Source organism: Carex rostrata, chromosome 24 (assembly GCF_964058835.1).
Source record: "Carex rostrata chromosome 24, lpCarRost1.2, whole genome shotgun sequence".
Taxonomy (NCBI): domain Eukaryota; kingdom Viridiplantae; phylum Streptophyta; class Magnoliopsida; order Poales; family Cyperaceae; genus Carex; species Carex rostrata.
In genome coordinates this window covers 8,389,156-8,504,676 of record NC_135941.1, presented here as the reverse complement: position 1 = coordinate 8,504,676, position 115,521 = coordinate 8,389,156, and the positions used below count along the sequence as shown (strand labels likewise).

The following is a 115,521-nucleotide window of genomic DNA, read 5'->3' as shown; positions in this document are numbered from 1 at the left end:
TTGAAAGCAATAAGAAAACTTTCATTTGTTATAAAAAAATTATAATTAAGACATTTTTTTTTTTTTTTAAAAAGGGACATTTTTGTATGGTACTCGATATGCACTCTCAAATAAAAAAAGAAAGATACATAACTATACCAAAATTTTTATCTTATTAACGATATATAACTATATAATTAATATGTTATACTGTTAATATATTATAATATTATTATAATAATTATTTAATATATTAATATTATATAATTTGTATCTTATTATTAATATATAATTAATACCCTATATTGTTAATATATTAAATAATTATTATAATAATACAATAATATAATAATATATTAATATTATATAATTAATATTTTCTTATTCATAATTATTATTAATATGTAATTATATAATTAATATGTTATACTGTTAATATATTAATAATATGATAATATGTAATTATTATTGATATGATAATATGATAATTAATAATTAATAATTAATTATTATTGATAATTGATAATTAATAATGATTAATATTTGATCATTAATAATTATTAATATTTGATAATTAATAATTATTAATAATTAATAATTAATAATTATTAATTAATAATTATTAATTATTAATACTTAATAATTATTAATTATTAATTATTAATACTTAATATTAATTATTCTTAATATAGTAAATCATTATTATAATTATATTATAATATATTATAGTTGTGATTGATATATTAATATTATATAATTAGTATCTTATTATTAATAATTATTATTAAAATATAATTATAAAATTAATATTTTATATTGTAAATATATTAAATTATTATTTAAAAAATATTATATAATTAGGAATCATTATTAATTTATAATTATACAATGACAATATGACAATATGACATACCTATAATATATTTTCAATTTTATTCAAATTGTTTCAATCTTATCTTCAATATTATCACTGTCAAATAATTGTACTCCTTTATTTGTATCAAGGTAGAAAAAATAATTGCCGCCGTCCAACAACAGTGGTTTTTTACCTTCCTAAAAAAATAGAGACATGAATCCATAGCACAGATAGATCCGTAATATGCATATTATCATAGCCTCACTCTTTTAATAAATATTCACATCCCTAAACTTTACAATATAACATTTAATCACGCAGGAATTTTACAAGTCACTTTAACTAAATTTTACAAGGCAATTAATCATGCAGGAAAGCACAAATGCTATACTATAATTCTTTACAAATAAATCAAACATGTCATAAAAAATCCCTACAATCCTATATATAATGTGTAAATCAACCATACCAGAAAAATTAACCATGATAACCGCACATGCATACAAGCACAATTGCCACACTATAATTATTTACAAATAAATCAAACATGTCAGAAAAAATCCCTATAATCCTATACATAATGTGTAAATCAACCATGTCAGAAAAATCAACCATGGTAACCTGGCATGCATACAAGCACAAATTAAGCAATCAATTCGATTCGAGAAAATCAACCCGGCATGCATACATACACTAATTAAGCACAATTTAAGCAATCAATTCGATTCGGGAAAATCAACCCGGCATGCACTAATTAAGCACAAATTGCCCGAACAAATTAACCCGGCATGCATAGACTAATTAAGCAATTACCATTTTGATCGACTCGGGAAAATCAACAACCCGTCTCGATAACCAATCAATTCGATTCAACACAACAAATTCGAGAGAAGGGTTTACCTTTATCCCGAGATAGCTTCAAGTGCAGTTCGATTGGTGGCTCGTCGCCTCGACAGTGGAGATGATGTTAGGGGCGGCTGCTGGGGCTTCGGGGCGGTGGGGCTGCCACCAGTGAGGTGGAAAAGAGAGAAGAGAGGGGTGGGTGGGTCCAGTGAAGGCGGAAAAGAGAGAGGAGGCCGGAAAAAATGGGTGCAGGGGGCGCCGTGAGGAGACAGAGAGCGAGCAGAGAGCACAGGGGCGGAGAAGGGGAAGGAGGAAGGGGAAGGGAAGGGTTCTGTTTAATTTAAAGGGTCGGGGCGCGGATTTTATCCACGGGGGGGAATTAATAATCCGGAGCGCGGATTTTATCCGCGGGGGGGAATATTAAATCCGGAGCGCGGATTTTATTCGCGGGGTGGGTATTTTTATAATTTTGGTGAAAACCTGGGCATTTTAATTTAATTTATTGATTAGATGGGTATTTTTATAAAAATCGGTTATAAATGTACCGTACTAATAACAGAGGTGAGAACCGCATTGACGCCGGTATTGAAAATCAAGTTCCTGATATTGAATGTTGGTTTTTATCTAGTGTCCCCGAGTAGTTTAATAGAAAAAACTCATCTAACTTTCATTTTCAGCGTTAATATTCAAACATTTAAAGCTCTGTTTATAACATGTTACAATGCTACTTGCAAGCAAATTAACCTCTATCTGCAAGCATTAAAATTCTAAATTTGTATAGTTTTAACTCCTAACTACTTTTGTTTTCAAACCAAAAACGGAAAGATTAATTTCACCCACTTTTTGCATTTTTTTCTCTGATCATTCTCATCCATTTTCTCGACGATCCGTGATGAATTTTGCGAATCTAAAAATATAAACATTTTTTTACCTGATTTTCTCTTTCAAATGAGATCCATGAAGAATAACTTTCGAGTTATATTTGTGTCATAATTTTTTTTACCACTTTAAATCTCTGTGACTTTCAAAAAAAATTTATTTTGCTTTAAAATAATTTAAATATCTGTTTAGAAGCATATAAACCTCATTAATAACACTTTAAATCTCTAGAATAAAACATACAAACCTCATGTACAAAAAATTTAAACCTAAACAATAACACTTCAAACCATATAAACCTCAACAATAACATTGCATTTACAAAGCTCATGTACAAAGCATATAAACCTCATATACAAAGCCTTGAAAATTTTAATGGTTATAGACTGATATTTAAAAACTTAAAAATTTAAAGTGCTCATGAGTTTTACTTAAAAAAAAATAAATGACTTTAAAATTACTCAAAAGTATTTATTCATGGATCTTATTTGAAAGATAAAATCAAATAGAAAACGTTCGTATTTTTAGATTCGTAAAATTCATCACTGGTCGTGTGGACTCTGCGTAGTTAAGGTGCTCAGTTTCTACAACAGGTGGGTTTTGCACGGCCCGTGTGCTGGGCAGTTTGGTCAGCTGACATAGCTGGTCCTTGATAATGGGTCCCACTTCGCATGGTTATAGATTTTACCTCTCCTCTGGGGTTGGGTTCTGGTTGACTGGGTAGTTTTGCAGGAGGTGGTTGTGCAAAGGCAGCTTGTTGACCCAATTGCTCCATCAACTTATTCTGAGCAGTCAGTTGAATATTCATTACCTGCAGTTGCTCGAACATCATCTGGTTCACCTTCCCTTGCTCATGCATGAAATCACTCACAGCGGGAACGATATACGGCTTGGGAGGACCGGATTGAAATGATCAGTTGTTTGAGTCAAGAAAAGAAGCATTGTGGTAAAAATTTCGGTTCTTGTTGCTACTCGAGGGATTGTTGAATGGTGGTCCCGGAAAGTGGGATGGTTCAACTCGGGTTCCTCATCCCTTTGAGCCAGTGGGCAATGCTCATAGGAGTGACCCTTGTCTCCACACATGACACATGGTTGTGGTTGATGGTTGGCAACTGCTTTCACACTCAGCTTGTCAAAAGCCTTCTGCATAGCATCCAGCTTGGCAGTCAGGGCTGTGATCTGATCGACTTCAAGTCGGTCACCTCCTTCAGGTCTGGAGTTGCCGCGGTCGGACCACTGCTGGTTCTAAGCCATGCTGTCGATTAGGTTCATAGCTTCTAGAGGTTCCCTCGACATCAGTGCTCCACCTACAACAGCATCAACAGATGTTCGAGTGCTTTCAGTTAAACCATCATAAAAAGTTTGGATCAACAACCAGTAAGGAATACCATGGTGTGGACAAGAATACTATAACTCCCTAAACCTTTCCCAAGCTTCGTTTAGGGGCTCATCAGACCTTTGCCTAAAACTAGTCAGTTGGGTTCTTACCTAGGCGGTTCTTTTGTAAGGGAAAAACCTAGATAAAAACAAATTAGACAGTTCCCTTCAGTTGGTAATAGAATCCCTTGGTAATGACCCTAACCGATACCTCGCATATTTAGCCTATATTTGACTTGATTTCGTACCAAATTCACGTTCTAAATTGTCAAAATCATGTGCATTTCATTGATATATCCTTAGAATTTGGTACTGCTAAGAGTTTGTTTGTTTTCTGCAGGATTGGAGCAAAATACACGAAGAAACGGTGTTTTTGGACTCCCTGGTACGACCCTTACCAGGCTTGGTACGGGCCGTACCAGACATAGCCGATCCAGCTCTTTCCCATCTTGTACGGCCTAGCCGTACCACCTTGGTACGGGCCGTACATAGATGCCGCCTGACAGAATTCAAATCTTGGCAGAGGCTATTTAAAGCGGGGGATCTCTCCATTTTCGAGGATTCCATTCCATTCCAGATTGAGAGCTCAGAGAAAGAGAGAAAGAGAGCAAAGGAGCAAGGAGAGAAGAAGAAGGAAGAGGAAGAGGCGAAAATCGACGGATCAACCCCTTCTCCACTCCCGATCTTCGATCTAGTTCTATCATGCCTCTCTTTATCTCTTTATTTGTATTTCTGGACAGATCTATGACTTGTGAGTAGTTGATCATTGTTTCTAGGGTTTGTAGATGGATTTTCTTGATTTGTGTTGCTTTTCTTGATTTGGATCTTGTATGAACTCTTTTGATTGTATTGATTGTGTATTTGCTTGTCTTGATTGCTTTGTCTTGCTGTGATTGCATGTGGTGTGCCTATAGTGGTAGATCAACCCTAACAAGGTCATGCGACCATTGCATTCTCTCAACCAAACCAATCCCTTTAGGTAGACTTGTTCGAATTGAAGCCGAAAGGTTGAATTCTCCCCTAATTGACAGATTAGAGGATACCTTAGATCTCCAATCAATCAACTAGAGGATCGGGACCAAAACACGAGAGTTGAGGTTTAGAAACCCTAGAAGGTGAAGAATTGACTCCCAAACCTAGATCTTGAACCAACAAATGAGAGTTGAGGTTTAGGAACCTTAGGTATGGTCAATTGAACCTTTCTCAAGAGTTTAATACGAGGTACCAGCAAGAAATGCATCAACTCGAACTTGTAAGCTCTGTTCTGGTAAATCAGTACGGGTCTTACAAGAGTGGTGCGGCCTACCCGTACCAAGCCCCACACGGCTTGGTCGGACCAGGTTGGTGCGGCCTAGCCGTACCAACTTGGTAAGACCCGTACCACTAGAGGCAAATCAGAGATGAAGTCTGAAACCCTTGAAACATCTTTTATCCTAAATCAAAACACAGTTTATACCTTTCCTTGCACAGTCACTATTCTATTGCATTGTTTGATTGCTTGAATTGATTCTTTAGGAAGATTAAATACCAAAACTCCTTCTTTCTCACTTCTAGTCTTTAGTCAAGATAAGTAGATTCTAGACAAGGAAATCGTCCCTGTGGATCGATACCCGATTATACTCCTCGATAGGGTTGTGCACTTGCAACCCTAATCGGAAGGTGTAACCGCGATCTTAAAAGGTACGCTCCCAAGCGTACCGAAACTTGCGTTGCGCTTTCACGCGAACAAGTTTTTGGCGCCGTTGCCGGGGACGGCTACCATTTTCTGGATTTTTGCTTATCTTAGCTAATCTAGATTTTAACTTGTATCTTTTCCTTTACTTTACTCTTTCTTATTACTAAAAACTGGCTCTTGAACAACCTCCTGCAGGAAAGTTCAGATTGAAATACCAACTGAGGAGCAGAGGGCCACTCTTTGATGAAACTCCTCCAGACGACACTGTCCCTGCTCAGACCTCTCTCGACGCGACTCGAGTCACATCAGACGCGACCCGCATTGAAGAGAAGATGTCTGAACATCCGAGCAGAGAGGACAGGCGTGGGCGAGAGGAGGACAAAGACAGAGAAGCAGAGCTGACCGATCAGTCTGACCACGAGATGGACGACTTCATGCCCCGAACCTTGCGAGAGTTCAATGTGCCGAGGGCTGGAGATGTGAGAGGTGCAATCCGGCTGCCACGCATTCCAGGACAACAACCCAACTTCAATCCGGGGGTTGTCAACATGGTGCAGCAGAACACCTTCCATGGACTCGACCACGAGGACCCGCACTCCCATCTCCAAACCTTCCTCGAGTGCATCACGACCATCAAAACCAACGGTGAGAATGCTGATTACACCAAGCTTGCTCTATTTCCTTTCACTCTTAGGGACAAAGCAAAGAAATGGTTAGGATCTTTACCTAGGGACTCGGTTTTGACTTGGAGGGAATTGTCCAAATTGTTTCTGACCAGATTTTTTCCTCATAAACGAACTGCCAAGGTAAGACATGACCTGACCAGCTTTAGTCAAATTTTTGATGAACCCCTGAATGAGGCATGGGAAAGGTTTAGAGAACTGCAGTACTCTTGTCCACACCACGGTATACCAGACTGGCTCTTGATCCAAACGTTTTATGACGGCTTGAACGAGAGCACTCGTGCTTACGTCGACGCTGTTGCGAGAGGCGCGCTGATGTCAAGGGAGCCTTTAGAGGCTATGAACTTGATAGACAGCATGGCGCAGAACCAGCAGTGGTCCGGCCGTGACAACTCACGACGAAGAGGAGGCCAAGGAGGTAGCCAAGGAGGTGGCAAGTACGAGGTGGATCACATCACGGCTCTCACCGCCAAGATGGACGCCATGCAGAGAGCGATGGACAAGCTCAGCGTCAAAGCAGTCGAACAGCAACCTCAAGTCTGTGTCATGTGCGGAGACGAGAGGCACGCTTACGAGCAGTGCCCGCTGACGCAACAAGACGAGGAAAGCGAGCAGGTCAACTCTCTCAACAGCAAACCTTCCTTCTTCCCGAGACCTCCTTTCAGCCGGTCTTACTCCAAAGATCCGGTTGAGCAGCAGCATTGGAGGTCGAACCAGAACAACCCTGCACCGTTCAACAACTCTTCTTCCAGACCGCCCTTCAACAACAACAACTTTCAGAGGCCGCCATTCAACAACAACCCATGGAACAATCGGGCGAACAACAATTGGAACAACCCTCCTCCCAACAACAACAACTGGGGCAACCCATCTTCGAGCAACAACAACAACAATGGCAACAGGAACTTCTACCAGAACGCTTCCTTTCCCAATCAAGGCAACCGAGCAGCTCCATCTGATCTCCCAAAGTCACATGCGCCTACCGGAGTGAATGATTTCACCCATGAGCAGGGCAAGATGAATCAAATGATGTGGGAGCAGATGCAGAGCATGACGACTCAGATGGCTGCCCAAAGCAAGTTGTTGGAGCAGCTGAGCCAGATGGTCACCTCAAGCCAACCTCAACCTGGGAAGCTTCCAGCTCAACCAGAACCCAACCCGAGAGGAGAGGCTAAGGCGATTACTCTGAGAAGTGGGACCCACTATGATGAACCACCAATGCCGAGTGACATCACAGCTGATCCGGCACCTGACGTGACCCTGACCCCTGTGCAGATTCCAGCAAACGAGGTAAATTCAGGACGTGCTGACCCCATTCCACCTCAAGCGAGTACGGATTGTACCAGCTCAGCGAGACCTGTACAATCTTCATTTGAAGCGTCAGGGAGTCAGAAGAAGAAAGGAAACGAGAAACCACCCCCATACCGGCCACCCGTTCCTTTCCCCCAGAGATTAGCCGAGACCAGATTGAACGAACAATTCGCCAACTTTACAAACCTCATCAAGCAGCTGCACATCACCATTCCTTTCACCGATGCTCTGACTCAAATGCCCACCTACGCCAAGTTTCTGAAAGATATTTTATCCAACAAGCGAAGCTTAGAGGGGCACGAGACGGTCAAGCTGACGGAGCAGTGCAGCGCAATTCTGAAGAGCGAGCTACCCCCCAAACTGGACGACCCTGGAAAGTTCTCCATTCCATGCACCATTGGGAAGGCCACAATCAAGAAAGCTCTGTGTGATCTTGGAGCGAGCGTGAGTCTCATGCCACGCACCATCTATGATCGCATTGGAGTGGGGGAGCTCAAGCCCACAAGAATGACATTGCAATTGGCGGACTCTTCAGTGCGACTTCCACTTGGCATAGTGGAGGATCTGCCAGTCCAAGTCGGGAAGTACTTCGTACTCGTCGATTTTGTAGTCATGGAGATGGAAGAAGACAAGGAAGTCCCCATCATTCTGGGACGACCTTTTCTAAGAACAGCTGGCGCGATAATCGACGTGAGACAAGGAACCCTGACTCTGAATTTTGGAGGGGAGAAGGTGAAATTCCAAATCGAACGTGCCATGAAGTATCCGTCACAATCTGAGACATGTTTCCGGGTTGATGGGATAGAAGAGCTCTTGGCTGATCTGGCTAAGGACTACTTTCTTGACCAAGTCAACAACTCGCTGCGCCATTACTCTGAATTCTTATCCCAGTTGCCAAGTGAAGCGAGCGAGTCAATCTGTGCAGCAGATGTGATTCCTGAAGATCTGGAGGATCTCCGATGCAAGTCGGATGGATCACACGAGGACCGTACGACACACTCTGAGACGAGTGGCGGAGCAGAGCTTGACAAGGCTGACATCTTGACGTTGCACGAGTCAGATCACCCAGACACGACTTGTGTCAATGATCAGCCTAAGCGTCCGTCTCCCGAACTCAAACCTCTCCCAGCTAATCTCAGATACGAGTTCCTCGACCCAGATAAAGCCTGTCCTGTGATTGTCAACGCAAGTTTAAACCCCAATCAAACTGCCAGACTTCTGGAGAAGCTGAGACTTCACAAGGGCGCCATCGGGTACTCAATCAAGGACTTGAAAGGGATCAACCCAGCAATCTGCTCACACCGGATTCTACTCAAGGATGATCACAAGCTGTCTGTGGAGCACCAGCGGCGACTCAACCCCAATCTAAAAGAGGTGGTGAAAAAGGAGATCCTCAAACTCCTAGATGCAGGCATCATCTACCCCATCTCCGATAGCAAGTGGGTGAGTCCCATCCATGTGGTGCCCAAGAAGGGAGGCACAACAGTGGTGAGAAATGAAAAGAATGAGCTGGTCCAGACTCGTGTGGTATCTGGGTACCGCATGTGTATCGACTACAGGAAGCTCAATGCTACCACGCGCAAAGATCATTTCTCACTGCCATTTGTCGACCAACTTCTTGAGAGGCTGGCCAATTATTCTCATTTTTGCTATCTTGACGGGTACTCAGGATTTTTCCAGATCCCCATTCACCCGAACGACCAAGACAAGACCACTTTCATATGCCCCTACGGTACGTTCGCGTACCGTAGGATGCCATTCGGTCTGTGCAATGCACCTGCCACCTTCCAGAGAGCCATGATGGCTATCTTCTCGAATTTCATCGAGAATGAGGTTGAGGTCTTCATGGACGACTTCTCTATCTATGGAGCCAGCTTTGACTCATGTCTAACCAACCTCTGCAAAATCCTGGAGAAGTGTGAAGAGGTCAACCTGATCCTAAACTGGGAGAAATGTCACTTCATGGTCCAAGAAGGAGTTGTCCTTGGACATGTGGTGACATCCAAAGGAATTGAGGTTGATAAAGCCAAGGTGGAGGTGATCGAGAAGCTGGAGATCCCAACAAATGTCAAAGCAGTCCGAAGCTTTCTGGGACACGCTGGCTTCTACCGCCGATTCATCAAGGACTTCTCCAAGATCGCAAAACCGTTGACCAATCTGCTCATCAAGGATTCTGATTTTGTCTTCTCAGAAGATTGTGTCGACTCGTTTCGTAGATTGAAGGAAGCTCTTGTCTCAGCACCCATCTTGCAGCCACCAGACTGGTCCTTGCCATTCGAGCTGATGTGTGATGCGAGCGACTATGCTGTGGGAGCGGTTCTCGGGCAGAGAAAGGAGAACAAGCCATGTGCTATCTACTATGCTAGCAAGGTGCTAGATCCTGCCCAGATGAACTACACGACAACCGAGAAGGAGCTTCTGGCTCTTGTGTTCGCTCTCGACAAGTTCAGATCCTACTTGGTTGGTTCCAAGATAGTGATCTACACTAACCACGCCGCACTCAGGTATTTGGTGAGCAAGCAGGATGCCAAACCTCGCCTGATCAGGTGGATCCTCCTCCTGCAGGAGTTTGATATTGAAATCAGGGACAAAAAGGGAGTCGACAACACTGTGGCTGACCATCTATCCCGGCTTCGCTGGAAAGATGAGGACTATGCCAACCTGCCAATCAATGACTCATTCTCTGATGATCAATTCCATTCGATTTCTGCCATGGAGGAGATCAACTCGGTCGGTACATCGATGCACACGACCCATGCTGTGCAAGATCGGACATTCCATGCCGCGGACCGAGTAAACACCAAATCTGTGCCCTGGTATGTGGACATTGCGAACTTTCTCGCTTCAGGAGTACTCCCTCCTACCATGTCCTACCAGCAAAAGAAGAAGCTTCGATCGGACGCCAAGTTTTACTTCTGGGATGACCCCTTCCGATTCAAAACGGGCGTTGATGGCATCTACAGACGTTGTGTGCCATACGACGCGACGCGCTCCATTCTTGAGCACTACCATTCATCATCATACAGAGGACATGCTTCATCCTCCAAGACTGCTTCAAAGGTCCTACAATCCGGCTTCTTCTGGCCTACCCTTTTCAGAGACGCTAGGTCATTCGTTGCAGCTTGTGACAAATGTCAGCGCACTGGGAACATCACCAAGAGGAATGAGATGCCTCTCCACTCTATTCTTGAGGTAGACATCTTTGATGTCTGGGGCATTGACTTCATGGGACCGTTTTTACCCTCTTGTGGGAACGAGTACATCCTGGTGGCAGTTGACTACGTCTCCAAGTGGGTGGAGGTAGTGGCGTGCAAGAATGCGGACTCCAATGCAGTGAAAAGACTGTTCACTGACATCATCTTCCCTCGCTTTGGAGTTCCGAGAGCCGTCATCAGTGATGGTGGCAAGCACTTCATCAACCGCCAGTTCGACAATCTTCTCAGTCGTCACGGAGTAACTCACAAGGTGACCACTTCCTACCATCCTCAAGCCAACGGTCAAGCTGAGATTTCTAACAGGGAGATCAAGTCTATCTTGGAAAAGACAGTTGCTAAAACGAGGAAGGATTGGTCGCTTAAGCTGAGTGATGCACTGTGGGCCTACCGTATAGCCTTTAAAACGCCAATTGGGATGAGCCCTTTCAAACTGGTGTACAGAAAGTCCTGCCACTTGCCCGTGGAAATTGAGCACGCGGGCCATCAACATGGACTTGCTTCCAGCTGGAGAGAAACGCATCCTTGACTTGCACGAGTTGGAGGAGATGCGCCTGAATGCCTATGAAAACGCGAGAATTTACAAGGAAAGGACCAAACAGATTCACGACAAGCGCATCATGCCTTGTGAGTTCAGTGAGGGAAACCTTGTCCTTCTGTTTAATTCTCAACTGAGGCTCTTTCCAGGAAAGCTGAAGTCCAGGTGGTCTGGTCCATTTCAGGTAAGAACAGTGTTCCCGTTTGGCGCAGTGGAACTTGAGAACAAGGAGGGGCAGACTTTCAAAGTCAATGGTCAGCGTCTCAAGCATTACATTGCTGATCATCCCCAAGAAATGCGCGTCAACTTGGATCTCTCTGATTCCGCCCCAATTGAAGCATAACAGAGAGATGGTCGAGCTCAAGACCTAAAACAAGCGCTCCTTGGGAGGCAGCCCAAGCCCATTTTTCTCGTTTTTTTTGCATCTTAGGAACAGTTAGACATGCATTCATGTTTCTTTTTCTGCATCACGAGCGAGTTTGAGGAGTCTACGAGGGCTAAAGAACAGAAACCTTCCCTGGTACGGCTAGGCCGCACCAACTTGGCACGGCTAGGCCGTATCTAGGGTTGGCACGACCCAAGAAAGGTAGGTACGGCCTGTACCAGATTGGTACGGCCAGGCCGTACCTAGGGCTGGGCGACGCAGAGGTGCATTAACTGCCGCACTTTCCTTTTTAAACCCCCCCGCACCCTTCTCTCTCCCTCAGCCGCACCCCTTCTCTCCCTCTCCCTCACTCTACCGCGCACCCCTCTCCTTCCTCTCTGCCGCGCACCCCTCTCATTCCTCTCTGCCTTCTCTCCTTCTCTTCTGCCGCACCCCGTTCCCCTGCCGCCTCCGTTTCTCTCATACGGCCCCGTACCAGCATCAGCCGCACCTCTTCTCTCTTCGGGTAAGTTGTCCTTTCTCCCTCTCTCTTCTCCATTTTAGTCATTTTCTTTTCGCTTTCGTTTTCTTCTTCATTTCCATTGCCGGTTCTGCCAATTTCCCTGCAAACCCTAACCCTGATACGGCCTACCCGTACCAGGTTGTAAGGCCCGTACCAGCACCAGCATAGGTACCAGACCTTGTACTAGTGCATACCTGTTTCCTTTACTTGACCATTTTTTGTGTTTTGTGCCTGGTTTGAGGTTTTGAGCATTGTCTATACCAGTTTGGTGTTGGTACCAGTTTGTACGGCCCCGTACCAGACTCAGCCCCTTACCAGCACAGGTCCCAAGTCCTGTATGGTCTGTACCAAGTCCTGTACGGCCTACCCGTACCAGTTTGTACGGCCTGCCCATACCTGACTGGTACAACCTACCCGTACCAGACTTGTACACCCTACCCGTACCAGTCTAGTCAGGCCCTCGTCTGCTTAGGTCTTGTGTGGGACGTGCATGTCCGACCCTTACACAGAACGCCAACGCAAGTACGCTCAATAGCAACGCCAAGAGCGTTTTCGCGAGATGCGTCGGCAACTCTCGCACACCCCCACGCCTTCTGGGTCTGAGTCTGAGTCCTCCGTCCCCTCCGCTTCTGGCCCTACGTCGTCTTGTCGCTCCAGCCAGAGTAGCTCCAGGAGCGCATCTCAGTCTGGAGATGGAGGAGAGTCCTCGTCTGAGAGTGCCTCTCAGGCTGGTTCTGGAGATGGGCACGAGAGCCCATCCTACCAGCCTTCTGGTTCACCCTCGAGCGATCATGCTTCCGACTCCTACGGCACTGATGAGGCTGTCTCTGACTCCACCCAGCGCGCTGCGCAGTTCTACCATATCCTGAGTCAGAGAAAGTTTGCAAACACTCGGGTTGTAGACTTCACGGCACTCCAGACTCTGGGACTTGAGCAGGAGTTCCTACGTCTCACGAGTCGGATTGGGATATCCCCTTCCTTCTGGAACATCGCCCAGAGAGGATACTCGGGTCTCACCCTTGAGTTCCTCTCCTCTCTGGAGCTCAAGTATAACAAAAAGGATACTCCTTACATCAAGTTCCGCCTTCGTCAGGTGGTTTACCGTGTTTGGCTCTCCCAGTTGCGCGAGTGGTTTGGTTTTGCACCAAACCCGATGACGGACTCCATCTCATTCTCTGAGGATCTTGATCGCAACCACTTCTGGGAGCTGATCTCTGGCAAGAAAGCGGGCTCCGCGTTTAACCCGGAATTCAAGCAGCTGAATGTCCCTCATCCCGTCCTCCGCTGTATACTGCGGATCCTCGGTGGCACCTTCTTTGCACGTGGCGAGATGATGACCCGTGCCAATGTCGAGGATCTGCAGTTGCTGGATCATATGCTGCGCCCTGCCGGCGCACTCGAGCAGCCCGATCTGATGCTCGCGATGATCCAGCACTGGCTCGGTCTCTAGCGCGCCACCAAGGTTGGTGGCATTGTCTCTATCTCCGCCTACGTCACTCTGATCGCAGAGCGACTGGGTGTCCAGATCGTTGGAGATGAGGAGTGCAAGGGCCCCCGCTATTTCACTCTAACTGCCCTGCACACCTACAAGTTCATCCAGCCAGCCGCAGCACGCGATGGACGAGGTGTTTGGGCATGGCGCATCGGCGACCAGGCCAGCTATGTCATGCCTTTCCCGGTCACTATCTCCTTTGACGATCGGAGCACCTGGCTGTTCACCCGTCCCCCTCGTATCCAGTAGGGCCCCGCAGCACCACCACCACCACCACCACCTACGGACGATGTGGAGATGCCTGACACACACACCTCTCCCGTCCAGGATCAGGATGAGCAGATGCTTCCTCACTCTCCACTCCAGATGCATCTATCTCCCGATCAGGTCCCTCCCTTCTCCCCGCAGGGACCTTTCCCATCTCCTGCTGCAAGTACCTCCGCATTCGGTGCTGGGCCTTCCACATTCCAGACTGGACCATTCCCTTCCACCTTTCAGACTGGCCCATCCACTTCCATACTCCAGACTGGTTCATTCCCTTCCACATTCCAGACTGGACCATTCCCTTCCACATACCAGGCTGGACCATCCACTTCCGCAGCTGGTCCCACTCATGAGCCCACCATGCGTGAGATGTACGCCCTCATCACCTCCATGCAGGCCACCCAGCTCTCCATTCAAGCCTCGCAGCTGGCCATCCAGAAGACTCAGACGAGCTTGCTAGAGTCTCAGCTCGCCATACAGGAGACACAGTCCGCTTAGGGGGACACTATTTTTGACATTCAGGCTGATGTAGCTCAGCAGCGCCAGAGTATTCAACGTATGGAGCGACAGATGACTGACTGGCGATTCTTCATGGACCACGGCCACTGGCCTGACCTCCCACCCCCCTAGACTTCTCAGGTTCGCTTTCTTTTACCCGAGCTTTTACATTTCCTTTATCTTTATGTCTTGAAGCATTGAGGACAATGCTCAGGATAAGCTTGGGGGGGAGACATTTGCATGTAGGACATGTTTACTTTATCGTTATTTTACTTGCATTTTTTCGTATTTTCTTGCATTGTTAGGTGAAAATTTGCGTGAACTGTTAGAATTAAGAGTTACTTTGAAACATTTTTAGTTGTAATTAGGATAGCCCTGAATGAATTGGAACTAACCCATGATTGGTTGTTGAACTGCTTAGGTTGAGATGTTTTTAATGATTGAAAAGATGAAAAATTTAGGATTGCATCGAACAAAATTATTTGAATAAACTGAACTGTGCCTTTAGGAATTGAGATTTTCAATTAAGAAAGTTTGGAATATCCGTTGGTATGAATGAATACCAATGGATGTGTGTATTCATGGTAAAAAAAAAAATGATGAAAAGAGGAGCAATAAGCGAGTACTGGCAATGAGTCTGATTCAAAATGAGTTAGGCGCCTTTGAGCTCGCCTCCCAAACCTAGAAAATTAGAAAAATGAATAAAAAGAACTTTGCTCGTACCAACACACGTCGTTCGCAATTTTCTTACCCAAGTTTATTTCAAGCTTGGGGGAAGTTAAAAATCACCATGAATAAAGGCATAGACTCGGTAAAAGAATAAAATTGTTTCGATCAAACCTAATTATGTAGTCTTTACAATCATTAGAAGCATCTCAAAATATGAAGTCCAATTGACCAATTGGTGGAGTGAATTAAGGTTTATAAAGGGATGTCCAAATTACAACTGAAATGATTCTAGAAATTCTTGACTATAGCAGATTCACGTAAGTTTTCACAATTAGACTTGTAACAGCATTTAGGTTTAGTTGTCCAGCCTCAAACCCAAGTTTGAATCTTTTTGCTTGAGGACAAGCAAAGGTTTAGCTTGGGGGAATTTGATACCTCGCATATTTAGCCTATATTTGACTTGATTTCGTACCAAATTCACGTTCTAAATTGTCAAAATCATGTGCATTTCATTGATATATCCTTAGAATTTGGTACTGCTGAGAGTTTGTTTGTTTTCTGCAGGATTGGAGCAAAATACACGAAGAAACGGTGTTTTTGGACTCCCTGGTACGACCCATACCAGGCTTGGTACGGGCCGTACCAGACTTAGCCGATCCAGTTCTTTCCCATCTTGTACGGCCTAGCCGTACCACCTTGGTACGGGCCGTACATAGATGCCGCCTGACAGAATTCAAATCTTGGCAGAGGCTATTTAAAGCGGGGGATCTCTCCATTTTCGAGGATTCCATTCCATTCCAGATTGAGAGCTCAGAGAAAGAGAGAAAGAGAGCAAAGGAGCAAGGAGAGAAGAAGAAGGAAGAGGAAGAGGCGAAAATTGACGGATCAACCCCTTCTCCACTCTCGATCTTCGATCTAGTTCTATCATGCCTCTCTTTATCTCTTTATTTGTATTTCTGGACAGATCTATGACTTGTGAGTAGTTGATCATTGTTTCTAGGGTTTGTAGATGGATTTTCTTGATTTGTGTTGCTTTTCTTGATTTGGATCTTGTATGAACTCTTTTGATTGTATTGATTGTGTATTTGCTTGTCTTGATTGCTTTGTCTTGCTGTGATTGCATGTGGTGTGCCTATAGTGGTAGATCAACCCTAACAAGGTCATGCGACCATTGCCTTCTCTCAACCAAACCAATCCCTTTAGGTAGACTTGTTCGAATTGAAGCCGAAAGGTTGAATTCTCCCCTAATTGACAGATTAGAGGATACCTTAGATCTCCAATCAATCAACTAGAGGATCGGGACCAAAACACGAGAGTTGAGGTTTAGAAACCCTAGAAGGTGAAGAATTGACTCCCAAACCTAGATCTTGAACCAACAAACGAGAGTTGAGGTTTAGGAACCTTAGGTATGGTCAATTGAACCTTTCTCAAGAGTCTAATACGAGGTACCAGCAAGAAATGCATCAACTCGAACTTGTAAGCTCTGTTCTGGTAAATCAGTACGGGTCTTACAAGAGTGGTGCGGCCTACCCGTACCAAGCCCCACACGGCTTGGTCGGACCAGGTTGGTGCGGCCTAGCCGTACCAACTTGGTAAGACCCGTACCACTAGAGGCAAATCAGAGATGAAGTCTGAAACCCTTGAAACATCTTTTATCCTAAATCAAAACACAGTTTATACCTTTCCTTGCACAGTCACTATTCTATTGCATTGTTTGATTGCTTGAATTGATTCTTTAGGAAGATTAAATACCAAAACTCCTTCTTTCTCACTTCTAGTCTTTAGTCAAGATAAGTAGATTCTAGACAAGGAAACTGTCCCTGTGGATTGATACCTGATTATACTCCTCGATAGGGTTGTGCACTTGCAACCCTAATCGGAAGGTGTAACCGCGGTTTTAAAAGGTACGCTCCCAAGCGTACCGAAACTTGCGTTGCGCTTTCACGCGAACACTAACCATTTCTTGGCCTTGTCCCTAAGAGTGAAATGAAACAAAGTAAGTCTAGTGTAATCAAGTGTAGCCCCATTGGTCTTTATGGCAGTACAACATTCAAGAATGGTTTGGAGATGGGCATGTGGGTCTTCATGACCCAAGCCATGGAAGGTGTTTTGCTGCACTATGTTAACAACTCCCGGATTGAAGTTCGGCTGTTGTCCTGGAACCCTTGGCAGCCTGATCGCTTCCCTCACATCTCCAGCTCTTGGCACATTGAACTCGCGCAGTGTCATTGGGACGAAATCAGCTATGTCCTCATCATAAGTCAGGTCTGCTTCTCTATCCCTTTCATCTCTTTCCCGGTTGTTCATCCTTGCTTGGCTCAGGTGTTCAGAGTGCGTGGACCGTGTATCTTCTGCGCGGTCCGGGTTGAGTGGTGTTCGTGCAGGAGCTGACTGCACGAACCATGTGTCGTTTGCATGGTCCGTGTAGAGAGGTGGTTGAGCAGAAATAGTTGGCCTCAGAGGAGTATCAGATAATGGGCCTTTGCTCCTCAGTTGGTAATCACCCTTGGGAGGTGGTATGAATGCCAACTTGTTCCTGTAGAGAGAAAAATAAAAGAAGTAGATAAAAATAAAATCTAGAATTTAAATAAAATAAGCGAAAATCTAGAAAATAAATGATGTCGTTCCCGGCAACGGCGCCAAAAACTTGTTCACACAAAAACGTATGTACAAAGTTTCAGTACAGTAAATTGTACCTTTTAAATCTTAAATACACTTTCAAGTCAGATTGCAAGTGCACAATCCTATCGCGTAGTATATTATCGGGTATCGATCACAGGGATGGTTCAAGTCTTAACCATATTATACCTAAATTAGTTAAAGACTAGAAGTGAGAAAATGTTGGTTTTGGGTATTTAAGTTTCCTAAATAGTTCAATAGCAGTAGTTAAATGCAAGAAGGTAAATAACTTGGTTTAAATCAATAATAAAAAGGCGTTTCCAGGGTTTCTGACTCATCTCAGTTCTGCCTTTCAGTCCCTGACACAGGTCGTGTAGTTTCCTACACGGGTCAAGTCAGGTTACATGGGCTGGGTACTTTCGTACACAGTCCGTGTGGACTTCGAGTTAATGCACCAGTTACTGTTTCTTTGTGTTGTTCATTTGTGTAGGGTTCTACTGACCAGACCTAATGTTCCCAAACCTCAACTCTCGTATATTGGTTCATAAAACTTGGTATGGAGTTGCAATATTTACCCTCGTCGGATTCTAGACCTTAACTTTCATATCAGTCCAAATTACCTAGTTGCTTGTTTGGTATTCTAAAGACAACCTCCTATCTGTCGATAAGAGGAAATGTTCACCTTTTTGCTATTATTTGGTTTCACCTTTCGGATCACTAAACCTACCTCATGTACTTAGTTTTGGTTGAAAGATTATAATGGGTGAAATGCGCTTTAGATGTGATCATGCGTCTAGTGACAAACCAATATAAATCAAACAATTTAATCTAAGCAATTAAAATCAAACACAATCAAGCAAACACAAATTTCAATACAAAAATCCAATAACTATCATGCAAAACAAAACATTCGATTACATCTTAACCCTAGAAACAAAGAAATCTACTCAAACATAGTTCTAAACAAATAAAACAGATATGAGTGTGAGAAATCATGATAAAACCCAAAGAAGAAGAAGATCCACAACAAAACTTGCGTCTTTTGCTTCTCAACTTCGCCTCCAAGCAATAGCCACCAATCCAAACCCTAGAAAATGCTTCTCTCCTCCAGAATTAGCTCTCAGGTGCAAGAAATCCCCCTTATAAGCTTTTCTGGCTGACCTTCCCTCAATAGGTCTTGTTTCCAGATTCTGGATTTGCCTGACACGGGCCATGTAGAATTTTCGAAAATGCCTGTGTCTTTTGCTCAGATTGTATATCTTATCGTAAGATTTCCGAAAAGTGGTCATACACTCAAAACGGAGTTACGAGTCAAAATCTATGACTGTTTTAAGTTTAGCTCCTGAAATTTCAGCATCAGGTGTCCTGGTCGTGTCTGCGGTCGGGTAGAGGGTTGTACAGTCCGCTTAGAATGCGGTACGGCCCGTGTAAAAACTTCTCAATTCTAGATTTTTCCTCGATTTCACCCGATTCCTGTAAAATAAGAACAAATTTGCAGCAATACCACATTCTATAGATATTTCAATGAAATACGACCGATTTAATAGTTTTAAACACAGATTTTGGTACAAAATACAGGTCGGGATATAGATAAGTTTGCGAGATATCAAGAGACTTGGTGAAGGACCTAACCGTGAAGTCAAATCCTAATTATGACATCTCAAATTGAATCAGATATTGATATGATGTACTTAATCGTGAAGTACCAATATTCGAGGAGATGAGAGACTAACAAGAGCTTATGGTCTAGATAGCTAGGGTGAAACACCTAACCGTGAAGTACGAATAGATAGAATTATCAAGGGATTGTAGACCGAATACCCTTAGATCTCCTCAACTTGAAAGCAAACCAATCTTTTTTTTATGTATTTTATTTTTATTTATTGTTTAAAATTCTTTTATTTCAGATATTGAACCCAAGGCTAGGATCATTAAAACAACTCCCCCCCCCCCCCCCCCCAATTCTACTTTATTGTACTTTACTTTCTTTTATTTTCTGAAATTAATTAACAAAGTCTAAGCTAAGTATCTACCATACTCTTTGTGGTTCGACATCCTAAGTACTACATTGATAGGTTGTGCACTTGCAACAAACATTTTTTTGAGTATTAAAGGTAATAAATTTAAAGACAAAAAAATATAAATTAAGCACAATTTCATATCTCAAAAATACTCATCAAGTAGTAATTAGTTGCAGAGCCAAAAATTTGCAAGCTTGTCATGTACTTAAAAAAAACGAATGAATTTCATGCAAAGGCACGTTGTTTACTGTAGTTTTTATTTTAATTTCAATATTCTTCTTAAATTCACAACTTTCTTGTTTTTATATATTCTTTCCGTTACTTTTGATATTTTAATATATATTTTTTTTTGAAGGTTAAACAACGTGCCAAAAATTCACAATTCCGTTACTTTCCGTTACTTTTGATATTTTAATATTTAAATTCACATATTTCTTACTTACAAAGATGCTTTCCGTTGCTTTTGGCATGACTCGTTTACATTGAATTATTTTTATTGCTCTGCTAGAAATATTCATGTTTACAAAAAAAAAAAAAAAAGAAGAAGAAAGAATATGATGCTAGAATTTTAAGAAATGAAATTTATTTTATGTAAGATATTAAAGAAAATCAAATAATTCTTACTTATAAGATAACAATTGAATGGGGGACTTACGAGGTAGATAAACACTTCAGCATCATTGGCCACCTTATCCTCTAGTTGCCTAATTCGTTACTTATTCGTGCTTTGTAAATTTTTTGTTTCGTTTATCGCTACGATTAGTTTCAACAACTTGGTGCAGAAATCAAACACAACATTTTTATTAAGACTTTTGTTATATTTATTATGGAACCTAGCTACTCATATAACAAATTTTGTAAGAGGGTTATTTCTCAGTTGTGGAAAAGCTGATGGATTAGCTTATTCACCATTTTTCTTCTTGTACTGGGATAACAAAATAGATTAGAACTTGGACTTTAATAAAAGTGTTGCAAACAATGATCTTGGACACACTTTTTTGTTTGTTTGTTTGTTTTGTTTTGTAGAATGTGGTCATTTGTATTAGAGAAATACAACATTAGTTTAATAAAACTGGTGCATTTGTGTAGTTTATTGAAAACAATATTAACAGTACGGATGCCAAAACCACTTACCACGAAGCATAAACCCAATCCTTTCTTTATTGTATATTAAAATGGAAAAACTTCAACATTTTTAGAAATTTAAAAAAAATTGCATTATATTTTTACTTGTATGGAAAAAGTTTCGATACCTATGCATTTTTATATCTCCATTCTTATATTATGCACGTAGTTGTCCTGATCCACCAACGGTTGAGATTGAAAGATGAATTTTCGAATTGAATATCAACCCTCCAATCACTTAATATGTCTTCTTTTGATTATATACATCTATTTTATGTGTAGAAGTTTACATTTAATTAAAAACATGCTTGCCACACAGACTGTTACATGGTTTATCGCATTAAAATAGAATAAATCCTTAGTAATTCGTTCCTTATTTCTAATTACAGCTATCTTATATTATTCCAATTAAATTATTTCCTTATTGGGGGAGCATACCATCCTTGCTTCCTTAAATCCGCCATAAATTATATTATGTGAGAGAGATAACATGTTCAGAGAAATTAAGTATTCTTTGTCCAAATATTTAGTTTATTTAGATAAAAATTGGAATCGAGTCTCTCAATTGAAGATATTTAATTTGATTCGCTAATTGAGTTTCGAACATATAAACAAACTTTCACACGAAGCGCTATTATAAATGTAAATTATAAATTATGCATGAAGATGTGAATATGGTAATAACGAGGAAGTTAATAATTGAAATTTTTCATAATTTATATCATATGAACTGAAAAATATGGAAAGTGTCAGGGGTTAATATGCAAAAAATCTCAGTTAACAACTTCACATTCTCTTTATGTTGTATTAAATTGCAATGTATTATGTATATACAATATTTATCATCATGATCCTATTATTTAATGCAAAGTGAATACAATTGTGAAATTTAATCACCAAAAATATCATGTAGAGAATCCGAAAGATGTTTAAAGGAGAAATAAAATAAATTATATATAAAATTTAAAAAGGCTACTGAATTAGAATCAGGGGGGAATGGCGGTGAACCTTTTATGGGTGGTTTGGTAGAGATTTTGTTTGATCTTTTTTCTTTTGAGGAAAAAAATGTCTAGAAATTAAGTCATAGACTCATATGGTCATCACCAGAGAGATGCAGAAATAGCAAACAATTATTTATTTTTTTTGAAAGAAAGGCGTAAGCCCGTTTCATTGCCATGAAACATAGAGTTTTACAAACCAAACAAAAACATAAAAGCAACATACAATTAACAGAATGTGTATCAGCCATGCATCAACCCACAAAAAGCATAAAACATGCAAGTAGTAGCTGAAATACAGTCATTATCACAAAAATAAAACTATGCCACCAGAAGGGCAATTGTGAAACGGACGCTCAATCAGCAGAGCCTAAGAAGTGTCACTGGAGATCCATTCCACCATTTGTGCATCGTCTGGGCAGACCACCTGGAGAGGCACTTCATCTAAATCCTGTGGCATCCATTTGTTAGCCGCTACCTGTACTTCCTCCGTCATTTGACCTGTCCAGTAAGAAATAAGAGAAATAATATTTAGTATCACATTACGATATGTGTGAACTACTGAATCTCTAAAGCACAATCGATTACGCTGGTTCCAAATATTCCAGATGACTGCACTAACTACCACCAAAAATGCATTTTGATGAGCTTTATTCATAGTTAGGGCAAACTGGATGACATCGTCCATACAATTCCATTGACCTATGTGTAACTGGCATGAACCCATATAAAACCAAATAGACTTAGCAAAGTGACATTGAAAAAAAAGGTGATCATTAGATTCAGGTTCCCGACAAAACTGACATGTCACATCTCCGGACCAGCCTTTTGATTGGAGTTTAAGTTTAGTAAGAATTTTATTGTTACTCATCAGCCACATGAAAGCTCGAATCTTAGGTGGAACAGAGAGCTTCCACCAAAGCATAAACAATTATTTATTAATACATAAGAATCGTATAGTAATTAATTTAATTTTACTTATCTCCATTCTTATATTATGTACGTAGTTGTCCTGATCCGTCAACAGCTGAGATTGAAAGATTAATTTTTGAATTGAATATTAGCCGTCTAATCACATAATCTGCATTCTTTTGATTGAATACATCTATTTTATAGTTTCGATAATGAAAATTGAAACAATCATATATTTTTCAGATTTTGTTTAGGACCACTATATCTTTGTGAATAGATGAATAGCAGATTTTTTGCAAATATGAATAATTATATCTTTTCGATCTGCAGAGAAAATGAAGAATATCTAGAACTTTCGTTTAGAGAAATGATATGTAGAGAAATTTTCATTGTTAAAATAATTCCCATCAAGAATATATATGTAGAGAAAATCTTTATTTGAATTATTTAATCATTTTTTTTTTAATTTTGTCCAGATCATTTCTCCTCTAAATCGTTTAATGACTTATCTTGCTTGTGGAGAAAATTAGATATTAAATTGCAATGATACTTCAAGATTTTTTTTTTCATGTTATATTTATTTTTTTTAATTTGTTGTTGTTTTTATTGTTATTTATTATTTGTATTTTTTTATTTGTGTCTTTTATTTTCATTTAAATTTTTAAATTTTTTTTATGAATGTCAAATAAAAAGGTCTCTTCATATTCTATTCAATTTTATAATATGTCTCGTTGCAACGCATGGGCACGATACTAGTTCAATATAATATAGATAGCCCGGTATCTATTAAATGCATTTTACATTTTATGGACTGAAAATCCGTAACGGAACTTTTTCCATACATAAAAAATTAATCACAAAAAACAAGTTACTTTTTTTATGGAAGCTGATATCAGTACTTGCGCTACAGTACCCGCACTGTATCCGCAAGGGGGATCACCAAAAATTAAATATGAAAAAATAACTTTTTGTGGGATCGCAAAAACTCCACAATTTGAATTTTTTTCCTAAAGTATTAATATCTATGCACGGAAGTATTTATACCTATGTACGGAAGTATTTATACTTTATAGCTATGAGGTGAATAATTATTTATTGTGCGGGTACTGTAGCGCGAAGATAATAATACCCGCATCACTGTACCCGCGGGGGACCATCGAAAATTAAATGCAGAAAGATAACTTCCTGCAGGGACTGCAAAATCTCCACAATTTTAATTTTTTTTTCATATTATTAATATCTACGTAATATTTTCTTTCAAATGAGATCCATAATGACGTACTTTCAGACTTGTCGTCTTGCAAATATTTTTTTACATGTGACACTGAAAGTATTACTATCTAAGTATTGAAAGTATTTATACGTATGAGGTAAACTATTTTTGTTAGAGGAAGACTGATGCGGGGATGATGGGAGAACTCCAAAAAGGATAATTATAACAAGTCACGCATGAAAATATTAATATTTTTTTAAGTGTTGATATCTTATCTTCTAAGTATTTATAACTACGAAGATATACATATCTAAGTATTTTTTACATATGACACTGAAAGTATTTTATAACTACGAAGGTATACATATCTAAATATTTTTTACATATGACACTGAAAGTATTAATATTTAAGTACTAAAAGTATTTATATCTATGCATTGAAGTATTTATTCCTATGAAGTCAACTATTTTTGTTAGAGAAAAGTTGACGCAAGAACGAGTGCGGGGATTGTAAAAGAGAAACTATATAATTAGTGAGGACCATAGAGAAATGATGCTACTGGAATATTTTTTTTTTGAAACTCTGATAGTGGCTATCAAAAAGGTCACAGTACAATTAATTACAACTCATTTAGAAAAAAAATAAAACACAACTAATATAAATTGCCACTCCCATAATCGTCAGTAGTACTTAGATGCTACTGGAATTTTAGAATAATAATTAGTTGAGACTATATAATTAGTGGAGACCATAATATATCATTTCTCTAAGTACGGTACTGTAGCACGACACTATAGCGAGGGAACTGTAGTGCGGGATTATTCTTTTTTTTTTTATATCTTAAAAATGTTGAATTTTATTTTCTATGTTTGAGAATACAATAAATGAGAGGTTGGAACTGTGCTCCGGAGTTGTTTTTGTTTAAATAAAGATGGAAGTCTTTGTCTTACAATAAATGAATTCGTTTGTCTTGTCTTAGATATCTCAAACTTTGAATGAATCTGTGCAAAAATCTATATCATTCAAATATTTTTTTGCACGAATCTTAAATGATATTAATGCTGACCCCTCCATTTGAAATAGGCAAGAAATAAAAATCCGATGAGATTGATTGAAATTGTGGTCGGACGGACGGTTTGGATCTAAACTGAAAATTTGAGTTACTTGAAAGGATGAGGTACCATCTGCTGCTGCTGCTGCTGCTGCTGCCGCCCCATCTGGACCTGGTCATGCTAATTTTGTATGAGATGATCGAGCACATGAGTCGTGCTACGTGTTCGGACTTGAGCTGAGCTGAGCTGAGCTACCCATTTCCTTGTCCTCCTCAAAAAAATTAAGGTCAGCCAGCGAGTAAACACTCTGATCTGATCTGATATTCTGATCTGATCAATCGTTACACAAAAGGTTAAACCAGTACGGTCTTACTCTTATCCAATTATTCCATCTCTCTCCAAATGTCGTCTCCGACCGATCCCACGCCGCTGCTGTCCCCCAGCGGACGCTTCCCCACCCGACGCCTGCCGTCGCTCACGCTGCGCGGCGCCGTGCGCTTCTTGCAACGCAACACCACTAATCGCCGCACCTTGAGCGATCCGTCGATGCTGGTGCGCGAGGCGGCGGCGGAGCAGCTCGACGAACGCCAAGGCGACTGGGCGTATTCCAAACCGGTTAGTTACTTTACTTTCATTTTTAAGAGATCGACCACCATAACAAATTAACAACAAATAAGTGTTTAGGAAAGGCAATAATAGATTTCACACCTATTATGACCTGGCTATTGGACAAAACCTACTCCAATCAGTTTCTTAGTTATACTCTGATTGACTTCTACTCTGCGTCATAAGTCATAACAGACTACACCATCTATGTTTCTCATATTTGTTCTTCCCACAGGTGGTTATTTTAGACACACTATGGAACCTGGTCTTTGTACTAGGTGCAGTCGGAGTCTTTGCCATGAGTTGGCATGAGAAGCCTGGGGTCCCACTCAGACTCTGGATTGCTGGGTATGCTCTTCAGTGCATTTTACATGTTGTATGTGTGGTTGTAGAGTACCAGAGGAGGATAGCCAGGCGCCGCGGCCTACAATTTTGGGATGGCGACTCAGAACAGAACAGGTAACAATTAAACTAGTGTTTTCTTTTTTTTTATGTTATCAACTTTATATGGTAGCCTGTGGTTTTATAATCTTAAGATCATAAGGTTAATGGCTGTTTTTTTTTTACATACTGGAGCTACTAGCATGTCAATCATCCCCAGTAGACATGGTAACAATCATGCCTGATTATAAGTAAATTAGATCTAATATTTATGTCTGTTTGAGATAACAGTTTAATGTTTATCAGTGCATGGATTTGGTTGTTCTGGATCAGATATCTAGTGGTTTTCCTTAAAAAAGAATTAAGTAACATCTAAATTATTAGCTTTTCTTTCTTTATTTGGATATATGCATGATTATTATTATTCATATTTGCATCAGCAATGAGACATATTTTCAAAGGATATATATAAAAAATAGCTTATTTTTCCTACCTAAGATGCAATGACATGTAAGTTTTTAATTGTTTTATTTAGATTAAAGAATTCAGAAACCATTCCAGACCTGACAATTTGTTTAAGTTGTGTACTATATTTTGGGTCCAAATGTCAGAGAATTTTGAGAAGGTGCCAGTTCCACCAGAGGCACAATGATATTTTTAGGGAACATGTCCGATTATCTGTCCTTGAACCTGTTCCGGTAACACTTATTTTATGTACTTTTGTCTGTACTTGGGTTGCCATGAAGTGGGATTTCCCCTTGAATTTGAGGTTAATCCTACATTTTGTGCATTTGCAGCTTAATTTTAAACAAACCAAATTTTTTGCATCATGTAGTAAACAAGTCTGCAATTTTGCAGAATTCAGCTTCATGTTCTGCCACTTGGCCCTCAATATGCAATATACCTCAACTACCCAACACGATCCTATTTGGACGGAAAGTACCCTATCCAACACGATCCAAGCGGGTTGTGTGGTTAAGTACTCATTTATTACAATGAAGAAGACTAACACCTTTGGGTTTTTTTTTTATTAATTGAGGAAAGAAAATTAAATGGATGATTAGGGGTGGCAAAAAAATTCATAGTTCATGATTCGATTTGAGTTTAGTTCGATTCGAAATTAGTTCGTTCTGAAACAAATCAGACCAGCTCGATTCGAATCTTATTCAAATCAAACTCAAATTGGGTATAATTCGTTCGAAATTGATTCGCAAACTATTTAGGTTCGAATATCAAATAGTACAACTAATGGATTCAACCATTAATCTTTAATAATGCAAGAATCAAACTTATATCATAGCTCAAAATTGTTAATGTAATGGTAACTTATAGGAGGGATCCACTTACACCCTTTTTTGGTGACATCGGATTACGCCCTATATTTTCAAAGTCCAAATAGTCGATCCAAACTGTTCAGCATGATGGATTTGTTAAAATGTGTTTGCAGATCAAATTTTACATTTTTTTGAATTTTTTTACTATTTATTAAGATGGGTACAAAAATTCTATAGTCTGAATATAGCGATTTTGTTAAATACTTAATAGATAGTAAAAAAATTCGAAAAAATGTAAAATGATCTGCAAGCACATCTTAATATATCCATTATATTGAATGGTTTGGATCGACTATTTGAACTTTGAAAAATTTGAAAATGGAGAGTGTAATTCGGTGTCACCAAAAAAGTTATAATTGGATCCCTCCTCAACTCATAATAGGAAAATGTTTCAGCAGTGTAACAAATTAACAATGGAATAAGTTCCATTTGGCTAGGTTCATGCCGTGATTTTAATCAATCCAGCAGCGTAAAAGGTAAGGAAATCTTGACTGGTCCATAATCCATTAGTGTGAATTTGTGAAAGGTAAAAGGAAACCTTGTGAATTTTGTTCTGCGAGAAGAAAACTAATGCATAAGCTATTGGTATAACTAGGGCTGCCAAAAAAATTTGTAGTTCATAATTCGATTGACTTCGATTCGAAAAATGTGTAGTTCACAATTAATTCGATTCGAAATTAGTTCGATTTGAAACAAATAAAACCCAGTTTGATTCGAGTCTTATTCAAACTCAAACTCAAACTAGGGTAAGTTCAATTCGGTTTGATTCGTTGCCACCCCTATGGATGATACAAAAAGAATGCATTGACAAATCCGAGTTTAAAGCAAGATTTAATAAGAAACAACAAACTTCTTTTATGTTTGTTTGATACTCTCTCTGTACTTGTTGCTAAATAGGGTGACAGACTATTTGTTGATATTGGTTTAATATAGTGGTTTAAGCTTTGAACCAGCAAAATTTTTAGAGTAAGGCTTGGGTGCTATCGAACATAAGGCCATCCGTGCTATTGCCACAAAAACCTATCGTGTAAACTTCAAATTTCGATCTAAGTCGCTCAGTAAATTGGTTATATAATGAACTTGTAGAGTACCAATTTTTATTATTTTTGGAATTTTTTTACTATTTTTTATGATTTATGAAAATGGCAAAAAATGACCTAAAATATTGGCAATTTTATTTTATTTTTAAGTCATTTATGCAATCTTTCATAAATCATAAAAAATAGTAAAAAATTCCAAAAAAGTAAAAATTGGTATTATACAAGTTCATTATATAATCATTTTACTGCTCTACTTAGCTCAAAATTTGAAGTTTATATTTTTGAGGCAATAGCATGGATGGCCTTATGCTATCCATAGCACCTAAGCCTTACTCAAATTTTTATATGAGGCCAGTTTAGTGTTTTTCACTAAATTAATGTTCTTTCACCTCTTAGAGTTTTTTCTTTGATCGTTTGATCTTGGAGATATGAAGTATCAATCTGTTCTTCTTGTAGCATGGTAAAGCATCTGGAGTCTGCCAACACAATGTTTTCGTTCATTTGGTGGATTATCGGGTTCTATTGGGTTTCTGCTGGAGGTGAAGATTTGATTCGCAATGCACCCCAACTTTACTGGTACATCTCTTTTTGCCCTTGTAAAATTTCTGTCTTTGTTCCCGGTATTTCCCTACTCAGGATTCAGGAATGTCATTTTAATATTGTTTATTTTACTTTGTTGTTTTATAGGCTATGCATAGTATTTCTGGCATTTGATGTCTTCTTTGTTGTCTTCTGTGTTGCTCTCGCATGCTTCATTGGCATTGCTGTTTGCTGCTGCCTTCCATGTATTATTGCTCTCTTATATGCGGTGGTAGATCAGGTAAACAACTGGCTTGGAGAAAATATTGTTGCTTTAGAAATGCATCTTTAGTTCGTGAACATACCGTTCAGTTGCATATTCAAGGATTTAGCTTCAAACAATGAACTTGAACATTGATCTTTATTGACTTGACGAAGCAAGCATTTTAGGTCCAAATTTTATTCTTTTGAGCTTACTTTTGTATAAAGATCAAGTGGTTGAAAATTGTTGAAAAATGGATGCAACAAAATAATTCATTTTCAACCTCTTGGCTTTACACAAATGAACTCAAAAATGAAAAATTTCAAAGACAAACCTTTGGCTCGTCAAGTAGAATAAAATCAGCAGCTCAACTTCTTCTGTTAAAGCCAATCCATGGGGAGCCTCAAGTTCATATTAGCTTCACTCATCTTAACTAAGCATTAAACTGATTTTTTTTTATTTGAACATGCGTGTTTCATCAAGTAGGTTTTTTTAACTGAATAGCTTTTTTTTTTATGAAATTAAGCAGGAGGGTGCGTCAGAAGAAGACATAAGCCAACTACCAAAATACAAATTTAGAAGTTCTGGAACTAGCATGACAGAGGTGGGAACTGACCAACCTCTTGTTCACACTCTTTCTGAAGAGGATGCAGTAAGTTTACTTTAATTCGCTTCCTGTTAAGAATATGCAGTGTAGGGCATAAATAAAAAAAATTAAAGGGTAGTAGTATCATGAAATTGTAATTAAGAAACTCTCAAGGCATTTGTTAGAGTACCCACTATTTCTGAGCTTGCAGTAGTACTAGACTGGCAAAAATTCTCCCTCGACCTCTCTGATTTCTAATAAAACCATTAATCACCCCTTTATTGTGAACTTAAAATTATCTCATTGAATTGTAGGAATGTTGTATATGCCTATCACAATATGATGATGGGGTTGAGTTGCGGGAGCTCCCTTGTGGTCATCATTTCCACTGCAGCTGCATTGATAAGTGGCTTCATATCAATGCTATTTGTCCGCTCTGCAAGTATAACATTCTCAAACCCACCTTCCCGGCCAGGGAAGATGTCTAGACAGGTGTTTTAAGTTTTTCAAGTAAATTGCATAATGCGGTCCTAGTTTCATGGTTGCAATTTTGGTCCCTGGAGTTTTAAGTTTCTCATATTGTCGATAGTCTAAAGTGGTGATTTAGAAGTACATGAAGTAAATTTTAAATAAGAAAATATATCTGCTAATATCATATTTGGTTCACTTGAGCTGTCAACTAAACATAATAGAATGACCAAAATGGTACAAATATTCACTTCAGGGACAAAATCGTTTTTTTTTTTACTTACGGAACTGGTGGTAGTCTTTATTGTTTTTTTTTTTGATAACTCAGTAGAGGCTACCGAGAGGGTAGTCTTTATTGTTAGTTTTCTTTTTTCCTAGAGGATGGTACTTCATAGTATGTATTTATAGTAGTTGTATGCTGATTTAGCAGTAATGTTCTAATTGTGTTATGTATTTCTCTCTTGATCATTGTACCTTTGAGGAGATCGAGTGATGTATAAATGTGATAAAACCAACAAATATTTATAATTGATGGCTAAAGTGGGTTTGTATATGCCTCAATTTAAAAATACCTGTATGATTTTTGTTTCCGTGACTGTTTTCTCTTGAATTATTTTTTGGGGCTGTCCAGCTACTAATATGCACAGTGCACTGTATTGTATATTGCAGCATTCTTATTAATTGAAGAAAAAAAGTTAATGGGAGGTATCCTAGTCGAGTTCATCAACTAAAAATTTAATGATGGTCATTTTATAAATCTGCTTTTGGCACACGAAAATTGGTACTTGTGTTGGTATTGTAGTAAATTAGCACCAAATACATTCATAAATCTCGTGTGTATAAATGATTTATGATGCACTTTTTAGCTTTTCCATTAAGCTTATTGCATGTGCTTTGTAATAAACAAAAACGCATGGCATGTGATGTGATGTGAGTGTAAAGGCTGGCTTGTACTGCGCCGTGTACTTGGCCAGCATGCCCATTTAGCATTTCATGTGGTTTCGCTCTTTCTAGCATTTCATGTGAGTGTGATCATGAAAAAAGAATGAAAAGGCCACACAAAGCTTTACACTTTGTATACGGGTATGTTATGTATGGTGATTTGCTATAAAGATTTACGCTTTCTATGCGTGTTTGTATTGTGATTTGTTATAATCTATGTAAAGGAACTCAGCTCTCATCCTGATTGACCTCTAACTGTCTAACAGCGAGGCCGACGCGTCTCTTAAGTTACATGATTCGGATAAAAAGCGAAGGTGCAGTTAAGGAATATATACTTTGGATGCCGCGGTAAATTCCATGTTAATTATGCTAATTCTTAGAGGGGCCTCATTTGAGCAAATATAAGTGTAATTAATATAATCAATCAAACATGGAACCAACCCTATTTCTATTTGGGCCAGAATGTTCTTGTGCCAAGATAAAACATGTGACAAATGATTTGATACTACAAACATTTATCATAAAAATATTGCTAAAGCATTTATATTTAGAACTAAAATTCTGACTTCCTATTTCCAAAATTCATTCTAACTACAATCACAACAAAAGGCACCATTCTCAACAAAAGGGGGAAAAAGAGAGTAAAAAGCCTAAAAAAAATATATATATATATATATTGTAGGCAATAAAACTTTATGGGGTTGGTTATACTATTAATCTAGCTTCAAGATCTTGATGAACAATCAATCCTTCAAGTCTTCCTTTGAGTGCATCTGCAAGTACACCTGATCAGACTTATGATGGAGAATAACTTTTACTCTTCATTTCATATCCAAGTCCCTCTTTTGCCTATTTGCCGGGGATTATTAATTTAGTGAATAAAAACAAATTATTGTGAAATAATTAGATCTCATCTGCTTTGGCCACACAAAAATGACCATCAAACTCTCTTCTAACAAAACTGCATCTAATTTTGTGAAGGATTAGACTTGCTTGATGGCCGATTCCTAAGGCTAGCGTTCACCTCCACTTGCGGTTTACTTCTTGATGCCGTTTGAATATCCTTCTGCAGGTTGACATTGTTTGTCTCTCCAGTTTTAGGCACTAGTAGCTTTCTTGAATGAACATCTTCTCTTAGAAAGAGTTCTTTTGATGGAGAAGAAAATGCCAGAAATATATGCATGAGAACTAGTAATGGAAGTAGGAACAAAAAGGCATTGTAAGTGGCTCTCATGTTAGATTCAAGGAGAGAGGATAACACAGAGATGGTTTGTACTTTGAAGGAAGGTGGTGGGGTGGTGAACTTATTTATATACTGGTACTGTTGAAAGCTACCAAATATCTTCTAACTGAATAAGCAAAATTTAATTTTAGATTAAGGCATTAAGCTAATATACTATTGCCACTGGTAATCAATCAACAAATAGGGAAGATTTGTAAGTGATGACATGTGACGGCAGATCATACATTTAGAAAGAATGCATTTTTTAAATGAATAGGTGGAAACATGATGAGAAAATTATAGAAACGGTGTAGTCTACAAGAAATTTCATTTGTTATCTGCTCATTAAGCTGTAAATCGATCAGTAAGTAATAAAAACAGAAGCAATAATTTTGTTCTTTTTGAAGGCACGTTAATTTGTTAGTGATTGACAAAATGATTATTGAATTAATAAACAAACAACTACAAAGTTTTTATAATTACATAAATGTGATGAATATAAGCCAATTGCTAAAATACACTACATTATTTTGAGCTTAATTAAATTAAAAACATTTCAGTCACTTTCTCACTTCACCCTCCATTTCTTCTATAAAAAAAAATGTATCACAAACTGTCGGACAGTGATAGAAACAATGATTACTTGAAATTTTTAACACTGTTTATCATGACAAAAGGCCCGGCAGTATTCTACAAATCAAATTGTTAATTATTATACAATAATATTGTATTGATGACAAATCTCCGAAGAATACACTTGTAAATTATACCTGTAGACAAGAAGAATATTTGGCAAGTAGCCAAGTAATGTCATGTCATGTGATAGAATCAAAACGTGAAATGAAAAGCTTTGTATATATATTTTACATGGCATATGGCCATTTCATCTACAAACACATTTCAAGAAGCTAATAAATTAAGTATGATACAACATATACCAGTAAATAAACACATATCATTTACAGACACATTTCCAAGTTGAATGATCAATTTTCCATTAAAGGACAAAAATTAGTGAGATATGGGGAAATTCGGCGTTCATAAATTATTCAATTAAACCTTTGTCTTAAATAAAAAATTCATTAGTTTTCAATTTTCTATCAGATTCTTATTCTGGTTTCTGGTCCGGTTTTTAAAATTCCAAGCAGTTGCATCATTAAATTAGCAACCGTTGTTTGATTTCTCCTTATTCTTACTAATTTTCTTTTTCGCTGAAAGCATTATAGCATCAATGTTTTCCAGATGAGTATTTGTATATAGTATTCCAAAGCAAGTCAATGTTCTTTCAAGAGCAACTTCAGAAACTCATCATTTGTTTCCTAAAAGAAAGAAAAGGAGATGATATTGATATATCATTTGTTGGGACCCAAGGCATCATGATTTGATTCTAAATTGACTGGGTATGTTTCTCTGACTTCACCTTTTATTTTTGCCAGCTGTTTGTAAATGCAAAAAAAGAAGTCACAGAACATTGACAGAGTTGTAGAGAAACACGGAAATGGCGATTAAAAAATAGGTAATATGATTCTTTAACGCCTTATGCAACATGATTCCAATAAAACATATCAACATGGCAACACATGGTTTATCACATGCAGGAAAGCTCCGCTGTGTTGTGTCATTTTGATTTTGTTTATAATTAAATATTAAAGGACAAGAGAGAGTTTAATAGAGAAAATGTATTATGTGTAGTGAGTCGGAAAACAAGTGCAGTGCCAGTGCCAGTGCCAGTGCCAGTGCCAGTGCTGCTTGAAAAAGGAAAAGTAATAAATAACATTGCGGCATAGTAGTAAAGTAATGTACCCGTGGCCTATTGGGCCCTTATGGGCCTAAAGAGTACCCATGAAAATGTTCAGTATCAGCATCAGCATCAGCATCAGCATCAGCATCAGTATCAGCTTCTGAATTTTCATTTCTTGGAGAGCAGGAATAGCAATCCTTTTGACCGTCTGATTCTGGTCAGACGTTGCAGATCAGTCTTCCGTCTGTACATATATACTACATAGTCAAGATCAAAGTCCTTGTGAATAACAATGAGATAGAAACCTATGCTTAAAAAAAAACAATGAGATAGAATCAAATGGCGCTCAAATTCCTGCTTTCTTTAACATTTAGCATATGCATTGTTTAAAATCTGATCAGACTTCAATCAAAAATCAGAATACACATGCATCCATCTGACAATACAATCTTCTTTAAATCTGACCAGACCTTTACAACCTCTCATCCTCATCTGCCTCCAACAAATCGACCAGTTCGGCATCATCAAGCTCTCCCAATTCCCAATTTGCATTCCTCTCCCTCCTTCGCCTTCTCATTTCCTTAAACTCCAAGTACAGAACAACTGAGACACAAATCAATATCCACAGCATTAGGCCCCACGTAAACCTCTCTGCAATTTCACTATCATGCACCTCCCCAAAATGCGTCAGGCCAGTAAATAGACCGACTATCCCCAACAAAAGAGAGACTCTTCCAATCATGGCATGTGCACATTCCCAAATTACTCTTTTCTTACCACCACTTTCTCCACTTTCTGGTTTTTTCGGCCGAAAGTATCCATTTACAGGCTGATAAAGGGACAACAGTATGGCAACAATTCCAAATTTAACATGAGATGAAGAAAAATCAAGCCCGCCTAAACCGGCTCTAGCTACAATTATGGCAAGAAATGCAATCCCCAAACCAGTGTACTGAAGGTACTGATGCAACTTGAACCATAAATGATCATTAGCATGCTTTAAGAAGCGTGCGGATATTATTCCAGTAGGGAATAAGACCCCCCAGGAAACAAACATAAATAATCCATGAACAGCTAGAGTGATTGCCAGATTTCTCTCCTCTTTTGCCAAGCCGGTCAGAAGGAACACCGGCTCGGGCTGATCGCTCATGTCAAAATGCATGTTCTTCTCTGTTAAATGGGTATTGGACCACTCTTTCCCCATCGACCAAATCACACTCAGAGGCTTGGTCGGATCAATAATGTTATCACACTCAATTCTACCGGTACAGGCGGGGATCAAAGGCCGGGTTAGCTCAAAGGAAATAATGCCATTGTCGGATCGGCACCGCACATGTGAGATATTTTCTGAAGTAGGATGCACACTGGATGCATCACGACTGGAAATCCAGTAGGACCTGACGTGGCATTTGCCGTGCTTTTCGGTCCAGCCGACATATGCATAGCTATTCTTCATTGTTTCCCCAAATCCAATTGCGAGGTAGTTTGATTTTGTGGAGCTTTGTGCTGCCAGAGAGATGGAGGAGTTGGAGAGGGTCCAGTAGAAGGTGACACGGCGGTCGTCAAGGAAGACGCTGTTGTTGTAGTTGTAGAGGTTTTGATGAGTTGAGTGTGATTTTGCTGATATGATTTGGAAGAAGGGAAATAGAAGGGAGAAGAGGAGAAGAGGCGACATTGACATTGTTTTCAAAATTCAGAGCTAAGCTTTCATTTGATTTGATTTGATTTGGGGGAGAAGACCAGTAAAGTAAACCAAGTCACCCTTTGAAAATCGAATTCGCTTCCTCTGAGATATCTCATATTTTGCGTGACTTTTTGGAAAATCTCAACCGTTTCAATACGTTCTGCGCGAATCTAAAAGGTCAAGTAATACTGGCCCCTACGTCACCTCCGAATAGGCACCGGACACGTCGGTCACGCAAAATAAGAGATATCTCAGAGGATACGCACTCTTGAAAATCAGCTTAGACTGTCGGAGGCTCCAGTGAGAATACATATCAGCTAAAGGTATTCCCCCTTTGAGTTTGAATCCGGTCCGTTCATCAAATGTAAAGAGATCCAGATTCTAATCAGACGGTTGGAATCTAAAATACTAACGATAAGGTAACACAGAGGATTCGGACTCCTGGAGCGTTCTTGTGAGTTGTGAGCATCTCTGACTCTGAATACAATATTGCAATGCTTCCACAAATTGCACCAGAGGTGTTTGATATGTGAAAATCCCCGTCCTCGAAGAGCATAATTAGACCTGTAAAAGACATGAGATAGCAAATTTCTTTCAATATTAAATCAACAACAGATATAAAAAAAAAATAGGTTAAACATGAGATGAAAGGCCTTCCCTTTTCAATATACCTTTCGCCTTAATTTAATTAATTGTGCCGAACAGTCTATAAATTAAAATCAATCAAACTATGGATGGTTATATCTTGAGCGGGTTGTTACTAGGTAGGCAACTATGGTCGTCGCCATTAGTATCAATTCATTATTTTTCAACTATTTTTTTTTTTTTTTAAAAGAGGCACAAGCCCATTTCATATTACTGAAATTGAATAATTACAAAAAAACTAGTCTCAGTGTATCAACAACACCTTGACTAGGAGTCATAAAATCTCAAACTACAAAAATAGCAATAAGTTCATACATCAGCCATAATAAAGCTAGAGCTAAGTTCCAAAAGTAATCCATATTAGCTAGAACTAAGTCACTCATAATGGGGCTAGGGTATATTAGATAATTAGAGCAAAATGGTGAGGCTTTCTTCATCATTCATCAAAGGTCCACAGAGTCCTCATCTCCGTCAGTACGCTGGTGTATCACCATAGGTAGAGGCATGAACTGGCTAATAGGAATCGCATCCCCCACTACTGGCATCCACTCTCCAACAGAGTCCTTGGTCTTCTTTTTCAACTGTTTTTGACCATATACAAATCATTTTACGTCTCTCCTCGTTGAACTCCTCGTCGTGAATTCGTATCCTCTGCATTAACTCAAAAGGAATATTTTGAGTTAATAAATATTGACCATCCGATCACCTTTAACATTCGTGCAGACTAAATTCGCACTAATATTAAAGGACCCCCCTATATTATAAGAAGGGCCTCCGGATTGACTCCGATTAAAATCAAACGGTTGAGATTCGTATTCCTTTTTGAGTTAATGCAGAGGATATGCATTCCGTGGTTGTGGGGATAATATTAATTTGCATCGTGTCATTCGTGCATGGAGATCATAACCAAATTGATTTCTTGTTCTAATCAACTAGTCGTCTGTTTTGAACAAGAAAAATGGCACGGCAAAGCCGATTCGTCACAGAACGGTACGGACTCTGTACATATCTGCTTTGGCATAAATATTAAAATTAAGGACAGTGATAACAATCCCCGCAGGTTTATCCCCGCATTTATCCTCGCAGATACTGCCAAAAAAAACATGGAGGGACCGCTCAATCATTAATGAGCGTTTAAAAAACTGCGGGTATTTAACTTGAAGCATTAAAGTATTTACCTTGAATTTGTCAGGTATTAAACCCTATGCAATGATCTCTATTTATGAAAGAATAAATCAATCCATTAATTGTCCTCGCACAAAATTTCCTTTTTTTTTGAATCGTCCCCGCATAACTGGGGACCATTAAACATGGGGGGACCGCTCAATCATTAATGAGCATTTAAAAAACTGTTAGTATTTAACTTGAAGCATCAAAGTATTTAACTTGAATTTATCAGGTATTAAACCCTATGCAATGATCTCTATTTATGAAAGAATAAATCAATCCATTAATTGTTCCCGCACAAAATTTCTTTTTTTTTTTGAATCGTCCCCGCACAACTGAAGACCATTAAATAAACAATCCTCTCACCCAATGATAAATACTCTGAGATATAATGATAAATACTTTATGTTACATGGGTAAATACTTGACATTATATGGATAAATACTTTATGTTACATGGGTAAATATTTCTCAGGCATACTTGCAACTTTCAGTAAAACATCAATGATAAATACTCTCATGCATAATGATAAATACTTTATGTTACATGGATAAATACTTTGTATTGCATAGATAAATATTTCTTAGACATAATTGCAACTTACAGTAAAACATCAATGATAAATATTTTCAGACATAATGATAAATACTCTATGTTACATGGATAAATACTCTATGTTACAAGGGTAAATACTTCTCAGAAATAATGATAAATACTTTTTTGAACATCAATTAACAGATAAGCATTTATTAACAGTGATTGTTATTAGATAACAATATAATTAATGCGCAGATTGTTTTTAAAGCAATAATTAACGCGGGAATTGTTATTAGAGGAATGCATAATTAATGCGGGGATGGGATGAGGGGGTTCTTATAATTAGTGGGGGGATAAAAGGAAACTTTTAGGAAAATTAGTGGGGGATATATGGCAGTTAAGGAAGAGAGAGAGTGCGGGGAAAATGGGGGGATGAGAGTGGGGGGTTTGTTATAATTATTCTAAAATTAAAAGGACTCGGTGCATTTTATTTAAAATTGGATTTACCTGAATTCTAAATCTTGATCGGATCTAAACTCCAAATTTGAGTTGCTTCGGATGAGCTGGACTGGACTTCCTCAGATAATACTAACGTATATTTTAAGGGAAAATTTCCTGTATGCCCATCTAAACTTTTAAAATAGCCAATATTCCTATCAAATCACCATAATATTCAATATCCCCATGAATTTTTTTTTTATATGCCCTTTTTTTTAGTTTAGTATTTATTTAATTATAATTGACCATTATACCCTTATTCTGTAAAAAGAGGTGTCCAGTTATTTTCTTTTCTTTCGCCTTCTTCTTCATCCACCAGCGACTCTCCCAAATCCGAAATCACCTGCAACTATTCTCACCTTGCGCACCGAAGTAATTTCACCCTGACACTCCTCCGCCAGTGCCTAACACTTCTCCGAGGTAACATCATTGCCTCCGTTTGTTACATCTAATTACATCGATCATTGCCTCAGTTTGTATCGTAATCAATCTGTAACTGCTTCCGTTGCTTGTGTGGAGTCCAAACTGGGTGCTTCTATTGTAATCTCATTATTGATGCATCTCTTAGTATGTGTTGACCAAAGACCACTTTGTGTTATAGGGTTTTTAGCCCCACTCTATCTTGTTGCCCACACAGAAGCAATCCTCCGACTCAATGCCTCCTTTTTGTGTTATAGGGTCTTTTGATGTCATCACACATGGATTTTTTTGGATTTGACTTGGAGGGGGTTGATACCTGAGAGGGTTTAAATCGGCACTAGTACAAACATTAGTTTGGCTTGTACCAGTCATCAAGGTGAATTGATATCTGATTATGGTTAAATATAAATTTTAGACCATAAGTGATATGAGGTTTATTCATCTAAAACCGTGCACAGCTTCATGTCCCTTGCAAGCAGAGGCAAAGGCACTCTTGGAGGCCGTCAGATATGCGGTTCAAATGAGCTGCTACCTGTGTGAGTTTAGAACTGATAACTACACTCTGGCAGATGCTGTCATGCATATTCACCTCCCTACAAATGTAGATTGGCGTGCAGCAAGTGAAATCTAGGAAATCTGGTTGATTTTCAAGCACAAGCTCCTTGCATGCTCTCATATTAATAGATGGCACAATGAGATGGCAGACTACTTGGCGAATAGCGCATGAAGAGAGAAGATAGATTATACATTATTTACTTTTCCAATGTTCTTGTAATGTTGTTCTTTGATTAAGTGAAATGTCGTTTCTATCTTATCCAATTGTAATCCTTTTGTTATTTTGGATAGAACCCCTTTGTGAATGGAGGCCGTGGACATACGGTACAGACTACAGACACAGTAAAGTGGATTCTAACACCAAACATATGAGGATAGTTCATAGTTGCTGGCTATTTACAATTTGGAAGAGTCGCTTGTACTCCAGAAGAAGGCGAAAGAAAAGAAAATAAAATAACTGGACGCCTCTGTTTACAAAATAAAGGGTATAATGGTCAATTTAATTTTTTAAATAATTAAATACAAAATTAAATAAACAAAAGGGGATATAAGAAAGAAAATTAGTTTTTGATGGGGATATTGGATATTATGGTGATTTGATGGGGGAAATTGGCTATTTCAAAAGTTTAGATGGGCATACTGGAAATTTTCCCATATTTTAATTATATTTTAACATCTAACATAGTTCTTTTTAATAAATATTATTTTAGTGCACACTTAGCTACTTATAATTTCGACATGTATTTAGGGATTATACTTAATTCATACGAGTGACTATCATCGCACTTTAATAAAGAATTATAAATATTAAAAACTACATAAGTGACAAAAATAACAATTAAAATACACGAGGGTGTGTATCCGCTGCTTTTTTAATAAAAAAAGTAGCTCGCTACTTTTCTGTTCTCCCTATCTCTCTTAAAAAAGAGGAGAGAGAAAAAGAGAATCATGTGGGAGAGAGATAGAGAGAATAGCAAGAGAAAAACAATGGATTGAAGAGCATTGGATCTCGTTCCTCAAATGCCTCTATTTATTGTACCTTCATCATATCTTCATTTTTAAGAACTTTAATAACTCAAAATTTAAAAGTCAAAATAAAATCATTAGATATAATCTACATCATTTTATCCATGCACGTGTAAAAAATTGTGACATTTGAATTTTATTTTGGTTGTTATCAAGAGCTTGTAAAAATATACTAATGGAAATAATTTCTATACATTAATTTTTCCAATAATGGATTTGCATAAAATCAAAATCGAAACATAACTTGAAATAATTAGTTTAGTGTTAAAAATATTAAATCACCCGAGCACGTTTTCAAAAAATATATGTTAAAAACAACAAATTTAAATTTTATAGATCTTGCCAGTGTTGTAAAATGTTTAAATCAATTAATTGTCCAATTAGTTGTTAGCGGTGACTAAACCATCATAGATTTTTTTCGACTAATCAGACGATTATTCCTGAATATAATCAATTATTTTCTATTATTCCTGATTGATCGCTTAACGATATCCTATCCGTCCGACGACAAGATACGGTTATTTACAACAGTGGATCTTACTAACACATAACAACTTAATAAGAAAGAGACCTTTTTAACGCTCAGTCTGTACATAGAAGTATAAACATGTCTTCTATAGTTCTATCCAAAAAGAAAAAGAAAAAGAAAAGAAAAAACTATAAACCGACTTATGGGCTTCACAACAATTGACTTGACTTGTCACCGCCCAACGGGTACAGTACGAATCCATAATTCCATATCCTCTGAGAACTGAGATAACATAATATTTCTGTTTGGATGACGGATGTCCGATCGGAATCCGGTCCGATCCGATCCGAGATGGAACGCAGAGATGGGCTTTAATAGCTGTGTGGATTCTGATCGGACGGTGAAGATCCAAACAGAAATATTCTGTTAACTTGAGGTTGAGGGAAACGAATTTGGACAGTCCAGTACAGGATGAGGATGAGGATGAGTATGTATCTCCTGTCGGCTGTTCCATTGCAACCCATTTATTTCCACTGAAATAATATATAAACTAATTTCTATTGTTTATAGTTTATACATTACGGGCACTTTCTAGAAAAGAAAATATTAAAGAGAGAGAAAAAAAAGTATTGTTTATAATTTTCCATCTCATTTCCACCTGCTTTCCTTTCCTTTCCTTTCCTTTCCTTCCCTTTCCTTCCTGTCTCCCTTCTCTCTCTTTCTCGCTGAACCCACAACTCGAAACTTGGTCCTTGTCCTCTTCAAATTCCCCAAATCGGAACCCTAATCGTCAACCTTCCGACCAACGATGCAAGCGGCGACGCATCATGATGCGAGGGATGACGACCGGGCGCCGCGAATCGAAGATAGGGAGGTAGATGATGAGTCGGAAGTGGACGAGGAGGTGGAGGTGGAGGTGGAGGTGGACGAAGAAGAGGACGAAGAAGGTGATGTTTGTCGGATCTGTCGGAATCCAGGAGACGTCGATAACCCGTTAAGGTACCCATGCGCCTGTAGCGGGAGCATAAAGTATGTGCACCAGGAATGCCTCTTGCAGTGGCTCAATCACAGCAACTCTCGCCAGTGCGAGGTATGCTGCTTCTGATTTTTAATTTACTTTATATAATCTCCTTGATCAATTCTACTATTGGATGGGGATTCAAGAAATTTTCAGAAGGGAACATCTTTTCTAGTCCCTTTGTTGTGCAATGGTTAGTTGAATATTATAAAGTTTTATCTTCTGAATGTTTAATGTTTACCTCCATGTAATTGTCGAGTACGCCTTTACCAGTTGATTAACTGCCCTTAAACCCCTCTTTATATAATTACATTTTACCTTTTCAGAGGACTTCCTATTTTCTCTATTACTTGAATTGTTTCTTGTGCACTATCAGGTATGCAAGCATGCATTCTCTTTCTCACCAGTATATGCCGAAAATGCCCCTGCACGTCTACCCTTCCAAGAGTTCATTATTGGGATGGGCATGAAGACTTACCACGTTCTCCAGTTTATCATTCGCCTTGCCTTTGTCCTGTCAGTCTGGCTGCTCATAATCCCCTTCATCACATACTGGATTGGCCGTCTAACATTTGTCAGAAGCCTTGGCGAGGCTCAGCGCATCTTCCTAAGCCACTTCACAATCCACTTAATCTTCACAGATTGCATTCACGGGTTTTTACTATCAGCCTTGATAGTCTTCATTTTTCTTGGGGCGACCTCTTTGAGGGACTACATAAGGCACTTGAGGGAATTAGGAGGTCAGCAAGAGGTTCAAGAGAGAGGAGAGGACAATATGGGGCAGGAGAGAAATGGTGCTAGAGCAGTGAGGAGGCTGGGTGGGAGAGGGAATAATGCAAATGGGAATGGAGAGGAAGGGGAGGGAAGGGAAATGGAGAGGGGACCAGGGATGCTGAGGAGGAATGCAGAGAACGTGGCAGCAAGGTTGGAGAGACTGGAGGCACATGTGGAGCAGATGTTTGATGTATTAGATGATGCTGATGGAGCAGAGGATGTGCCGTTTGATGAGCTGGTCGGGATGCAGGGGCCTGTTTTCCACTTAGTTGAGAATGCCATCACGGTATGTTTTTTTTTTTTTTTTTTTTTTTTATCTTTGGCAAATATTTCTCATCTGTATTTAGCGCATGGTTTTTGAGAGTAATAGCAAGTAAATAGTCTTAGATGCTGAGAGCTGTACCGGTTAAGCTTGTACATTGAACTGTTCTGCATTTGTACATAACACATACGTCTTCTTATACATGTCTCTATTCTCAAATGTGTCGTGTTCCTTCATTTTATTTTATTTTGGTATTTAAAGAAAGATAAAAATATTGTTTGCTAATTTCTACTGTCAGGTACTAGCTAGCAATGCCATATTTCTTGGAGTGGTTATCTTCATCCCATTCTCACTTGGCAGAATAGTCCTTTACTATCTCTCATGGCTCTTTGCCTCGGCCTCAAGTCCCATTTTAGCTAAGTTCATGCCCTTAACTGAATCTGCTTTATCCCTAGCCAACACATCCTTAAAAACTGCTCTGACAGCTGTCAAGAATCTTTCCACTGAGACTGCCACTGAAGGGGTCCTTGGCCATGTGGTAGATGTGGTCACCACAACGCTCAAAATGAATTCGACCAGTACAGTCAAATCTGCAGTTGATGCCTCCACACTCACTGGTTCATCTCGCCTCTCTGATGTGACCACTCTTGCTGCCGGTTATATCTGCCTCTGTCTTGGTGCCTTGTTCTACTTGGTCTCTATTGCTCTTCTTAGGTATGCAAGAGGAGAGAGGCTGACTATTGGGAGATTGTATGGTATTGCTGCAATAGTCGAGGCAGTGCCTTCTCTCTGCCGTCAGTTTGTGGGGGCCATGAGACATGTCATGACTATGGTCAAGGTCGCATTTTTACTTGTTATTGAACTTGGTGTGTTTCCTTTGATGTGCGGTTGGTGGCTTGATATATGTACTTTGAAGATGTTGGGTGCAACTGTTGCGCAAAGAGTCGAGTTTTTTTCTGCTTCACCCCTAGCCAGCTCTGCCATCCATTGGTTTGTTGGGATTCTCTACATGCTTCAGATCAGTATCTTTGTTACTCTTCTTCGAGGGGTATGTCTATGATTTATTATACTACTATTTTTAACTACAAGTGGATACACTGTTGGTAAGCTCTGATACTTGAGACCAAGCCCTTTCAAAATAACTCCAAGTTAATTATAGTACAAAATGAGCTGTTGAAATTCACAACTCGTAATGTGGATTGAACCTTCTAATTGTTTAGGAGATATTTGATTTGTTTCGGGCCTTTGCACAGTTTTGCTGAACTTGTGATATTTTAAGATAGAAGGGTTAATATATATCATAAATGAATGGCTATGTTCATTATTTCAAATCCTTTATATAATGCTCTGATAAGAAATTAATAATAGATAGTATTGGGGAACAATTTGCAGAGAGGATAATAGTACATACATAGATTCTTGTTATGCTCGAATAATATCATGCTCTTATTTGTAATGCATTTCAATTTTAAATGAAACACATAAAAGTGCAGTATTATTATTTCAAGTACCATTACATGCTGAAATGTTCTAATAATACAAATTATATGCTAATATTATCAATTGATTGCCAAAGAAATGAGATTGAAGAACAATAATGACTGAATTGAAAAATTCAAAATTCAAATAAAAGGATTCAAAGTTACCATAGTGACCGCAAGTCTTGGTAGCAAAAATGGGATCTCTTAGTGGTGGATAAAATTTCTTTCAAAAATAGTAATAACAAAAATCTTTTTATTTGTATTTTTGAAAGAAATATGCTATGTTTTATGGAACCTTAGTTATGCATTATGATTGACATTTTTTATATGTCTGTATTCATTACAGGTGCTTCGCAACGGAGTTCTTTATTTCCTGCGAGACCCAGCTGATCCAAACTATAACCCTTTCCGTGACCTAATCGACGATCCAGTACACAAGCATGCGCGAAGAGTTTTGCTTTCTGTGGCTGTTTACGGGAGCTTAATTGTGATGCTTGTGTACTTGCCTGTCAAACTCGCAATGCGACTGGCCCCCTTCATTTTCCCTCTTGACATTACGTACGTTACTTTTGTGTATTAATTGTTTTATGAAGTGCATTTTTGTTTTAGGCATTTTTATAAATTTCTATCACTAGCTTGTCTGCTTGTGGTAAAGAAGAAGCGTACTTCAGTGGAATATTGAAATTGTTTTGTGTACCCCAAAAAAATGTTACTTGCAAAACTTGAAAGTATCCCTAGCTGTGAAAAGAACAAATGTAATTTGTGCTGCTGTGCATTGAAAATATGCTGGGAAAAAAACAAGTGTAATTCCTTTGCTGTTGAAGAGAAATATAACTGGAAATATTTTGTTTCTTTTAGGATTTCAGACCCATTGATTGAACTCTCAGTAAATGTGCTTCTGGTGCAAATATGCATACCATATGCAATGGAGCACTTTCAGCCACGTGCCACCATAAAATCTATGCTCCGCCATTGGTTCACTGCTGTTGGGTGGGCCCTAGGGTTGACCGATTTTCTCCTTCCGAGGCCAGATGAGAACAACAACAACAACAATAACAACAATGGTGTACAAGATAACTGGAACAATAATAATAATAGAGCTGGGAGACGTGATATAGGTGCTATGGTAAATATGGATGCACGTGATCATGATATAGATGATTTGGCATTAAATAATGAGATTGATGAGGAGTCTGATATTGATGAACAAGCAGATAATGAGTATGTATCTTATTTATTATTACTATTATTATTATCATTATCATTATCATTATCATCATTATTAGTATTGTTACTTTTATCATTATTATCATTTACTTTAGGGTCATAAACAACTCTATGCTGCTTGTACTGTCATATGCCAGCCCTGGACCCAATGACACCACACCGGTACTATACGAAGTTAATTATGGTCTTGAGTTGTAGTTCTTTGGTTTATATTTTATCCTTTTTGCCTGAAAGTAAGCAATTGATCTCCATGAATTCTCTTGTTAACAAAAAAGGAAAAGGAAATAATGGAAGGAAACAAATGATTATTAACTAATTTCTTGGCCTTATTTGAAGGTATGGCTTTGTGGTTCGTATTGTGATACTTCTGGTGACGGCATGGATGACTCTCCTCTTATTCAACTCTGCCATGATTGTGGTCCCCATTTCTCTTGGCCGTGCGGTTTTTGAGATTATCCCTCGGCTTCCCATAACTCACGGTACCAAGTGCAATGGTAAGATTCTGTCAGAAGGCACATCCTATTTAACCTTCATCAGTTAATTTCATATCTTAAATATTTTTCTTGGCAGATCTGTTCTCATTCAGAATAGGATGCTTTATAATATGGGGTTTAGTAGCAGCGACCCGGTATTCAATGGATTACATCAAGTCTCGCCGAGTTGGTCTTTTAATATCACAGGTTGTCAGGTGGTGCGCCATTATCGTAAAGAGTGCAGTTCTTCTTTCTATATGGGTTAGTAAACTAAATACCAAAGTAATTCTATCTTAGACCCCATACTAGATCCAGGAAACTTGTCATTTTTTTGCTTCTTTTTTCGTTGTATGCTGGGTGTTTAATTGTTTAGTTTGATGTCTCAGGCCAAATGAACTCAGAGAACACTGGAATAGCTGTGTAATAGTACATAGTGCCATGGCAACCCTTTCTTGTTTTCTTCCTTCCAATGCCAATAATTTTCTCTTTTTTGATGTGCAGTTATTCATCATACCTGTATTGATTGGGCTACTCTTTGAGCTGCTTGTGCTTGTACCAATGAGAGTTCCCATAGATGAGAGTCCTGTATTTCTACTGTACCAGGATTGGGCTATTGGGCTCATTTTCCTCAAGATATGGACCCGACTGGTAAGTTGTCTTCATTCTTACTTCTTAACACTTTTTATCGGGCAATGTATTGGTTGTGACTGGTATCATGACTAACATACAAAGTTGCTATATGAGAAGTATGATACTTTATGAACTGAATACGACAGAAAAGAACCAATTAAATTTGTTGTCACCCTGCTTGCCAGTCTCTTTTGCTTGTTTTGACTTGGTTTTAACATTTTATTTTGTTTTTAGATGTTATTGTTCAGTTCAGTTAAGTAGAAATTTTTATGTGCCAATCCAAAATCAAGCATACATCTGACAATAAAAAATACCTGCACATATAAAACAGCACAGTTAGCAACAGTGCATCATTTGTGTGATCTAACCTTCATTTCTATGCACCAAACTGTTAGACAGTCTAATTCCACAGTTCTGTTGAACTCAAATCTGTGTTAATGTGAAATGTAGCAGATAATTTAATTTATATTAAATCATCTTCAATGCAAAATGACTATAACCAGTTAAACAGTTAATTTAGAGAAGCGAGTTGGGAGCAAAAGCAGCCTTATATCTCTGTAAAGAACCCAGATCTTTTTTAAGTCCCACCATTAGTTGTTAAATTCCTCAAAAAAGCATGAAGGTATCTACAGAATGTGATTTGTTATTGTGGCGCATGTGATTTTTTTTTTCTCAAGGCCGCATATGATCTTTTAATTAACAGCTATATAATTAATTGTTTTATTATTTCAATTTGTAAAGGTAATGGTGGACCAGATGGCACCACTAGTAAATGAGAGGTGGCGCCGAAAATTTGAACAGGTACGGGATGATGGCTTTTCCCGGTTAAGAGGCCTGTGGGTTTTACGGGAGATTGTGGGGCCCATCATCAGCAAGCTCCTTACTGCCTTGTGTATTCCGTATGTTTTTGCAAAAGGCATATTCCCCATATTTGGTTATTCTCTGATAATTAACTCGGCTGTATACCGTTTCGCATGGCTTGGATGCCTTGTATTTACCGTCGTGTGTTTCTGTGCAAAACGGTTCCATGTGTGGTTCACAAATTTGCATAACTCAATTAGAGATGACCGGTACTTGATCGGTAGAAGGTTGCACAACTTTGGTGAGGATGGGGTGCTTTTGAGTGGGGGCGTTTTAAGGCAAGATATGGGGGATAATCTTAGGTTGAGGAGGGGTAATTTAAGACCAAATAACTTGCAACAGAGACAAGTAATGTAGGGTTGTTTGCAGATGTTTCTTTTTCCCTTTCTTTTCTTATTTTAATATTAATATTATGTTTGTAGGGTTTTTGACTTTTCAAGTGTACCCTGTAGTTTGTATTGTAATATATATATATATGTGTGTGTGTGTGTGTGTGTGTAACATGCGTAATGGATTTGAGAAGATCCCTTCACTGTGTTAATTGCAAAGGTGTATGATATATGAGCAGCTTCACTGTCACAATGTAAATTCGTTTTCAAAAGTTGTAGCTTTCAACTTCCTAGTCTCAGCCAAAAGGTCAAAAAGGTGTAGCCCAATTTTCCTTGTCTTTGAAACTATTGAACAGCTATGGTGTCATGCTTCCGCTGTCTCAACTCGCGCGCTCCTTCGATCACTTCTCAGCTCTGCCTCTCACGCATTCATTCACTCATTCATTCATTTATGAAATGAATTGAAGCCATGTCCCCTCTCAACAATCGCATCTTCTCCTCCTCTCTCCACATCATCTCCTGCCTCCTCTCTCTCTACCTCGGCTTCCGTTTCTCTCGCCTTTTTCTTTACCACCTCTCTCCTTCCTCTTCCTCTTCCCCTTTCCCTATTCCTCATCTTCCCAAACCCCCTCCACTGGTCGGTGGCCGCCACGTCATCTTCGTTCGACCCTTCACCCACCCCAACCCCGCTGAGACCCTCCAGGCTCACCGCATCCTCTCCGCCGTCCAATCCCAACAGCGCCGCCTCCATATTTTACCCACTTTACCATCCCAACCTCGTCAATTTCTCATTGTTACACCCACCTATTCTAGAACCTTCCAGGCTCTCCACCTCACCTCACTAGCTCACTCTTTTTTTATTCTCCCTTTCCCCTTCACATGGATTCTAGTCGAGCCGCATACCTCAGTCAATCACACGTCAGCACTTCTTGCTCAGTTTCCCAGGCTGCAACTTCTGCGGCTCACCTATCCTGCTACAATGCCTAACACATGGCCTCAGCGTACCAGGGTCGAAGCTCAGATGAGACTCATGGCTCTAAGGTTTGCTTGTCTGTTCAATACATTTCTAATTTTCTAGAGAAATAACTGTACAAAGAAAGCTCATTAGACCTTGTTGGCATTCTACTATTTCTAATTTAGTTATTGTTATTTCAAACACTACTCCATGTGGATAAAATCACAAATAACTATATAATATAAATAGCTACTTCTAATTAGTTTTATTTTGGACTTACTTACCTTATGAGGTAATTCTCATCACTTACCAAACTTCTACTTACTAAATGGCTTCTAATTGTCTTTCGACTTGCCTGTATTTTGCGTAATGTGTCCTACTGTAGCTCTATTTTATGCTGCCTTGTTAATCAGTAACAAGTAAAATTGTTATTTGATCGTTAGGCATAATACAACGCGTTTATATATATTCTGAAAAGAGCTTTGCAGTTGGCATGGTAAATTATTAGCTCATAGAACATCTTACTTTTCACCCATCTGGTGATCATTATTAACGGAAAAGAACATAACACAAATGCAAAGTTCTAATATTGTCCTTTTTTTTTAATTTTGTTTTGTAAAGAGAAATCAGGCATCGTCGGCTTGATGGAATTATAGTGTTTGCTGATGAGAGTAATGTCCACACCATGGAGTTTTTTGATGAGGCGCAAATGGTGAAGCATATCGCATCTGTGTCTGTCGGGATTCTTGTGCACACAGGAGGTTTAGAAAAGGAGATTCAAGAAACAGAGAGGGGAAAGAAGGGGACCTCTGGCCTTGGATTCCCTGTCATTGGTCCCGCTTGTAATTCATCTGGTCATATTGTTGGTTGGCATTCTTTTGACACATTGAATTATACTGGTATGTCCTAACTACTAAAAGCGTTACCAGGTCTTGATCAATCGCAATCTGGACAAAAAAAATATAAATCATAAATCTGACACATAATTATAGAACAAAGATTCTATTAACAAATCCAAAAATTTGGTATTTTCACTATTGGCTAAAGGAAAATAAAATTGTTCCATACTGGTACTGGAGCAGGTGCTGTTCAGGTAGTTCCAAACCAAGTACTGTACATAACAGCACTTACCTGTAAAATGCTTAATTTGATTTTCTTTTCTCCAAAGTCGGTTGCGGCCAGTATGTTATTCATTATTGATCTTTTCTAAAATAATGGGAAAGGCTTACAAGTCCCATATCCATAATTTATGCACGTGAATAACCATTTGCTGGCTGGTTTTTTATTGAATTTTGGTGCTGAAATTATTAGTTATAAGACGTCACCCCTAATTAACTTATCTGTATAAATCATGCGACAGGTAAAATTGCTAATTTTGTGGGAGAGGAGGGGTTGGTGGTACCTGGTCGGTTTGAGTGGGCTGGATTTGTGATGAACTCAAGGCTGGTATGGGAGGAATCAGAGAGGCCAGACTGGGTGCATGCATTTAATGCGGTGGTACCCGATGGAGATGAGAGAGGGATAGAGAGCCCGATGAATTTAGTTAAGGATGTGAGCTTTGTGGAGCCTCTTGGGAGGTGTGGTAAGAAGGTTCTTCTTTGGTGGGCTCGGGCTGAGGCCCGGTTCGATAGCAAGTTCCCAACTCGGTTAGTTTTGGAAGCCTCTTCATTTTTGTTTAATTAAAAGTTAGGAGCATAGTAATATGTCAAGGCCATTTTGTTACGAGTCAGGTTCAAATGCCTCACGTCTTTCATGTCTCAATCGTGCCTGACATCCTATCTCTATTTTCAAAGTCCAAACAGTCGATCTGAATGGTCAAACATGATCTTTATTAAAATGTGCTTGGAGACTAAATTTTATAATTTTTGGAATTTTTTTACTATTTGTTTATAAAGGCACAAAATTATGTTTTTTCAGGAGATTCTGGACCATCCAAAGATAGTGATTTTGTACCTATCTAAAAAAAAATAGTAAAAATTTCTATAAAATATAAAATTTGGTATAAAAGCACATTTTAATACGAAGATCATGATGAGTGGTTCATATCGACTGATTGGATTTTGAAAACAGAGATAAGAATGTGAGGCATGATTGATGCATGAAAGACATGAAGCATTCAAACATGGCTCTTTAGCATTCAAACCTTGCTTTGATCATTTGTACAAGTTTGACGAAACAATGTTCTTCTGTGATTGGACGACACCTTTACTCTTTTGTTTTGTTTTTGCATGCAGATGGATTATAGATAAACCTCTTCACATAACCCTTCCATCGAAACAAGATCCCTGGCCAGATGCACCTCCTGAAATTGTTATTCCTGCAACTCCAACTCCAACTCTAGCACATCAAAATTTGACAGGGAAGCAGCATTCTAAGACTGCCAAATCCTCTAGGCCTAAGCACAGATCTCGAGGCAAAAGAAATCGCCAATCACGTGTAAATAATTTATAGATATGAAGTTATTAGGGGGGGAGTGGAGCTGGGAGAATTCTTTGACTGTGATTGTGTATTTTTCATGAACAATACAGTCAGGGCCGGAAGATATTAGGAAAGGTAATAAATTATATAATATATTGTAGTAGTGTAATTTTAATTTTATTTCAAGAGGGAGGTTAAAAAAATATAAATATAAAGAATAAAATTGTTAATTTTTATTTATATATAGGATGGTTTAGAGCTTGAATATAGTCACTGTCACTGCAACTTTGGACCCATGTGGTGTGGTGTGGAGATAAAATTTGAATGATCAATTCATTCATGGGCGGATGACAATATTATATTGTATTATATTTACATTAGGAATATTATAAAACTTGATGTATTGTCATGATTAAAATTGTAGGAAATGATCATCTCGACAATATCGATTCACAAACCCACCCTTTCTCATGCTCTAAGAATTAATACATATTGAACCGCCAGCTTTGCAAGGAGAGCAGAGCATATCTCTCTCTCTCTCTCTCTGCCTCTGGAGATCAACACGGAATGTAATACCCAAAATGGGCCGGATAGAAATTAGCTTTATTTTGTGGTTGCTTCATCTCCAACTGAACCTTTTAGTCATCAAACCTTGACCCATCACAGATAAATAAATAAATAAATATATTACGAGGCATATCATATGAAAAAAGGACACTTTGTTTCAAGTGCTTTAGCCTGTTGGACGTACTATGGCCTATGGGGCTATGGGGCATGGCCAGTTTAAAGAACACTAATTAATTTGAGATCTGAATTTAAAAGAGAGAGAAAATAAAATAAAAAAAAAGGACATTAAAGGTATTGGAATCCTTTAATTGTCTGATTGTTTCCCATTCTAGTCTTCCAGGCAAAGCAAAATTAAGAACCGACACAATCGATACTTCATCTCCCATGTTAATTTCAGTTTTGATTGTGAGACAAATGATAATATGATCTGATTTTCAATTTAATTTTTTTCTCGCTGGTGCTACAATAGCGTTATTTTATTTCTTTTTTAACTTCATTTCTTCACTATTCATTCTTTTTTCATTCAAAACTTTAGCTCGTAAATGTAGTATGTTTTTAGTCTCAGTTAAATTGATTTTAGTCATTGTTTATAGACATCAATAAGACACTCTTTTGTATCTTACAGTGTATAACTCAATTATCCGACAATTATTCGTTTTGTATCCGTATTCGTAAATTATTTGCTCCATATCAGTATCTGTTTAAGGCGTATTTAGTTTTAAATTTTGATATTTGTTTATTATCCGTATCTGCTCATTGAAAAGCGGATACAGATATAATATTAGCATTATCCACTCTGAATCCGCTCCGTATACCCCTACTACGTAGAATCTGACAATTAATTATTGGTTCAACTTTGCAATATCTACTATGAAAACTATTAACTTTAGTGTTTTAAATTAACGTCTTTTTATTTTATTTTTTTGTCTGTTTTATTCAAAAAGATTATTATGTTCACAGTGTTTCCTCATTCTTCAGGAAATTAAAAATATATGACATGTCTAATGAACAATAAATTTAAAACAATGCAACTCTTCTATATTTATTGCCATGAATTTTTATATTAACTTTGCAACTTTTAAATCCCTGTCGTATTTTGTTTTTAATAAAGTTGGAGAAGTTATTTTAATCTTTTCGTAAAAGATAAAATAAAAAGGGAACTTTGATTAAACATTATCGTGGTAGTAACCATGATATGACGTGACAGGAATCTGAAGCAGAAGCAGCGTTGGTCGAAATTTTCACCCAATAGCTAAGCTAAGTAGCTAACCGGTTACTTTCAAGTTTCAATTATAAAAAGGAATAAAATTAAAAACAAACGATCGACTACTTGGAAATTTTTTTATAAACCATAATGAATGAATAAATTCTTCCGGAACCAGCATGATTACTTTGTTTTTTTGAAAAACCAGAAGGACCGAGTGCTCTATTCGGTCTCCAGTTTTCCCTTTTCTCCAGACCGAATCGAGCACTCGGTCTCAACCTTTTTTTCACGTTTTCCCTGCAGGCGCCACAGAAGATCCTGAAAAAGCCAGACCGAGTAGACCATTCGGTCTTGAGATTTATTAAACTGACCCCCTCTCTGTGTTGCGTTCCCCATTCCCCCCTTCACCATTTTTCCTCCCCCCCTGTCTCTCTTCTCTCTCCGTGGCTGCCTCAAAAAAAAAAATTTACTCTCTAATTATTAGTTTAATTTTAATTGTAATTATATAGGTTTGTGTATTTTTGAAAGGAGAACAAGAAGAGCTTCAGATCTACAAGTTTCGTTAGGTATGTAGTTTAATTCTATTATTTTTGATTAATAATCCGAAATTATAAATAAATAGTTAGAATAAATGGTTTAGTAGCATAAATGATATATGTAATAATGGTAGTATAAATAAATAGTTTTTGTGTAATTTTTTCTTTTTGTAGTATAAATGATTTATGTGTATTTTTTTAGTAGTATAAATGGCTTATGGACTAATTGTAGTATAAATAAATGTTTATGTAGGAATTGTAGTATAAAAAATGATTTATATAGTAATTTATTTGCATGTAGTTTATGTAATAATTGTAGTTTAACTAAATAGTTTATGTTGTAATTTATTTGTATGTAGTTTGCATGTAGTATAAATAATTGTATTAATTTATATTTATTTGCATGTAGTATAAATAATTGTATTAAATAGTTTATGTTGTAATTTATTTGTATATAGTAATTTATTTGCATGTAGTTTATGTAATAATTGTAGTTTAACTAAATAGTTTATGTTGTAATTTATTTGTATGTAGTTTGCATGTAGTTTATGTTGTAATTTAATTGTAGTATAAATTATTTTTGTAGTAATTGTATTAATTTATATTTATTTTTCTAGCGTAATTTAAGTTTATATATTGTAACTATTAATTGTAGAATTATTTAGTGTACAAGCATTTAGTAATTGTTGCAATCATTTATTTTTTTAGTGTAATTTAGATTTTTCCAATGTAATTGTAGAATAATGAAAAATAATAGAATGAATGTTAATATTTAATTCAATATTTGCATGTCAATATTGAATTGGAATTGCATGTTAATATTTTTTTTGTATGAATTTATTTATATTGTAGTGGAAAATGGAAGGTGAACAATCTTTATTGCAGTTGCCCCAAAAGCAACATAAATTATATGCGGCGACTACGAAGGTATTTATTTAATATCGGTTTGAATTTAAATTTACTTATTAAATTTTTGAATTCTAAATCTAATTTTTGTAAAAAAAATTTTGCATGTCAATTATCGTTCCAGCCTGATTTTGAACTGCGTACTGGTAGTTGCAAAATGGCAGTTAGGTACCAGCCTAAGATGAAAGAAGGTTTAAAAAATTTAGGCTTGTATCAGATGGTTCATGTCCATCACTGTCTGATAGATAAAGGGTTGATCACTGCTCTCGTTGAGAGGTGGAGGCCCGAGACAAATACTTTTCATCTTCCGGTGGGGGAGTGCACAGTGACATTGGAAGATGTTAGCTGTTTGTGGGGCTTATCTGTTACTGGTAAAATATTTTTTGTTGCTAATTTATACTTTTGTTATTAATTGAAATTTTGTACTAGTATAATTTTGTTTAACATCTATGTTTACAGGGAAGGCTATCTGTGGATGTACCGATGATGAATATTCACAATTGATCTTAGATTGTCTAGGACACGAAGTGTATGATGGTTATGAATGGGATGATGATGAATTTTATCATAAAAAGGTGGAGAATAAGGGTGAACCCAATGAAAAGGTATCAATCTCAAAAAACTATATGCGTCTGATATGGTTGAAAAAAAAATTTAATGATACGAATTTGGCACTAGTGGATAACCGGGATATAATAGATCGGCACACACGAGCATATGCAATGTACTTGTTCGGGTCTATAATGTTTCCGGATTCGAATTCAAGTTCCGTCTCGTTAATGTACTTACCATTCTTGGAATATTTGGGACCTCGAGGTGAGAACCACTACAACTGGGGAGGCGCTGTGCTCGCTTGCCTGTATCGCCAGTTGTCACGGGCATGCAGGTATAAAGTGGGATCAATTAATGGTCCATTACTGCTGCTTCAGATGTGGTCTTGGACCCGGTTTGCTATAGCCCGGCCCGTACCACACGATGTACACTTTGGCAACAATATCATAGATGAGAGACTGGCTTATGGAGCAACGTGGACTATTCCGCATCAGTGGGAGGGTAACCCTGCGAGAGGTACATTTTAATAATAATTATTATGTTTTTCCATATAAATATGTATTGATTCAATATGTAATTGTCATATGTTTACAACGTAGGTATTGAGCAAATTCGGAATCAGTTTGAGCGTTTGAGGTCCGATGTTGTCAATTGGAGGCCGTACATATCTTATGTAAATAATTTACATGGGGCCGGGATAAGAGACCAGGCGTACTTTGCATGTCGCGTGTGGTGCATCCATTTCTGGGAGGTAGAGGTTCACTTTCCCGAGAGGGTTTTTCGGCAGTTCGGATTATATCAGGCAGTTCCTCCGCCGGCTCCTCTACCCTTCAGCCATCTTGAAGAGATTCGCAAATACACACGAGCGCACGGGTTGTTTGATGATCACTCTGTGGACTGGAGTGACCACTGGCTGAGTCATATCGACACACATCCCCAGTTGTTAGCACAACTTTCTGAAGATGGACAGCTTATTCCTTATCTTCCGGACAGGTACGATTAAATTTTTGAAAATAAAATATTCACATTTAACAATGGTAGAAATTTTTTGTTAAGTTTCACTTTTATCCAAGGTATGACGGGTATATGCAATGGTTCTTCGACAATGGCATGTATTCAGTGTTTCCAAATCAAAACAACGAAGAAATTCTGAGCCAGAACGTGCCCGAACCGGAAGGAGATGTAGCAAATCTTGGGTATGTCTCAGATGCCCTAATTCAAGCCCGTGCCGTAAGTATTTTAATTTTTCTTTTTAACATGTTATTTTATTTTATTGGATTACACAAATAATATTTTTAAAATATCATTTTCTTGTAGAGATTTCGCATGTTGAAACAGACCGCAAGAGGAATTATCATGGTGCAGACACCTGGACAAAAGGCTTTTGGACGACTTTTGCTTGAAAGTAGTCGTGATTTCCTATCTGATCTCGGGCATATCGCACTGTTCAGAGCCATGCTTGAGAGGGCAGGAGTACCAACCGATCTAAGTCTTATCGACATTAGCGATGATATCCCAAACCAATTTCCAATTAATCCAGATGTCCATATTCCAGAAACTGCCATGCATGATGATATGTCTGACATTTTCAACTCTATAGCATCCATTAGAATAGAAGGGCATCCATTAGAAAGTGGTGCCCTAAATCATACCCTCCATGGACAACCCTCTGCTCTACATATAACTATATAGCCAGTACGATTGGTATGGGTTTGTTGTAATTCTAAGTTATGATTTAGGGCAAATTCACCCAACTGAGATTTAAGATCGGCTTTGGAGTCAAACATCTGTCCCACTGAAAATTGACCGTCAATTCTGGGTGGATAACCAAAAAATGCTTCATCCTTGTACGGCATCGGCACATCGTCATTAAATGCCGGAAAAGGATGCTGCAATCCTCGATTAATAAAGGGAATAGAATTTACCCACTCCTTCATTACATCTTGCATTCTAATTTGATCCTCCATTTCAGCCATATCATCTTCCCCGACAGCTGAGCCACCAAGGTCAGAGTTTGTGTCTGAGCTAGAGTTTGTGTCTGAGCTAGTATTATTATTCATCTCATTAAAACGAGTTACCAAATCATCCACTATCGGTATTTCGGCTGGGTTATCACAATATATGGGTGAATCAGACACCGTTGGGTCTCTGCTACTTCCAGGTACACTACCCGGATATGGGTCATAATTGGTCTGATTAACAAATGGTACTGACTCAACCACTAAATCAAGAAGTTCAAAATTCAGTACCGGAGTGGCATGTTCAAGCACCATGTGCCATATCGTTCCGTTGTCTATGCTAAACAACTGGTATTTTTCTGCTGAGCCAGGGGGTGCGGTATTCAAACGTGCCCTGATTGTCAATTCGAACTGGCTAGGAAGCAAACGAATGCCAAGATATATATTTTTTCTTAACTCATCAAGACTCGTTAAGTTAGTAATAGCAAATGTGCAGGTCGGTGCGTCTGAAATTTCGCGTTCATGATAAACATTTATTATTACTTGAGACATTACCTGAAAAAAACAAATTTCACAATCAATCATCGATATCATTTTTAATTTTACAACATATTTAAGTGGGATTTATAATTTTATAATTTAGATTTATTTTAAGTCGAATTTAATTTAATTTAAGTTTTGTGTCAGGTTAAAATAATAATTTGACTATTCAAAAAGCAGTATATCACCACAAAAATTGCTAAGAACTGTCAAAACTATCTAATTAATTATTTATCAGTATATCACCACACAAAAAATTATCATTCAAAAGCAGCAAGCGCTTGTGAAACAATATACCTTAGTCTTTATATTATTTTTTCAAACTGAGAATTTATAAAAGTTATGAAGTTGCATGTAACTTTTATTTTCTTATCATGTCAGAATGTTAAAAAATATAGTTCATTTTATATAAAATCACGAAATGGTAAACCCTCAAGATCAATAAAAAAAAAAAACTTTTCAACTTCATTACTTTGTATAAAAAAAACTAAATAATTATAACTTTTTTGAAGTTACATTTTTCTTTTAAAATCTTAATTTTCTAATGCAAGAAAATTTGACCATATACAGTGGAGCATAAGAAATGGTAAACATTTTGACTCCTTCTATAAAATATAATTACGTGTATGTTTTGTCTTAAAAAGTATTTAGCTAATGTCAATCAATATTTATATATCGATTTATTTATTTTATATGATTTTTCTAATGAAAATAAAAATACAGTTAATATCTTCAAATAAAAGATGCTCTTATGAACGTAATTAAAAAAAAAACTTACTATAATCTTTAGATGAAAGCTACCAACACAATGCAGAGGCCGATATGTAAAAACACAATATTGTGATGGAGCTTGATTTTCAGCTATAAATGGTGAAAATGGAAGAGTGAATTGGAGAAGCAAAACTTGAGAAAGGAGTGAATTGGATACGCTTGGGAGAATTGATTTTCAGCTAACATAATGCTCTATGTCTTATATAGACGGATTATGTCGGTGCGTGCACAGAAACAAAAGGTGAAAGTGCTATCATATACTGCACCATTTCTAACTTCTAATGCACCATTTCTAACTTCTAATGATGTGAATTGTCGGTGGAAATGGACTTTATTGGAAAAAAAAAATCAAGACCGAATGCTGTATTCGGTCTGGAGGCATATACCGCACCATCCGCTACACAGGAAATTGGAAAAAGTTGAAAAAATAGTTGAGACCGAGTGCTCGATTCGGTCTGGAGAAAAGGGTAAATTGGAGACCGAATGGAGCACTCGGTCCTTCTGGTTTTTCAAAAAAACAAAGTAATCATGCTGGTTCCGGAAGAATTGATTTATTCATTATGGTTTATAAAAAAATTTCGACTACTTGAGTCTTTAACTCTTAACTCTTAAGTATGTTTTCTGACGGATAATCATCGATTTTATGTGTCACATGAAAACTATCACTTCGGTGTGTTCCTTAACTGTGGGCTGTGGCATCCTTTCCTTTGTCTACTTTGTTACCGCGTTTTATATTTCTACCAACAGGCAACAGGTGGAAGACCCATGAATGGGTAAGCAACCAGTCAGAGGAATTAAGACACATGTCATGGTCTAGATCTAGAGGGCTCTCATATTTCTAATTAACTTCTCGACCGTTCTGACTATAATATATGCTGTTGATTTTGGTTCTTCTAGCTCTAATTCTTTTGCTAATATAATGCCTTTACTCGTTCTATTGTCAGGATTAATTGATTAGTCTGTGCTTGTCAAGTTTCTTTTGCTAATATTAATATTCACGGTACTCTAATATTTTAATCTCCATCTTGTACCACAATTAGATTTGTTTCTTCGATCGCTGCTGCGCTCCGACGATGATCAGATCTATTCTCCGTCACGCTCTAATCAAAATGGAAACTCTATGCTTTATCTTCGATGATACTGCACTTTTGACTCCAATCGGCTATGCTCGACTATGGTCCCCACTTTGTTTTGTTATCCGAAATGATGTATAAGCAGCCGGATTTAAGAATTGATTAAAAATTTAATTACATGTAACGCATGACACATGTTGGTTTATTTCCATTCATTTTTCCTTTCCATTTACACACTTAATTAATATTTTTTACTGTAATATTTAAACCCCTGTGGTGTTTTGCTTTTAATAAAGCAGGAGAACTTGATCTTTATTTTTTCGTTAAAAACAAAAATGAAGCTTTTATTTAATTATATCGCGATCTAGATCCAATTCAGTTCTGAACATAAACAAAATGCAAAATGAATCTGATCAACTGGACGTTAAAATTTTATTTATAAAGTTAACCTTTTTTGTTTGAAAAAGAATAAATAAAATTAAAGTGAATGTTCGGTCTAGAATAATTTATTCTAGCCCATGATTTATGCACCTTTAACATGTCATTTAAGAATACTTATAATTGGGATGGACTAACAGTACCTCCATATCAGTCTCCTAAATGTCTCCCACGCTAAAAGACAAAAAACGTGCGACAGGGGACCACTAACTGACTTGGACAAAAAACGTGTGATAGGCAACCTGCAGGGCTAACGCGATTTTTCATTGTTGACAAGCATAATATTCATACCTATGGACTTAAGTAGTCTTACTTATTATCTATAATATTGGTCAAATATAAACACAAACTGTTGGGGGACCACTAATTTTGGGGACCAGTAACGACCAGGAGGACCACTGACAGCCTGGATTGGGGACCGCAACCGTTTGAAAGCAACATTTGCCAAGATTGGGAACCACTACAGAGAATCTATACAATGAAGTATTCATATCAAACTAATGAAATATTCATATCTAAACAATGAAGTATTTATATCTAACAAATGAAGTACTCATGTGTTGACAATATGAAATATTCATATGTTGACAACATGAAATATTCATATTTAATTAATGAAGTATTCATACATATAAAAAATAATTTATACAATTCAAAATTAGACACCTCTTCTGGGACATCTCTTCCAATACCTCTTCAATCCACTTAAAATCTTTTTTATAGTAAGTATTCACACCTGACATTAATACTATTCATATTGAAGGTATAAAGTATTCATATCTAACAAATAATGAAGTATTTATAACTAATTAATGTAGATATGAAGTATTTATATCTAACAACATAAAATATGCATCTCCAACTAATGAAGTATTCATATCTTGCACTCTGACAACCTTTGTTGGACTAGCGTGGACCCCCTCCAATGGTGCACCACGCTCTCCCCACCAGATCTCGACGATGCACCACGCTCTCCTCGCCAGATCTCAACAGTGCACCATGCTCTCCTTGCCAGATCTCAACGGTGCACCACGCCGAGAAAGAGAAGGGGCGGAGCCTGTGAAGGCTGTGAAAAGCGTGATTTTTTTTTTTTTTTTGGGTTGATCAGGAGAGAAAGAGGGGTCAAAACAGTTAAAAAGACTAACTAGAATGAAAAAAATAGTTACCATAAGTAGTTAATGGTCAGGGGAACTGCTAGGGGACTAGAATGGGGGGATGAAATCATTACTCTTTATAATTAGCATGTAATTTATTCAAATTTAATTCCAGAAAGCGTTTCTATTGTGCAAAAAAATATTTATCACTTTTTGTCATTAGAAAAGGAAGTTTATCATTAAAAATTTACTGAATAAGTAAAAATAATTTTTTTTAACGTTTTATTTTCAGCAATGTAAGGGATAAATAATTATATAATCTCATTTTTTAACAAAAAATTTAAACACATCTGACATTCACACAAATAAAAACGCTGAAAATTGTAAAATTTATTATATTAAGAAACAATTAATTTTGTTCAAAATTTTGAAACTTAAGAATAAAAAATATAATTAAATGCTGACTAGTAACAATTACAAGTCCTTTTGAAAGTCTTGGTAGGAGTTTCAACTTATTGACTTGTAATAGTTAGTTTGTGGTTGTAAGTTGTAACTATTACAATTTACAATTTACAAGTCAATAAGTTTTTTTGAACGGTCGTAGAGAAACCAACAGACTTGCTGATTCAACGCGTAGTTTTCACTTCATGTGGTGCAAATATCATATTCAGTGCTGTTTTGATTCTACAGTAGCTCATCTGCATGAAGTAAAATCTGCTCTATTAAACTCTTTACCCGAGTGTAATCATGACATCCCAGGAATCTGAAGCGGCTCGCCTCTGCTCCAAATTTCCACGCAATTGCTGAGTAACTGGAAATTTTTTTTTTGTTAAACCAAATTAATTTTTTTTTTTTTTACCAATCCTAACATAATTATTTTAAAAAAAAAAAACCATAAGAGTCGAATTACTATTTTGGTCTCAATTTTTTTTTTTTTTTGGATCAAAGAGATATTTCGGTCCCTAGTAATTTTATATTTTTTTATAAAAAAATGGTGTAGCCGTTGGTGTAATATGTTGGACCGAGATGCCATTTCAGTCCACTATTTTTTAACTGGGACAGAATTGGCATCTCATGTATTTTTTTTTTCTTTTATGCGCCTCTATTTCAGCTCAGTTTCGGCCAAGACCCCCGTTTTAGCCAGGAACAATTCTTGTTTCTGCCGGAACTCTAAGTTTAGGACTTTCTATGGCTGCAGGTCTGAAAAAATTGTAAAATCACTAGAGACCGAAATGTCATTTCGGTTCAAAAAAAAATTCGAGACCGAAATGGCATTTGAGTTCTTAATGATATTGGTTTGATAAAACATTTTTTTTAATTATGGTTTATAAAAAAAATCCGAGTAACTGACTAGTTTCTTTTCTCCAAAACAAAAAACAAACTAGTTTGAATTGTAAAAAAAAGTGACTACTTGGGTCTTAAGTATGGTCATAATGAGAGATTTTATGTGGCACATGAAAAGTATCCCGTGGGTGTGTTCGTTTCTGGCCACTCCAGTCATAAACCAAGTGATGAACCATATATACATATATAAGGAAAGGTTATATGAAGAGAAGAGAAGAGAAGAGAAGATCCCTTAAGTTAAAGTAAGTCATAACTTGGAGCCGAGGGCTTAGGCTTACTGTTACTGGCTTAGGCACCAAGTCATCAAGTCATAAGGAAGGAAGGAAGGAATGCCTTATGCCTACTATGCCTACTTTCTTTCTGAGTCAGTCTCCAGTCTCCTCCTACCTTTTTAGTTGAGAAAATATATTTAAATATTAATTAATAAGGACATTTCAGATCTCCTTTAAACCACTTTGTTTCCCCGTTTTAGACAAAGGAAAATAAAATTAGATTCCAAAGGAACTGAAACTGAAAGAGAGAGAGAGAGAGTGGGACCTGTGCACTGCTTATTCATTTCACGGGCATTTATTGAGCTCAACAATTTTCTGTTACCATTGCCATTGCCACAACAAATTAAAATTAATTACCTCTCAAAATTTGATTTTAATAAATTCAATTACCTCTCAAAATTTCTGTAAATTTTAAATTGTACAATTGAAAAAATGAATAATTATCTATGCCAATTACCAATATATAAATTCTACTGAAGCAATTTTTAATTATAAAGTACGTACGTACCTTATCTTAATTTCTTTCTTTCTTTTCTCTACTTTTTAGTTACATCTTCTTGTAACAAACATCATATATATATAGATAAAATTCTGATATAAAATAGAATTTAAAACAAAATAAAAATAATTAAGAGTGGTACTATAAATTTATTTTGGCAATTAAAAAAGAAATACCAAAGGACTTGCTTATAAATTAAGCATTTACTGAAATGCTTCCAATCCAACTTTATAAATGACCAATTAAGTTTGGCGACTATTCTTCTATCTTCTATCTCCCAGAATTATTAATTCTAGATAGACAACTAAAGAGGCCGGCCGGGTAGAAGAAATTAAATAGCTAGAGAGAATTAAAATGAGTGATTTTGGCAGCGGAGAGTTCGTTCCATTTGAATTTAGTGTAAACGATATTGTAAAAGATGATCATAAGAAGAAAGAACGTAAAGACTTGGCGCAAGTAGTTTTTACCTGGTCAATGAATGATGTATTCAACATAAATCTCTTCAAGAACAAGGTATCATCCATGCATCCATCTATATATATATATATATATATCTTTTGTAGCTAGCTAGATCATGTCTTCTGACACAAATTAATTAATTAAATGTCTAGTCTATATATTAATTAATTACTTATTTTCCAGATTAAGAAGATACCGAAGACATTTGAATCTTGTGAAGACTATGTGAACTATTTCAGTTTTCCTCTGATGGAGGAGACCCGAACTGACATGTGCTCAGCAATGAAAGCCTTTTCTCATGCTCCATACATTGAAATACTCACAGTGCATCATGAAAAGGATAAACATTCATACCGGATTGCAGTTGCAAATCCTACAAAAGAATTAAACTCAACAGCAATTTATGTGCCTAAGGAGGCAGACATAGTTATTCTCTCCAAAGAAAAACCCAAACATATATCTGATTTGTCGCGAAATGGATGGCGCTATACACTAGCATTCATTAGTAAAACTGGCGACGCTGGGTCTTTGTCTGATAACCAAGCCATTATTAGGGTTTCAAATCCATTTTCTATTGATGTTCATTTTAAGACCAATCGCCTCAAACAACCTCTCTTTGCAGTGTTTTCCTTTAACATCCTAACATATAATCGGATTTGGAAAATGCTCGATCCTGCGTATTTCAGCAGCAACACCATTATCAACAAGGTCTTGAGTTTCAATTCAGTGGTGAGTGAGTATCTTACAAAGAAGATTAATATTTAATTTGTATGTTGAATGCTTAGTAATCGGTGTCCCATATGCATGCATACAAATTACAAAGAGAAATATCTAGTGTTCAGTGAATTCCACATTTCATACAATATGTTTGCATGACATTTTTGCAATATAATATTAATTTCTATATCCTGACTTAATTAATATCCAACCATGGACAGTACGTGTTTATCTTTTGTGGGAAGATGCCTGCCTCGATTTGACATGTCATGCAAATACCAGATTAATTATTAAAGAAAATAGACAGCTAGCATTCAAATGATTTAAGCCTTGTATGGTGCATCATTGTTGTTCTTATTGTTTATTCTAATGATTTAATCGTTTCTGCACAGGGTACCATGGAAGACAGTATGTTCTCTTCATCAAGATTTTTGCAAAATGTACCTGACAAGGAAGCTGTGCATTTCTTATCAAGATGGGGTCTGAATGACTCTCAGTTGAATGCTGTTCTAGATTGTGCTTCTTCGACAAAAAATCTAACAAGCTCTCTCAAGCTCATCTGGGGGCCACCCGGCACTGGGAAAACCAAAACAATTAGCATGCTCTTAGCACTCATGCTAATTAAAAATTGCCGAACAGTTACATGTGCACCTACAAATACAGCTGTGGTAGAGGTGGCCTCTCGGCTTCTGAAACTAACCGAGGATTCATCTGATCTCTTCCAAAGTGACATTGTGTTATTTGGAAACAAAGATCGCATGAAAATTGATGAAGGTCTATCGAAAGTATTCTTGGAGGACCGTGCTGCCCGGCTCTTGGAATGCTTCATGCCACATTCGGGCATTCGAAACTGCATCAATTCCATGATTGATATATTTGAGAATTGCTATTTGAAATATAAAATGTATCTGGATGATCAAAAGGGGGAAGATGATTGTAAAAAACTAGTGAGGGGTGATGAGTGTGGGGAAGTTGTAGAAGAAGTTGTGAGTGATGAGTGTGGGGAAGTTATAGAAGAAGTTGTGGGTGATGAGTGTGGGGAAGTTATAGAAGAAGTTGCCAGAGAAGTAATGGATGATAAGTCCCTAGAAGTGATGTCCCTTACCGAGTATGTTAAAACCCGGTTTGGTTCATTAGCAGAAGACTTGAAATATTTCATACAAATATTCTTAGATGATTTCCCGAGAGCATTAATTTCTCGACAGACACTAAGAGAAATGTGTGACATGCTCAATCTGTTACCAATCATGGAGAAGATACTGCAACAAGGCAGTAAATCTGACAGAGTTTTGGATGTGCAACTGAAGATTGAAGTGAGCAACCCCCCCGACATTTCATCACTAGGCAATTTGAAAGAAGTTATAGCAAGAAGCAACAAAAGCTTCTTCCATCTGGTGTATGCAAGAGATCTTTTGCTTTCAAAACTGCGATTTTTATCAGAGCACTTGACTATTCCAGACATGTTTGGGCAGCGCTCGGTTGAAGAGTTTGTGTTGCAACATGTGAAAAGTGTTCTGTGCACTGCTTCTAGTTCTTTCAGGCTGCTCCGTTGTGTGAAAACAGAAAATGAAACCAGGCCACTTGAAGTTTTGGTTGTTGATGAGGCGGCACAGCTGAAAGAATCTGAATCTTTGATTCCTCTCCTGCTACCCGAGATCAAGAACGTTGTGCTTATTGGAGATGAGTTTCAACTTCCTGCTCTGGTCAAAAGCAAGGTATGTGTTGCTTATTAATATATGAAACCAGTTAATAGATAGACACCCAGAAGCATAGTTATAGCGAGTGCATGATTTTTTTAGTTTATTTAATCTTTTTCCAAAAATTGATGAGCAATAGTCATATACATTTATGACAAAAACAGGTGAGTACGTATGAGAAACTTAGATTGGATATACTTGATAGTTGAGTTGCCTATTGCGTGCTTGCATATTGCCTTTGCCTGTTTTTACGAATTATAACTTCAATTTTGAAAAAATGTATGACAAGATTGTGCTTAGCTGACGATATTTATATTCAATTGTAGCTGCCCATGCCAATGATTTTTTAATAGAAATTATATATGAACACATTCAAAATTTGAAGTTATTAATTATCACTATATTGCATGATTTCACTTAAGTTAGCATTGCAGATTTCTGACGAGGCTGATTTCGGGAGGAGTCTTTTTGAGCGACTGAGCTCTTTGGGATACCATAAGCACCTTCTCAATGTTCAGTACAGAATGCATCCCTTGATTAGTAAATTTCCAGTTTCCAATTTCTACAAGAACCGCATATCAGATGGCCCAAATGTTAGATGCGCAGCATATGAGAGGCAGTACTTGAAGGGGAAAATGTATGGCCCCTATTCATTTATAGATGTTGAACAGGGGAAGGAAACAACTGATAAGTATGGAAGGAGCTTGAGAAACCCAATTGAAGTTGCTGCTGTCGTTCACATTGTAAAGAAATTGTTCAAAGGTAAAATACTCAACTGCCATTTTAAGAGATTTAAAACCGTTATTTTGAATTTGACCCTTTGTTGGTTATTATGTATTACTAGTTACTTCTATGCATTGAGGCATTGAGGCATTGAGTACACTGATATATCTCCACTTTGGAAGCAAACAAATCTTTCTATTTTGTTAGAATAATTGCATAAAAATTCAAAATATTAGATATATATGGATGAGCTTTCTATTTTCTTATAGTTGGGCATTGTAAATTTATTGTGCTTCTATGATTGTGAATTTATTATTGAAACAGAATCTTTCAACTTGGGAGAAAATATCAATGTGGGTGTGGTGTCGCCATATAACGCCCAAGTCAAATTAATTCAGGAGAAACTCGGGACGACATATGACATGTATGACAGATTCAAGGTGAAGGTGAGGTCCATTGATGGGTTTCAAGGCGGAGAGGAGGATATAATAATATTTTCTACTGTCCGAAGCAACATTTCAGGATCTGTTGGGTTCTTATCCAACATCAACCGTATCAATGTTGCTCTTACAAGGGCCAAGTAAGTCCCTCGTGACTAAAAAGTTGTTAAAATATATATCAACTAATTAAATTAATCTTATGCTGCTTTCGATTAATTAAATGATTAATTGTTAGCATTGGTTAGTCCTCAACTCACAGCTAGCTTACTGTATATATAATCCTCATTGATAAAGATCACAGATGATTCAGTAATTGAATTGGCTTACTGTATAGCATCAATTAATTAAATGTTTTATTTTTTTGCCTGTTAGTTGTTCCAACTTTATTAATTATGCTTGACTGAAGTGGAGGTACTAATTATATATTGTATTTAGGCATTGCCTCTATATAATAGGAAATGCAAGCACTCTTTCGAAGAGTGAGTCTGTTTGGCAAAAGATTATTTCTGACGCCAAAAACCGGGATTGCCTTTTCAAATCTGAAGAAGACAGAGAGCTGAACAATGCAATAATTAGAGCAGTGATAGAAGAAGATGAGCTTGAAACTCATTTTGATTCTCTTCACATAAGTGGACCGAGGTCCAAGGTAAATGTCAAAATATTATTTCTCTTTGAGAAAAACATTTGATGGGTTAACATTAATTTGTATATATATAATTAATTAGTCTCTAACACAATTAAGTTTGGTTTTTAATTTGTTTTTGTGCAGGGTTTTAATGGGCGGTCAAGCTCATCCGGTAAAAAGATGAATAAATGGTAGATGGATCGATGCATGCTGAAGGCCCTGGAATTAAGACCCTAATGTTATCTAAATTTGGATCATTTTTAGTATTTTAAATTTCACTAAATTACGCCAAGCTTTAAAATTAATTGTTTCATATATCTCATGCATATTAAATCTCAGGTGATTGCTTCTTGAATTTTTAATATTTTGTTTCAAAGTAACTGGTTTGTTAATTTGGTACTTTATCTTAATTTGATGGATATATTGATGCTGGCTTGCTTAATTATATACTCTACATTCAATTTGCACTATAGTGTCAATTAATCTTCTTATAATCTCACAGTTACGTACATATTAATTTTGGGCAATATAAATACATAAAATTAAGCAAGCAAACCAGTGAGACAATTCTTAAAAGATACAACCTTCTGTATGCTAATTAATTAGCAAAATATATATATAGCTCAGTGGACATGCATGTAATGGTTAATCGATCCTAGCTGAATGCTTGACACTTAGATTCAACGGCAAAAAGTTTATATACAGTAGAGACAGCCAGCATGCATGATTTTTATCCTTCACCTCCTTAATTAATTAATTAATAAAATGAAGGTGTAGACTGTAGAATGAGGAATGACTGGCAAGATTTTTATTACTTGATCGATCGATCGATCGATCTCTTAAGAAATAAATGATCAATTAAGTACTTAATTAGTTTGCACTTTGCATGCATAGTTATATTAATTCACAGCGACTCCTCGGCTTCAGCAATGCAAATAATTATAATTAATAACACAACTTTAACCAGAGAATTTAGAGAAGCTAGCGGAATCGTTTAAAAGAGATGAGAGAGATTAAAATTAATTAAGGATAAAGAAAGAGGAAAACTAATTAAGTCTTGACTCTTGAGATCCAAGTGAGACGGTCACTTGTGTACGTGGTTAATTGTTCCCTCAATTAAAATATAAAAAAACATATATTTGTTGACAAAATATTATTTAATTGGAATCCTTCTCAAACCGAACTCAATTTGCGAGATCCAGATCCGATAATACTCGCTCCTAAGTCCTAACCAGATACGAAACAGTGCACACCAGTACTATTATTAATGGAAAAAAATAGTATCTGATTGGCATATATATATATATATATATATATTGACTCTGCATGTACCTTGTTCAATTTTCCGATTGGGTCACAAGTCACAACAGAAACCTCAAATCAAAACCTATTTTCCTTCCTCATCCGAAAAAAATTACATGAGAAATTGAGAATTCAATAGCTAGCGCAGGGCAGGAGCCAGGAAGCTTCTCTTGTAACTTCTCTTGTAATTATTTAATTGCCTAGGATCCTGCCTTTTTTAGAATGGTAGGTAGAATCTGGCAAATCAATAGCTGGAGTTGTTAGATCACCTCACCAGTATACAAGGGTATTATTGTCAAAATAATATTTCAAATAATTAAATTAAGAGTTAAATAAATAGATAAAAGGGGTAAAAGAAACAATATAAAGAAACATTATGTTGTTTTGATGGAAAATTTGGTTATTTTAAAAGTTTATATGGACACAGAAGAAATTTTACCTTTTTTCTCTACTTTTTAGCTGCATCTTCTTGTAATATATAATATTTTCCCTACTCTAAAATATTGTAACAAACATCATAGATAAAATTCTTTAATAAAATTGAAAAAGGCTTTTTATTTAAAAAAATAAAGAGTGGTACTATATATTTATTTTGCCAAAAAAGAAATAACAAAGGACTTGCTTATAAATTAAGTATTCAATGCTTCCAACTTGATAAATTCTCTCCGTCTCAGTCTCAGTCTCAGTCTCAGTCAACTACTCTGCTTCTAGTTCTAGATAGTCTACATAAAGAGGGGAGAAGAAAGAGAGAAGTGAAAAATTAATACAGAGAAGAAAATTCAAGATGAGTTATTTTGAGAGCGGAAAGTTCGTTTCATTTTGTGTAAAAGATGTAAAAGATGACAAGAAGAAACAACGAAACTTGGCTCATATAGTTTTCACCTGGTCATTGGATGATATATTCAACACAAATCTCTTCAAGAGCAAGGTATATATCTAAAGCAAAATCATCTTTTAGACAAAATAGATTTTTTTTTTTTTTTTTTTGGATTTTTTTTTTTGAGGAAAGAACAAGGATCTTGTCCCTGTTTCTATTGATAGAAAGCAATTCTTACAACAAAGAAATCACCAGCAAAAATACACAACATATTTGCTCAATGAGGATTGAGCCATAAAAGAAAGAAAGAAAGAAAGAAAGAAAGAAAGAGAAGGGAAAATAGAGATTAGTAAAGTAAATCTGTTGTTTTGATTTCCAACTGTTGCCGTGGTACCGCACATGTGTGTCTCCATTGGGTAAACTAAACACCTGATCCAGTAATTGATGCGGCGAGCTAGCTCTCCATTTCACAAAATTAATTCCCTCATACACCTTTCTCTCCAAAGTATAAAGCATGTGATCAATGTTCACCATCTTTCCTTGATTGTGTTTGTCCCATCCAGAATTGCTTCTACCGGCCTGGTACTGGGTCCCCTTACCCGATAAGCATACGCGACTCTTATTGCACGATTGAAACTTTGAAAGTTGAAACTTGAAGCTGAACAAATTATCAAAATAATAATAATAATAGTAATAATGTTAACAATAATATATATTATTATTAATCGTGTTTTATTGTCTTCTAGATTAAGAAGATACCGAAGACATTTAAATCTTCCGAAGACTATGTCAACTATTTCACTTTTCCTCTGATGGAGGAGACCCGAGCTGACATGTTCTCAGCAATGGAAGGCTTTTCCCATGCTCAATACATTGAAATACTTAGAGTGAATCATGAAAAGGATAATTCATACCGGATTACAGTTGCAAATCCGGTGAAGGAATTAAACTCGAGAGGAACTTATGTGCCTAAGGAGGCAGACATAATTATTCTGTCCAAAGAAAAATCAAAGCATATATCTGATTTGTCGCGAAATGGATGGTGCTATACTGTAGCATTAATTAGTAAAAATGGCAAAGAGGGGGCTCTGTCAGATAACCATGCAATTATTAGAGTTTCAAATTCATTTTCAGTTGATGTTGATTTTAAGACCAATCAGCTCAAAGAACCTTTGTATGCAGTGTTTTCGTTTAACATCCTAACATATAATCGGATTTGGAAAATGCTCGACCCCAATTCTAATTATTTCAGCAGCAGCACCATTATCAAGAAGGTCTTAAGTTTCAATTCTGTGGTGAGTGAGTAACAAAGAAGATTAGTAATTTGTATGTTGAATGCTTAGTAATCGGTGTCCCGTATGCATGCATACAAATTACAAAGAGAAATATCTAGTGTTCAGTGAATTGCACATTTCCTACAGTATATTTGCATGTCATTCTATATTTATATCCTGACTTTACACCATGGCCAGTGTTTTTCTTTTATGGTAAGATGCCAATACCAGCTGATAATTAAAGAAAATAGACAACATTCAAATAATTTCATTTTCATACTAACTTTTGTCAAGCATTGTATGGTGCATCATTGTTGTTCTTATTGTTTCTTCTAATGATTTAAGCGTTTCTGCACAGGGTACCATGGAAGACAGTATGTTCTCTTCATCAAGATTTTTGCAAAATGTACCTGACATGGAAGCTGTGCATTTCTTATCAAGATGGGGTCTGAATGACTCTCAGTTGAATGCTGTTCTAGATTGTGCTTCTTCGAGAGAAAATCTAACAAGCTCTCTCAAGCTCATCTGGGGGCCACCCGGCACTGGGAAAACCAAAACAATTAGCATGCTCTTAGCACTCATGCTAATTAAAAATTGCCGAACAGTTACATGTGCACCTACAAATACAGCTGTGGTAGAGGTGGCCTCTCGGCTTCTGAAACTAACCGGGGATTCATCTAATCTCTTCCAAAGTGACATTGTGTTATTTGGAAACAAGGATCGCATGAAAATTGATGAAGGTCTATCAAAAGTATTCTTGGAGAACCGTGCTGCCCGGCTCTTGAAATGCTTCATACCACTTTCCGGCATTCGACACTGCATCAATTCCATGATTGATATTTTTGAGAATTGCTATTTGAAATATAAATTGTACCTGGATGATCAAAAGGGCAAATATGAGTGCGTTAAAACCCGAGAAGAGATGTCACTTACTGAGTATGTTAAAACTTGGTTTTTCAATAAATTGTACCTGGGTGATCAAAAGGGCGAAGATGAGTGTGTTAAAACAGAAGTTATGTCACTTACCGAGTATGTTAAAACCCGGTTTGGTTCATTAGCAGAAGATTTGAAATATTTCATACAAATATTCTTAGATGATTTCCCAAGAGCATTAATTTCTCGAGAGACACTACAAAAAATGCACGACACGCTCAATTTGATACCAATCATGGAGGAGGTACTCCAACAAGGCAGTAAATCTGACAAAATTTTGGAAATGCAATTGAAGATTGAAGTGAGAAACCCCCCAGACAATTCATCACTAGGCAATTTGAAAGAAGTTATAGCAAGAAGCAACGAAAGCTTCTTACATCTGGTGTATGCAAGAGATCTTTTGCTTGAAAAACTGCGGTTTTTATCGGGACACTTGACTGTTCCTAACACGTTCACGCAGTGCTCAGTTGAAGAGTTTGTGTTGCAAAATGTGAAGAGTGTTCTGTGCACAGCTTGTAGTTCTTTCAAGCTGCGTGGTTTGAAAATGGAAAACAGCAGGCCACTTGAAGTTTTGGTTGTTGATGAGGCGGCACAGCTGAAAGAATCTGAGTCTTTGATTCCTCTCCTGCTACCTGGGATCAAGAGCGTTGTGCTTATTGGAGATGAGTGTCAACTTCCTGCTATGGTCCAAAGCACGGTATGTGTTACTTATTACTATATGAAACCAGTTAATAGGTAGACACCCAGAAGCATAGTTATAGCGAGTGCATGATTTTTTTAGTTTATATAATCTTTTTCCAAAAATTGATGAGCAACAGTCATTATAAATCTATGACAAAAAAACAGATGAGTATGAGAAATTTCAATTGGATATGCTTGATAGTTGAGTTGACTCTTATGTGCTTGCCTGTTTTTACAAGTTTGAGATGATATATGAACAAATTTGAAATTTGAAATTTGAAATTAATTATAACCATATGTATTGCATGATATCAATTGTAGATTTCTGCTGAGGCTGATTTTGGGAGGAGTCTTTTTGAGCGACTAAGCTCGATGGGATACCATAAGCACCTTCTCAATGTTCAGTACAGAATGCATCCCTCGATTAGTAAATTTCCTGTTTCCAATTTCTACAAGAACCGCATATCAGATGGCCCAAATGTTAGATGCGCAGCATATGAGAGGCAGTACTTGAAGGGGAAAATGTATGGCCCCTATTCATTTATAGATGTTGAACAGGGGAAGGAAACAACTGATAAGTATGGAAGGAGCATGAGAAATCCAATTGAAGCTGCTGCCGTCATTTACATTGTAAAGAAATTGTTCAAAGGTGATCCAGTACTCAATTGGCATTTATAAAGATGCTTTCAAATTGGACCTTTAGTTGGTTAATTGTTAATTATATGCATTATTGCACACACTGATACATATATCTCCACTTTGCTTTCTTTTAATTGCCCGTTTATCATTGAAACAGATTCTTTCAACTCGGGGCAAAATCTCACTGTGGGTGTGGTGTCGCCGTATAAGGCACAAGTCAACTTAATTGAGGAGAAACTCGGGACGACATACGACATGCATGAAAGATTCAAGGTGAAGGTTAGGTCTATTGATGGGTTTCAAGGCGGAGAGGAGGATATAATAATATTTTCTACTGTGAGAAGCAACAGTGCAGGATCTATTGGGTTCTTATACAAGATCAACCGGATCAATGTTGCTCTTACAAGGGCTAAGTAAGTCTCTTGTAACTAACAAGTTGTTAAAATTGTTTGACTCATGAAGTGGAGGTACTAATTAATTAATTTATTTTATTTTATTGTATTTTTAGGCATTGCCTCTATATAATAGGAAATGCAAGCACTCTTTCGAAGAGAAAGTCTGTTTGGCAAAAGATCATTTGTGACGCCAAAAACCGTGATTGCCTTTTCAAATCTGAAGAAGACAAAGAGCTTCACAGTGCAATAATTAGAGCTAGAGCTGTGATAGAAGAAGATGAGCTTCAAACTCATTTCGATTCTCTACACATAAGTGGACCCAAGTCCAAGGTAAATTAATTAATGTCACAAGATTATTTTAATTTTGAGAAAAATATATAGTTGAGATCGAAATTGTTGCATGTGAAGAAGCGTCGATCAGATGTAATATAGTGTTGGTTTTTGTGTGCAGGGTAATAACATTAACAGGCCATCAGGCTCACGTGGTTGAAGGCCCAGGAACTAAGACCTAAATTAATTTGTTGTTCTAAATTTTAGTAAATTTGCAATACCAAGCTTTAAAACCTAATGCTAATACTAATAGTAGCTTGTTTTGTACTATATATATATATATATATATCTTGGATTGATTGATGCTGAGTCAGGTTCTTCATCAATTTGCACTATATATAGTGCCAGTCTTCTTAATCTCACATGCAGTTACATTTTATTTATGGGTAATTAAATACATAAAAACAAGCCAATCAGACAATTGTTAACAATCAATTCAATTCAATTTTAATATTTTAAAATCATAGGAGTATCTACATATACTTATTTTCTATACTAGGAGAAGGTATGAAACTAAAGGAGGCAGAGAGAAAATTTATTTTTTGGTTTGAGTTAATGTTATTAGTTGAATCTACATATTTCTGTCAAATCCATATTGATGTATAATAAAAGATTAAAAACAATGTAGCAACCAGAAAGATAAATGAAGGGAAAACAGATATCTCTTTTTCCATTTTATTCCATTAATTAATTTCTATCTTTTTTTCTCTTAACATGGTGTAAGTAAGGTTGGAGGTACTTGATCATTTGATGGGTCACACTCACACTCACACTCACACTCACACTGTGCTTAGAGCTGGCTTTATACCGACATTTTTATTTTTACCCCATTAAAAAATTATTTTAATAATAATAACCAAAGTTTAGTAATAATTTTAAAAATATCCCACCCGTGGAATTTTTCCACGGGTTGGAATTTTAATTCCAATTTTTTTTTTTATAAAACAGAAATTTGTTTTTATTTTTTTTTGTATTGAAATATTAGAAATGTTGGATATATTTCTTTGAAAATAGATGGAATACAATATAATTTGATTTATTAGAAAGACTGCAACAAATAATCCGGATCAATATTTTTCAGGCTGGATTTTTTGCGGTTGTAAGAAAAAATAATATATTTCTTTATGTGTTATTGGAAAAAAATAAAAATGCTTAGATTCTGAGTTATTGATCCCGGTTCAAAAGTCACTTCTATGTAATCTAGAAAATATTGTGATCCTTTTAGGATATTTAATTTATGAAAAGTTGTATCTATTTTTGAAAAAAAACAAAAACTTTAAGTTATTTAATAATTATTATTCAAAAAGAATTCTCAAAATAGATACAACTTTTTATAAATTAAATGTCCTAGAAGGATCACAATATTTTCTAGATTACATAGAAGTAACTTTTGAACCGGGATCAATAACTCATAATCTAAGTATTTTTATTTTTTTCCAATAACAAATAAAGAAATATATTAATTTTTCTTACAGCCGCGAAAAATCCGGCCTGAAAAATATTGATCCGGGTTATTTGTTATAGTCTTTCTAATAAATCAAATTATATTGTATTTCATCTATTTTCAAAGAAATATATCCAACATTTCTAATATTTCAATACAAAAAAATAAAAATAAAAACAAATTTCTGTTTTATAAAAAAAAAAAAATTGGAATTAAAATTTCACGGGTGGGATATTTTTAAAATTATTACTAAAATTTGATTATTATTATTAAAGTAATTTTTAATGGGGTAAAACTAAAAATGTCGGGGCTTTATATGTTTACTCTTAAATTCTTTTCTTCCAACTGTAACATCTATAGTAACATCCCAAATTTTTAATAACTTTTTGATAATTTATTTTGTACCTTTGATAATTTTGGAAAACTTGTGGGCGACTTTCAAAAGTAAAATTTAGAAAACAAGAAAAGGTATCACGACATGTTGTCTCCCACTGGACTCGATCGGTCAGTCATCACTTAGCTACGCTAGTCAGTCGGCACCAGTGAGAAATTTGGTCTCCAAACGCATATTAATATGGAGAACAAGATGAACGGTTCGGATCGACCGTTAGGATTTTGAAAACTCAAAATCTGAGCCGTTGCATGGAGGGTCTCTATGCTATGCATAGCATGCTAGCATATTCCTATATATATATATATGTGATGAATTTAGACATGTTTAGGTCCGATTTTTTTAAAAATACCCCAATATTAAATAAAATTATTAAAAATAACCACGTTATCCCTAAAATTTTAAAAATACCCCCCCCCCCCCCCCCCCCGCAGATATTATCTGCGCTCCATAATATTAATTCCCCCCCGCGGATAATATCCGCGCCCCGGATTAAAAAATCCCCCCCGCAGATTTTATCCGCGCCCCGACCCTTTTATTATTTTTTTTTTGGCACAATTTTTTGTTATAAATATTCAGATCAGAAGTCAGATAGAGAAGGAGAAAGAGAAAGAGAAGGAGAAGAAGAGAGAAAGGAGAAGAAGAGAGAGGAAGAGAAGGAAAAGAAGGAGATGTGTTCAGCTGGTAAATCAGGTATGCACTGTTCATATACATATACGTATTTACTATTTATGTTTTTATGTATTTTCTTTTCATGCACTATTCATATACATGTACGTATACGTATTGACTGTTCACGTACTGTTCACAGATTATTCACCGACTGTTTGTTCACTGTTCACGTACTGTTCATATATACTGTTCAAATACTGTTCATAAATAATGTTCAAATACTGTTTATATATACTGTTTAAAAACTGTTCATTAACTGTAGGAATACTGTTCATATATACTGTTCAAGTACTATTCTCAACTGTTGACAATTGAAATCAGTAAAATAACCAAATATTTGACATTTATGAATGTAGTTCATTGGCCATGTCTATTGGAATTTCAGTACATTTTGGAGGGAAGTTCATAAATGATCAGTATGGTGTACGTTACTCCAAACCTCAAATAAATACGTATTGGGTTGAAGAAAATTTCTCATTCGAGGAGTTGCATTCGCTTATTTATGAAGCGAGCGGCTACAATAGGAATCAATGGAAATTAGAAATACTGGCCCGTATGCTCCAAGCAGGAAAGTATCTCAGAATCACATTAATTGGGTCTGTCGCGGAGGGGGGGGGGTATTAATTGGGTCGGGGCGCGGATATTATCCGCGGGGGGAATTAAAATTATGGGGCGCGGATATTATCCGCGAGGGGGAATTAAAATTACGGGGCGCGGATAATATCCGCGGGGGGGGGTATTTTTAAAATTTTAGGGATAATGTGGTCATTTTTAATAATTTTATTTAATATTTGGGTATTTTAAAAAAAATCGGTGTTTAGGTGTATGTTCGTTAAAAGAAATTTCTTACTCATAAGAAATCGGTGAATTAGATTTCACTTATCTCTTTAAAAAAAAAATGGGGAGCAGTCGTTTAACTCGAATTCGTATCACCTAAGATAGCAGAATATTTCTGTTTGAACCTGCACTGTTCAATAATAATTCACACGATTATTAAAGCTACTCAGTACATTCTATTTCGAACTGAGTTAGTTCGGATTCCAATCAAACGGCTGTGATCCAAACAAAAATATTTGTTTAACCCAACGGAGAGAGAAAGATATTGAATGAACTATCTTGACACGTGGCACATATATAGAATGGAAAAAAGTATATAATTAATACATTGCGTAAAATTAAGATAGTTATGTTAATATTTGTATCCAAACTAAAATACTAAGTTTAGATGGTAAATGAATTAATAAAAGTTGAAGAATTCAATTTAATTAATATTTACATTGATAATGAGTTGAAGACTTGAACTTTCATCTCATTTTAAAAAAGGCCCTGATAATTGTCCTCCCCACTCTCATCCTTCCATTATTCTCTAATTTTATTTGTTCAATTTCGTCTACATTTCTCACGATCTACAAGGAATTTTGCAAATCTAAAATCGTGAACGTCTTTTACGCAATTTTATCTTTCAAATGGATTTATAAAGCTGTTGTTTGAAGGGCACATGAAAGCTTGTCATCAAGTCCGTTCTTTCCAATAGCTTCATGAATGTATAAAGCTGGTACATATTTAAACTCTATTTATGTTCTTTTGCAGTGTCCAGATTCAAATTTCATGTGTTTGTTCGACTTATATCCTCTTTGCTTAATATAATTCTTAAAATTTTAATGCACTCTTAAAATCAGAAATATATTTGTTGATCGATAATAACTTATGATGATGAAGCTACAGGAGCCTGATGTCTTGTTCAATTAAATTGTAGGAAGCGCACAGGAATATACAAGTCTGCATTTCTTTTTGGCTTATAGAACTGACTCCATCCTCTTCGTGCCTTTGACATTTCTTATATTGAATCCATTATTTAGAGGTACATTATTTTCTTTTTCCTTTCTATTCCAATTTTCTTTCTTTTTTATTCATATTTTCAGAAATATATATATAGAGTTAGGCTGGGGTGCTATGGATAGCATAGTGGCCTCTATGCTACGGCTCAATATTCGAGTTTTCAAAATCCAAACGGTCGATCCGAACCGTTCATCTTATTCTCCATATTAATATCTGCTTGGAGACCAAATTTTATAATTTTCTGAATTTTTTTACTATTTATTAAGCCACTTTGAAAATCGCTAATCCAACGGTTTTACTGTTTTGTGCAGCCACCGTTGGATCAACAATTTTGTAAAATACTTAATAAATAGTAAAAAAATTCAGAAAAATGTAAAATTTGGTCTCCAAGCAGATATTAATATGGAGAATAAGATGAACAGTTCGGATCGACCGTTTGGATTTTGAAAACTCGAATATTGAGCCGTAGCATAGAGGCCACTATGCTATCCATAGCACCCCAGCCTAACTCTATATATATATATATATATATATATATAGGACATGGAATTGTCAAAACCCGATAACATTCTTCTTGATGCAAACTTCTATACAAAATTGCAGACTTCTTATTGATACTTGTTCACAAGTATTGGTCTTGGTGTTAGGCATGTCTTAGAAACTGAAACAATTCACAGGTATTGATATTAATCAGAGAATTTTCAATGCTTTGTTTATGTTGTTTGCTTGCCAGTGCATATTGGTTTACATGCTTTACTTGTTCACATGTACTGTTCCTGGCACATTATGTACAAATGAAAACAAAAATGAGCTGGGGGACGCCCTCGGGGATTAGTACAAATTTAGAGTTGTAAATTTCGTCCTCGGGGATGCGCTTGGGGATTGGTTCAAATTTAGAGCTGTAAATTTTTGCTCAAGGACGAATTTGGGGATTCGTTTTTTTTAAATGAAAATTTAACTCATTTACAACGAAAGTTAAACACTTGAATGCAGTTGATTAAACACTTTCCTTTATATGTTTAAATTATACGATTGTTTTGCTGCATTTGGCTGTGCTTTTGTTAAACTTTTTTAACAGAGCGTTTTTCTCTTCATACAACGAAATTTTATACAATAAAGAAAGATTGGTACTGTTATTGTGCTATATGAAGTAAAACCTGATCTTTTTATCGCTGACATTCTAGAAGGTTGGGGGACGCGGACGGATACTTTGTTTGGGGTACAATTATCAGCTTCCTTATTCTAATTACTATTAATTATTCTATAGTCTCTTTTAATTTTGTATTTTGACACTTCTTATTAATTTAAAAAAATATAGTAAAAATAGCGACCTATTATAAAAAGAAATTAATTAGGATAAATTGGGAAAATAAAAGTGAAAGCTAATAAGTGAAAATAATTTTATATATTAAGAATTGAGAAAGCAGTTCGTTCGAAGGAAAAGCGACTCTTTTGTTAATAAGAAGTGTAGGACAGACAGACACAGACACAGACACAGACACAGACACAGACGAGTCCGAATTCCCCCAGGTACCTGAGGTGCAATTAATAAAAATGGACGGTCCAGATTAATTTCATCCAGGCTAAACTCAATCCGGTAGTTGTTGAAGCTATGGGGCTTCCTTTGAGATTCGCGCCAAGTGAAATGAATGATCAAGATTCACCACTTGCACTACCTGGGGTGATGCGGACTCGACACAGACACAGACACAGACACAGACACACAGTGCTTTGCTTTAGTTGCTGCAAGTCTGCAACAAAAAAAAAAAAAAAAAAAATCTTGACCATCTGACGAGCGTCTATTCTATCTCCTCTCAAAAAATCACATCACCGTTCAATGGAAAACCCTCCCCCTCCCTCTGCCACCGCCCCCGCCGTCGCCACCGCTCCCGTCGCTGACGACACTGATCCGGCTTCCCAGGCGCGGGAGTTAGTTGTCTCCTTCTCGCGGCGATACCAGCACCTCCTCGACCGCGCCACTCCGTTCGTGCGCGAGCGCTGGCTCGGCCTTGGCTGCCTGGCGTTGCTCTATCTCTTGCGCGTGTGGCTCGTTGAGGGGTTTTATATCGTCACCTATGCATTGGGCATCTATTCGCTGGGTCAGCTGGTCGCGTTTCTCTCCCCCATGGTTGACCCCGAGATCCAGGAATTTGTCGATGGTTCCACTCCATCGTTGCCCACGCGATCGACTGACGAGTATCGCCCCTTCGTCAGGAGATTGCCTGAGTTCAAATTTTGGTATGTTATGTTTTCCTTTCATGCAAGTAAGTACTTCTCACGCTGGTAAATCGCCAGAACACTGGTACTTGGTGTGAACTTGAGGTGCTTATATTCAAATCTTACTCTTTTTCTTTCAGTTGTCATATTGTTCAAGATCTTGTGCGGTTCCTTGATTAGTTGAATTTATTAATAGGTTTCCTGTTCCTGTTCCTGTTCGTCTTTGCTGGTTTAGTTCAATATATATGACCAAATTCCCTGGAACATAACATAAATTGATCCAAATCTAAGACTGAAGACTGAAGACTGGACGTAGTAATGTCTTATGTATTTATTTTTGTCTCCTGTGCAGGTATGCTGTGACGAGGGCTTTTTGCATAGCATTTCTGATGACATTTTTCAGTATTTTCGACGTACCAGTGTTCTGGCCAATTCTACTCTTTTACTTTTGCACGCTAACTTTTGTCACAATGAAGCGTCAGATTCAGCATATGATCAAGTACAAATATGTACCATTCTCCTTTGGAAAACAGGCAAGTATCATTTCTTATTGCCACAAAAATCAATACTCCCTATACTTTTTCTTTACACACTATTTCCTATTGGTGCACAGCAAACATCATATGTAGGAGCATAATCTTGTTATCATAACTGGTCATGGCTTCAAATTTTTAGTTGAAGAAAATCATGGAAATAAAAAAACACATCTCCATTGCAAAATCTTAATATATATTATTGTTGTGTATACTAAACTCTCTTTCCCTCCTCTCTCTCCAAAGCGATATGGTCGAAAGAAAGCAAGTGCAACAGAGGATGCAAGTCTTATGAAAGAATAAAATAAAAGATGCAAGTGGTGGTGTCTATTGGAAAAGGATGTAGCATTTTTGATTAATTGGTTAATCTTTTTTTTTTCAATAATTTTAGAGGTTTTATGGAATATCTTTTACATTATCAGTATTAGGTCAGATAAGCCCTGTAGCGCAATAATGTGTTTGTTTATTGCTTCTCTTTTTAAGTGTGGCTCTATTATTTTATAGGTAATAGTAATCTATGGGAAGTGCTTATAGTTGATTAGTGTACACTGGATATATATTATTGGGTATTTTTTTTGGTACAGTTTGCAGCAATAAGTGCTGCCTGGTCACTGCTATACTACTAGCCAGTTTGTTTGTACCAGTATCAGCCCAAGTGGTCCTGGACAGATCTAGATACTGAGTTACTTGATGCTATAGGACCAATGTTTCCATTGAATTAGAATTTTTACTTGAACCTTGTTTGCTTAAGCATGTGTATGCCTCAAGTGTTAGAACATACTAGTCAAGTATAGCGAGCTAATTATAGTTATGGTGATTTTTCTAAAGATAATAACAATGGAACATCCTTTCTTCCTATATTTTTCCTTTTTATTAGAAAGAGAGATTTGTTTCTAGTTTGATGACTTGACTTGGGCTCTATCTGTTTTAACTTGTAAATATATATATCTCTTCGTAGAGGGATAAGATGTATCAATAATAATATTCGTGTTAGATTTACAGTTGTGCTAGCCTCAGCTCTCTGAAGCTGCTTAGTGGATTTGTGTATAAGAAATATATAGATAATGGTCCTGATTTTGTCCTAAACTAAACAGATACATACTGTGAATGTGATACACAGTTAGTTCAAATGGAATAACCGGACCCTGTTATTTCAAATTCAACCGTTGGATTTATTCATGTGGGAATCTCAATGAAGATCAATGGTTAGATTCATTTGGAACAACAAACAAGTTCCTGTTCCTGTTATTCCATTTCGATAACAACAGATTTGAATTCAGGTAGAGGACTAGCGGAGGTGTGGATTCGAAATTCTGATATCACTCCTTAACACAAATCATCAAATCGAATTATTAAAATTATTCCTTTCAATATCAAACTTAATTATTATTGAGAACGGTATGTAGTAATGTATCGTCTTATTAAATGAATTCAATAGGGGCCCTTCAATTGGTAAGAATTGGTTATGAAAACAGTTTAGCTAGGAGTCATGAATGAAATTGATCAAGAAACGATTCATAATATATTATTGTATTACTAAACGGAATTAATGCAAAAGACAAAGTTGCTGCATAAAAAAGAAAGTGTCGAACAAATTTGTGAATTGACTGTCGACAATTCTACTTGCTCTACCTGGACAAATAAAAAAAAAAGAAAAAAAAAAAGAGTAAAGATATTATTCCCTACTTCTAGTTCTCGGATGGTCTCTCGGCCTCCAATTCAGTTATCTAACAAACCTTATCCATATCCAAAAAAATAAGGACACGTCTCTCCCACCCCATCACTTTTGACAGTCGATGCCTCACCGCTCTCCTCTTCGATCCCAAAGTTCCTTCATCGCCGACCACAGAAGAGCGTGGTGCACTGTTGGAGGGGGGATCCATGCTAACCCGGCAAAAGTTGTCAGAGTGCAACATATGAATACTTTATTAGTTAGATATAAATAATTCATTAGTTAGAAATGAATACTTCATTAGTTAGATATACATACTTCATGTTATTAGATATGAATAATTCATATTTACATTAATTAGTTATAAATACTTCTATAGTTAAATATGAACAGTTCATTAGTTAGATATGAACACAATATGCTTACCATAAAAAAAAGACTTTTTAAGTGAATTGAAAATGTGTCTTGGAATATGTGTCCCATAAGAGGTGTCTGATTTTGAATTGTATAAATTATTTCATACATATGAATATTTCATTAGTTAAATATGAATGCTTCATGTTCTCAACATATGTTATAAGTAATAAAGATTATATGAATACTTTATTAATTAGATATGAATACTTAATAATTAATGGTCCCCAATCTTGGTAGTGGTCCCCCAATCTTGGGGTGATGATATTAAAACAACTCAATTTTATATTAACACAACATCATCAAAATATTTTACTCTATAGACAATTTTATCCTTCATTAAGTGTTTCCTTTAAAAACTGATTCTCTCTCATATATTAATACATAATTGTTTTTCCTTAAAAGTTATGTTTTATAAAGTATGTTATTTTGTTTAAATATATTTTTCTGTCATATATTATTTAAAAATTTGTTCCTTAAAAGTTACTATAAAATATGTTTATGAACTTTATGTTATCGCATAATAAGTATTCATTGTTTATTTTAATCAAATCTTTATCGGAATTAAAAAAGTGAATTGATTTTATTATATTATCACAATCTATCAACATTGTATATATCGATTTAACATAATGCAAAATGTAAAAAATGTAAGATCAACGAAATTCTGTAGCTTTTGATTTAACATAATGCAAAATATAAAAACAGAAAAAAAATATCTAGCAATTATGGAAACCAAATAATTTAATAATCATTATATTAATTACATTATGAAAAAAAATATGGTAGTTAGGAAGACATTTAATGAAGGTTAAAATTGTCCACACATTAATTTTTTGTAAAGATATTGTGTTAATATAAATATGTGTGGTGTCGATATACCTAGCCAAAAAGTAGGACTCACAATGGTATTTTGTCAATAATTTTTGAGGAGGGGTATTTTGTTTGATGATTTTTGAAAGTAGGGTATTCTATCAAATTTCTCGTAATTTATTAGTCTGAAATCTCAGTTCTTGACACAGAACAAAAAAAATTGTTAAAACGTCTCGGGCCAAATAGACATCTTGGCATAAGAAAAAAAAAGAAAGGATGGCATCTCAGTGTTTATGAATTTTATAAAAAAAAAAAAAATCAATCAATTTCTTTTACTTTATTTATGAATTTTGTAAAAAAAAAATCAATCAGTGTTTATGAATTTGATAAATTCCTTTTACTTTATTTATGGTTAATTTCTAAAAAAAAAAATCACACTAACTCGTCAATGAAACTATACCGATGGGATATATTTGTACATCTTTGAGGATATTGATTCGATCAAATAATGGCCGTTGTAATTATAAATCATAAAAGGAGAATGGGGTGTTACTGTAGCAAGGAACAGTGACACCCCCATTCTCTGCCCTTTGATTCTTATCCTACGGTCTAGATTGATTCCTGTGATGTCATCTTACGCCACCAGCAAAAATTTCCCAATCTGCTCGTATCTCAAGTTCCATCCCGCCTTCGATTTACTACCTTCGCTCTCTTTCAAATTTTTTCGCCGCGTGGCTCTCAGTTCACGCCACCTGCCCCTTCCATTTGAGTACTACCTCCCTCCGTCACCGCCATGTCCACCTCTTTCATTTGCGCCATCCAACACATCGGACTCCCTTCTTCCACCCACCTCCAGCTGGTCCCCGTTTCTCTATTCGTTTTTTCTCCCACCTTCCTTCTCTGTCGGCAATCTCGTACCTGACAACTCTGCCCGCCGTCGTTCTCTCTGCCTCATCGGTCTTCCTCTCCGTCGATCAGTAAGTTCTTCTCCACTATACCGTTGCATAGGCCACAATGGTTTCGGTAATTGGAGACATTCTTGGTAATGATTTCAATTTTCGCCCCCCTTCCAGCTCCATGCTTCACAAATTTAAACAATGTTTCCTTGTATAGTCCTACCAAATTTGTCTCACAAATTTCAGCTCCATGCCCCACCATTTTACGATACTAGTACGTGGTATACCAGTACCAGTACGTAGTGGTGGTTCTGTCATTAACACTATCGAGAGGTTCTTCATGGATTACTATCCATCTACATATTTGTCCCGCATAGTTGTTCGCTAAACTAGCAAGTTATGTCACCTCATAGTAAGTCAATTTGACCCAATACAATTTCATTTGTAAAAATTTCCAGAATTTACATATATCCGTGCAAAACAGGAAAATCATGCAGTAACCTGCAAAGTGCAGGAATTATCAGATATGCCCTATTGTGACCATACCAGTATCAGTTGGTGCATGACTGTGTGTGTAAATTATAATGACAGGTGGCAGAAATAGTTCCGACAGCGCATCCGACTCAGATTAATTGAAGTTCCCTTCAATACTAGCACATCAGACTTACAGTAGATAAAAAAAACTACTGATCTTTTTCTCATTTTGTATATAATAAATTGCCAAACCATTTTTACTAAGATAATGGTCATTATTTCATTTTTTTTGTCGAGTAGCACTTTTTGGAATTCAACGAGCCTAAAGATCTCAGCAGAGAGGACAAGGATATGCTAATTGATGACATGGTAAATAGATAAACTTCTATTTTCTCTTTGTATCTTTCTCACATTTATGGTAAAATTAATACTTGAATTATAATCATTATGCATAGGTGAGAGAGAGTTGGTTTTAATTTTCTAATCCTTCTTTCCTTATTTTCCTTCTTATTATTTTATTTTTTTACATTTTTTTCCCATTAGTTTTGTTGATTGCCTTGAACATTTTCTAAAAAGTATGGCTTCGCCAACAGTTTGGATTTTTAAGAAAAATGAATTTCAAATATGCATGGACAATAATGAAGTTCCTTATTCCATACATGTAAACTGATACCCTTAAGTCAACCCGCTATGCATTTGCTTCCCAATACTTGGTTTGGATTTTGAGAGATTATGAGAAGTTGATAATGTTATTGGGTTTGAATTTCAGAGGTTTCCATTGAAACCCCAAATTCTGGATACAGTGAATAATATAAATGAATGATTAAAATTTCAAACGGATTTTTGATCAGCATTTGTAGGAAGCATAACAAGTCTGTATCCGAGCTACTACCAGTATCTGACAGTACCAATCATACTTGCATATCAGCTCAGGCAAGGTTTATAGTAATAAAAACTTGATTATGAGCTTCTGCATATAAATTTGAAGTGCTGAAAATAGCTCTCCAAAGAAAAGTTTGCTCAAAACTTCCTGTAACTCTAATTGTCCTTTCCCTTAAATTCATATCTGATCAAACTGTAAATCTTTCCTAAATTTTGTAAATTTTGATAATTTAACTGTTTTGTGTGTTGTCATGCAATCAAGAGGGAGAAGATGCCCCTCAATAAGGCAAGGAACCTGTGCAGGAAGAGAAAGAAGAGTTGCCTTAAGAACCAGATTAGAAGTTGAGCCCCCTGAATCAGAACCAGAGCCTCAACCGGCTACCACAGGCGATTTATTAGTATTTTTTTCTTAGATAATTATTATTTTGAAAGAAGCACCAAAATCCTGAATTATTAATGCCCGAATGTTGAAAAACTAGCATAGTTGTTGCTCAACTAATTTGTAATATTTCAACTCAACTGCTCTCAAATGTAATTGTTTCTGTAATATTGTGCCCAATCTAAAGTCACTTGCTAACTATATGGAGTTGGAACTAGGCCTACTGTTGAGATATAGAAGGAACAAACTAAAAAGCTCTATATGTACAGTTCACTAAAATTTATGGTAAGACATTTTCCGCCACTGATGGAGATGGATTTGGTGTAGTGGGAGGTTGGATATTTGTTGTTCTTTATACTACACAAGCCTAACATTTGTCTTCTTATCTTCCTACAATGAAGGGTTTTGGTCGAGAGATGAATCCAGTTGCCACTGAGCTTGAACAAAGCAATGCTTCAGCTCTAGATATTATCTCAACAGGTTTAATATTGTTATTATTTTTATTATTTAATATAGCATTTCTATATATAATTCATATGAATTCATTAATTTTCTTTCTTAATTAAGAATTATATTTTTTTTATATCCATTGCAGCATCTAGACCACATAAATAATGTTACCAACTTCTCAACAGTTACAAAGATATCATAGACTTCAACATCAAATAATAGTAAAAAATAATTAACAACTATCCGTTATAATCTTTCGTATTGCAAAAAGGGAAAAAAAATCAAAGAGAGTACGTGTGAGCAAAAGAAGAATACACAATTTTGACGTAGCAGGCAACTACTTCCGAAGCTTATATTGTTTTCTGTTTTCCTCATGTTAGATCAGTATGTGCATTAGGCTCATACCCTTTGGAAATCATGTCATCAAGAAAATCCAATTTCTCAATTTCACCTTTCTTGCACAGCACAGCTAAGAGTATTGTAGGTTACTACATTAGGCTCATGTCACTCATGACATGTACAAAATACAATGCTTTCCTAATTTCATCTTTCTTGCACAGCCCAGCTATAAGAGTGTTGTAGGTCACTACTAGCAAAAATGTTCTTAAAAGCATTTGCTACCTTGTCAGGATCTGTCAAAGGTCACCTGAACGGATGCCGTGACATTTGCCTTTACCCAGGTAATTATAGAGGGTTGAGCTGCCACATACGGAACCTTAATAAATTCTATGAAGGCTACTATTAGACACACAAACTTTCTGGACACTGCAGGTCGTGTAACTTCTCGATTTATCCAAAAATAGTTTTTGGTATTAAGCTTATGCAACACAAATTATTTTTTCCAGGACAGTAGTTGCTTAGAAGATCGATAGGTTTTTTCTTACGCAGGTGTGGATCAAAGGAATGCTACTTCTCAGGTAAACTTCTTTTTGTTCGGCTAATCCACAAAGAATGATTCAAATTTCCACTGTGCATGCTTCCAATTGTCATATCAGGTATGCATGATCTGATTTCTGGTATGACACAAAGGATCGCTAGAAGGAGATGATGTCCATGGAAATACAATAGACACATTGTCAATATTGCAAATTGAATCACAATCTAAATAGAAAAATCTGTGAATGTCATAAGGGACTGCATGCTTTCATTTTTCTGATTAGGTATGCATGATCTGATTTCTGGTACGAAATTTTATGGTTTGATACCATTCAAACGTTTAGTTCTAGGATAGAAACTTCTTTACTTGAGTGACCAAGACAGAACCCTTGGGATTAACAATGCTTCTCATAACAAGCGAGTTAGCACCCATACAGTATGCTTCTTTTACCATTCAAATTTGAGTTTCACCTATAGTCTTGGCATTAAAAATTGACTATTCTTTCTTTTTTGTTTTTGTTAAGAAAACAAAATCAATTCTGTATTGTAAATTATGATGCAGATGACAGAAGGCAGAATAGTTTCATGTGGAATAAGGCACTGTTTGGTCTGATGAGGCCGGTGATTAATTCTTCATGGGAAGGCTTATCATCATCAGATTTGAAGTTCTCGAACTCAAATGGGAAAGAAGTTTGGATGAAGCCGGCAAATGGCAAATGTTTAGTAGATGGTGAGATGCTTCATCTAGGATGTCAAAATGGAAGTCCATAACACTAATCTAAATCCTTACTTGACTCTCAGCCATGATGTAGACGGGCTCTTGGAGCATACCACTGGAAAGTTTATCTTTCATTTTATTTTATTTTACTTTTGAGATGATGGTTATATTATGGATTTTGGATCAGTACTATTTTTTTTTTGGGGTGACGATTAGAAAATGGATGTTGAATCAGTTGACATAGTGTTCTGGTATGTATTATATCTATTAGAAAATAATTAAACTTAATGAATGATTAAATTCCCAAATTGAAAGAAGTGAAGCTAACAGAAAATAATCAAGTCATTGCAGTATGGGACAAGAATAACCCTATGTATACCAACGTACAAGCAAAAAAGAATACACAGCAAGATTTATTTCCATATATAAAGGTCACTATTATGTTTACTTGATTAATGCAATTGCTGAAAATAATATAGGAAACCAAAAAGGTCACCTACAAAAACCAACAACAAAAATGACAGTTGCGGCGGAGCCGCAACAAGGTTACTAGTTTACTGTCTCAAATCTCAATCCTTGACCCCTAAGAAAAATCAATCGGTAGCTTGAATTCCCATGGGTTTAAATAGGAAAAATAACAATTAATGACGTGAAGCATTGGTTGGGTAGCATGGTTTTATTTCTCATTTTAATTCCCTAGAAAGGTTTATTACCCAACCAGCTTCAGTTTTTGCAGGGAAAATAACAATTAATGAGTGAAGTGAAGCGTGATGACGATTCATTTTAGGGAAAAAATTTTATTTGAAACTCCAAAATTTGAAAATTAGTTATTTATCACCCTAAAACTTGAAATTAGTTATTTGCCACCCCAGAATTATTAAATTAAGCTATTTGTCACAAATATACACTAAATTCAGATTTTTGATTCAAATAATTCTGAAAATTAGCATATAAAAAACCGTATTTTAGTATTTTCAATATTACCCTTCAATTTCAATTGAACAGATCTAATTTAGATCGGAAGCTAAACAGATCAGATCCCTTCTTCGCCTCTCTTCTTCTTCGACAATTGAAACAGATCCCTTCTCCAAAACTCTTCGCCTCTCTTCTTCTTTGCTAAACAGATTCCCCACTTCTTCGCTTCTCTAGCGAGCCTCTCTTCTTCTTCTTTGCTAAACAGTTCCGCGGATTGCCCACTTCTCCAATTGAACTGAATAGCTCTCGACGCCCACTTCTCCAGCGAGAACCGCTCCTCTCCATCGACAGCGAGATCCCCTTCTCCTTCCGTCGAGCCAATCCGCTACTATAGAGTGTAAGAATCTCGACTTCAATTTAGAATTTGTTTTTGCTTCCTCTTTTTCTCGTGAAATTGTCTGAGTTCTGAGATTCTGGTATTCTGATATTGAACTACTCTGACAATATAATTTACAAACTTATGTGTATTCTCTTGCAACTATTTTATGTGTATTATCTTTTGTTCTTTCTTTTCAGGAAAATCTGACAATCAATGGCATGTTTGGAGAATATTCTTTGATTTGAAGCTGCAGAATTTTTTTTTAGAGTTTGAATATAGTTGGATGCTTGTATCAACTGGGCAGTAAAAGTGAATTTATGCATGTGATTGTGATAATAGAGTTGTGATATCAGAAGTATGCTTTATCAATGTAAACTGGGGTTGCTCCATGATTCTTTATTTTTTTTATTCGGATAATTAATTAAATTTGGAAGCCTTAGATGTTGTAAATTTGTAATGAATTCTTTGTGGAATATAGAGAGTACTTTATTTTAATATTTTCTTTGATTGTTGTTAATATGTGGTTGTTTTCTTTAGGCATTGTTGAGGTATTGTTGAGATAGATATATAACCGGCCACATTATGAAAATATTGAAATAAACATAGTAAAGATTATTGCAACTATACTAATGCATACCACAATTATAGATTACACTTAAAGTTTTATGGATTTCACTTAAGACAAATCAAATATCCAAGGCAACCATACTATCTATGACCATCTATGTATTGGTACAAAATAAGTACCAGTTCTTACAAATAGTAATTAACAAATTGTAAATATTGTTATCATGGAACGAAATGAATAAACAAAACAAATTGAATATTATCCATGAAACTGGACAAGCTGGAGAACAAGGTGGTCACCAGTGCATTATGTAAAAGTTGCAAAGAAGCCCTTCTAAAGTTTTCGTTTAACAGATTTAGCAAATGACACTTATTAGCTAAACCATGTATGCAAGACATCTATCATTTTATCAACTTTTTGCAAAAAAAGCAGAATAAAACAAAAAGATTAATTAATCTGACATATATCTTCATTAGGTCAATCTAAGTGAATATAATTGGATGCTTGTATCAAATTCAAGCACATACCAAAAGAGCACATTAGCATATATACCAAAAAAGAGCAATCTAAGTTCTGTACAAAAGAGAGCTCTATCTATCAAAAATACACAAGTAATTTGTAATATTTTCCTTGCTATTATTTATATCAACTTCATTCATTCAAGGGCTTCATAAGTTTTGTAGAAGATGGATGGCCATTTTCTTCATCTACAATCATATCCTGCATAGAAGTAACAAGACATATCAGTAGATAATGCTCCTGAGCTCCAATAATTTTGAAATTTTATGAGACTAATAACAGTAGACTTTTCATTGATTTAAAACTAAAAAATCATTACATGAGCAAAGTTACATAAATAGATGAAAACTGGTTATATAAACTGCTTAGGACATAGCCTAGCTAAAATTACATAAACTCTCAAGTTACACATAGCCCAACTAAAGTTAGACTTTTCCATTCAAGCTCATTTCATATATAGTCAGGAGAAGAAGGGATGAATTTATAACTAAGATGTACACTAAATTGGATTGATTGTAGTCTAATTAGAGCTATTTTTTAGTGGATCGCTGCACAAATTAGAGCTAATGGAGCAATGATTCATTAAAATAAAGCTAATCACACAATTAAGGTTAATTCAAGCAACAAAGGTAAACTATCATGATACTGTTTATCATGATCCTAATTGAGGGACATGAAACTATTGCTCAACAATCCACTAAATTTTTTTGTATAATTGAGGTTTAATACAATATATCAGCATCAAGTAGTCAGTTTGATTGATAAAGATTGATCTTGAAGTTGCAAGGGCGGAACTTCTACCAGGGGTGCCAACAGATTTATGTTGCTTCCAATAGATTTACTGCTGGCGGAGAAAGAACCAACGGAGGAGGAACTGGCGGGCGGAGGAGAGACAGGCGGGCGGAGGAGGGAGGATCCGTGGTTCTCAGGCGGGCGGAGTAGGGAGGATTCGTGGTTGTCTTCTCTTTCTCTTGTCAGGCTGGCGGAGGAGGGTCTGGCCCTGCTCTCTTCGTCTTAGGATCCAACTATCGAGCAAACAGATCCAAGCAGCTAAAAATTTGATTAGCACGGATATTTTGATTACTGTTAAAATTTATTGTATTTTCAGAATAATTTAAATTAAAAATCTGAATTTAGTATATAATTATACAATGAAGGGGAAGTTTTTAACGTTACCTTATTAATTAGCCTTAGCCGGGTCAAGTCACGTGTCGATCATGTGATCATGTCCTTTCGTCTACGTTAGTATGTATTGACACAAAGCACTTATTATTATTATTCTACGGAGAACGGAGTAATGTATGATTGGTTAATCACTTATCATTCCACCAATAGAATCTGATGCTTGACATTTTATGTAGAATAGCGTAAGATCTGATGGATTAATTGCCCAAAGAGAAGTTCCTCTCCTCGGGTTTCACTACTGATTCCCTGGTTGACCTCGTTTTAGAAATCCATTGTTTTTCCTTTCCTTTCCTTGGGTTTACCTCTCCTCAACGCGCTTCACCCGAATTAAAATAGAATAGTCCGAATCCGACTCCAGTTGAGCAATTACCATACCCAGCCAGATCTCATCTCATCTCCTCTCTTCTCTTCTCTTCTCTTTTTCTGAATTGCACTCCCTTTTTTGCCATGAACACAATTTGTGGTATTCAAGGACAGCTCCTCGATGTAACAGGTACTTTACTTTCCCCATTTTTAATTCTCTTGTTCAGGGGTCAATTTCAATTAGAGGAAGGAAGGGATTAAGGGATGCTATGCTGGATAGATAGATAGATACTATCTTTTATTTATTTAAAACGCTTAATTAGAGGAAGAGAATATTATTGATTGATGTTATTTGACGATAATCTTTTCCTCTCTCAGTTGTAGCTTGTAACAAGTTGAGAGATACGGAGCTGTTCTCGCGGCAGGATCCATATGTCTGCCTTGAGTATGCCAATTCTAGATTTCGCACCCGTACCTGCACTGGTATTCTACTTCATTTTTTTCTCTCCTCTTCTCTTCTCTTCTCTTCTCTTATTGCATTGCAAAATTAACCTCAGTTATTTAATATTTTGGTTTTAGCATTCCCTTTTTGGTGTTTAGCTGCAACAAAAAGGATTTTTATGAGATATATTCAAATGTAACTTCAAAGGATTTTTATGAAATTGCAATGCCTTTATGAAATTATTGGTACAGATGGAGGTAAAAACCCAACTTTCCAAGAGAAGTTTCAGATTCCATTGATTGAAGGTTTGAGAGAATTTAATGTCGCAGTCTGGAATAGTAACACTATCAAGAATGATGATTTTATTGGAAGTGGAAGGTACATCTTAATTGGAAAATGTATTCAGCCCACTCCTAAATGTCCACTTTGGATGTGTCCACTATCTAATATATATATATATATATATATATTTTTTAACAAATTGTATATATAGATAAGTTGTCTCAACAGTAAAAATTATTTGTCTTTTAATCAATGAAACGAGGGCTTTGACCATTAGTTTTTCTCAAAATAAAACAGTAAGTTTATTGTTTAAACATAAAATTATAAAAAAGTTACTCTGTGATTGTGTGCTTTTAACATTAAATTAGTTAGTTTTGACAAAAATATTGTTCTTGTAAAACCTTAGTTTCTAAAGGTCACAGAAGTGCAATGATGGCAACTGATGTGACTTCCATATCACTACCCGACACGCTTTGAGAATTGTAACTATATATGTTAAGGGGAACTAGAAAATGTTAAAAAGTAATTAGCTAAGTTATTATAAAAGCCATATTTTGTTAAAAGTGACCCATTCAGTATTTGTAAAAACACGGTCACATGATTATATGTTAAAAGCAACTAATTTAGTTTTAAAACTAATCACTTAAGCGTTTATTGGTACAATGTTTTTTAAAAGAAACTGGTACAGGACACAACGATGGACACTTCAGAAATTGAGTCCTCTCATGACTCCTTTTCATTTGGTTTTCTTTAGTGCTACAAGTTATTGAATAATTGTATTCAAAATTTCTAGATAATTAATTTTTGATGAATACTTTTTTGTGTTTCCCAGAGTTCAACTTCACAAAGTTCTAACACAAGGTTACGATGATTCCTCTTGGCCAATCCAAACCCGGAACCTCAAGTAATTTTATCCTCTTCTTGTAGATGTGAATATCTTAAAAATACATTTGAAGAATAGAATTCCAATTTTCATGGTGGTTGGACTGAATGCAGGGCTGGAGGAGAAGTGAAGCTCATCATGCATTTTTCTGGTGCATCGGTAAGTATTTTTTAATTTTCTTTTTCTTAGTAGTAGTGTACTATTTGAAAGCATAATATGTGCTAACACTAGTACTTGAGAGCCTAAATATAGTATACATCTTATGATAGTGATACTGCTTCCAGCATCAGTTGTTACAGAAAAATAACCATCTAGGTTTCTCAAAGCCTTTGACTTATTTGTTCGTGCCCCATGTGTTACTGTGCCTACTGATTTAACTTCTAATTTCTAGAGAAGGTTGCTATTTTTCTTCTTTTCCTAATTAAAGCAATTCTAGGCTAGAAGGGTTGAATGATTGTTTTATTGGGTATCATAATGTGATATCAGAATCTCTAGTTCATCCTGTGCTTTCAGACAAAACACTGAAATATGCCTAGTTTTAAACATCTGAAGAAGATTTGCTTGATACTGTCTTAATTGTTTGGAGATCTCAATACTGTTCATATATGGTAATGATAGTGGTTTATGTTGATAGACTTTCTTTTTCATTCCTTAAAGAATAAACATAAGCCATCAGCATACGACCCATATGCACATACAGCTCCACCGGCATCACCATACGGGTCGATGCCACCATATGGCCAGCCACCTCCTCCATATGGATACCCTCCAGTTGGTGGGTATCCTTACCCAGCCCCACCTTCTGGCCCGCCTTCATACCCGAGTGCAGGTTACCCGCCTCCGCCTATGACCAACCCATACCCACCAAATGCATATCCTCCTGCCCCATATGGACAGCCCTACCAACCTCCACCTACAGGACAGCCTCCTTACTACCCACAACCAGGTACAACTTGTATATTGAATTTCTTTTTCATGGTATTTTCCTGCATTTTGGTATCTGGTAATTTGTGTGTTCTTTTATGTCCAAGCTAAATCTCCTGGAACGAGCTCATTAAATTGGAAAACCAACATAGAAATCCTCTTGGTTTGATTTTAATTTTAATTTGGAGTTTTGGAAGAAACTAAGCAAAAGAGCTTTGCCAAGAGCAGATATGCCACCATAGAACTATATCTTTCCCATTACAATCTGCTGCTTCTGATCGATTGTTGTTTACAAATTATTTTGAGCAATGCCTTTTGTGTATTAATTGTGAGTATGAGAAATGCTGGGTAATTAAAATGATAAAACATCAAATTTATATTTTAAAGAAAAAGGAAAACAGAAATTTGTTTTGTGAAGGGCTTATTGTTACTTCTTTTTCAGGACCATATCCGGGAAGATATCCTCCGCCATATTAGTTGTAAAACTTTAAAATCAAGATATGGATCTTTAGAATGGTGAGAAGACCACAGCCACAAATTTGTAGTACAAGTTGTTCTTACTGTAATTTGTAGACTGTTTACTGTTTTGCTGTTAAATATCAGATATCTTCATATTTTGTGTGAATAAGAACGAGGAATCAGTAGTTATTATTGTTTGGTAAATCTATTGTAAATATGGAATTTATTTTTGTTATTTCACTGCAGTATCGAAGTCACATGGATCCTCAAAATAATTGAACAATGGAAAGATTAAACAGGAGAGCACACAAGCGAGAAAACTGGGAATGCCTTTGCAATTTAATTTTGTTTTTTCATCCTCAAAATTATTTAGTATTCACAAGAAGTTTTTTCATCTAAATTTTGAACTTATAATCTTCCTTACAGAGAATATTGTCTTTGTTACTAGACCACAAGCAAATTCTCTCAAATTTCTTTTTTGAAAAATAATTTTCAAATATACGTATCATAAGTGTTTGATGTAACGATAAAAAAAAATAGTAGTGTGATAAATTCATCCTAAGTTTTCACTTTTCAACTCTCTCATACATGTTTTTCTCAATCCTAACACCCATATCCATCCATAATTTTCAAGAGAAATGTTCTTGGTCCACTGACCTTTGTCCATTGACTATTCACAGCCTTATCCAATTCCGGGTTCAACTGTCGTTTAACTTCCGACAGTCCCACCTTCTAATGGGTCTCGTCTCCTCCTATTTAAACAACACGGAACCTTCCTTTTCTGAATTTCATTTCCGAATCTTCCATTTCCGATCAGATCTGCTTTGCGATTTCCTTCCTTTTTTGTCTCGAGGGAAGATTCAAGCGTGCTTTTCCTTCCTCTTTTCGTCTCAAGTGAAAATTCAAGGGTTCCTAGTCGCCATTTCATCGGTACTGACTATCATTCAAACGAAATCGTATTTTTTTGTTTTTTTGTATTTTTCTTCTCTCATTCAATTTTCCTTTGCAATGATGATTTTTTTTGAGATATATTGACTCGATCTTGTTTTTTAAACATGATCCCGATGGAACCTTTAGGAGTGGATCTCGATCGGATATAAGACGACGAAATTCAAATCTAGTAAGTTTTTCTGTTGAACTTGTTGTTTTCATTGTATGCAATGACAGATTTAGCATTTTAACATAATTTTTTTTTAATTCCATTGGATTGTTGTAATTTCGTTTGATTTTGTATTTTCTGTTTTTTTTTAAGTACATATATATCTGAATTACAAGATATATGTCACATTTTACAGGATATCGCACATTGAAATGTTATGTTGTAATTGTTTTTTTTTTGTATTTACCTTCTCTTATTCATTTTTCCTTTGCAATGACGAATTAATTTGATCTATTATTTTTACAGTATTTTTCCTGTTAATTTTACAATATCCATCATGTGATTTTTCAATATTCATCTTGTGAAAATCTGGAGGAAAGAGATGATAGAGATGCGATATGGAGTATTGATATTGTCATTTTACAGTATTCACCATGTTAATTTTACAGTATTCATCTTGTGAATAGTTTTTAATGTTTAATAATGTGGTTGTGAATATTTGATGTATTGATGATTTATAGTTTGCATCTGTTAGTTTTACTGTTTACATCTTCTAAATTTATAGTATTGAATTTTGTAGTGTGTTTATCTCAGTTTTATAGTGTTTTAGGTTTCAAATTTACAGTTTTATAATTTGCATCTGTTAGTTTTATAGTTTACATTTGAAAATTTTACAGTATTGAAGTTCTATAGTTTGCATCTTTATGTTTTATAGTATGTGTAGTTTTAATTTATAGGATATAGATGCATATATAAATATTAATAATTGAAGAAAAATATTAAATTAATTTTAATTTTGAAAAAGAAAATGTGATTCAAAAAAATTAATTTTGTATAATTTCCGGGACTATTTTGAAAAAACTGTAAGTTTGAGAAGTGATTCAATTTTAAAATGTTCTAGAAGGTTTTAAAACTGTCATTAACTATAAGTTAGAGAAGTATATCAAGTGGTCACGTATCAAGTACAGTTAGTTTGGCAAGTTGTGCAAGTTGCAAGTACACAAAGTGGTCCCACTGAATATTAGAAATTTAAAGTGCATTTTTTATAAGATTTGTTATACAAGTTACAACATTGAATTAGTAATTCTATAGAATTAGCGCAAGTCAAATGATAGTTTTTCTGTGAACAAACAGTGGACTTAGACTTCCAATTTTCAATTTACTAATCACATTCGCATAGTTGCTTGTCTGAGAAAAGTAGCTCTTCTATCATGAATTGCTTTCTCTACCCACTTCTTGTTCTTATTTTTGATATATTATTTAGGGTGCATTTGGTTGTAGCAATAATAGAGCTAACTCGAAAATAACACTATTATTTTGAGCTAATCCACATTTGAATTAAGAACTACTCACTATTATTTGTTTGTCTTTTATAAATTAACTCACTATTTTACTAACCCAACAAAATATTAAATTAGCTACTATTCTCAATTTGAATTTAGCTCACTATTCTCAATTTGCATGTCAATATTCCTGACGACATCATCTAAGCCAAATTAAATAAACTGTCTACATCTTGTGTGGTTGGTGTTACATCATTCTCATTTTATTGTCCAACAATATTGTACTTCATGAAGTAATGGGTAAGTTTTCATGAAGGGCATGTTTTATTTTATGCTCATATCTTTGTTTCTAAAATTCAAAAAGTCAACTCGGATCGTTTAATGTCTGGAATTTTTATATATAAGAAAATAAATAAATAAAATATTAAAAATAAGAAAGGTACCGCGGAAATTATAAAAATGGAAAGGCAGGAGGTTGCCATGGCATCCCAGCGGGACGCCATGGCATACCTAGTCTCATATACAAAAGCTGAAAAAGAAACTTTACTTAGCGTTTTTCAACTGAAAAAAGAGCTTTCGTGAGGTTTGTATATGGGACTGGATATGCCATGGAGTCCCTAGAATTTAATTAATTTTCTTTTTAGCTGAAATTCTTGGACTGGGATATGCCATGGCGTCCGGTTGGGACGCCATGGCAACCTCTTGCCTTCTTATTTTTCAAATTTTCATCGTACCTTTCTTATTTTTAATATTTTATTTATTTATTTTTTTATATATATAAAAATTCCGGGTATAATGTGCTTGGAGACCAAAATTTACATTTTTTTTAAAATTGTTTTACTATTTTTTTAGAATTTTTTAAAATCGATATGTTTCATAAAATTCTAGACCATTAAAAAAAGGGATTTTCAAAAATTGTACAAAAATAGTAAAACAATTTCCAAAAAAATGTAAAATTTAGTCTCCTAGCACAATTTAATATACAGATGATGTTGAATGATTTGGATCGACGAACTTTAATATCACAAAATATGAGCAAGAAGTAAATACACACAAACAACACACACTTCTTCTGATATATATAGCAAATGTATAGTATTTATTTGATAAGGATGCATCGAATAGGAGAACCCTCGGCACCGACTAATCTAAGCGGCAAGCAGTGCAAAGAGTATATTCCGGGTTCCACACCATCCAGCTTCAAAGCTTCTACAATTATTATTTCCTATCAAGCATACAAAGAAACTTCATCAGACTACACACAAAGACGGCAAGATAACACTTAATCTTAGATAAACTCAATAAACAACCCTATAGCATTATCTTATGGTTCTGTTCTAGTGTTTAAAGCTTCGGATGATCATCTTTCGGATTTCTACACACTTATGGATAAAATAGTTGTTACAAAATAAATATATTCAAATTGGAAAATTTAGACAAAACAGGAACATCAAAAAAGCCGTATTAGAACAAGTATGAAAGATGCTTGAGAAATGAGGGAGCATCTAAATTGTCAACTATTGATGATTGCAATACAGAGTTATCTTACCCTGCTTTTGAGAAATACCAAATGAGCAGGGATTAAATCATCAAATGCTGCAACTGACAGGTAATCCACTCCTGCAAATATATCTTGGTTAAACATTAGGATAGAAATTGTATGGGAATAAGACTACGAAAATAAATCCAATCCTGCAAATGTATAAAGAATTCACATCTTATAACATCTACCAGTACAAAAAGGAATTGGACACAGAAATTTGGGAATCATTAATCCAAAATTAAACACAAAAATAACTTATATATTACAATATTTATAAATTAGGAAAACATAATTCTTACTGTATGCTAACAATTTCTCAGAGTTGATACATCAGTGCAGTTAAATAATTATAAACTCACCAACAAGTTTAATGTCGGTATTATCAACCAACCATTGTGCACCATCCTTCATGAATCCAACAAAGCTTGAGTCACATTCTCTCTTCCACATCAGCTTCCTGCATAGATATGCTATATTTTTATTCTAATAATTATATTATTTTATTGTGAATTAACTAAGACAATATCAAATCTGGTAACATGCCTTTGTACCTGTCAGTGTTTAATGTTCTGAAAATCACCCGCTGTACTCCTCTTGGGATGTGTAATGATTCCATCACTTCAGCTGCAAAACCAAATATAGAGAGAAATAAAGAAAACTGTCTGTCATGAGTCATGACATTCACTAAAAAAGTTTCTCTATTTTACAAATTAAATATCACAACACAATACAATGAACAGACCACAGTTAGATGAGGTGGTTGGGGTAAATTCTCCCATAAAGGAGGTTGCAGGTTCAAGCCCCATTTGAGACAGAAAGGGTTGACTGGTCTCTTTAAGGTGTGGGATGAAAAAATGTCGGGTTCCAGTGCCTTATTTCAAAAAGACAAAAAAAAAAAAAAAAATACTTTGCAAAATTATTACCTGTTATATTCTTGTCTCTTGGGACATCAACTAGCAAAGCAGGACCTATCAAAAAGGAAAAGAAAGAAAAACATGAATGAGTAAGAATATCAAAGGAAATTACAACTGAACAATTAACGAGCAAAACTTAAAAGGACATAAGTGCAAAAATGAACTTTCCTCAAGAAAGAAAGTTTTGAAATGAAATAACTAAAAACAAAAGATATATCTTGCAGATACCAGAATTTTCAGGATATAAGGGTAAATATCATTTTCCAAACATAAAAATGCTGCCAAAGACTTAGCAATAACAAAGTTATATGCAATTTTGGCATCATATCAGTACCATTCCAGCAATAGTATGGTACTGGTACTGGTATTGATATCAGAATTGTTACTGTTTAATGTTCTGTTACTAACTGTCGTGTCAGGATTTATACGTACCATTGAGTACTTGAAGATCAAGGGAGTCGACATCATAACCTCCCTCAAAATACTCCTGGTACATGTGCCCTGGCGCATCGACATGCGTGCCAGAATGCACAACCATCCTTAATTCTGACATATTGTGCACTGATCCATTAGCCATGGATTCGTGCAACCAGAGAAATTGGCCAAGGCCGTCGGAGGAGGGACACGTCGGCATGCCCCCGACCCTGTACGGGTGTGTGATGTCCAGTATCTGTGTGCCACGTGGCACCGAATCAGACGTAGTGCTGGTGGTTGGGCGAATGGGGTTGACAGTGCAAGTGGTAGGTTCATCGTAGGCAGGGTGGGGAGAGAGAGAGGCCAGGTTTTTGAGCGGAAGAAGGAAGAGAAGGAAGAGAAACAACGAAGATAAGTTTGCCATGGCGAGTGTGTGTTGAGAGTTTGGGCAAATATTAGAGTTGAGAGGCAAGATTTGGTATATATAGATGGAAGAGAAGGAAGAGAAACAACGAAGATAAGTTTGCCATGGCGAGTGACGAGGAGAGTGTGTTGACTAAGGGCTGGGAAAAAGCCCGAACTCGTCACTCGCTCGTTTACGGCTCGTTTAATTCGCCTCGTTTATAACTCAGTTGATTTAAAACTCGAGTTGGCCAACTCGTTTAATAAATGAGCTGAGTTCGAATTGATTTTAACTTGTTCATTTATAACTCGAGTTACATAAAATTACATAGCATTGGTCACAATAAATATCAAAATAATCAAACCTGAATCTTATTTGTGCTTCGAGATTCGTGTAAAATATATTTGAACTTATGTTATAATACTATTATTGGTTAAACGAGTTATAAACGAGTTGTGAGCCAACTCGAGTTGATAACGAGCTGAGTTTGAATTGGTTCTACAACTCGTTATTATCATCTCAACTCGAGTTGGCTCGCTCGTTTATTAAACGAGCCAAGTTCGAGTTGGAGGTAACTCACTCAAACTCGGCTCATTTACAACTCTAACTCTAGTTGACTGTTGAAGGTTTGGGCAAATATTCGAGCAAAATGTTCGCGTAATTTACTGAGAATTTTTTATTGATAACAAAAATATTATTAAATAATAAATGAAAACACAAAGAGAACTTTTTTTTATGTCATACGATAAAAAAAAGAGAAATTTGGATATATACCCATCACAACTTCGTTAATTAGATATTTACCCATCCAAAATTAAAATTTAGGTATTTATCCATCTAAACACATCCAAATTATTAATATACCCATTTTGAAATTTTTTCACTAAAAAATGTAAATCAATATTCATAAAATATTTGAATGACAATTTTACCCTTAGCAGTTATTTCCTAAAAACTTTCATCGCTGTGTTCTTGTACAAGTACGATCTCTTCCTCCTCCGTCCTCCCTCTGGCCCATCCTACCCTTCCTCTCCTTGCCTTCCCTCTCCTCCACCCCGACGATACCACTGCTGGTACGAGTGTAAAACTATTATAGAGTTTAAGAACTTGTAAAAAAAAAAATTATAAATACAGCTTAGCTCGTAATAGATGAAAAAGATCAAATATGATGTATTTATCAGCTCTTGAAGCATTATAGAGTAACCAATCAAGATCTCTCTATTTGAATAAGGAGCACGGCTTCTGAGTAGAAGAGGAGAAAACTGGTAAAAGCATTACAAGTACTACTGAACTTCACTGAGAGCATGCAAATTAATCAAGTTTTTCTTTCAATTTATCAACACTTCTTCAATTGATTGGCATACAAACAAGCTACACCACTCACTGGTCCAAAATCAGGAGCATAGAGATGAAATAGGGACGTCGTTTGCACTTGCTGATAAGAGGAGATGGATTGTCAGAAACACAAGGAGAAGTTTTCAAATGGATCCTCCAACTTTACATTTTTTACAAGTAATAAGGGGCGGGTAGTTTTAGGGGCCGGGGGAGAAGGAAGACAGGGAGAGGAAGGGCGGGCTGGGGCAGAGGGTGAACGGAGGAGGAAGGGGTCGCACTTGCACATGAACATAGCGATGGAAGTTTTTAGAAAATAAATGATAAGGGTAAAATTGTCATTTAAATATTTTATGAATATTGATTTATATTTTTTAGTGAAAAAATTTAAACATGGGTATATTAATAATTTGGTTATATTTAGATGGGTAAATATCTAATTTTTAATTTTGGATGAGTAAATATCTAATTAACGAAGTTGTGATGGGTATATATCCAAATTTCTCTAAAAAAAAGAGCGATGCTGCTGTGCAAACTAACTTTTAGCAACTGTTTTAGTAAAAATTTTGCAGAATCGATTACAATCATTGATTTCTAAAATGGCACTTTTGGTATAAGATTGTGTGTTGAAATCTCTGTTAGGCTCTGTTAGGCTTTCTTTCTTCCCACCCATTTGCTCCGTGTCTCTCTCTCTCGTTCGGTCGCCCCCTTTCTCCCTCATTCTCTCCATTCGCTCTGTATCCCTGTTCGTGTGACCCGCCTCTCCTTAAAGGAATCCAAGGAACCCCACCATCTGACCACTTCGCCTCCACATAGCTCGCGATCAGTCGCCTTTTCTCCGCCTCCGCCTCCGCCTCGATCTGACCATGTCGCCTCGCACCTCCTAACAATTGCCCTTGATTTCGAAAGGTATTAAGTTTAATTTACCTATCTCTCACATTCCAATTGGTCTTCAATAAACCTGGCCTTATGCTTTACAAATGGAAAATGGTACCTTAATGCCTAAATTGTCCTCCTTTGTGTGTGAGTTCTATACTGATACTTGGTAGTTGCGAGAAGGAACTACGGCATGGGTTATATGATAGCAGGTATGAAGTAAGTTAGTAACTACAAGGTTCTATTTTGGTTCATTCATGCTTACTTTCAGATTGCAAGTACAATAGGATTAGCACTAAGCCAGTTTCTTACCATTAATGTTTTGAAGCTACCTCTGTAAGGTTCATGAGTTTGTTTTTCCTACTGTACAAGTTGTAGACTGCCTGATCTGAACAACACCTGTTGAAAGAGAATGGCAACTTCGGGACAAGTAAGAATAATTACAAGGGCAAAGAAGTGGCAGCTGATGTTTCGCCAATGAACACTCGTTGTGAGCACAGAACACATGATACAAATACAAACGTAAGTAATTCTTCATTATATTTCTTTACTAAATATTTTAAGGGGTAATGGACTAATGGTACAGTGATGATACCAGTAAAGGGTGAAACTCGATAAGTGTTCTGGTCATACTTCACTGAACTTGAAGGGGTATTCTGTATTGATATTGGCATTTCCAATACAGAAAACTATAATGTAATGGAATTCCAAAAGATTGATCCTAGCTTTCATGAACTTTTTTTTATTTTAATAAGTTCAATTATCTGTCTTTTAGTATTTGTCAACTATCAAATTAATATTTTTTTAGTGTATGAGTTTGGGTATGTTTCTAAAAACACTTTTGGTTCCAAATTTCAACTTTTTGAATCAATATTTTGAACATTCTTCTTTGCAAACACTTCCTTCTTTCCAATTTAGTTGATTTAGTCAATTAGAGTTGCCATAACAGTAGATAGTTACTCGTTAGGGAATTGACACAATCAAAGTCTGAATATGGGCATCTTCCAATTTAAAAAGAAGTAGAATTTTTTTTTTTCGAATTTAACCAATGAAGATGCCTTTAATTCTGACTTTGACCAATTAGGAATTGACTCAATCAAAGTCAGAATACACTGTCATATTGACTCATCAAAGTCAGAATACATGGTTAAATTAGAAAGTTTTTTTTGTGCAGCTTGGACCTTGATATAATGTCATTTGTAAACTTTTTTAAATACTTACCAAATTAAGCAATAGTAGATAGTTAGAGAATTGAGCTGAATTTTTAAGTACCTACCAGAAACCAAGGATTAAACAGCACTATTGCTAGTTTAATCAGAGTAATTCATAACTTAAGATAAATTTCAACCCACAAGAACCCTAAATAATTTCAGTGCTTAATTTCAAGTTCAACTAGACACGTACGATGTCTTCTTTTCTTGTGTGTCATTAATTCTTTGTTAAGATTTTCTCCTTCTCTCTTATTATGACAGTGTTTATGGAGAAGAGCCGACAGGTGATGCGCCCTTCGCCTCGGAAGTCTACTGCAGAAGAAAATCTCATGGTTCGTTTCCGACTAAATTTTAATATCTTACTATTCTAGACTGCTTGGTAGGAAAACACTAATATATCAGAAATGCACTTTCCCTCTTTCCTCCGAACCCCAACCCAACTTGCATTTCTTGAGAAAGAGGGAAGTATGACAAATTCAGTTGGCTTTCTGTTTTTTTGTTTTTCTGATTTGCTGGTTTGAACATGTACAATGGTTTTGCTGATTATCTTTGTGTGTGCAGCGGATTCTAGTTTTTACTACTACAGCCTTTTATTTTTGATGTTTGTCAATACCAGTTTTTCTAATTTGTTGTATATATTTCTGGCAGTTTCTTATAGGACCAGATTGCTGATGAGAACAAATACGTACTATCCTTTAATTTCTTGGTTTCTTCTTGTTCTCTATGGTTTCTATTTTTTTTTTTGGTACGAGTACTTTCTTATTCTTACTATGAATTCAAAATGACTTCCTATTGTTTTTTTTAATGGTCCCAGTATTTGCTATTTTGCAAGATATTTGGCGATACCAGTGTTTACTCTCTTTGTTATTTGGATTTTTTTTATAAGCTTGTTAGATATTTCTAGTAATGGATGAGCTGTTCCTTCCTTTTATTTAAAAATAAATACTCAAAGTCTTTGTTCGGTTCAACCAAATAAACTGCAGTTTAATTCGGTTTAATTGGTTCGGTTTTAGTTCGGTTGGTCCTTTTAATTCGATCGGTTCGGTTGAGTGTTTAATTATGAGTGAAAAAAATTTGATTTGATTATTTTAGTTCGATTTAAACCGAACCGACCGATTGAACACCCCTAATTAAAAGTTAGAGATTGATACACGACAGTGTCTCCTTGACATGTAGCTATGCAGAGGAATGAAAAAAGTTTTTTAATTAGCAAAATAGAGAGCTTGACAGCCTCTTAACTGTCCCATTGGCATGATTAGTGAATGAGAGCAAATGAGATAAGATTTATGTGAAATCCAAGGATTCAATTCTCTAAGACCATTCATTACACCACTGTTCTGTCATAAGAGCATGTGAGATGAATAATTATGCTAAAATAAGGGATCATATTGTAAAAAAGCACTTTCTGGTAAAGCTTTTAAGTTACTGGTATCAAGTTCTTATTGATTCATGGTGTCTCAGTATGGTGGCCATGCTAAACCAGTTACTGATATGCCAAACAAAGAATAACCAGGCTTGTATTAGCTGTAGATAGAAGCTGTGCCTAATTGATACTCAACTGGTAGTCAAAAGTACCTCAAATACCTCTTACCAGTGAATTGTCTCTGCTGGTCAAACCAAGCCAAGTCTGTTCAAACCTGTTGTATCACTGATAAAGAACTCAGAGATGAGTAAAATGGTGAAATAATTACTCAATTTGAGTATACCAACTGAAAATGTCAGCAGATAAAAATTCATATTTTCAAAATATGAAAAGCTATAAAATGTATATGATAACATGCTCAACTGTCACAACTTTGCATTACTATTCATCATCGTTCTACATCATATAAAAATTAGATATTTGGCCAATAAGTTTATTTATCAAATAATCTAGTTTAATTTTGATTATACCCTAGATTATTTATGGAGGGGATAATAGCATACATTGAAAGATCCACGAAATGTTGAAAATTATTTGTACTTATTATGGTTTCATTCCACCAATTTTTGTAGGCTAATGAAGTCGGTATAGGATCATTGAGAGAGTATGAAAGGGTTGTTAATATGACATTTTCAAGCCAAGAAGAAGCTTACGAATTTTACAACGATTATGCAAAAAAAATGGTTTAGCATAAGGAAGAACATAATTAAAAGACACCCACATAATGACACCATTACATTATGTTGGTTTTGCTGCAACAAATCTGGTTTTTGAGATAAAAAGAATTTGGATAAGCCAGATCAAAAAAGAGCGACCTCAGCACTCTCTCGTTGTGGCTGCCCCGTTAAGCTCTGTATCAAATTTGATCCGAAAATTGATAAATGGTGGGTGACAAACTATGTAGATGTTCACAATCACAGTTTAGCATCTAGTGATACTACTCATTTCCTCCAATCTCACTGTTCTATTAATGAAGCTGAGAAGGTCGAGATAGTTACTCTTGGAAGCTCAGGTATCCGCAACTATCAAATATTAGATTACACAGAACGAAGGAGTGGTGGATACGAACACCGTGGTTATCAGTTGAAGAATTTGTATAACTTTACCTCTATGCACGAGCGGGCTGCGATGCTTGCAAATGATGCGGATTCAGTGATAAAGTACTTCAAGGAGAGGACGAAAGCACATGCAGATTTCTTTTTCAAATATGAAACAGAAGAAGATCATTTGACAAGTCTCTTTTGGGTCGATGCTCAATCAGTGCTCGATTATTCTAGCTTTGGAGATGTAGTTGTCTTTGACAGCACATACCAGCTAAACTGGTATAAAATGATAGTCGTTCCTTTTTTAGGCGTCAATCGTCATTGGAGCACAATTATTTTTGCATGCGGCATTGTTTCTCGTGAGAATAAAAAATCATACGAATGGCTTCTTAAAGCATTTATGGAGGCCATGTATCAAGTACGACCTAAGGCTGTAATTACAAATGGTGATCTTGCTATGCGTGAGACCATTCAATCAGTATTACCAGGCACAACACACCAGATATGCACATGGCATATGGGGGAGAATGCGAAAAAATATATTCGTGATTCAGAAGTCATGCGAATGTTCCACAAGCTGATGAGTAAGGTATACAGTCCTGAATAATTTGAGAACAAGTGGCAGGAGTTTGATGATAATGTGAGTGAAAGACCAAAAAGTAGAAAGTGGTTGCAGAAGATTTATGCGTCAAAACAATTATGGGACGGGGCTTTTGTAAAGAATAAGATGTTCTTAGGAATGTCCACTAATCAGAGAAGCGAGAGCCTCAATTCCAAGATCCACAAGTACATGAATAGTAGGTTGTATTTGTGTAAGGCTGTAGAGCAGCTTGAGCGATGTGTTACGAGCATGCGCACAAAAGAGACCGAGTTAGATTGCAGATCATCTCAGACATTTTCAGTTTTAACATCTCCTTTCTACAATCTCGAGAAATCTGCATCAAACAACTACACACGAAAAGTCTTTGCTATTATTCGTGAGGAAATTGAAAAATCAGAGAAATTTGTGGTTATTCAAGAACCCGAGAGCAACACGTCCTCAACGTACATCCTTGCTCCAAAAAGTAAACTGGAGAGTCGGGTAAATGTGGAGTGCTTTGTTTCTGAGGGCAATATCGAAAAAATTACATGTGCGTGTTACAAATTGGAATGTGAGAAAATACCATGCAGTTACGTGTTTGTTGTATTGATACACTTGGATGTCCCGTTCATTCCTCAGTGTTGCATTGATGAAAGATGGACCAAAACTGCTAAGTCGATGTTTTCTTTGGACAAAAAGGGTGGGAATTTTCAGGTTTCCGAGCAGGTCCAAATGTGCCATGAGCTGACAGAGCTATGCAAACAAATATGCTACCAAGCATCTAAGTCGAGGGCATAATTTGTGAAAACAAAAGAGTTGTTAAAAGAAGAGCAACGACGGCTTAATGAAATTGCGAAAGAAATCGAGAAGCCTAAGGTGAAAAAGGATGTTGTTTCAAGTGATAAGAAATCACCCCAAAAGATCGGGAATTCGAAACCTGTTGTGACGAAAGGTGCACCCAAAAAAAAAGTACGAGATGATGAAGTCTTCACTTGAAGGAAGGAGGAAGAACAAATGTGGGCATTGTGGTATGCTAGGCCATAATCGACAAAGATGTCAACTTCTCCAAGCAGTACGTGAAGAACAATTATGTAGTGTTTTTTTTATGAGTTGGCAGAGGCTTCCACAAAAATTTTATTAAACAAGAATTAAATATTTACAAACTCCACTGATTAGAGGGGATCTGTAGTCTATACAGTATTTTATCACCCCATCGGATTTGTATTAATCTTCTCAATTGTGTGCAGGAAAATGATGCTCATAGGAATATCAAAAAACTCCACGAATTATCGTAGTGGTCTGAAGAACTTGTCTTCAACAATATGTACATGTCTAAAATTACCGTGTTTGGTCTTTGCTTTCATTACATTTGTTTTTTCTCCTTATCCTAAGAAAAAAAATTCTAACTCATTTTTTAAAATAATTTCTTCTTTAAAAGCAGGTATTAGAAAGAATGGTGATGAAGTAGCAGATGTAATCAGGACACCATGAAGTTGAGTTGTTGAAGTATGAGAAAAGAAGTAGGGTTAATATTGTTCTTTTATTTATTTTGATATGAATCCATGAATAGTTTCAGTAGTTGCATTTACAATACCTGAAATGTAACATATGCTTTCTGTGAAGGTCCTGGAAGGGTATTTGTCTTTTGTTAATTCTTATGATTTCTTATGCTTTCTTGTCTTTTGTTAATTGTTTGGTGACAGTGATAATGTTTCTCATATCATGGGCATTTATCAGTGAATACAACTTATGAAGCATAGTTTTAGAAATTATGTCATGTTGAATTATTGCCCTTTTGTTTGATGCTATATAGTATGACTTGTTGTTCAACTGATTGATCATGTAAATTAATAATAAAATATATTTTCTAAATTGTTTTGTATTAATGTTTTCATCCCATCATTAAAAAAATAGACATTTGCCAATCATTTTCTTAGATAAAATCCAACCTAAATAAATTAATTTTGAATGTCCAAGTTAATTTGCCAAAATTTTCACTGATCTCTTAAATTATTGTAAAAAATATTATTTTTAGATAAAGTTCAATCTAAATAAACTGATTCTATATGTCTAAATTTTTGTTGTCAAATTTTTTTCTTTCCTCTATATTTTTTGCTAAAATTTTGAATCCTTTATATTTTTTTTTTCTTCACCCCCTCACTGCCTCTTTCTCTCCCTCTTACGAGTGTCCAAAATTTTCATTTCCCCCAAAAACCCTCCCCACCGCTCTCATTTGATAAATTTTCATTTCTAAGCATATGCAATGTCCAGCTAAATCTTATGGATCATGCAAAAATGGCCCTGAAAGACTCAATGTCCAGCTAAATGTCATTTAATAAATTATTTAACACAACAATTTTAACATTTTTTATAATTTCAGAATTACTTAATAAAATTATATAATTAGATTAGCCATTGCTCATGTGAAAACGAACGGTTCACAAATATTAGTACATATTGAAGGAACAAATAACGATGAAATTCAATAAAATTGACAATTATACGTATGATTTGGCCATAGAAGTTGTAAAAAATTAGAACATATTTTTGTTGAAATTTTTTCAGATCATCCATTTTCAGTTTCTTACTCTAGTCGCGTGCAATTTGTGTCCAAACCGCATAAAAATATTATTTAATAAGAATACTTCGTTTTTGACCCGAAATCACTAAATTCTCTTAATACACAAAATCACTAAAAATCCTCCCAAAAGAATGTGCAACCTACATAAAAAACTAAAATAATTTTTGTTTTTTTTTCTTTTTTTCTATTTCTGATTAAATAATGGGTATCATTCTATCAGTCACTCCTTGTAAAAAACAAGATATGTATTATGAACTTAAATAATTTATAAGAAACTTTTTAAACATTTCTCTTAAAAATGGTAAAAGAATTCTCCAAATGGAAAAAAAAATTTAGAAATTCAATTTAGAACACGGACTAACATGCCTTTTCCAGTGCTTACTTTGATAAAGAAAGAATAAAATAAAAAGAATTGTACAAGAAGAAATGCGCAAATCAACATGGGATTTTAGTCAAATCGATAAAACAATAATCAAATTACAGCTTTATTATAGACGATTCTATTGCTATTAAGATTCATTTAAATGATGCAATTATGAGTAAATTCCTCTGACATTGAAGACTTGTTATTATTGCATATTAGTCCTTATAGATGTTTAATATACGTACAAACTACAAAGCATATGGAATTCATTTTAAAGCAATTTACAAGTTTAATATTACTAATCAATTAAATGTAAGAAAACATCATTAATAATTAGAAAAAAGGAGAATGACATGAAATACGCAAATAGGCCCTTTACAGTTATATTGGATGTAGATCTAAATAATGAAAACTGACAACAATATGTAAAATTTACAAATGGAACCCTTATATTTTTACTATTATCATATCTTATTAACTAATGAATATAATCTACACAAGTAAAATTAGAAACAAAAACAACAAGCATAGTATTACTATTGAAGTATAATGGACCTGGACTTTAGCTCTCTTTATTTTTTTTTATCTAATCAAAAACAAAAAAATGAGAGATAAAAGAAAAAAAAAACGGTATCAGCTTTTCTGCATGAGTCGGCCGATCATCGGGAAAAAAAAAAGGTATCAGCTTTTCGCTGGACAAGATTTCTGAACAAAACCAAACAGTTCAATTATACTTATTATGACAGATTTATACGACTGTAAGGACTAACCTGTACGAATTTGTAATCAAACGACGCTTGAGCAGAAGATGGAACTGATGCATTAACAACTTCATGCAATTAAATAATGCACGAGTTTAAGTTGATGGAGTTGATTTTATCGAATATTTCAAGAATATTCTGCTAATATTGAACTAGTACGGTAGTACTAAGAATGCATGACAACTAGTATGTAATTGAAAAAAAGAGGGAAAAAAAGAGGCAAAACAAGAACAAATTACTGCCTACCAGAGTGATTCTGTACTGTACCAGTACTAAACTCAAACAGCATGTTAAATCCTGTGGTTCAGAAGAAAATCTGACAAACCTTAACTGTGAGGTGGAGAGTGGAGAGTGGCATATACATACTAGTTAATCAAAGGGAGGTGGAGAGTGGCATATACAGTATGCCTAGCATAGCCGATTTCCCTGCATTTCATTTTAAGCGAATGATATCAGATAACATATAAATCCAGAAAAAAAAGTAACTCTATTTGATAAAACATATTTGTTGTAAGCAATTTTTTATTTAGAAAATAACAGCGAGATAGAGGGCATGTTTGTCTTTTTAATTGGCCAAAACCAAAAAATGTTGTCTTGTGTACTGAAAACACATCAGTAAGCTTTAAAAGAAACTTAATTTTTTTTTTTTTTTGCTTAATAAATGAAGCCATTGGATAAAAAACTAGCTCGAACTAACTCATTGGAACATACATCGGACAAACTAATGATTTCACTTTCAAATTTTTTTTTAGCAAATTAGAACTAATGATCCAAAATACAAAATCTGAAGAAATAATAAAAAATGAAAAGGTCAACTTAAACTATACAATGAATGATTTATATATAATATAGAATAAGTAAAAGCAATGAAATTCATACATAAAAGTCGAAAAATGTTGAGTATCGTGATGACCAGAACAAGTTCCATCAACCAAAAAAGAAAAGGCATGACCAAATGCACTTGATTGAAATCTATCGTGATGACCGATACCATTTTGCTAAACCTGATTTACCAGTAACAATTATGTAAGATTGAATAAAGGAAACGTGCTACCTTGATACACCATATTACTATTTACTAACCCTGCCCAAACTGGCTAGTTTGTGGGCCAATCCTTATGCTCCCTGCCTATGTGAGTACATTCGAAACTTTCATGTCTTCCTATGATATTCCCAACTTGCATAACCTCACCATGTGTCCTCCAGTCCACACTCGCCTATGTTAGTACACAGTGCTTCAATCTCAAATTTAGTACAACACCGTCACTGGTATACCAGAGGCTCCACAACTATGCATGACCTGACCGCTTGAAGAAACAAGTTTGACGCTCCAAACTACAAATAAAAAAAATGTAATTTCAACCTTTCAAATGACATATGTACGGATGTACCAGTATCACCGAACATAGTGAATAAGAAAAAAAAATGCCACTTATATTTACATATGTACGGATGTACCAGTATCCTAATTTTTTTTGAAGGTTTGTATAAAAAAAAAAAACAAAGTTATGTACAGCAACATCCAAATGCCACTTATATTTACACATACCAGCACCGGTATCCTATCCTAGTAAAATCTCTATACAATTTATTCTCCAATTTGATAACCTGATCAGCCTATCTAATCGAAGTTAGAGCATTGTTTTTTTTTATCTAGTACTCAATTAGATAATGAGTTTGAATCCAATTAGTTATGTAAACTCAATTCATTATTTTATTATTGACAAATTCTGAATCTGTCATTGCATGTAGATTTCAAACATAAGACTTACTGCACAAATAAAAAAAATTGTCACCCAACCAAATTCTGATTTTTATAATGATCTTTTTTAATTGTACATGTTCAATCAGTTACCTCTTTATATATTCCTTTCTTATGGATATGAACTTGCTTTGTTTTTGCTATTTTTTAATTAATTCCAATGAGAAGCACTTTTTTGTGAATAGACTGGAGACCTTCTGTCTTGTACTTTTTTTGACATGGATTTTTCTGCCAACAGAAGTAAAAAATTGGAAGGTATCTTAATCAGTACACATTCATGCGTATAAAACAAGTTTTATCGGTTTGTCTGTAACATGACATTTACTGGTAAATTCATTTCTTAAATGCTTGTACTTTATTTTTTTGTAAAAGTTATCATACTTCATAAAACAATTATTTATACCTTATGTTGTTAATTAGAAGTAAAAAAAAATGAATGTTGTATTTATATTTCGACAAAGTATGAATTTCTTATTAATATTTAGAAAAAGAAAAAGTGATGAATACTTTAAATACTATGTATAAATATTTATAAATTAAACGTAAGATTTTTAAAATGCAGATAAAAGATAAAAAAATATGAGATGTAAAATAAGTTCCTCTTTAATAAAAGAACCTTCAATTGTAAAAGAAACTTTAAGGAGAACTTAAAGGCGTGCCTAAAAATGCTTACATTAAACTTAACAAGCTTTTGATTTTTTATAAATATATGTGATCATAAATTAATTCAATAAATTGGTCCGAAGCAAAGTAATGCATCAAAGCTAGTAAATTTGGTAATTTTGATAAGAATCAAAATAATTGCATTTATTTCTTCTAAAAACATCCTTCTTAATTATCTGCAAGGCTGGGCATTTCATATGTAAATGGATGGTTCCAGTTGCGTCTAGAACCGGAGGCTCCAGTATTACTATTGAATAAGGTCTTAAACTGGAGGCTCCAGTAAATATTCTGTCTATCCATTATTCATACAATTGGAGATGAACAGGATTGTTGTCTGTTGTTTGGGAGCTGTCTCAGTGTACCAACAGTTCCATTATCCAATGTCTGATAAAATTTCATGGGTACTCCCATAAAACCACAAAATAAGATACAAAACCTTTCATTTGAGAAAAGTTCTAAACATGTAAATCATGTAATATTTAATAGCAGAGTAGAATTAAGTTGTTTTTCAAAATTTATTGAATTAGTTTTAAACAATGTATTCAAGTTGTTGAAATCAATTTATTTTCCAAATGATATATTTATGTACAAAATTTATAAATTTTTTGAATTAATTTAGTATAAAGTCAACCAATTAAAAAAAAATTATAAGTTAATTTTAATGCTTTCTGTTTTCCTCGTTTTTTATACACTTGACTTTATAATAAATTAATTCGAAAATGTATAAATTTTGTTTGCAAACGCATCACTAGTAAAGTAGATTGATTTCAACGTTTTGAATTTGTTATTTGAAATCAATTCGATATGATAGATTTTTGAAGGTAATCTCATTAAAAGATTTGTTGGGCTTAAGAACACTCTAATTTTATTCTTAATAGCATTGTTGTCATTGCAAATACAGTGTTTCAAAAGTTTTGTAGGGGAATATGTAAAAATTGTGCATGATAGAAAATGGTCAACTGTCTTTGTTAATCAGACTGCTTCATGACAATATTAATTTATTTATTAATAGCAATATTTATGTTAAATAAATTGATCTATGAAAGTAACAAAACATGAATGCATGTAAGTACAAACAAAACATTATTTTTCTTGATGAAGCTTTCAGAAATCTTATATTTATTTTGGGAATAGAAAAATGTCATTATATTTGTATTTTATTAGTAATTTATGGTGGGTCTTTGTTTGCTTTAAAGTTAATAAAGAGAAGGTACATTGTACCATCTCTATTAATGTCACCACATTTATTATTCTAGTTTCTTTCCACCTAAAAATCAAATTGTTATTAAAAGATGTACCATGTTATCTTACCTTGGTTT

The 115,521-nt window shown here is 35.9% G+C and overlaps 8 protein-coding genes, 3 long non-coding RNA genes and 1 pseudogene across 26 annotated transcripts; 9 read left to right on the top strand and 3 right to left on the bottom strand.

Moving 5' to 3' along the window:
* The first annotated feature begins 25,437 nt into the window (after positions 1–25,437).
* On the top strand, positions 25,438–30,853 carry LOC144575575 (E3 ubiquitin-protein ligase At1g12760-like). 3 transcript variants are annotated; one of them, XM_078325768.1, is made up of 7 exons: positions 25,438–25,719; positions 25,946–26,169; positions 28,922–29,041; positions 29,153–29,285; positions 29,776–29,898; positions 30,147–30,591; positions 30,643–30,853. In XM_078325768.1, exons 1-6 carry the CDS (start codon positions 25,507–25,509, stop codon positions 30,318–30,320), a joined length of 987 nt encoding a protein of 328 aa, XP_078181894.1. In that variant the 5' UTR covers positions 25,438–25,506; the 3' UTR covers positions 30,321–30,591; positions 30,643–30,853. The 3 variants fall into 3 exon arrangements, with proteins under 3 accessions (XP_078181894.1, XP_078181895.1, XP_078181893.1); XM_078325769.1 differs by having other exon boundaries at positions 30,147–30,597; positions 30,645–30,853; XM_078325767.1 differs by having other exon boundaries at positions 25,439–25,719; positions 29,773–29,898.
* A 3,824-nt stretch (positions 30,854–34,677) lies between these two features.
* LOC144575466 (cytochrome b561, DM13 and DOMON domain-containing protein At5g54830 pseudogene) lies at positions 34,678–35,880 on the bottom strand (annotated as a pseudogene).
* A 5,905-nt stretch (positions 35,881–41,785) lies between these two features.
* Positions 41,786–48,534, top strand: CER9 (RING/U-box superfamily protein). Its single transcript, XM_078325544.1, has 9 exons — positions 41,786–42,297; positions 42,602–43,285; positions 43,560–44,309; positions 45,089–45,300; positions 45,601–45,963; positions 46,306–46,463; positions 46,540–46,703; positions 46,944–47,090; positions 47,814–48,534. The coding sequence occupies exons 1-9, from the start codon at positions 42,016–42,018 to the stop codon at positions 48,288–48,290; spliced, it is 3,237 nt and encodes a 1,078-aa protein (XP_078181670.1). The 5' UTR covers positions 41,786–42,015; the 3' UTR covers positions 48,291–48,534.
* A 182-nt stretch (positions 48,535–48,716) lies between these two features.
* Positions 48,717–51,815, top strand: LOC144575407 (putative beta-1,4-xylosyltransferase IRX14). Its single transcript, XM_078325545.1, has 4 exons — positions 48,717–49,303; positions 49,839–50,116; positions 50,578–50,863; positions 51,452–51,815. The coding sequence occupies exons 1-4, from the start codon at positions 48,732–48,734 to the stop codon at positions 51,666–51,668; spliced, it is 1,353 nt and encodes a 450-aa protein (XP_078181671.1). The 5' UTR covers positions 48,717–48,731; the 3' UTR covers positions 51,669–51,815.
* An 11,931-nt stretch (positions 51,816–63,746) lies between these two features.
* LOC144575880 (putative ATP-dependent helicase C29A10.10c) lies at positions 63,747–68,345 on the top strand. Of its 2 annotated transcripts, XM_078326133.1 has the most exons (8): positions 63,747–63,902; positions 64,032–64,577; positions 64,958–65,501; positions 65,574–66,280; positions 66,697–67,024; positions 67,310–67,565; positions 67,861–68,071; positions 68,195–68,345. In XM_078326133.1, the coding sequence occupies exons 1-8, from the start codon at positions 63,864–63,866 to the stop codon at positions 68,243–68,245; spliced, it is 2,682 nt and encodes an 893-aa protein (XP_078182259.1). In that variant the 5' UTR covers positions 63,747–63,863; the 3' UTR covers positions 68,246–68,345. The 2 variants fall into 2 exon arrangements, with proteins under 2 accessions (XP_078182259.1, XP_078182260.1); XM_078326134.1 differs by lacking the exons at positions 67,861–68,071; positions 68,195–68,345 and adding an exon at positions 67,571–67,688 and having other exon boundaries at positions 67,310–67,517.
* Positions 68,346–70,055: 1,710 nt separating this feature from the next.
* On the top strand, positions 70,056–74,747 carry LOC144575888 (putative ATP-dependent helicase C29A10.10c). Its single transcript, XM_078326139.1, has 7 exons — positions 70,056–70,280; positions 70,916–71,464; positions 71,802–73,073; positions 73,379–73,706; positions 73,854–74,109; positions 74,205–74,421; positions 74,543–74,747. The coding sequence occupies exons 1-7, from the start codon at positions 70,137–70,139 to the stop codon at positions 74,579–74,581; spliced, it is 2,805 nt and encodes a 934-aa protein (XP_078182265.1). The 5' UTR covers positions 70,056–70,136; the 3' UTR covers positions 74,582–74,747.
* Positions 74,748–80,477: 5,730 nt separating this feature from the next.
* Positions 80,478–82,025, top strand: LOC144575786 (protein RER1A-like). Its single transcript, XM_078326033.1, has 3 exons — positions 80,478–81,005; positions 81,337–81,517; positions 81,764–82,025. Exons 1-3 carry the CDS (start codon positions 80,605–80,607, stop codon positions 81,818–81,820), a joined length of 639 nt encoding a protein of 212 aa, XP_078182159.1. The 5' UTR covers positions 80,478–80,604; the 3' UTR covers positions 81,821–82,025.
* Positions 82,026–85,156: 3,131 nt separating this feature from the next.
* Positions 85,157–88,924, top strand: LOC144575326 (uncharacterized). Of its 10 annotated transcripts, none has more exons than XR_013518394.1 (4): positions 85,157–85,393; positions 85,904–86,155; positions 86,931–87,527; positions 88,058–88,924. It is a non-coding gene; the product is annotated as an uncharacterized LOC144575326 (long non-coding RNA). The 10 variants fall into 10 exon arrangements; XR_013518396.1 differs by having other exon boundaries at positions 85,157–86,155; positions 86,931–87,066; positions 87,449–87,527; positions 88,063–88,924; XR_013518397.1 differs by having other exon boundaries at positions 85,157–86,155; positions 88,127–88,177; positions 88,343–88,924.
* Positions 88,925–91,404: 2,480 nt separating this feature from the next.
* On the bottom strand, positions 91,405–92,590 carry LOC144575862 (uncharacterized). Its single transcript, XR_013518542.1, has 2 exons — positions 92,274–92,590; positions 91,405–91,673 (listed from the first exon to the last, which is right to left on the bottom strand). It is a non-coding gene; the product is annotated as an uncharacterized LOC144575862 (long non-coding RNA).
* A 314-nt stretch (positions 92,591–92,904) lies between these two features.
* Positions 92,905–96,207, top strand: LOC144575668 (Calcium-dependent lipid-binding (CaLB domain) family protein). The gene is made up of 7 exons (XM_078325882.1): positions 92,905–93,150; positions 93,339–93,443; positions 93,654–93,780; positions 94,517–94,588; positions 94,681–94,726; positions 95,225–95,513; positions 95,934–96,207. The coding sequence occupies exons 1-7, from the start codon at positions 93,105–93,107 to the stop codon at positions 95,966–95,968; spliced, it is 720 nt and encodes a 239-aa protein (XP_078182008.1). The 5' UTR covers positions 92,905–93,104; the 3' UTR covers positions 95,969–96,207.
* Positions 96,208–98,594: 2,387 nt separating this feature from the next.
* Positions 98,595–101,778, bottom strand: LOC144575547 (cyclase-like protein 3). 2 transcript variants are annotated; one of them, XM_078325734.1, is made up of 7 exons: positions 101,222–101,778; positions 100,799–100,843; positions 100,427–100,499; positions 100,235–100,332; positions 99,882–99,952; positions 99,394–99,557; positions 98,595–98,616 (listed from the first exon to the last, which is right to left on the bottom strand). In XM_078325734.1, exons 1-6 carry the CDS (start codon positions 101,625–101,627, stop codon positions 99,432–99,434), a joined length of 819 nt encoding a protein of 272 aa, XP_078181860.1. In that variant the 5' UTR covers positions 101,628–101,778; the 3' UTR covers positions 98,595–98,616; positions 99,394–99,431. The 2 variants fall into 2 exon arrangements, with proteins under 2 accessions (XP_078181860.1, XP_078181858.1); XM_078325732.1 differs by lacking the exon at positions 98,595–98,616 and having other exon boundaries at positions 99,314–99,557; positions 101,222–101,777.
* Positions 101,779–103,591: 1,813 nt separating this feature from the next.
* On the top strand, positions 103,592–109,752 carry LOC144575405 (uncharacterized). 3 transcript variants are annotated; one of them, XR_013518440.1, is made up of 7 exons: positions 103,592–103,847; positions 104,193–104,336; positions 105,287–105,357; positions 105,674–105,710; positions 107,021–109,143; positions 109,319–109,395; positions 109,513–109,752. It is a non-coding gene; the product is annotated as an uncharacterized LOC144575405 (long non-coding RNA). The 3 variants fall into 3 exon arrangements; XR_013518438.1 differs by lacking the exon at positions 105,674–105,710; XR_013518439.1 differs by lacking the exon at positions 105,674–105,710 and having other exon boundaries at positions 104,187–104,336.
* Positions 109,753–115,521: the final 5,769 nt, after the last annotated feature.

What these genes read in the sequence shown, in the direction of transcription:
- LOC144575575 (XM_078325767.1), top strand. Translation starts at nt 25,507, where the DNA reads ATGTCGTCTCCGACCGATCCCACGCCGCTGCTGTCCCCCAGCGGACGC. An exon ending in GGCGACTCAGAACAGAACAG is followed by an intron (nt 26,170 to 28,921) that starts GTAACAATTAAA and finishes TTCTTCTTGTAG; the next exon opens with CATGGTAAAGCATCTGGAGT. An exon ending in CTCTTTCTGAAGAGGATGCA is followed by an intron (nt 29,899 to 30,146) that starts GTAAGTTTACTT and finishes ATTGAATTGTAG; the next exon opens with GAATGTTGTATATGCCTATC.
- CER9 (XM_078325544.1), top strand. Translation starts at nt 42,016, where the DNA reads ATGCAAGCGGCGACGCATCATGATGCGAGGGATGACGACCGGGCGCCG. An exon ending in GATGAACAAGCAGATAATGA is followed by an intron (nt 45,964 to 46,305) that starts GTATGTATCTTA and finishes CCTTATTTGAAG; the next exon opens with GTATGGCTTTGTGGTTCGTA. An exon ending in CAGTTCTTCTTTCTATATGG is followed by an intron (nt 46,704 to 46,943) that starts GTTAGTAAACTA and finishes TTTGATGTGCAG; the next exon opens with TTATTCATCATACCTGTATT.
- LOC144575407 (XM_078325545.1), top strand. Translation starts at nt 48,732, where the DNA reads ATGTCCCCTCTCAACAATCGCATCTTCTCCTCCTCTCTCCACATCATC. An exon ending in ATGAGACTCATGGCTCTAAG is followed by an intron (nt 49,304 to 49,838) that starts GTTTGCTTGTCT and finishes TGTTTTGTAAAG; the next exon opens with AGAAATCAGGCATCGTCGGC. An exon ending in TGACACATTGAATTATACTG is followed by an intron (nt 50,117 to 50,577) that starts GTATGTCCTAAC and finishes ATCATGCGACAG; the next exon opens with GTAAAATTGCTAATTTTGTG.
- LOC144575880 (XM_078326133.1), top strand. Translation starts at nt 63,864, where the DNA reads ATGAATGATGTATTCAACATAAATCTCTTCAAGAACAAG. An exon ending in TCTTGAGTTTCAATTCAGTG is followed by an intron (nt 64,578 to 64,957) that starts GTGAGTGAGTAT and finishes GTTTCTGCACAG; the next exon opens with GGTACCATGGAAGACAGTAT. An exon ending in GTTGCTCTTACAAGGGCCAA is followed by an intron (nt 67,566 to 67,860) that starts GTAAGTCCCTCG and finishes TATTGTATTTAG; the next exon opens with GCATTGCCTCTATATAATAG.
- LOC144575888 (XM_078326139.1), top strand. Translation starts at nt 70,137, where the DNA reads ATGAGTTATTTTGAGAGCGGAAAGTTCGTTTCATTTTGTGTAAAAGAT. An exon ending in TCTTAAGTTTCAATTCTGTG is followed by an intron (nt 71,465 to 71,801) that starts GTGAGTGAGTAA and finishes GTTTCTGCACAG; the next exon opens with GGTACCATGGAAGACAGTAT. An exon ending in GTTGCTCTTACAAGGGCTAA is followed by an intron (nt 74,110 to 74,204) that starts GTAAGTCTCTTG and finishes TTGTATTTTTAG; the next exon opens with GCATTGCCTCTATATAATAG.
- LOC144575786 (XM_078326033.1), top strand. Translation starts at nt 80,605, where the DNA reads ATGGAAAACCCTCCCCCTCCCTCTGCCACCGCCCCCGCCGTCGCCACC. An exon ending in TTGCCTGAGTTCAAATTTTG is followed by an intron (nt 81,006 to 81,336) that starts GTATGTTATGTT and finishes TCTCCTGTGCAG; the next exon opens with GTATGCTGTGACGAGGGCTT. An exon ending in CATTCTCCTTTGGAAAACAG is followed by an intron (nt 81,518 to 81,763) that starts GCAAGTATCATT and finishes CTCTCTCCAAAG; the next exon opens with CGATATGGTCGAAAGAAAGC.
- LOC144575668 (XM_078325882.1), top strand. Translation starts at nt 93,105, where the DNA reads ATGAACACAATTTGTGGTATTCAAGGACAGCTCCTCGATGTAACAG. An exon ending in TGCATTTTTCTGGTGCATCG is followed by an intron (nt 94,727 to 95,224) that starts GTAAGTATTTTT and finishes CATTCCTTAAAG; the next exon opens with AATAAACATAAGCCATCAGC. An exon ending in TCCTTACTACCCACAACCAG is followed by an intron (nt 95,514 to 95,933) that starts GTACAACTTGTA and finishes CTTCTTTTTCAG; the next exon opens with GACCATATCCGGGAAGATAT.
- LOC144575547 (XM_078325734.1), bottom strand. Translation starts at nt 101,627, where the DNA reads ATGGCAAACTTATCTTCGTTGTTTCTCTTCCTTCTCTTCCTTCTTCCG. An exon ending in AGAACATTAAACACTGACAG is followed by an intron (nt 100,333 to 100,426) that starts GTACAAAGGCAT and finishes ATATCTATGCAG; the next exon opens with GAAGCTGATGTGGAAGAGAG. An exon ending in TACCGACATTAAACTTGTTG is followed by an intron (nt 99,953 to 100,234) that starts GTGAGTTTATAA and finishes ATATATTTGCAG; the next exon opens with GAGTGGATTACCTGTCAGTT.